Source organism: Physella acuta, unplaced genomic scaffold (assembly GCF_028476545.2).
Source record: "Physella acuta isolate Inbredline_101_S28 unplaced genomic scaffold, ASM2847654v3 ptg002067l, whole genome shotgun sequence".
Classification (NCBI taxonomy): Eukaryota; Metazoa; Mollusca; class Gastropoda; family Physidae; genus Physella; species Physella acuta.
In genome coordinates, this window is record NW_026733570.1 from 1 (window position 1) to 117,500 (window position 117,500).

Genomic DNA, 117,500 nt, shown 5'->3' on the forward strand with positions numbered 1-117,500 from the left:
GGTCCGGTCCGATTCGACACGACGGTCCGGCCCGATTCGACACGACGGTCCGGTCCGATTCGACACGACGGTCCGGCCCGATTCGACACGACGGTCCGGCCCGATTCGACACGACGGTCCGGTCCGATTCGACACGACGGTCCGGCCCGATTCGACACGACGGTCCGGTCCGATTCGACACGACGGTCCGGCCCGATTCGACACGACGGTCCGGCCCGATTCGACACGACGGTCCGGCCCGATTCGACACGACGGTCCGGCCCGATTCGACACGACGGTCCGGCCCGATTCGACACGACGGTCCGGCCCGATTCGACACGACGGTCCGGCCCGATTCGACACGACGGTCCGGCAGACGGTATGGCAAAGCAGTCCGGCACGACACGACTTCCTGTTATTTGGCGGCTAGGTTCAAAGTTCAGGTAATAGATCGTCTGCAAGTGTCACGTGGTCTAGACAATAGAGCAGACGACTGCCTGACCCCGATTACTCTGACCTTGAATCGACACTGCCAGGTCGGCAGACGTGTAATGGACGGGAGTTGGGGGGGGGGGGGGCTGTGGAGGAGACAGCTAAATGACACGATGGGCGGTGTGGTGGGTGGTGGTGGATGTAGACATTTATATACCACAGAAGCTAGCGGGGGGTGGGGGACACAGACAGAGCTGACCCCCCCCCCCCCCCGCCCACACCCACCATTGCTGTCTTAGGTATCTCATTTCCCGTGAGTTATGGCCATACCCCGTCACTAGTTTAGGCCATATCCTGCCGAAATTCTGGGCCATATCCTGCCGAAATTCTGGGCCATATCCTGCCGAAATGCTGGGCCACATGCAGCCGAAATTTTGGGCCACCAGCTAACTAATGGCCCATCTCTGTGTGAAACAACAGCGCTGTCTCCGACCTAATACAAAATGACCCATGTATAGACACCAAATGTAAATGTAAAACGTTCTTCCCGATGTGATGTTTAAAAAAAAAATATTTCTCTTTCCAAAGTTGGCCTTGAGAGAAATTCATTGCACTTTATCCAATTCTTTGTTTTTATTTTGCCGTCTGTCCCCTGCACGAGTATTTAACATCCGGGGACTCGATTGTTCCTTTCGTCGTCTGCAGCCACCATCACGTTGACAGATCTTCAAGAATTGCCTCCCCCCCCCCCCCCCCCCCCCCCCCCCCCCCCCCCCCCCCCCCCCCCCCCCCCCCCCCCCCCACTAACCCTCTATCACCCCTCACAACCCTCCACCTCATTTCTCCATCGTTTTTTTTACTTTTTTTTTTTCACTTTTGGAATGAGCTGGCTGTTGCCACCATTTTGTAACATTTAGATTTTGCTCTACATGTCCGAGTTCACGGACAAGATCGGTAACTGGGTCACAAACCGGACAATGGCGGGCGTGAGTCACGTGGTTATAGGACATTGCGGAGAATCTTGTCCTGCTGTCTGTTGTCTTGTATTTAGTCTGGTCTGGTGTGCTAGTATTTGATTCGTTCAGTGCACATGGTCTGTTGTCTGTTGTCTTGTATTTAGTCTGGTCTGGTGTGCTAGTATTTGATTCGTTCAGTGCTGTCTGTTGTCTTGTATTCAGTCTGGTCTGGTGTGCTAGTATTTGATTCGTTCAGTGCTGTCTGTTGTCTTGTATTTAGTCTGGTCTGATGTGCTAGTATTTGATTCGTTCAGTGCTGTCTGTTGTCTTGTATTCAGTCTGGTCTGGTGTGCTAGTATTTGATTCGTTCAGTGCTGTCTGTTGTCTTGTATTCAGTCTGGTCTGGTGTGCTAGTATTTGATTCGTTCAGTGTTGTCTGTTGTCTTGTATTCAGTCTGGTCTGATGTGCTAGTATTTGATTCGTTCAGTGCACATTGTCTGTTGTCTGTTGTCTTGTATTCAGTCTGGTCTGGTGTGCTAGTATTTGATTCGTTCAGTGCACATTGTCTGTTGTCTGTTGTCTTGTATTTGGTCTGGTCTGGTGTGCTAGTATTTGATTCGTTCAGTGCACATTGTCTGTTGTCTGTTGTCTTGTATTTGGTCTGGTCTGGTGTGCTAGTATTTGATTCGTTGAGTGCACACATGTTAACGACACAAGTGCACGGGCGTAGTATCGATCACAACAGTGTCGTGTTAATCAACACATGGACGAGTCGTTTGAACAACACAGTGTGTCGTATGATCAACATTAGTTATAGATACAGCGTGTTGTATCACCAACATTAGTTATAGATACAGCGTGTCGTATGATCTACATATAATTATAGATACAGTGTGTCGTATGATCAACATATAGTTATAGATACAGTGTGTCGTATGATCAACATATAATTATAGATAATGTGTCGTATGATCAACATATAGACACAGTGTGTCGTATGATCAACATATAATTATAGATAGTGTGTCGTATGATCAACATATAATTATAGATACAGTGTGTCGTATGATCAACATATAATTATAGATACAGTGTGTCGTATGATCTACATATAATTATAGATACAGTGTGTCGTATGATCAACATATAGTTATAGATACAGTGTGTCGTATGATCAACATATAATTATAGATACAGTGTGTCGTATGATCTACATATAATTATAGATACAGTGTGTCGTATGATCAACATATAGTTATAGATACAGTGTGTCGTATGATCAACATATAATTATAGATACAGTGTGTCGTATGATCTACATATAATTATAGATACAGTGTGTCGTATGATCAACATATAGTTATAGATACAGTGTGTCGTATGATCAACATATAATTATAGATAATGTGTCGTATGATCAACATATAGACACAGTGTGTCGTATGATCAACATATAATTATAGATACAGTGTGTCGTATGATCAACATATAATTATAGATACAGTGTGTCGTATGATCAACATATAATTATAGATACAGTGTGTCGTATGATCAACATATAGTTATAGATACAGTGTGTCGTATGATCAACATATAATTATAGATACAGTGTGTCGTATGATCAACATATAATTATAGATACAGTGTGTCGTATGATCAACATATAATTATAGATACAGTGTGTCGTATGATCAACATATAATTATAGATACAGTGTGTCGTATGATCTACATATAATTATAGATACAGTGTGTCGTATGATCAACATATAGTTATAGATACAGTGTGTCGTATGATGAACATATAATTATAGATACAGTGTGTCGTATGATCAACATATAGTTATAGATACAGTGTGTCGTATGATCAACATATAATTATAGATACAGTGTGTCGTATGATCAACATATAATTATAGATACAGTGTGTCGTATGATCAACATATAGTTATAGATACAGTGTGTCGTATGATCAACATATAGTTATAGATACAGTGTGTCGTATGATCAACATATAATTATAGATACAGTGTGTCGTATGATCAACATATAATTATAGATACAGTGTGTCGTATGATCAACATATAGTTATAGATACAGTGTGTCGTATGATCAACATATAGTTATAGATACAGTGTGTCGTATGATCAACATATAGTTATAGATACAGTGTGTCGTATGATCAACATATAGTTATAGATACAGTGTGTCGTATGATCAACATATAGTTATAGATACAGTGTGTCGTATGATCAACATATAGTTATAGATACAGTGTGTCGTATGATGAACATATAATTATAGATACAGTGTGTCGTATGATCAACATACAGACACAGTGTGTCGTATGATCAACATACAGACACAGTGTGTTGTATCACCAACACAGTGTGTCGTATCACCAACACAGTGTGTCGTATGATGAACATATAATTATAGATACAGTGTGTCGTATGATCAACATACAGACACAGTGTGTCGTATGATCAACATACAGACACAGTGTGTTGTATCACCAACACAGTGTGTCGTATCACCAACACAGTGTGTCGTATGATGAACATATAATTATAGATACAGTGTGTCGTATGATCAACATACAGACACAGTGTGTCGTATGATCAACATACAGACACAGTGTGTCGTATCACCAACACAGTGTGTCGTATCACCAACACACCACTGTGACACCCTACGCCGAGCCTAACAACAGACGAAACTAAAAATGGCGGCTAAATTTATTTTTTTACTTTAAATTCGACGAGAACAAAGAAGCGGAAATCGGATGCCAATGAATTAACTTTAGCCGCTGTTGATTGTGGCTAAATTACACTGGCCTACAAGAGAAAATTGAAAAAAAAAAATTCTAGGTCATTGGGTGAAAGGTCGGGTTGAAGATGTTATATGCAAGTCATGCAGACGTATGCATAAGATATGCATGTCTGCTAAATTAGTTTCACGTTTTTATCTGTTTCTGGCTGATTAGCAAAGCAAAACTTAAATCCCTACGCTTGTTATAAACCTCTATCCTACTTTTTATAATCCTCTATAAACCTACCCCACTAGTTATAAACCTACTCCCACTAGTTAACCTACCCCTCTCCCCGTAGTTATAAACCTACTCCTAATAGTTTTAAACCTACTCCAAATAGTTTTAAATCTACCCCAATAGTTATAAACCTACCCCAATAGTTATAAACCTACCCCAATAGTTATAAACCTACCCCAATAGTTATAAACCTACTCCAATAGTTATAAATCTACCCCAATAGTTATAAACCTACACCAATAGTTATAAACCTACTCCAATAGTTATAAACCTACCCAAATAGTTATAAACCTACCCCAATAGTTATAAACCTACTCCAATAGTTATAAACCTACTCCAATAGTTATAAACCTACCCAAATAGTTATAAACTTACTCCAAATAGTTATAAACCTACCCCAATAGTTATAAACCTACCAAAATAGTTATAAACCTACTCCAATAGTTATAAACCTACCCAAATAGTTATAAACTTACTCCAAATAGTTATAAACTTACTCCAAATAGTTATAAACCTACCCAAATAGTTATAAACCTACCCAAATAGTTATAAACCTACCCAAATAGTTATAAACCTACCCAAATAGTTTTAAACCTACCCCAATAGTTTTAAACCTACCCCAATAGTTATAAACCTACCCCAATAGTTATACTCCTATCCCCACTTGTCAAAAACCTGCCCCACGAGTTATAAACCTACCCCAATAGTTATAAAACTACCCCAATAGTTATACTCCTACCCCCACTTGTCAAAAACCTACCCCACGAGTTATAAACCTACCCCTATAGTTATAAACCTACCCCAATAGTTATACTCCTACCCCCACTTGTCAAAAACCTACCCCACGAGTTATAAACCTACCCCTATAGTTATAAACCTACCCCAATAGTTATACTCCTACCCCCACTTGTCAAAAACCTACCCCACGAGTTATAAACCTACCCCAATAGTTATACTCCTACCCCCACTGGTCAAAAACCTACCCCACTAGTTATAAACCTACCCCACTAGTTATAACCTCTATCCCCAACATACTTTTCTCCATCCCCCCCAGAATCACAGTGAGATATCTGCAATGAGTCTCTAACACCAGCAGGGAAGCAACTATGCCACAGAGCATTTGAAAACTCGAACCAGGATTAGACAGGAGACAATATCTGACGAGGTGCCGGGTAAAATATGGAGCCCATATCAACAGGCGAGCAAGAGGAAGAGGCTGTCACGGACTTGTAAGACTTTACTCTTTGGTCGGGACTGACTTACACTGACTAGTGACTTTGGAAGATTTTACTCTTTGGGTCGGGACTGACTTACACTGACTAGTGACTTGTAAGATTTTACTCTTTGGGTCGGGACTGACTTATCAGATTTTTAAAATAAATTACGTGGCGGGCACAGATTTATAGAACTTTGCTCTAAGATATTTAGAAATGCGCATATGCCGCACATTTCCCCCCACCCTAAAGCACATTCCCCCCCCCCCACCCTAACGCACATTTTCCCCCACCCTAACGTACATTTCCCCCCACCCTAAAGCACATTCCCCCCCCACCCTAACGCACATTTTCCCCCACCCTAACGTACATTTCCCCCAAACCCTAATGCACCCCCCCCCCCACCCTAGCGCAACCCCCTCCCCTACCCTAACGCACATTCCTACAAAGTTGAGTGGGGCTGGGTGTAGCCTCCACCCAATAATGCATTAATTAAAAATTTCAACACTCTCTCTCGAGAGAAGAAAAAAATGCCGTTCCCCACGACCTTGAATAATTATGTGTACTCTACTGGGGGTTAAAAAATCCTGTGTTTATTTCGTATTGAAATGATTTTATTAGGTAAATTCGCTAGCGGCTTCTGTACATGACTAGCATTCATTAAATTATAGCTGTCAACATCCCACTTGGCCAAATGTCTGAACCCCTGACTTTCAAACTAGATTTCCGACATCCTGACTGTCCGAACCCCTGACCGTTCAAACTAGATTTCCGAACCCCTTGACTATTCGAACCCCCGGACTGTTTGAACCCCCTGACTGTTTGAATCCCCTGACTGTTTGAACCCCCTGACTGTTTGAACCCCCTGACTGTTCGAACCCCTGACTGTCTGAACCCCCTGACTGTGTGAACCCCCTGACTGTCCGAACCCCCTGACTGTCCGAACCCATGACTGTCCGAACCCCCTGACTGTCCGAACCCCCTGACTGTCCGAACCCCCTGACTGTCCGAACCCCCTGACTGTCCGAACCCCCTGACTGTCCGAACCCCCTGACTGTCCGAACCCCCTGACTGTCCGAACCCCCTGACTGTCCGAACCCCCTGACTGTTCGAACCCCTGACTGTCTGAACCCCCTGTTTGTTCCAGATTTCTCCACACGCCAACACACGAGAATGATTTAGAGACTCGCGTCGCCAGGGGGCGGGGCTGCAGTCGTTACAAGGACGCCTTGAAAGTTTGCCTACCAATCAGATGTCAGAACACGTAAGTCTTTAAAGTCTCCTCACCGCCCCCCCCCCACACACACTTTTACACACGCACCCCACACACCCACCTCACACTTTTACACACGCACCTCACACACCCACCTCACACACCCACCTCACACACCCACCTCACACTTTTACACACGCACCTCACACACCCACCTCACACACCCACCTCACACACCCACCTCACACACCCACCCACCTCACACTTTTACACACCCACCTCACACACCCACCTCACACACCCACCTCACACACCCACCTCACACACACACCCACCTCACACTTTTACACACGCACCTCACACACCCACCTCACACACCCACCTCACACACCCACCTCACACACCCACCTCACACTTTTACACACGCACCTCACACACCCACCTCACACACCCACCTCACACACCCACCTCACACACCCACCTCACACACCCACCTCACACTTTTACACACGCACCTCACACACCCACCTCACACACCCACCTCACACACCCACCTCACACACCCACCCACCTCACACTTTTACACACGCACCTCACACACCCACCTCACACACCCACCTCACACACCCACCTCACACACACACCCACCTCACACTTTTACACACGCACCTCACACACCCACCTCACACACCCACCTCACACACCCACCTCACACACCCACCTCACACACCCACCTCACACTTTTACACACGCACCTCACACACCCACCTCACACACCCACCTCACACACCCACCTCACACACACACCCACCTCACACACCCACCTCACACTTTTACACACGCACCCCACACACCCACCTCACACTTTCACGTACATTTATCAACTCCCACATTCCAAAAACCTCAATAAAAACAAAAATCTGTTGTCGTTCATTTTTATAAAATTTATTTACACATTTTCCTCCGTCAGCCCAAAAAACAAGCTGCCCCTGGACGGGATTGGTCTTCTAAGTTTCATCACCTACACCTGGGTGACGCCCTACCTGTGGCGGGTGTACCGCCAGGGGGTGCAGGTTGTACAGGGGCTTCAGATCTCCGATCTGGAGAGTTCCGATACCACAGTGTTGAGGTAATCCGATCAAGGGGAGCCTACTCTGTTTGCAATAGTTTGTTTACATTTTGGATGCACTTCAATTTCAGCTTGTTTTAAAATTCAAATTGGTGTTTTTCTTACACAATTCACAAGTGTAACAATAATTAGAGCTGACCATATCCCCATATGTCATACATCATGTAGAATTGATGTAGATGTACACCCTTTTCATACCTTTGGTTACTTTAAATGTTGAATAACATTAATATAGGATGGGTGGCCTGCTAAATTAAAATTTTGAATGATAAATTTAAAAAATCATTAAATCTTGGAATCTTGGTCCTTTGTTTTAAGTGTGTTAGCTGTCCTAATGGCCCCGACTGTCCTAATGGCCCCGACTGTCCTAATGGCCCCGACTGTCCTAATGGCCCTGACTGTCCTAATGGCCATGACTGTCCTAATGGCCATGACTGTCCTAATGGCCATGACTGTCCTAATGGCCATGACTGTGGAATGGCCATGACGGTGGAATGGCCCTGACATTATTGAATGACCCTTTTGTTTACATAACAGGGTCGAGAGATACTGGAAGGAGCAGGTGGAGTCAAAAGGTGAAGGTCAGGCCTCTCTGTTTGCAGCGGTTCTCAAGTTGTTCAGGACCCGTCTGATATGTGGCATCATCATGTCCATGATTGTTGCCTTCTTCACTCTAGCTAACCCAGTAAGTCATTTCCCCTACCCAGTAAGTCATTTCCCCTACCCAGTAAGTCATTTCCCTAACCCAGTCAGTCATTTCCCTAACCCAGTCAGTCATTTCCCTAACCCAGTCAGTCATTCCCCTAACCCAGTCAGTCATTCCCCTAACCCAGTCAGTCATTCCCCTAACCCAGTCAGTCATTCCCCTAACCCAGTCAGTCATTTCCCTAACCCAGTCAGTCATTCCCCTAACCCAGTCAGTCATTTCCCTGACCCAGTCAGTCATTCCCCTAACCCAGTCAGTCATTCCCCTGACCCAGTCAGTCATTTCCCTAACCCAGTCAGTCATTTCCCTAACCCAGTCAGTCATTTCCCTAACCCAGTCAGTCATTTCCCTAACCCAGTCAGTCATTTCCCTAACCCAGTCAGTCATTTCCCTAACCCAGTCAGTCATTTCCCTAACCCAGTCAGTCATTTCCCTAACCCAGTCAGTCATTTCCCTAACCCAGTCAGTCATTTCCCTAACCCAGTCAGTCATTTCCCTAACCCAGTCAGTCATTTCCCTAACCCAGTCAGTCATTTCCCTAACCCAGTCAGTCATTTCCCTAACCCAGTCAGTCATTTCCCTAACCCAGTCAGTCATTTCTCTAACCCAGTCAGTCATTTCCCTAACCCAGTTTGTCATTTTACTTCTAGCTAACCCAGTCAGTCATTTTACAATTTGTTTCTGTTTTTCTGATCCATCTTTTGAAATGATTTTTGTTTTGTTTCAGATCTTGGTGATCCAGTTTTTTCTGAGCTACCTGTCAGAAGGGGATGTAAGTGTACGTTCTGGTCTGGTCTATGCCATCATGTTGGGCCTCATCATCATCATCAGAAGCTTTGTGGATTCTGTCTTTTGGATGTTAAATTTTAGGGCAGGTTGGTAGCATATAGACTTGACAGGTTGGTAGCATATAGACTTGACAGGTTGGTAGCATATAGACTTGACAGGTTGGCTGGGTTGGTGGTGAACGTAGACTTTGGAAATGTTAGACTGCAGACCAGTGGGAGATTAGTGACATTGGTCAGCCGGTAAAGCCCATTCAAACAAGCCCACTCCCCACTGCAACTCATCCATGCAAGCTACCACAATCATTTCGTAACCCACCTAATATCTAATAAAACTACCACAACCACCCCTCTACCTCATGCATTAAAGGCCGCACAAATAATAAAAGGCCTTTACAACTTGTATTTGTTGTCTCAACATATTTAAAATAAAAAAAAACACCCAATCTAACTAGTAGTTTTTATCTGCAATATCTCTGTCAAATGCAGAAACTTTTTTTTGTTTTTTTCCAGCTGTTCGCATCAAGTTTGGTATCCTGGCCTTGCTGTACAAAAAAGTGCTCAGATTAAAGACCCTGAGAGATAAAAGTATAGGAGACGTAAGTTTGATGGCCCATAACTCTGTCTAAAAGGGGAAGTAATGCTTTATGATTGAACTCAATTGTTGGTTGGTAGATTGCAATCAGTGAGGGTTGACAGGGGATTTTTACATAACATGGTTTATGTCTGTGTTAATGAAGGGGGTCTCTACATTTACATGTTTTAGTTAGTGGTGTGCACATGGCAGGTGTAGGCTACATGGGTGTAGGCTACATGGGTGTAGGCTACAGGCTACATGGGTCTGGGCTACATGGGTCTGGGCTACATGGGTCTGGGCTACATGGGTCTGGGCTACATGGGTCTGGGCTACATGGGTCTGGGCTACATGGGTCTGGGCTACATGGGTCTGGGCTACATGGGTCTGGGCTACATGGGTCTGGGCTACATGGGTCTGGGCTACATGGGTCTGGGCTACATGGGTCTGGGCTACGCGGGTCTGGGCTACATGGGTCTGGGCTACATGGGTCTGGGCTACATGGGTCTGGGCTACATGGGTCTGGGCTACACGGGTCTGGGCTACACGGGTCTGGGCTACACGGGTCTGGGCTACATGGGTCTGGGCTACACACTGGAGACTTTGTAACATGCATGAGGTTCTTTTCAGGCAACAATAACAATTATAAAATAAAGTTGTGACCATTAGTAAACCAAGGTAGTTTTACTTAAATTTGACGTAAAAATGGCTTGGTTGTGACACGTTGGAAATAATTTAGGAAAATATTGAATCAAATTGATGGTAATCAGGATTTGGACAATACTATGTCACCTTAAGTCAAGCTTAAACATTACAAAAATTGAGAGAAATAAGTTTCTACATGTACTTTAATTTAAATTGTTTTTATTGATTTCTAGCTGGCAAATGTAATAGGAAATGACGGAGAGAGGATCTGGGCAGGAATAGTTATGGGCCCTTTCATCCTGGTGGCCCCGATGGTTATAATCAGTGGCCTTGTGTACTGTGTCGTCTACTTGGGCCCATGGGCCTTGCTCAGCTGTTTGATTGTTCTTGGGTTCTTTCCCTTTGCTGTGAGTTACTTCCCTTAGTATCTATCAGTTTATATATATCTACCATATATTTCATTGTTCTGGTTACTGTGTTTACAAATTGGCTTTGTTTTTAAAGGGTGCGTTTGCCAAGATGGCTGAGAAGTACAGAGAAGTGAGCATCAAAATTACGGACAAAAGGGTGAGAATTTCTTACAAACACAGTGGCTGAAAATGTGTAATCTGGGCAATAGAAACTTAGCAGTGTGTGATTTTAGATATTAAAAAATGTGTAAAAAAATGTGTAAATATGTTAGAATTTTTTTTTATTGTGCAGGTTGGTCTAATATCTGAGCTTTTAACATCCATTAAACTTGTTAAAATGTATGTATGGGAAACATCTTTTTCTCAAAAAATTTCAGGTAATTCTACATGTTTTTTGTATTAGTGATTTATATTTTACTATCTTCAAGTTTAAGGCATTTTTAAAAAATAGAATTTATTTAAAAATTTAACAGAATCTAATTATCTAATTATGATCTAGCAAAGTAAAGCATTTGTTTTCATCTCTTGTATTCTTTCATGAAATTAGATATACTTATACTTAATTCTGTTCTTGGGTTTTAAATCTTACTGCAAAATCTTCAATGCTTAAAAAAAATATGGTTAGTTTACTTAGGATAATTATTTCCTTTTGTTAAAAATGTGTATATGTTACATCATGTTTGAAGTAATACAAAAATGTCTGCCCCTCTCTAGAGATACGAGCAAGTGAGAAATCCATCATAGAAAAAAGTGTGTTTGCGCTAAGTATAACCATGGGGTCCTCCATGTTGGTGTCTGTCTTTGCCAGCTGTCTGACATTCATCTGTTATGTAGCAACAGGGAATAATTTAACTCCAACACAGGTGAGCTCTTTCATTCAAACATTCCTTTTTCAACTTGACCGACCATTGGACAGAAAGAGTTAATCTGTTTCTTGGACTACAGCACATGAATGTATTGTGTAGTCATATTTTCTTTCCCTGTCTGAAGTCAGGCATTTATTAGAGCTGAGTTGGACGCTAGGTCATTTTGGACATGAGTCTAGGAACAGAACTTGAGTTCAAAACTTTAAGGAAGTATTCATGTGATCTACCACTAGACCACCTCATCCCTCTATGGTTCAAGGGTTCTCATAAAAACACCAGCAGGACAGTACCATGTGACATCTATATATAGATTAGTTTTTTCAATTTCTGCTTGTATTGCTATTAAGGTTAAAGATTTAATTCTGATAAGTGTAGGGATGTTAGCCAAAAAAGTAGTTTCAAATATGTCTTGCCAACATTTGAAAGACTGCCTCTTTTATTTAAATTAATAAATTGTACATGAAATGACTTAAGTTTCTAATGGCAAAGATTTTGGTTTAAATGTAGGCTTTTACCTTTGTTGCTCTGCTGAACTCTATGCAAGGTTCACTGCTGTCTGTGCCCTTTGCCCTCAAGTCTATCTCAGAGATGGCTGTCACACTCAAGAGAATACAGGTCAGCCATTTTGTTTTTGGGGTTAACTTGTTTAAATTTCATGCAGGTCAGCCATTTTGTTTTGGGGTTAACTTGTTTATGAGGTCTGCCATTTTGTTTTTGGGTTAACTTGTTTAGGCTTATATTTCAATGAGGTCAGCCATTTTGTTTTTGGGTTAACTTGTTTATGAGGTCAGCCATTTTGTTTTTGGGTTAACTTCTTTAGGCCTATATTTCAATGAGATCAGCCATTTTGTTCTTTGGTTTAAGTTTTTCATTTCATACATGTCAGCTTTTTTATAATCACAGCAGCCACTTTTTTTAGCGTCTAAAGATTTTAAAAGTGTTTAAGTTCATTGATCTGACATGTTTTAATTCACTTGTTTTACCTAGGCAATTTTGTTAATGGATGAAATAAATGGCCAGTACCAACAACCATCTGAGAACTCTTTGGCTGTGGAGATAAAAAATGCTTCTTTTGCCTGGAGCAGCAATCGAAGTAGGAAAAAAGAGAATGGTAAATGTTACTGTAAATGTTCTTTTCATGAATCATCGGGTTATCAATACTACAACAGACTTATCTTTTCATGTAACCTGTTTTTTTTTAAATTATTTTTTACCAGGAAACATTCATAAATAGCCTTAAATTATTTTGAGAACAAAATTTAACCATTTATCTGGCCAACACAGAGGCAAGCAAGAAACCTGAAGAGGAAGTGGGGCTAAATGAGGCTGACATGGAGAAAAACGAGCAGATATTTTCTGGGCCATCTCTCACAAACATCAGCTTGACCATAAAAAAGGTAACAGATGGTTAAATCTGATGGTAGCCTGTTTGTGTTTGTACGTGTGTGTGTGTGTGCGCTCATGTGTAGATGTGCATGTACAGGGATTGTTGCATTATATGTCCATCTATATGTGTGTGTATGGGACCTTGTGGTCCTAGCGGTAGAGCACTAAACTGCTGACCCAAGAGTCTCAAGTTCGAATCTGGGTTAAGTCAGCAAAACGTCCTTGAGTCTACCCATCTCTAATAGGTATGTAACTCATGTTAGGGAAAGTAAAGGCAGCTGGGCATTGTGTTAACACAATCCCTTCATAAGGTGAGGTCACAGAAACAGGTGAACTCTACTTCACTTGCCCCATGGACCATCAGGTTCAAAAAGGGAACTTTACTTTTTTATGTGTGTGTACAAGGATTGGTACATTCCATGTTCCCTATATATATAGCAATGTGTGTAGGCTATTTATTTTTACATTACTTGGTGCAAAATATAAAGGGGACATATGTATTATATTATAATTACATCATATATAGCATGTATTACACAACCTTACACAGTATAATTTGTTTACCTTTTGCACTATAGTTAACATTTTTTTCCCATTTGAAACCAAATTGTTGAACGTATAGGGTCAACTTGTCGGCGTGTGTGGAAGTGTAGGCTGTGGCAAGACTTCCCTTATCAACGCACTCTTGGGGCGGGTAAGTTCACGGAAATATTCAAATAATTATTCTTTTTATTCACCAGAAATTAATGCTTTCCACACCTTTTTTTTATTGCATTTTAGTATTATTTTAATTTTAATTACATCCTTTAACACATGATTAATATACCTGCTCTAACAAAAAATATTAAACTGAAACCTCAAAAAGAGCCAAAATTTAATTATTTTGTTTTAGCTTGACTTGTCTGAAGGTTATGTAGCTGTATCTGGCCACTCTGTAGCCTACGCCCCCCAGCAGGCGTGGATCACCAACGACACAGTGAAAAACAACATTGTGTTTGGACACACGTATGATGCTGACAGGTGTGTTGGAAGTGTGTAGCAGTTTGTCTGTGTGCTGAGGGAAGAAGTAATTTAATTCTAAATGAGTGACTGGTAACAGAGATGACTAGTTAGTGCTCACTAAGAAAAAAAAAAAGATCTGTTGAGCCAAACAAAAAACATGAGACGGACTAGAGTTTAGTTTTGAAGAAATATTTTAAATAATGAATTTTTACAGGACTTTACAAAATTAAAAAATGTCATTGGTCATGTGACTTGATTTTTTATCAGCTGTATTTTTCCTCCCCTCCCCCTATATCCCTCAGGTACAAACAGGTAGTACAAGCCTGTGCACTGACCCAAGATTTTCAAGCACTTCCTAAAGGGGACGTAACTGAGGTCTGTAGAAAATTGTCTCCCTTGCATTAAAAAAAATGAAGATTGTTTGAATGTACTCTTGTCACTTGATTGCAATATCTGTTTAACAAACATGCTTGCTTGGTGGTGGTACACAGGCTTCATTCTTTTCAAAGATTCCCCCACCCCGTCAATAATCACAAAAAATCTAGCCACACCTCAGATAAAATTGCAAATAAAATAAAAATTCTATTTGTCAACATTAAGTTTCGGACCAAATTTGATTAGTTTAAAAAAATTATTTCTAAGTCCTTATTCCCCTTCATTGCACATTGTCATGAGTCCAAATTCTCCTTCCCTGGGAGACTTAGAATCTAGCAGTTGTTGCTTATTTTCCAAGTCTAATTGTTTAACAAGCGTGCTTGTCTGTAGGTGGGAGAGAGAGGTTCAAATCTCAGTGGGGGACAGAAGCAGCGCATCGCCCTGGCCAGAGCCGCCTACAGTTACAGCGACCTAGTCCTGCTGGACGACCCGCTGTCCTCATTAGATGTCCACGTTGGCCACCATATATTTCACAACTGCATTCTGGGATTGTTGAAAAATCGTTCCGTGCTGTTGGTGACACACAGCGTTCAGGTTTGTTTGGCTACTTTTTGCTCTTGGTCTTAGAGAATGTCCTAATGAGGAGCTGTATGCTGCTTGTAGCAGATTAAAGACATCTCCCCATTTCTTGCCTTGTTTAGTATCTCAAGGACTGTGATCACATTCTTGTGATGAAAGAGGGAACCATAGTTGAGCAGGGGTCACATGACCAGCTCACAGCCAATGCAAAGGAGTATTTTAATATACTGGAGTCGTACAACAAAAAGGAGCAACATGCACCTAATGTTTCTATTGGTGAGTTCAAAATTTTTAATTTCATTAAATATTGACTTGTTGATAAAAGCTAATCCTTGTTTTTAATAAATTTTGCTTCTTTTCTTAAAGAAGCACACTTTAGCCTAAGTAATTTACAAACTGAATCTAAGTTCATAATTTTAACTTCCTCAAATAATGTCAGATTACTAAAGTTAATCCTTGTTTTATAAAATCTTGTTTTGTTTGATAAAATTCTTGTTTTGTAAAATCTTGATAAAATTAATCCTTGTTTTGTAAAATCTTGTTGTCTTTTGTTAAAGTTGGTCCTTGTTTTGTAAAATTTTACTTCTCTTGAGTGACACACTTGTACCAAAAATAATCTTAGTCCACAAACTGAAACAACCTTACTTTTTTAGACAATGGTCCAGGTCATGAAAGTCTCAACAATGAAACAAATGTGCAGGAGACTAGTATACTGTCTGTAAACTCTGAGACTAAAGAGCTCCTACCACAAGAAACTGAAGGTAAAACCCCAACCTTAGTTATCTTAAAGCCATAGTTATTTTATAAAACTGGACCAATAAACTTTTTTTTTTTCAATTTAGTTTAATTTTTAAAAATTTTAGTTTATTTTAAAAATTTTTTGTTTTAAATGTTTATTTAAATTTTTTCAGACACTGATGCACTGATGAAAGAAGAGGTTGTCCAGAAAGGAGTCTCTATATCGGTCATCTTCCAGTACATCGCAGCCATGGGGGGTGCCCTGAGCCTGGTGTGTGTGCTGGTCAGTTTCCTGCTCCCTGCTGCTGGCACAGCCTCAGCTGTTTGGTACCTGTCCTACTGGCTGAAGCAGGGAAGTGGGGTAAGTTATTTGCTGAGTACTGTGTCATGGGTTTACTCCAGGCTGGTACTTGTCCTACTGGCTCAAGCAGGGAAGTGGGGTAAGTTATTTGCTGAGTACTGTGTCATGGGTTTACTCCAGGCTGGTACTTGTCCTACTGGCTCAAGCAGGGAAGTGGGGTAAGTTATTTGCTGAGTACTGTGTCATGGGTTTACTCCAGGCTGGTACTTGTCCTACTGGCTCAAGCAGGGAAGTGGGGTAAGTTTTTATTTGCTGACTACTGTGTCATGGGTTTACTCCAGGCTGGTACTTGTCCTACTGGCTCAAGCAGGGAAGTGGGGTAAGTTATTTGCTGACTACTGTGTCGTGGATCAAGTGTTTATAATATGCAAAGTTAATTTAATTTCTAAGATCATGCACTCAGCGAGTAATTTAAAGGTGACGTACGCTCAGGTGACGTACGCTCAGGTGATGTACGCTCAGGTGATGTACACTCAGGTGACGTACGCTCAGGTAACGTACGCTCAAGTGACGTACACTCAGGTGACATACGTACTAATGTACCTTTGGCTGTAGGGACTAAACCATAGTTGTATCCTCTGGTTTCCAGAACACAAGTGTACAGGTTGGCAACGTGACTGTCCCGAGCACTCGTGTAGTGGACAACCCTGAGCTAGAAACCTACCTGTTGATCTATGCAGCATTTCTTCCACTGCTCATTATCGTTATCATCATCAAGTCATTTACACTCAGAAAGGTGAGACATTTTTTAATAGAATTTGTATCAGGAAACTCTTCAAGCTAATTTATGGAGATTTGATAAAGTCCTCTAGATAATTAACATGATAATTGTATCTGAAGGTCTTTAAGCTGATCATTAAAATTGTATCAGAAATCTTCTAGCTATAAACAAGCTGTCAGGCTTAATATTGCAACCGAACCTTTATGATAAACATTTAAATCAAGCCAGCCCTCCAGTTAACCACTAAAATGTAACAATTTTTCTCCAGTTAACCACTAAAATGTAACAATTTTTCTCCAGTTAACCACTAAAATGTAACAATTTTTCTCCAGTTAACCACTAAAATGTAACAATTTTTCTCCAGTTAACCACTAAAATGTAACAATTTTTCTCCAGTTAACCACTAAAATGTAACAATTTTTCTCCAGTTAACCACTAAAATGTAACAATTTTTCTCCAGTTAACCACTAAAATGTAACAATTTTTCTCCAGCTGTCCCTAAAATGTAACAATTTTTCTCCAGTTAACCACTAAAATGTAACAATTTTCTCCAGTTAACCACTAAAATGTAACAATTTTTCTCCAGTTAACCACTAAAATGTAACAATTTTTCTCCAGTTAACCACTAAAATGTAACAATTTTTCTCCAGTTAACCACTAAAATGTAACAATTTTTCTCCAGCTGTCCCTAAAATGTAACAATTTTTCTCCAGTTAACCACTAAAATGTAACAATTTTCTCCAGTTAACCACTAAAATGTAACAATTTTTCTCCAGTTAACCACTAAAATGTAACAATTTTTCTCCAGCTAACCACTAAAATGTAAACATTTTTCTCCAGCTGTCCCTAAAATGTAACAATTTTTCTCCAGTTAACCACTAAAATGTAACAATTTTTCTCCAGCTGTCCCTAAAATGTAACAATTTTTCTCCAGTTAACCACTAAAATGTAACAATTTTCTCCAGTTAACCACTAAAATGTAACAATTTTTCTCCAGTTAACCACTAAAATGTAACAATTTTTCTCCAGTTAACCACTAAAATGTAACAATTTTTCTCCAGTTAACCACTAAAATGTAACAATTTTTCTCCAGTTAACCACTAAAATGTAACAATTTTTCTCCAGTTAACCACTAAAATGTAACAATTTTTCTCCAGTTAACCACTAAAATGTAACAATTTTTCTCCAGCTGTCCCTAAAATGTAACAATTTTTCTCCAGTTAACCACTAAAATGTAACAATTTTCTCCAGTTAACCACTAAAATGTAACAATTTTTCTCCAGTTAACCACTAAAATGTAACAATTTTTCTCCAGTTAACCACTAAAATGTAACAATTTTTCTCCAGTTAACCACTAAAATGTAACAATTTTTCTCCAGCTGTCCCTAAAATGTAACAATTTTTCTCCAGTTAACCACTAAAATGTAACAATTTTCTCCAGTTAACCACTAAAATGTAACAATTTTTCTCCAGTTAACCACTAAAATGTAACAATTTTTCTCCAGTTAACCACTAAAATGTAACAATTTTTCTCCAGTTAACCACTAAAATGTAACAATTTTTCTCCAGCTGTCCCTAAAATGTAACAATTTTTCTCCAGTTAACCACTAAAATGTAACAATTTTCTCCAGTTAACCACTAAAATGTAACAATTTTTCTCCAGTTAACCACTAAAATGTAACAATTTTTCTCCAGTTAACCACTAAAATGTAACAATTTTTCTCCAGTTAACCACTAAAATGTAACAATTTTTCTCCAGTTAACCACTAAAATGTAACAATTTTTCTCCAGTTAACCACTAAAATGTAACAATTTTTCTCCAGTTAACCACTAAAATGTAACAATTTTTCTCCAGCTGTCCCTAAAATGTAACAATTTTTCTCCAGTTAACCACTAAAATGTAACAATTTTCTCCAGTTAACCACTAAAATGTAACAATTTTTCTCCAGTTAACCACTAAAATGTAACAATTTTTCTCCAGTTAACCACTAAAATGTAACAATTTTTCTCCAGTTAACCACTAAAATGTAACAATTTTTCTCCAGCTGTCCCTAAAATGTAACAATTTTTCTCCAGTTAACCACTAAAATGTAACAATTTTCTCCAGTTAACCACTAAAATGTAACAATTTTTCTCCAGTTAACCACTAAAATGTAACAATTTTTCTCCAGTTAACCACTAAAATGTAACAATTTTTCTCCAGTTAACCACTAAAATGTAACAATTTTTCTCCAGCTGTCCCTAAAATGTAACAATTTTTCTCCAGTTAACCACTAAAATGTAACAATTTTCTCCAGTTAACCACTAAAATGTAACAATTTTTCTCCAGTTAACCACTAAAATGTAACAATTTTTCTCCAGTTAACCACTAAAATGTAACAATTTTTCTCCAGTTAACCACTAAAATGTAACAATTTTTCTCCAGCTGTCCCTAAAATGTAACAATTTTTCTCCAGTTAACCACTAAAATGTAACAATTTTCTCCAGTTAACCACTAAAATGTAACAATTTTTCTCCAGTTAACCACTAAAATGTAACAATTTTTCTCCAGTTAACCACTAAAATGTAACAATTTTTCTCCAGTTAACCACTAAAATGTAACAATTTTTCTCCAGTTAACCACTAAAATGTAACAATTTTTCTCCAGTTAACCACTAAAATGTAACAATTTTTCTCCAGTTAACCACTAAAATGTAACAATTTTTCTCCAGCTGTCCCTAAAATGTAACAATTTTTCTCCAGTTAACCACTAAAATGTAACAATTTTCTCCAGTTAACCACTAAAATGTAACAATTTTTCTCCAGTTAACCACTAAAATGTAACAATTTTTCTCCAGTTAACCACTAAAATGTAACAATTTTTCTCCAGTTAACCACTAAAATGTAACAATTTTTCTCCAGCTGTCCCTAAAATGTAACAATTTTTCTCCAGTTAACCACTAAAATGTAACAATTTTCTCCAGTTAACCACTAAAATGTAACAATTTTCTCCAGTTAACCACTAAAATGTAAACATTTTTCTCCAGCTGTCCTTAAAAGCCAGTACACACCTACACAACAAAGGCTTCAAGCACGTCCTACAGAGTCCTGTCTCTTTCTTTGATACTACTCCAGTTGGTCGCATCGTTAACAGGTTTTCTGCAGACATTGACGAACGTGAGTTTAATTAGTGGGTGCACCCAGTAACTTGTTGTAATGCTCTTGCTTTTTCTACAATCTTAATGAGTTTTAAGTACTGTTATTCAATTATGCCAGAATATTGTCCTGTTATGTAGGACACAAGTCCTTTCTTCTTCTTCTTGGCTGTTAATTGTAAAGTTGGACGGGATTTTCTCCAAGTATAATGTGTCAACATATTATGCGCCAAATAGGCAGTTGACTCAGATTTTAGCCTGGTTTTTTTCTGAATTTACTTCTATTACCTTTGTTCAACCAAGAAAAACTGGAAGGCAGCAGTTGCTTAATTTTGGAGCTTTCTCTAAATGCGTTACTTTCCCCAGCTATTTAGCCTCATCTGTCTGTGGTTTGAATGATAGACTTTTTGGTTTAGCTTTACCGGCCTTACCATGCAGACCCCTCCCATGGCTCCTTGGTGTGGGTTTTGTCATAAAGATATGTTTGTAATGTTCTGGTGATATGCAAGTGATGTTTGTAGAATGTTCTGGTGATATGTTGTTTGTATAATGTTCTTATGATATGCTAGTGATGTATGTATAATGTGCATGAGATACTTGCTCTTGTAGTACTAGAAACATAGAAAGTTGCTGAGTATTTATTATAGAATGTTTTTATGATTTCCTTTTTTTCTTCCAGTTGATTCTAGACTTCCAATGAACGTGGACGTATTCTTGTCCAATGTGATGCAGATCGTGGCAGCTCTGGTCATCATTGCGTACGTCCTGCCCTGGTTCCTCGTGGCTGTGGTCCCACTGGCCGTTATCGTCACGTTCCTCATGGTGATGTTCCACAAGTGTGTGCAGGAACTCAAGTACCTGGAGAACATCACCAGGTCACCTGTCATGAGTCACATGGGTTCATCTGTGCAAGGGTTGGCGTCTATAGCGGCGTACCAAAAGTCTGCAGATTTTTTCAAAAAGTAAGCAGAAACAAATACTTGATTCAAACTTTATATCCTAAACTATATATTCCAAAATTCTTCATAATTTTTTCAACAAGAAAGCCAAAAGAATCATTTAAATTAAACTTTAGATACTAATTTAGATGTTTATCAAATTCAGCAGGTTAGAAAATTAAATGAGCCCAAGTAATTTTAAAACTAAATTACTTACAATTAGTCTAGATAAAAGGAAAGTTCATTAGATGCCTTTGGTATTGACTCCAAACACCAAACAGGGGTGTGATAAGAGTGACTGGTGTTACGTGTTGTAGCTCATATACCAGCTGCTCTTATAGATTAAATTATTTAAAAAAGTGTTAGCAAAGTTGAAATATTGTAAATAAAATCTATTTTCTTTAGATATTGCCAGCAGTTGAATACACTATCATATTATCTTTCTTCAGACACTGCCATTTGTTATTTGTTAAATACACTTTCATATTTTCTTTCTTCAGACACCGCCATTTGTTAAATTTCATATTATCTTCAGACACTGCCATTTGTTATTTGTTAAATACTTTTTCATATTTTCTTTCTTCAGACACTGCCAGCTGTTGAACACCAATGCTGTAGCGCTGATGCTGTTCTATGTTTCCAACCGATGGCTGACCCAGCGCCTGGACATGATCAGTGGCGTCGTGTGCTTCGTCTCCTCCCTGCTCATACTCATCACATATGATTACATCAGCCCTAGTCTTGCCGGCCTCGCGCTTTCTTATGCAATACAGGTAAATACTCTAAAGGTAACTTTCACATGTAACTATCTTACAGGTAACTCTATCGTACAGGTAACATATTCGGTATTTTTAGGAAATGTTTTAACTATTTTTTTAGAGCAGTACTGCATTCAAGTAAAATAAAGAAAAATACTTTTTATAGGTTATACAAATTTATACTTTTTTGTATAGAAAAGACTAAAATAGCTTCATGAGGCTATATATGTATTAATAAAAACAAAATCTTGATTGTGCTTTAAAATTTCACAATCTTTTTGCCTAATTATTTTTCTTTTTGCTTTGTTCTAAAATATTTGTCTGTGCCCCTTCCCCAGCTGACTGGTTTGTTCCAGTTTGCAGCTGTCCTGGCCATTGAAACTGAGGCAAGATTCACGTCCGTGCAGAGATTTCTAGAATATTGTGACGTAAGCTCTCTATTAAATTGCTTGTTTCTGAATAATTCAACTTCAACATAGCTTGTACTAGAATAGTAGGGGAGGCAATTCTTTAATCATTTTTTTTTTAAATTACAAAAATTAAATAATTTAGATATTTTTTAATTCCTCATAAAAATTATAAAAGATACTAGGCCATCCAGATTTTAATTCCAAATTTTACTGTAGGTCATAAGTTAAGACAATTTCATTTTCAATTAATTTTTATTTTACTTTTTAAATTATTTCATTTTAATTTGCACCACAATTTTTTCAAATGAAACAATTTTCCCCACTACATACATGTACTACAGGCCTATAGAAAACTTGTGCTAACAATTTTTTCAAATGAAACAATTTTCCCCACTACATACATGTACTACAGGCCTATAGAAAACTTGTGCTAACAATTTTTTCAAATGAAGCAATTTTCCCCACTACATACATGTACTACAGGCCTATAGAAAACTTGTGCTAACAATTTTTTCAAATGAAACAATTTTCCCCACTGAATACATGTACTACAGGCCTATAGAAAACTTGTGCAACAATTTTTTCAAATGAAGCAATTTTCCCCACTACATACATGTACTACAGGCCTATAGAAAACTTGCGCTAACAAAAAAACTTTGGATTCCAGTTGGAGCAACAAGAAGCCACTGAAGAGGTCCTGGTCACCCAGCCTGTGGGCTGGCCTAAAGAGGGCGCCATACGCTTCAGTGATGTCAGACTTCGCTATAAGACTGGTGGCCCTCTGGCACTCAAAGGGTTAAACTTCAGGATTGAATCCCGTGAAAAGATTGGAATTGTTGGCAGGACAGGGGCAGGTAAATAGCTTAATTATTATAACATGGGAGGTAAATACAGATTCTAATATAAAAATGGGGAGCGGATAATCAATAATATTAATCCTTACAGCCCCAAGCAACTTTTTGGTCACTATTCCCTCAGCCCTGCATTTACAATCAGTTCCTTCCTAGAGATTTAGTCTTGTACACAAATCACTTTGTGTTTACAAGTAGTCTCACTGTTTGATGCAAGTCACATGACTAAAAACATGGGAACAGAACTTGTAAGTTTAACTAAACCCAACTAAGCAAGGGTTAAGTCATACCATTGGTAGATAAACAAGGATTTTATGGCTTTTAATTTTGCTTTCAATTCTTTAGCTCTATATGCCTATAGTTCTGAATGTTTACATAAAAAACTGGTTCACTAATTAATACTAATTAACACAGGAAAGACATCGCTGACAGCTGTTCTGTTTAGGCTTAACGAACTAGAATCTGGTCATGTGACTATTGATGGTGTGGATATAGCAACATTAGCTCTTCATGACCTTCGAAAAAGATTATCCATAATTCCGCAGGATCCGGTTTTGTTTGTGGGGACTCTAAGGTACATCCGCTGCTTTGCTGATTGATTGTTTGTCTTGTTCATGGGTTGGTGTGGTTGAGGTGTAGAGCACTCCATGACCCAGAAGTCTTGAGTTCAAATGATCATCTCTAATCCAGACATCCCTGAGTCGACCCAGCTCTAATGGGTACCTGGCTTATGTCACTGGAAAATAAAAAGAGCTAGGCATAGTGTTGATGATGCTGTATCTTCAGTTGTTGAGGTCAGAGATTACTTCATCTAACCCTATGGCCTTCTAGTCTGAAAGGGAATGTTATATTTTAGTCTGAGACTCATTTTTTTACCCATCTGTCTTAAGGGCTTTATAAAACCATGTCCAATTTTGGGTTTTCTCGTGCCATGCTATAATGGTTAAAAGGGGAGGTAATCATTGTTGCCTGGTTGCACTAAATCACAATTCCCTAACTTTTTTAGATTAAACTATTTCACAATTTATTCTTCTATTTAATTTTAAATTTTAAAAACTAGAACTGTTCCATTGTGTATTCACCCCCCCCCCCCCCCTCCCCCTCTGCAGGTACAACCTGGACCCATTCAACCAGTTCTCTGATGCCAGCATATGGGATGCACTTGAGAAATGTCACATATCCAACATGGTTAGTGTATACTTGCTCTTGAGAAATGTCACATATCCAACATGGTTAGTGTATACTTGCCAGTATCTTACTAAACATGGTCAGTGTATACTTGCCAGTATCTTACTAAACATGGTCAGTGTATACTTGCCGTATCTTACTAAACATGGTTAGTGTATACTTGCTCTTGAGAAATGTCACATATCCAACATGGTTAGTGTATACTTGCCAGTATCTTACTAAACATGAACTGTATTTACTTGCCAATAGCAATATCTAACTAAATATAGACTGTGTATACTTACCAATATTAATATCTAACTAAACAAACTTCATTCACTTTATTCTATGCATTAACTATATTCATTATGGCAAATAACTGGGTTGGTGTTCCCTGACAACTGCACAAACAGAAAAATGTGCAAATACCAACTATACATTTACACTAATTTTGTCATATTTTGTGGGAAAATGTTTTATTTTTCTACAACGTACATGTAGTCATTCTTTGTTTTAGCATTTATAAATGATAGATTTAAAGAAAATACATTCCCCTTTTCACTTTTGCACATTTTTATGCAGTTTTCTGTTTTCTATTGCACATCCTTACCGTCACCCATTGATGGTCTAAAAATAATCTAAGTTTTGACTGATGGTCTTACCATGAGCACAAAAAAAAAAGTGTAGACTGACTCGTGTAATTTTCTCTGACAGATCAGGACACTGGAACAACAGCTGGACACAATCGTGGTGGAAAACGGGGACAACTTCTCTGTGGGGGAGAAACAGCTGATCTGTATGGCCAGAGCACTTCTTCGCAGCAGTAAAGTAAGTTTGTGATGCAGTGGTGTATAGTAGTTCCAGCAGTAAAGTAAGTTTGTGATGAAGTGGTGTGTTGCAGTTCCAGCAGTAAAGTAATGTGTGTAGTCCTAGAAGTAAAGTAAGTTTCTATGCACAACTAAATGGTTTTCTGTGTATGCTGGAGTTATTTTACTTGTATTGATCTAGAATCTAGTTCACTTCTTTTTGTTATGAGCTTTGCTTGTATTTTTCTATGCTGTTTCTTAAAGGATTTATAAAGTTTGCGTTCAGTTGTTTATAATTTGATTTTGTTACATTACACAACTTCTTTGTAGACTTTATATGACCTTGCCCTAGAGGTGACCTTACCCCAGAGGTGACCTGACCTTAGCCTACAGATGGCCTGACCTTAACCTCTACTGTGATCATCCCCAGATACTAATCCTGGATGAAGCTACAGCAGCCATAGACTCAGAGACAGACTCCCTCGTCCAGCAGACGCTGAAAGATGCCTTCAGTGACTGCACCATGTTGATCATTGCTCACAGACTCCATACAGTACTGGGTTGTGATAAAATCTTGGTCATGGAAGATGGAAATGTAAGTTTTAGTACAGTACTGGGTTGTGATAAAATCTTGGTCATGGAAGATGGAAATGTAAGTTTTAGTACAGTACGGGGTTGTGATAAAATCTTGGTCATGGAAGATGGAAATGTAAGTTTTAGTACAGTACTGGGTTGTGATAAAATCTTGGTCATGGAAGATGGAAATGTAAGTTTTAGTACAGTACTGGGTTGTGATAAAATCTTGGTCATGGAAGATGGAAATGTAAGTTTTAGTACAGTACGGGGTTGTGATAAAATCTTGGTCATGGAAGATGGAAATGTAAGTTTTAGTACAGTACTGAGTTGTGATAAAATCTTGGTAATGGAAGATGGAAATGTAAGTTTTAATACAGTACGGGGTTGTAATAAAATCTTGCTCATGGAAGATGGAAATGTAAGTTTTAATACAGTACTGAGTTGTGATAAAAATCCTGGTCAATGGAAATGAAATAGCTAAAAATGTCTGATTAAGAGCTCTGTTAATTAAAATTAATGGTTCTCAGAGTTCCATGTCCATTTTCTCCATGACCTAGAAGCTGTGATAAGACTGCTCCGTACTTTGTTTCAGGTCCTGGAGTTTGACAAGCCCTCTGCCCTATTGGACAGCCCAAATTCCAGATTTAAAACGATGCTGAACTCCATGAATTTACAATCTGATGACAAGATGGAAAGTTGATGAAAACATTTCATAGCATTTTTAATTTTTTTTTTTAAAACTCATTTCATTTTAACTTGTAAGATATTTTTATGGATGAAACAATTTTTACACAAAATATATGGACTGTATAAAATTATGCAAACTAACTCCACTTTGATATTTTTGAAAATCAGTTTTAAATTCCCTCCTGTGGATTGTTTAATTTTAATATCTAATATTTAAATGCAGCTGGTTTTAAAATAATGTACAGAGATGATGTAAAGACGTGGAGATTAGGGGTGTAAATACATTTCAATGTTTATTTAATTAATGGTCACTGTTTGATGTCTCACTGAGTGGGGATGTTTGTTTTTTTTAATTGTACTTTACATCCAGTCCAGGTTTTATGTCCAAGGAAGTAGGAGAGAATGTTTGTTTTTGTATTACTTGTGCAATACAATGAATTGTTTTATGTACCGGTAGGAGGAGAAAGAATACATGTCTAATGGGGGAAGACATTGGTTGAAGGTTTGGTCTAAAGACTTAAGTGAATGTTTGGTTGAAGGTTTGGTCAGTAAAATATTAAGCTCTGCCCAAGTGATGGCCCATGTTGAGTTGTCCAGATTTCCCATAAAAATTAAATGTAAATATTTCATTGATGTTGTAATTTTCTTCTTATAAAAGTATTTTTTTAATTATTTGAACTGGTCTATTCAGTATGGATGCAATACTTACACAGTGAAACATAAGCTGGTTGAAAAAGCTAATTATTTACAAACTTAACCCAATATTTTAAGTGAAATGAAAGCATTATGAGAATTTCAAAAATAAATGTCAATGCATTTATTAATTAGATCATACTAATTATACCTTGATAATGAAAACTTGTAACTAGTTTATGCTGTCCTTGTTCAATTTTTGTAAAAATGTGAATTGTGACAAGTTTATTTTTAGAAAGTTATTTATAGAAATCCAAATGGTGATATATTAATCCTGGTGTGTTCATGGTACCTGTGACTGCAGCCTTTTTGTTTAAAATATTTTATAAATATATTTATTGTTAGCATCTTAAGTTCTGTTTTTTAAATTTTATAAATATATTTATTAAGTTTTTTTTAAATATGTACAAATCAAAATGAGCAGTGTTACATTTTGTTTAAGATTTATATAGATTTTGATTTATTTAACAATCACCTTACATTTTCAAAACCCACTAGTAATTTTTTTTTAGAAATATATCTGTAATATTATACGTTTGAAAAGCTAGTAATGTATTCAAAAAGATTTTTCAAAATAGACAAATGATTGATAACCTGTTTAGTGAGTCAGCTACATTTTGGTAAGTTTGACCTGTATGGCATAGCAAGTTGAGTAGGGCCTAAATGGTGTGTGGGTTAGCTGGTTGGATATTGCCTTGATTATTTGTCAATGTGTTTCTACCAAAGATGCCTGATGTATAACTCTGTCTATTTACTCAGTTTAAACAATGTAAATTTAGGAGGGTAGCAAAAAAATTGAAAACCAAAATCCAACAGTGTAGTGTAGGTGAAAGTATTATTTGTTTACAATACTCATTTTAATGTACAGATTGACATTCAACTATGTATTTAAAAAAGTGTTCCGTGCTGAAAATGTATTTGCTGTTGAGATTAGTCATTTGTGGTCAAAATCTAGGTATCTAACAAAGCCACTTTTGCTCACAAATCTAGTTCCTTCCTGGTAACATGCCAACTTCTATACTCCTCAATTTGAAGTTGGCTTTGTCATTAAGATTTTTAGGTTTATTCATTTTATATACATTCCAAATACTATTAATCTACAATCATTTTTATATTTACATCCATTTTATAAATAATTCCTAATTTCATATAAGCAAAGGATTCATCATTTTAAAATTTAAATGCTCCTGTAAGAAACTGAATGAGTTGTGATTGTGTTAAAAAATGTTGATCATATTTAAACAGAACTTTTAGAGGCATAACAGCTTTTAAATTCATCTGTATAATACTTTTTAACTCCTGTTTGATTTATAATGTACTTTTATGATATAAAAAAGAAACTTGGATGATATATAAATTATTCTTGTGATACCCGATTGATGTCAATCTTTATTTTAAATTCAATGGCTGTAATATCATTTGATCTCTGAAATGTTTGTTTTGGTAAATAGCGAAACCTAATTAAATTAACCCTTTACAAGCCAGCAAATTCTTAACTTGCAGCTGATCAATCCACTACCCTTTAAAAATCTAGTCATCAAATTCTTGTCTCATGACCCTCACATTTTTCTACTCTCCTCAATGGTCATAGAACTCTCTAGAACAATCAGGCTTTGTATTGTAGGTCTAGCATTTAGCTATAGAGTCAGCCTATAGTGTTGGCTCCTACAATCTACAGTGTAGTATTTCTCTAGTGAGTTGTGTAGAGTCAGCCTATAGTGTTGGTCCATACAATACAGTGTAGTATTTCTCTAGTGAGTTGTGTAGAGTCAGCCTATAGTGTTGGCTCATACAATCTACAGTGTAGTATGTCTCTAGTGAGTTGTGTAGAGTCAGCCTATAGTGTTGGCTCATACAATCTATAGTGTAGTATTTCTCTAGTGAGTTTGTCATTGGGGGACTGAACAAGCTCACACCTATGTGTTGGTGACTACAGTTGTATGTTTGCTGTACAACAGTTAGAGCTCTCAGCACTGAGTTTAGTCAGCATTTAATGCAGTCAGTTTATGCGGTACACATGGTACACAATTTAAGGCCTGCAACAGCTGTGACCATCAGTGAATTAAAATGTGATAACCATGTACACACCATGTACACACTTCGCATCCTTCACCATGTACACACATCTCATCCTTTACCATGTGCAACTCGTACAAGTTGTACAACCTCATTTCTCAGCTGTACAATTATTTATTTCTACATCAGTGGCACTTGTGGCTTTTGTCCAAATCTGTTTTTTTTTATATTTGTGTAAATTCAGAAGAAAAAGAATCCAACTCTGTTTAATTAATCTACAAATTTTATCATCCCAGCACTTATAAATTTTTTTTTGTTAAATAAGATTACACCAAAGCTATAAACTCTTTGTTTAAATATTTAATTTTTTTATAACATAACAATTGAGCTTTGAATGAAATCTTATACATTTCATGACTTTACTGAAATTGTTTTTTAATGCTTAACTAGAAAAGTCATTCTTATTTTCTAAAGTGAAATGTTAGAAATTTAATATTTTTTCTGTAACATGTGTCAACCCTATTAAATTTAAACTGAAATTTCTTCTCTAATCTTGTCAAACTTCCCATGATGCAATGTCTTGAGTGTTCTGATCTCACTTGTACTCTAGATCCAATTCTGCCTTATTCGACTGCATCAGTGGGCTACACTGTGTGGGTTACAACATGAACTGTCAGTGATGTCAATTGACATTTACTACAACTGTCAGTGATGTCAATTGACATTTACTACAACTGTCAGTGATGTCAATTGACATTTACTACAACTGTCAGTGATGTCAATTGACATTTACTACAACTGTCAGTGGTGTCAATTGACATTTACTACAACTGTCAGTGATGTCAATTGACATTTACTACAACTGTCAGTGATGTCAATTGACATTTACTACAACTGTCAGTGATGTCAATTGACATTTACTACAACTGTCAGTGATGTCAATTGACATTTACTACAACTGTCAGTGATGTCAATTGACATTTACTACAACTGTCAGTGATGTCAATTGACATTTACTACAACTGTCAGTGATGTCACTTGACATTTACTACAACTGTCAGTGATGTCAATTGACATTTACTACAACTGTCAGTGATGTCAATTGACATTTACTACAACTGTCAGTGATGTCAATTGACATTTACTACAACTGTCAGTGATGTCAATTGACATTTACTACAACTGTCAGTGATGTCAATTGACATTTACTACAACTGTCAGTGATGTCAATTGACATTTACTACAACTGTCAGTGATGTCAATTGACATTTACTACAACTGTCAGTGATGTCAATTGACATCTAAGCTCAAATCTGCCCTCAGTATTGTTTGGACATGAACTTTGTAAAAATGAATGAAAGCAAATCAATGCAACTCTGGGCAGGTAGCATTTTGAACAAACACATTTCAGGTGGGCGTTGTTTTATGCATTCATGTTTTATCTTCTTGGATTCTCATATGCGGTATATCTTATGCCAGAACTGAATAAACTTTTTTACTAAAATTATTTTTAGCTTTTTCCCAGTTTTCATATTTTGTCGTATTTTGTGTGTGGTGTGTGAGGCTATGATTGCAAAGGCCATAGACACCAGTAAAGGTGGCTGACCACAGAATTCTGTAGAGGTCACATCCTGACCACAGAATTCTGTAAAGGCCATAGACACCAGTAAAGGTGGCTGACTACAGAATTCTGCAGAGGCCATAGACACCATTAAAGGTGGCTGACCACAGAATTCTGCAGAGGTCACAGATTAACCATATGGTCACATGGGTTTTTTCATTCCCAAATAGAAAATGCCTAACTTGGATGTTGCTATTATCAGAGTTGTCACCCCTGGGCTAGGGGGAGCTGTTGTGACCCCTGATACTCTAAAGGCACAGAGCCAGATAAAATTTGCCAGTTTCTGTGATAAGAAAACTACAAATAATTTATAAATATTAACATATATAAATCAGCCCCTTTATAAAATGCATCTCTAAACTTGTTTAAAATAAAAACCAGTAACACAGTGCACAATGCTTTCATGGAAATATTTATTTTAATGGAAAGAACAAAAAAAAAAAAAAACATGGCTGCAACCTAAGTGGTCGGACCACTGAGATCTACTAACAACTTAAGTTCAATTATTCTGTGTAGTCACAAGCAGTAGAAAATTGATCAGTTAGTCAACAAATGCTATTTTGAAGAAAAAAAAAATTTTTATCCATCCCTGCCTTTGTCAAATTGTATCTTTTTTGTTAATTGTAAGATTGTATACTTCATTACCTTAATTAGAATTATATATCCAAGCAAGCAAAAAAGAAAAAAAAAGTTTTGAAAAAAAAAAGATTTTAAAATTAAAACAATGTGTTATAAAATAAAACAAAAAATTTCAGATCATGGTTGTAACACACATGGCTATTTGATAACAATAATAAAATTAGTGGTACTGTAAAAGTTGATTAGGTAGTAAACACATACACACACAGCAGGGACATTATAATTTGTATTTTATAATTCTATTGGGATAGGTAAGGGAGGGTTAGGTTGGGGGAGGAGGGGGTAGATAAAGAAATTACCAGGAAATCTTTAATAGCACAAATATAAATATTATAATTTAACATCAGAAAATGTTTAAAGAAAATCTTCTCTAACCCAGCAACTACAAAATATATCTCTGGCACATTCTTATGGAAAACAAAATTTGTCATGGAAATATAAAAAAATAATCTGGAACAAGTAAACAAAATAAAATTCTCTGGTGTAAAGAAACAATGTGTAGTGTAAGGGATCATCCTTAAATGATATCATGTTTTTAACCTTCCCACCCTCCTTTCCATATTGTCACAAGACCCCCCCCCCCAACCTCAAATTTGCAGATGAATTTAAAAAAAAAATGTTTTCTAAAATAATAACCAAGGTTGGTGAGCATAAAGCATTTTAATCGCTTTTTATTACAATTTATTGAAAGTTTCCTAACATTACTTTTTAAAAATAAAAAGTGACATCATTTATAAACAACCCTTAAACATAATTTTGACAGTATTCCTGCTGGGAAGTAGAGCAATGATTACACTTAAGAAGTTCTAAAGCTTACGAAAGGTGTTCAACTCAAACCAACCACAACAATAAGGCACAAGCTATATTTTGTCATCTGGAATACACAAGTTATCACAATCTTGACACAACAAGCAAATATAAATATAAATAAGTCTATCATCCACCACCTGTATGTAGGAATATAATTATAAAATATGTGGAGGCATTAAGCAGAGGCAAAATGGCGGCAAATAATGGAATAATTTATAAGGCGTTTTTTGACAAGCTGGATAAAAATCAGATCCAAATATCTTCACAACATGCACTGTTAAATATGAGTAGAAAGAAAACATTACTGATGCATAGACAACTTGTTTTTATCTACATGTAATCTGTCTCTGACTAAATATTCAGATCTATATTTAATTCAGAAAAATAATTTTCACGACACATATAAAATATGTATGCTGCATAAACAATTTTGAGCAAAATTATTAATCTTTGTAAAAAAAAATTATCAGATAACTGGAATATTATTATGTATTCAAGTTATACTTTTGTGTCAGTTCAACCAAATGTCCAGATCAATTTAACAATGTGCATTTATTTTTCCTTAAGTTTCATCAAAACTGGACGGAAATTGTAAGCTAGTAATAACAAGGGGGTTCTCTTTTCCTTTCTTATTTGCCAAGCCATTAACAATTCAAATTGATAAACAGGATTATAATATGTATAAGAAATTATTATTTAAAATATATTTTATTAAAATAAAACTTTTTTTTTTCTTTGGTGATATTCAAACTATACAACTGGAATGTAACAAGAGGAATAGTTGAAACAGACACTCTGCCTGCTAGTAGTGCTAGAAGGGTTCACAGTTTTACAGCAGTTTCAGTATAAAACAAAATCTGGTTATAAAAACAGCAATGCAATTCACAATTTAAAAAAAAGAGAAAAATCTTCAGAGGTGTAGTTTTTTGATTCGTCAGACATTTTTAAGTTGTATGTGTGTGTATGTAAATTTTTTTTTAAAGTTCTTTTTATGTATGTATGTATGTATGGGTGGGTGTGTGTATACACAAGCCTTTCTAAATGCTTACAAATAAGATGACTAGCAATAGCTGTTTGAACATTGAGAATTTTCTTCTTGCAACTGACAACAGATGAAATTCAGTTTTCTAGCCACTAAGGATGTGCTTACAGTAGCAAGTAACTTGAACTATTTTAGTCATTGTAAAAATACTTGGGTGTTCCCATATGAAAGCCATGGTGGTCAAAGTATCCATGACCAGGATAGTAGTTGCCAAAACTGGAGAGACAAAAAAAAAAAAAGTGTTAACTCAATGCCCACAGTATTTGTAGGCTGTTACAATTTTATATCTAGTAATATTCAAATATTTTTTTTAATATATTAGTCACTATTTTAAAAAGTAATAGTTGTAATTTTTAGAATGATAGTTTTTAAAATGATTTTAAAAATAGATTTTAAAATGTTTTGTTTTAAATAAGCCAGACTTACACATTGTTGAAAAGAACACTCTTATCTATGTTATGTTTTGTGGGGGAGGTGGTCACTTTCTTCTTATCTTTGTAATTTACAGGATCTTCTGGTATTTGGAATGTCCCTAATTGGATTTCTGTATCACTCAATCCACCATGGCTGATCCTTGCATAGCCACGCCTAGACAGACAGAAAATAAAAATTTAAAGGGAAAGCACTCTCACAAATCAATACAGAGTTACCAAAACAGCCCCTGCTATATTTATAATACGTGTTAAAAAACTAAGGGAGACAAACCTGATCAACTTTTTGTACATAATGTATTCACACCAGCGATCCTGATCTGTGGGATCTATATCTTTAACTTTACCATCTTTTATCAGGCGCCAGTAATTCTCACTGCCTGGGGGAGAGGTCACATAGCCAAGAAACACAGCTGGGTCTACTCTATAATTAGAACATTCAGTATGTGAGGTCACATGACCAAAAAACACAGCTGGGTCTACTCTATAATTAGAACATTCAGTATGAGAGGTCACATGATCAAGAAACACAGCTGGGTCTACTCTATAATTAGAACATTCAGTATGTGACATCACACTAAACACAGTTGGGTCATCTATAATTAGAACATTCAACATGTGATATCACATGACCAAAACACCACTGGGTCTACTCTATAATTAGAACATTCAGTATGTGACATCACACTAAACACAGTTGGGTCATCTATAATTAGAACATTCAACATGTGATATCACATGACCAAAACACCACTGGGTCTACTCTATAATTAGAACATTCAACATGAGACATCACATGACCAAGAAACACTGCTGGGTCTACTCTATAATTAGAACATTCAACATGAGACATCACATGATCAAGAAACACTGCTGGGTCTAGTCTATAATTAGAACATTCAGTCAACAATATATTTGTGTGTGAACAAGTTAAAAATAGAAAGCCACGTCTTACGACTGTCTCAATTCCTTGGCTAAAAACTCCGCCTGAAGATTCCTGTCCACCACGTCCCTGTCGTTGCCCATGTGTGTGACCACAAAGTTGACCAGCGTCCCGCTCACGTTTATACTGGCAGTTATTGCTGGTGCCAGCTCTCCTAAAATAGTTTGTAAATAAAATTTGTACAGTGAGTTTTTTTTTTTTTTTGATCTACGTTGATAAATTGTTTACAACAAATATTTTATTAAGAGTTGAGTGAACTTTGATACATTAGTTAACAAAAAATTGTAAAGTGAACTTTGGTAAATTTGTTAACACAAAAAATAAATGTCATACCATGAGGGGAGGGCAGAAGGTGGTGCTGTGACTTAACAATGGGATACTTGGACAGGATCAAGTTTCTAGAACATTCAATAAAGTTTAGTGTGACTTTAGTTTCTAAAACATTCAATAAAGTTTAGTGTGACTTTAGTTTCTAAAACATTCAATTAAGTTTAGTGTGACTTTAGTTTCTAAAACATTCAATAAAGTTTAGTATGGCTTTAGTTTCTAAAGCTTTCAATTAAATTTGGCTAAGCAATGCTTTATTATTTAAATATTTAATTTATTGAAACTAGGCAATTATCCTTGGTGAATTTAAATTATAACACGCAAATATTAATAATTGAGTTAAAAGGTTTTATAAAATAAATAATTTGCCAAAATTTTTCAGGGAATCAATGAACCCTAAAATGTTTCAACCAATCAAAGTACTCACCCCCAAGTATGATCTTTGGTGGATGGACCAAAGTCCACGTAAAAATTGAGTTTCTCAGCAAGCCACGAAGCTAAGTCATTGTTACCGAGGAAAGGTTTGGAGGCATCGCTTTCAAGTAGTGTAATAACATCCACACCTGTAATACAAAATGTCTTAGACTTTCAAGTAGTGTAATAACATCCACACCTGTAATACAAAATGTCTTAGACTTTCAAGTAGTGTAATAACATCCACACCTGTAATACAAAATGTCTTAGACTTTTATCCCCCAGTATCAGCCTGAAGTGTCTTATTAAACGTGATGCATACAACAAGATGCTAAATAAAATAACTAAAAACTCTGGTTAATTCACTAATGGGAGTTTATTAACGAAGTAGAATAAATAACCATGGCTTTAGCATTTTTTAAATTCAAATTAGTTTAATGAATGTAATTCAATACTGGAAGGCATGATCAATTGTAGAGCATGCAGCTGCTTAAGTTTGAGTTCAAGTCCAAAGAACGTCCCTGAGTCCATCCAGCTCTGATTGGTACTTGACTCATATTAGGGAAAGTGAAGGGCTTAGTTCTGACCACACTATCCTTTAATATGTCGAGGTCACAGAAACAAGTGAACTCTACTACAAAAGGCAATTTTACTTTATTGTTATTGAATAAACTTAGATTCTTTCCTCTGGTGATCACAGATAGCTAAAAGTACGAGGACTATAGTGAAATTCATTGGCTCAAGTGCTAAAATCTTTTTCAATAATTTAACATGTTACAAATTTAATAAAAAATTTCCAATCCAGGTTTTATTTGCCAAACAAAGTCTGACCTGTATTATTTATCATGGTGGCAGCTCTTTCCATGCTAGGCCAACCTTTGTTATCATAGCCAAAGTGGTAGGTCCAAATTCCTGCAGTAAATATTTTTGGATTGGACTGGAAAAAAATCAGGACACAAACATTTAATCCCCAACAAAGAAAAAAATAAAACAGATTGTAGGTCAGCGTGCTAAGATAAAATCTTGAACATAAAATACATGTTTACATATATTTAAATTTAATATCTTTATTTTAAAAATAATGTCAAACAGCATTGACACTTTTAAAAATTGTTTAAGAATAAGAATCTTCAAGAGTTAAAGAAAAAAGTTTAAAAAATACACATATTTTTTTAGTTTCTCTATTAGGAGCTTCACTCCACAGGCCATAACCATAATTTTTAAACAGATTGCTCTTGCGTAAAAATATTAGTTTACCTTGACCTCTGAACCTGGCTTGTACTTGGATAATCTTTTCATCATGCCCACCTGGCTGACCAGGAAAATCAGAAAAACCACTGGAAGGTCATGGGAGAAATGTTACAATGTTTCATTGAAAAACATGGAATATCATGGGAGAAATATAAAATTTATATTGTTTCATTGAAAACATAATCTAAAACTTAAAATACAACTAACGTTAAGTAGACTAAGATAGACACACCAGATTTTATCAGACATGTACCTTTTAGGTAGTGACCTAGACATGTTAAGTAGACTTAAGATGGACATACAGGTTGTATGTGGCATGTACCTTTGAGGTAGTGACCTAGGGCAGGAACAAGCTCGTCCTCCATGCGCGTGTACACTGTGGTAAAACTCTCCTGCGATGCTTTGCCTGGTACAGACATAAGGTGAATATCTGTACACATTTTTTTTTACAGATAATACTAATCTATGAAACCTATAAGGTGAATATCTGTTCTCATTTATTTTTTTACAGATAATACTAATCTATGAAACCTATCTTATTGAAGGATTATTTTGTTTACTGTCAGCAAACTTGGGCAATGAACCATATCCATTATTACATATGTTCTCAACCAGACCATGTCCCATAGGACTTAACATTTCAAATCAAGTATTCTCTTAACAAATAAACTATACAGATATAATGATTTTCCTAAACACATAAATTAGATCTATAAGAACATTCATATGAATAATTTTTAAAATAATATTTTCTTTAAATAAATGAATTGTTTTAAAAAAAATTATTGTTCTTTTAGCCAATAAAACTATTTATTTTTGTGAAAGAAATAATAATTTCAAGTGTATCTGTTGGTCACTGTGTGTAGACTAACAGTGTTGGGACTCGGGTATATTAAAATTCTGAAGATCTCACAGGTTAAAAGTTTAACTTAATACAGCCTATCCAAGCTAAACTTCATTACAAGAGAACACCTTATACATTTGACTACACACCACACTGAAGTTCTCACTCAAAACCATGGCTTAATACACATTTAAATTAAATACTAATTTAAAACTTAAAAAAACAAAATACACACAAACTAAAAAGTTGGATACTAAATACAAATTTTAATTAACTACTAACTAAACTAAAATCCTAACTTACTGAAAATAAACAGGAGCAGAATTCCTGCCATAATGCAAGCAATCACCCAGTCTGTGTGTTCTCTGGTCAACTCTCCATAAGGCACAAAGTTAAAGGCGACAGTCCAAACCCAAAACAAAATCTAGAAACAAAGTTAATTAAAGGCGATGGTCCAAACCCAAAACAAAATCTAGAGAAAAAAAAATCAACTTTGGTTGCGTCTAAACACTATACAATAAAAGAGATCTGTATAAATTTGCAACCCAGGCATGGTGTGGTCAAATGGTAGAGCATTTGACTGCTAACCCAAAAGTTTGGAGTTTGTTTCTTGAGATCGTGTCTATATGACATTCCTAGAGTCCACCCAGCTCTAATGGGTACATGACTCATGTTAAGGGGGGGGGGGGGGGGGGGGGGGGGAAGGGTTGCTGGGCATCATGCTGACCACACTATCCCTTCAAATGCCAAGGTCACTTGAACAGGTGTAGTCTACTTCCCCTGCTCATAAGGTTTGAAAGGGGACTAAACTTTATAGCTGTGCAACTAAAGTCAGTTGAGGCATTCAGTTTGTTGAGTTGCTGAAGGAAATGTGATGTATGATGTCCCACTTGTATCAAGCAGTTGACCGTAATAATGTAACTCATCTTTATGATGCAACTCACCTGTATGATGTACGTTAAACTTGCAACTGTTAGACACAGGGCTGGGTTGGACTGGGTGCATACGTCAATCACAGCAGGCCACAAGGTCATGGTCAAAAAGGCGAGGCAGCATCCAGCTTTAAAACATATTTTTAAGTCAGTTAACACTACTCAAACATCATATTTTTAAGTCAGTTAACACTACTCAAACATCATATTTTTAAGTCAGTTAACACTACTCAAACATCATATTTTTAAGTCAGTTAACACTACTCAAACATCATATTTTTAAGTCAGTTAACACTACTCAAACATCATATTTTTAAGTCAGTTAACACTACTCAAACATCATATTTTTAAGTCAGTTAACACTACTCAAACATCATATTTTTAAGTCAGTTAACACTACTCAAACATCATATTTTTAAGTCAGAAAGTTAACACTACCCAATTATCATATTTTTAAGTCGAGAAAAAATGTTAAAACATAACGAAATCTGAGTTGATAGAAAACAAAAATTGCATGTGTTTTTATACTTTTTTGTTTAGAATTTTGCTAAGGTTAGTACAAAACCTTAGCAAAATTCTAAACAAAAAAGTATAAAAACACATGCAATTTTTGTTTTCTATCAACTCAGATTTCGTTATGTTCTGAGTTGATATTTTGCTAAGGTTAGTACAAACTTAGGGACGGAGTGGTCTAGCGGTAGAGAGCTGGACTACTAACCCGTAAGTCTCGAGTTCGAATCAGGGTTCAAATCAGCAGACCGTCCCTGAGTCCACCCAACTCTGATGGGTACCTAACTCATGTTAGGGAGAGTAAAGGCGGCTGGGCATAGTGCTGACCACACTATCTCTTCATATGCCGAGGTCACAGAAACAAGTGAACTCTACTTCACTTGCCCCATAGACCGTCAGGTTTGAAAGGGAAACTTAGTACAAACTTGGGCTTTGAGCTGTTGATTATTAAACATTATAAACAAAAGCATAGAATGTACATTCAGTACTCACAATAAAATGGAAGTGGGTGCTTAATGTAATTTTTAGAAAAACTAATAAGTTACAGAGGATTTAAAACTCACCATAAAAAGCCAGCCAGGGATCAGGAAACAACAACAAAAAATAGAAGGAAACAGTGGCAGCGAGGGTTACAGGAATAGCGAGAACGGCCTTGATCTGTACGGCTGTGCCGAGGGATAGGCATAGAAGCACCAGAGATCTGGAAACAGATAAAAAAATAAGACAATGACACTCTTAAAACTACAAATTGGAACCTTTTTTATTTCAACGATATGGAAAATGGAATATAAAACAAAAAATGTGGCTATTTTTAAATTATAAATATAAGACAAACTCTGTAGGTTATAATGAATGTAACAAAATTTCAAACATGAAAAATATTTTGATTCAAATGCAACAAAATCTGAAAAATCTAGAATAAAACATGAAAATAAATAACAAAAAAACTACATAACACCAAAGGAAGAACTAACCCCCAGGGAAGTGGAGAGGGTCCAGTTTCAGGGTAACCCTTGACCGTCCAGCGAGTGATCAGGGAGGCTTCACCAAAGCACATGTGAGTAAGGCACAGCAAGCTCCCAAGTCCAACCCCACTGGGGAGCCAATGGTTGACAGGACTTTGCTGCTTAACCTGTACTTGAGGGGAGGCTTCTGCAAAAATAATAAACATTCAATTTGGCCATTTTATTTAAAAGTACAGCTTATTTTATAAATAAGCTGTATATATATATATATATATATATATATATATATATATATATATATATATATATATACATATATATATATATACATTATATTCTAATAAAAGATACTTGTAAACTACAAAGTATGATAAAAAATTATTACTGTCAAAGGAAACAATATGTTTGATACACAAATGCTAGAACAATATTAAGTCTGAGCTACTGGGTTTATCATGCAGACAGAAGTAATTTGATTTGATAAAACAATCGTACATTTAATATTTTAGTAAGTTAGGTATAGTTTCGGTTTACATAGTCAGTACTCATATATGAATACATTGCTCATTTAAATACAGTACAATGTACCAACACTCATGTATACATATGGAAATATATAAATACTATAAAATAAATAATAGTACTAATATATAAATACATAATTCATGTATGAGGCTATAAATAATATAGCACTGAGAATAAATATCGTTTTTTTTAAATTTGGGCCTGTAGTTCAACATATAATTCATTCTATGTGATATTTTAAGAATATATGCCTGTAGTTCAACATAAAATGAATACTAGATGATTTGTAAAGAAAAATTGTTAAAGTACATTTAAAAAATGTAACATTGGGAGAAGTGTTTGTCATGCTGAGGGTAATATAAATCTAGAAGGGTTGCAACAAAACAAGCAACTCTTACCAGTACAAACCCTATACCAATAGCAACTGGGGTTTTATTGTAATAATGACCGTCTTACTTCTGTTGAGTGATGTGTAGCCTACCATACAAAAGGGTTATAGGGATGTTCGTATATTTATAGGCATGTTTAGGTAACAAACAGGAAAAATATTTAAAAACTGGTATATTCATAGCTTAAACGTTAAAGAGAAATGAATTCAATAGACAATATTTCTTTTGAAAACCTTTTATAAAAAATCTTGTGATACAGGATTCAGCAAACATGTAAACTAAAACAAATTGACCTCAATTGGTAGAAAAACCTGGCTAGAGCATATCATATTTATAAACTAGTGTTTGTTCTATCAGATACTTTACAGCAACAACACTGACACAGAGACCTTCTAAGCTATATCCCAATGCTGAGATAACTCCACATGCAATAACTATGGAGTTACTTTGGTTATCCCACCATGCTGGGGCAAAGGTCACAAACCAGACTCGACTTGCCAGGAAAGCATGAAGACCAAGGATCAACCCCCAAAATGTTCTGTACCTAAATGTATAAAATAGAAATACAAGAAATTTTATTTAAAATCAAATATTAAATATACCTTTTGAAAATTCGTTTATTTTTCTAAAAGAAAAAAATTACTTCCAAATTTACAATCAAACATTTTGCAGTCAGATCAAAGATAGTAGATTTTCATAGAAAAATTTTTAAATTGATAAATTTTACCTCAAACAGCAAAAAAACATTATTTATTGTATTAATAGTCCAATCTCATTAAGTAAATATTTTTACATCAACAGTAACAGGTATCCAATAGTGTTGAGTATCAACACAGCATTTTAAAATATTTTTAAGATTTAGTATCCAAGGTACCTTAAAATTTCTTTTATAACAGCTACATCTCTGGTCTTACAAAACTTTGCATCAAAAACCATCAAGAATTTTCAACTATAAGACAAGTTTGCATAAAAAATCACCACCCACCTAACAAGTTTGCATAAAGAATCATCACCCACCTGACAAGTTTGCATAAAAAATGATCACCCACCTAACAAGTTTGGATAAAGAATCATGACCCACCTGACAAGTTTGTCAGAGTTCCATAGTGTGGCTGCCAGAACAAGCATTGACACGCCGGCGCCAGTAGCAAGAAGTATCAGACGTATTAATGTTGTAGGGGCTTGAAATGACGCAACACTACAAACAGAGATCAGCCGTAGAAGTATCAGCACCTGCAGTATTTAAAACATTCAGAAATTATAAATATAATAAAACTTCCTGTGTATAAGGACGAATATTATTTTACAGTTAAGTTACTTATTTAGCAGAAAAAAATTATATAAAACATGATTGTTGAACTGTATTTAAGATGCTGTGTATACTTGAATGAACAGTAATTAATAATAAAAAAATAAAAAATATTTTCTTATTGAACAGAAATAAACTAAACGTTACAATCTCACCCATTTCTGTTGAAGGAAGGCATGAACACCAGGAATGATGCATATGAATGGAGAGAGCCAAACAGCAGCAAATGCTTCATAGCCAGATATTTCAAGTTCATTCAGTGGGTAGAACCAAATCATGGCAGACAAAGCTTGAAATACACTCCAAAATATGTAACCTTTAAAAGAAAATACAAGTTATCAACTACAAACAAAGATGGTCATCTTGTGGTAGATAATGCTTGAAATACACTCAAATATGTACTATTAACAGGAAAATATAATTTCTTTATAAAATGTAAAAATAGTCAAGCTCACAGAAACGGGTTAACTTTAAAATTATAGATCAAGACTTTTTTGGCCCATTTTTTAATGCTTTCTATTAAAATGCAATTGTAAAAGAAAATATGTATCACTTCAATTACAAAATGTGTGATGAAATTTACTTAATTAAAAATTTCCTAATTAAACTTTGCAGATACTTTTTGTAAAACTAGATTTTTTTCCATGAGCAAAAACAGGTGGCTGACCTAAAAAAAATTCATGTACAAATTAAATTTTTTCTAATTACTGTAATTTTAAGCAATTAAAAATCGGCAATAATTTGTTAAAATTTGAAACATCCTTAAAAAAATTGAGCCTATTTCAATGCATTGTTGGCAGCTAAATCCAAATAAATACATCAGTACAGCTAGTCAAAAACGACTCCACTTAGCAGTAAATCTACATGTTTTTGTCCAGTTTTTTTCAAGCTGTAGCAGGTAGAGGTCACTGTGTGGTTCTGTCATCTAGACAAACTATAACAACACATTTTATAGAGGTTAGCTTTTAACTATTGTTGCTATTTTAGAATGTAAAACAAAAAAAGTTTACGAATAGCTTTGATAAATTTTTCCTGCACATAAAACCCCCAACTACAATTACAACAACAAACTAGAATTTTAAAATTTTATTAACTGAATCTGAATACATTTTGATTTTCCACTCTACATACTGGATCTAGAATCTACATTAGTTTGGACTGACTTTATTTTATCTTCATTACTAATGTGCACGTAAGTGTATGAAGTTTGGATAAAAAAATTAAAGTGCACCTTAAATGGACTAGGACTACTGTGACTAGGTTAATTATTAATTAAACTAATTAAACTAATAAAATCATTTAAAATATAGCTAGTGTGAAATGAATCTAGAATCTTGATCTACACCATCTCAATCCAAAACAAGTACACTTACAGTACTTTTACTAAATCACAATAATTTAGCCAGTGGGTTGATTTTTTTATTTTACACACAATACACTTTCTTTTTTTGGTAATCTATCGCTTTGGGTATGTAAAATTGGCCGCAGCTAGTAACGTACAAAAAAGTTACCTCATTGTCAAGGCTTTAATAGAAGTATATTGAATATTGTGAAATATTTGTGTCAAATATTATAGATAACTGAATAATGAACTGAAATCAATGGCTAAATATATCAACATGGGCCTAAAATTAACTTTAAACAGCAGTGTTTGCGAGCAAGATTTGCTACATAAACAGTATTAAACAGCAGCCATTTGTAAAATAGAGTGGCTTCCCCTGAATCTTCCGCTATAAGTTTAACAAAATAAAACTTAAACGATATGTCTACTATAGTAAATGAGCATGGTTGCATCTGATGAAAACATCGCTAGTCTTCATTTATAACTGAAAAGTTTTAATTCAATTGTTTAAAAACAGATGAAACAAGGAAACATTTTTGTATTTTTCAAAACATAAATCCTCATCAAAATGTGAAATAATTAATAATTAGGCCTATTAAAAATTTAAGGAGTCACCTGTTTTTCACATTACTAGATCTAGTTGCGGCGATTTTACGTACCTAAAACGATAGATTACCCTTTTTTCTAGACTAAGGAGTCTAAGGCGTCTGAGGAGTTTCTTAATTTGAAATTTCTAGACTAGAAGTAGAAACTTGTAGAATGTAGAAGTAGAAACTAACCGTATATAGCATCTTTTATTAATAGCACAAATAATTCTGAACTAGGAACCGTAACTGAAGAATTCTGTTTTGAATTGCCATTTGTATCCAATTGTTCTTTTTCTGCATTGAAAGATAATTTTTTTGCAGAATTAACACTCTGGTCACGGTCATTCAAACTATCATATTTTTGTGTCGACGCCATTTTGTTTTCAAACAAATGGAGGTATCCTTGTTTTTTATAAACCTAATGAATAAAAATGATTGCTTTATTTTTTTAGGCTAGCATCATAAGTCTTAATAAATATAGTATTACATTACAATGACTTAAAATGTAAGAGTACAATCAAACGTAACATAGGCAGATAACCTATAGATCTACAAATTATTAGTCAGCATAATTTTTAATTGTTTAAAAAATAGTTTGTGTGTGTACATAGTATGTACTACATACTACATACTCATAGACATAGTGCGTAGACTTAATTTGAGAAATTTGAAATAATCAGTTGATTAACCTATTAAATTAGATCTAACTAGGCCTAAATTTGTAGTTTTTATCAACGCTATTTTCATGAAATACAAAATGGTATTAAGTAATATTTATTTAGCCCCCCCCCCCCCCCCCCCCTTCCGTCCCGCCGCCCTCAAGCCTCAATCAAACCCTCACGTCGCTTATCGTCCTAACAAATCGGAACCCCGTTTTGCCTAGGCTTCGGGCAGGTGCTTGACGCTACTACTAGGATAATTAATATTTATGTATTAAACATGTAGGCCTAATAATACATAGAATCTATATTTTAGTTGTATGTGACACACTCCATTTCTACTCTGTGTATTGGTGGTGCGGTGGACCCTAAGGTGTTTGATGTGTTTACCTTATTTTTGTTGATTTTTTTCTGAATATCTCATGCACATATTTTGTTGCAATATAAAACCTAGAGATCTAATCTAATGTATTAGGCCCGTTTGTGTTTCCACATTAATTTTCATACTATCTACGGGGGAGGTATTGCTCTAGATCTAGATCTATAGTATACGATGATGCCACTTTAAATATTTTCATAATAAATTGATTTTTTGTTGTTTTTTTTTCAGTTAGACAATTCATTTGATGAATAGGTTAGTTTTAGTATTGATACTAAGATCTAATAAACTAATAGGCCTATATACTAGATTCTATAGGTTACTATTTAGGTAAGATTTTTTATAAATTATTCCTGAGTAGATATACTCATTAAGGTTGTCAGTGCTACTTTTGTCTGCTAAGAGTTTGAAAAACTATCTGGTTTCTTTCGGTAAAATGAGTGATTTAGACTACTAAATTTGCGTCATAGTGTTGCTAAAACAAGTATCTTAAAATGGTGGCATACGGTCGATTTGGTGGGGTGTTATTGTGATGTTAATGACAGATCTACGTATAATGAACTTTACTGAAGCAAGCATAGCTATTTATAGTTTTAATAATAATTGTTGCATAAAAATTGGTTAGTATTTATACATTACTACACATAATCTATCTAAAATCAGAATAATTTTAATTTTATTCACTCAGTCTCTTAGTCTTACCAGTCGTCAGTAGTGACGTAGTCAGTAGTCTCCACTCCAGTGACTCTCAGATTAGCTGAGATTGATTAGTTATTACTTCTTTATTAACTTCTTACTTAACTAATCTTAACTTCTTCTTCTTCTTCTTCGTTCTTAATTTTTGAATATGGTGGAGGATTCAGACAACAAGTCCAACTTCGTGGACAAACCGGACTGTGGTTTCCAGTTTGTCAGGTGTCCCATATAATTTTTCCCTGAGTGGGGTGGGCTGGGGCCAGTGTCTGCCTCTTGCCTGGCTATACAGAGAACATTTCTGGAGTACGTGCTCTGTGTTTTCCGGGGCCTTGCCACAAGGGCACATTTCGCTACACCCAACCTTCAGTTTTTTGTGCATGTGTTGATTTAGTCTGTTGTGGCCTGTTCTGAGTCTAAAGATTATGTATTGTTGTTTTCGTGTTAAATTGTAATAGCCGTCGTCTTTAATGTAGTGAGGGTGTGTGACAGACCACATTTGCGTTTGTTTGTTTTTAATTATTCTTTTTATTTCTTTTGGGTGTAGCGAAATTTCCGGTTGTGGTTTCTTTCCCCCAATTTTTGCCAGCTGGTCTGCGATCTCGTTACCCTGGATCTGGCAGTGGCCCGGGATCCACTGCAGCACAATTCTGCTGCAGGTATTTTTTAGCCTCTCTAGTGCTGTCATAAGTGTTTGAATATATAATCTTAACTAAACTTGACATCTTCTTCACTAGCATATTCACTAATTCACTTATTGAATTGACTTATTACTTATTATTTACTTGCCTCCATTCCTGTTTTACTATTTTAAAAATATTTTCTCTCTGATTTCAATCACTTTTAGCTTTTAATTTTTTATTAATATTTAAAAATTATTTAGATCTAGATCTGAGTGTTCAATGTAGAGCAGATCAGTATTTCTAGATGAAGGCCTACCATTTTTAAATTAAATAATTAGGCCTAATTCAATTGTTTAGGCCTATCTCTTTTTTTGCTCGGATTATATGCCTAGATTTTATTTACTAATATTTAGGATTTTATTTAGGCCTAACAACTTAGTAAATTTTAGAATAACTTCTATCACAGTCCAGTCAGACAGTTTTACTAGTTTTAGTTTTATTAATATTCAGTAGGGGCATAAGCATAAACATTAAAAAATATTTATTTTGTACTGGTGTAATGTGATGAGCTTGTCTTCATTTTAAATTTATTATTGATATTGTATACACTGGCTTGAATATATGATCATTAAAATGAGTAGGCTATATAATATATATTATGGTCTTGGCCTATTTAATGACTAAATCAGTATGACTATTATGAGTAAATTGAGTAGGCTAAATAAATGAACCAGACTCTGAAAAGGCCTTAAACATATAATCAAGCATGGTGTTATTAATTTTATATTATAAAAACCTGATTTTGTGGGTTTTGTATGACTTCTCTTAAAGTTGGACATATTTTTAAAAAAATAGCCATATGTAAATTTTTGGTAACCAAAAGTTAATAAATGAAAAGCCAAAATAATTTGGCACTTATGCTATTTTCAAATTGTGATGTCGATCACAATTTAAAAATAGGAATCAGGAATAGTATTCAATGGTCTAAAAAAGTAGAGCTTACAACTGCTAACCCTGATAGGCAAAAACTGAACTATTTATATATAACTAAAAAAATTTCTTTTCAAAACTTCCTCAGCTTAACAGAGTCAAAGAATGGAATCTCTAGATGTCAATGAAAGTGTGGATTTTGATTTCTTTGAAACACCCCGAAGCCCACTGAAAGAAGATGTTGGTAAAACAGAAGCAAAGCCACCCGTCCGCCCTAAATCAGCACAGCCAAAACCCTCTCCCAGTAATTTAAGTAAAGACAATATTAAAGAATCTAGAACTGTCCATGACCAGTCAGATTCTGATAGAGACTATTCTAGTGACTCTGTAGTTTCAGATGATGATGATGAAAGTGTATCACATGGTCAGGTCAGTGGCAGAAAAAGTCGATCGTCTAAATCCTCTGTTAGTGTATCAAGCCATTCAGACCACTACAACTCATCAGATAGTGAAAGTAGCAGGTCACATTCTGAGCTAGCTACACAGAGTCCAGCCAGGTCAAAAAGTGGTCGCTCTCCTAGCTCCGGGTCTGAAAGTGATGAAAGGCCTAGTAATCCCGTAGCTAAAGGGGGAAGGCACTCATTACTTAAAAAAGAAACACACGCTGAAGTTAAAAGTGAGGATAGCAGTAGCTCATCTTCTGAAGGTGAAGAGAGAGCACGCACAAAAAATAAAAAGCAAAAACAATGTGAAGATGATGGGGATCGGGTTCGAAGTAAAAAAACTACAAAACAGGGTTCCAGGGCTCTAGCATGGAGCGAGGGATCCATCCAGAAACATAAATCTCCCAGATTAAACCAAGAACGTCCAAAGACAGCTAAAAATAGAAGCAGAGCGTCAACTAGGGAAGCCAAATTTTTAGTGCCGGAGTCTGTGTCTGATAGTCTTTCAGAAAGTGATATGACGGACGTTTCGCCAATAGAGTCTCCTAGAAATGGCACAGCAGTGAGACCAAAGCAGCAGAGTATCAGGGTAAATATTGGCGCCGCAGGGGATAGCCACACCAAGAATCCGCAGTATAAAGCGGAGCTAGATCTGAAAGAACTGTTGGACGCTGACGATCCAGATCGGCAGATGAGTAGCTATGACCTGAACATTTTAATGACAGCCGTCAGCGAGCTTGAGAAACAAAAGCGACTGGCGGCTAATTCTCGCAGGGTGATGTTTGCCCCTATAGGATTAAAACGGGCAGAAAAGGCCAACTATACCTTCGATGACAACAAAGCTAGAGACATTGAACGAGAAAACAGTCGTTTGCTAAAGGAAATTGTAAGACGTGTCAGCGATGGTGACCAAAGGAAATCCTATGTTAGAAGACCCATCACACAGAAACTCACACCCTCAGCCATAAATAGAGAGAAAGAAATCAGGAGAATTGAAGCAGATAATTTGGTAAGTTTTGTACACTTTGTTCATAGGAGAGCTGTTTTTGTTTAGACAATGTTAGGTTACTTGGTTAGTTATTAACTTTGACACTGGTCTAAAGCATTACATTTTATTAGTCATTGGTCTGTTTCAGGCTTTAAGGATGTACTGAAACTAAGATATATTTCTGATTTTTTGTATTTTTTACTCCTCAATTAGTTTTTTATCAATAATATATAAGAAAATCTTAACACAGCAGCAATTTTTACTCTTGCTTATTTTTCTTTTGAGTTAGACGTCCATATCAAACCTTACCAACACAGATGTGTGTTGTGAGAGTGATACAGAAAACACAATTACTTAGTCTGAAATACAAAACAAACCAAGTTAATTTTACCCAAGGCTTTTTAAAAAAAGATATGAAAATGAAAGTAGACAGAGAATGAAATATTTTGTCTGAGTCTGGGATTGTAGCTGTGTGTATGTAAGGCACTAAAGATCTGGCATGTTTGTATGTGGTAGTTGCTGCTTGTTAAAGTCTGTTTATAGCTGGATGTAGCTGACTAACAGTGACTAAAGCTGGTTGTAGTTGTCTATAGCTAAACTGACTATCTTCAGCTGGATGTAGCTGTCTATAGCTGGGTGTAGCTGACTATAGCTAAATTGACTATCTTCAGCGGATGTAGCTGTCTATAGCTGTTTGCAGAAGCTCCAACCTAGCAGTAGCTGTTAGTGTACTCATGCTGTGAAGTAATCAATTCTTGTTATTGATTCCTAACACTTGCTAGATTAGAGAAACACTACTTGAACTTTTGAAGTTGTCATGTGATCTTTTTTTTAAAACTTTTGCTTGCAAATAGAATCAAATGTATGTGTTTGTTATGGGGGAGCTATACATTTTTATTCAGCTCTTTATCAGCCAAGGTAGATTTTATCATGGTGCATGCTGGGTCTGTTATTAAGACAATGAAGGGGATGTACTCATGAAACAAGCCAGCCCTCTATCTATCATTGCTTTTTAGTGGTGCTGACCACTAGGATAGGATTGGACTACTAGGATGGGATGGGAGGGACCGCTAGGATGGGATGGGAAGGACCATTTGGATAAGATGTGAAGGACCACTAGAATGGGATGGGAGGGACCACTAGGATAGGATGGGAGGGACCACTAGGATGGGATGGACCATTTGGATAAGATGTGAGGGACCACTAGGATGGGATGGGAGGGACCACTAGGATGGGATGGGAGGGACCACTAGGATAGGATGGGAGGGACCACTAGGATGGGATGGGAGGGACCACTAGGATGGGATGGGAGGGACCACTAGGATAGGATGGGAGGGACCACTAGGATGGGATGGGAGGGACCACTAGGATGGGATGGGAGGGACCACTAGGATGGGATGGGGACAACTGGGATGGGAGGGACCACTAGGATAGGAGAAGAGTGTTTGCTAGAATGAACCACTTTTGTAAAAGGGACCTATAAGACGGGGTGGGGGGTGGGGGCACTGGGATGGAGATATAAATGAGAGAGACCATTAGGTTGTACGGACCCACAAAGATGGTGAGAATAAAACCCTGCCAACCCCACACCACCACCACTCCAGTTATCAGAAGCTAATGGCAGCAAACATGCATGGTTAGACTGAGATCAGTGACAGACACTCGTGGGGATTTATCCTGCTCTACACCTGATAGCACTGAGACTGCTGAGTTCTGATGCCATTGAAACCGTTCAAGCATGAAGAATTGATTGCCTTATGTTTCCTCAAGTGTTAGCTGTAGAGGATCTGCTTTCAAAACTATGTGCTGTCTCCAAGCACTGAACAAAAATAGTTTTTAAAAAATCTATATTTAGACTGGAGATAGTTCAGAAAATATATCTGTATTGATTAAAAGTTATGTGAAGGATTGGTTTCACCATGCTTTAAAATTTCATTTGGTTGTTTTGATTAGTGTGCACTTTGTGATTGGTTAATATCATATCAATCACATGGCAACTAAGTTCAAAAAGTGTTTTCTAAATACCAAAAAATTCTTGTCAGCTATTTTTTTTTCTATGGTTGTCATCAAGCTCCTAACCAATGATGCTTGTAAATGTTCCTATTGTTCTCTAGTCAATAAAGTATAAAAGAAAGTATCAAGTGGTTTTTATTGATCAGAGGCTGTACTGCAATACTTGCCCTGTGGAACATGGCGATCAATTATGTAGACGTCACTGTAAGCCTTTTGTCAGGGCCTCGTTGACATGAAATATTCATCCCCCCAATTTGTCTTAGGTTTGGTGAGAGTAAGTGTAGGCTGTACTGCTGTTGTGATAGGATCAGTGCAATTATTCCAGTAGATCATATCAATTATCTGGTAACCTAGCAACCCATCAGCTTGGTGTAAGCAAGGGCAATTAAAGCTTGAGGAATCACATTTACAAAAATCAATATGAGAGTAAATAGCATGGTATGATGGAGAATGTTGCTATGGAACTGGTCTGAGTGTTGTGTTAAATGTTTTTTGTAAGTCAGTGTGGTAGCTGAATTACAGGTTGTAACTCTAGGGTGGTGGGTGAGTTTATCAGTTTGTGACTTGAAGTTGTGGGGGGGGGGGGGGGGGGGGGGTCATTTGAAAAATTGTTTTTTTTGAGGGAGTTTGGATGATGCACATAGTAGGCCTATACAACACAAAAACAGGACATATATTAGCCACCATTCTACCCCATATAACTTTCTTCAACAGTTTCATAGACAACTACATCTTGTTTGGAAAACCCCCATCCTCTCTCCCCTCCCCCAGGTAACAATATTCACACAAGTTGTCATGTTATCTTGAGTGACAAGAGCATTTGTTTTTGTCACATACAAATTCAGTGGCCACAAATCCCTCTGTTATCACATAACACATGATCTCACACAATTAACTCCATAGGTGTCAGCATAGATTTACCTGGATTTGATTGCCATTCATAAACTTAAGATAACATAATCATGCTTTTGTGATATAATGGGTATAGGGCATTGGCATGGTGACAGGGGAAGTAAATATAAAATTTTGTGACTTCATTCTTTGTCTGCTAGCCATTCTTTAGATAAATCAATACAACTGGAAATATACTAGACCCTGTTCAATCAATTCTAAAGCTTTTCAGTTAAGTCTATTGACACAATGATTTGTTTTACTAGCTGTAGCCTATACAAACCTCACAGATATAAACAGAGGTTTTTATTGTATGATATTGGTCTATTAGAATGTTGTGGCCTGTAGAACACCTTCATACTTTGTTAGTAAACACAGAGGTTCAGCTAATCATTGTCCTTTTTCTACTAGTTAACCCTTGTCAGTCCGTATCAGATTATTCAATTAGAATGTTGAGGCCTTTAAGACTTTAGTAAACAGTTCAGCTTAATCATTGTCCTTGTTTTACTAGTTAACCCTTGACAGTCCACTGAAGGGGTTTTCTCGGGCAGAGAATATAATTTTAAGCTGGAAAGGAGTTAATTAATGCAATTGTTTTTATGAATAAAAATCTCTTTAATTATTACTTAAAGTAGGGATCTTCTACTCCCAGGGGAGCATAGCCCATTTACAACATCCTTCCATGCTTTTCTGTCTTTTGCTATTTTTTCCATAATACTCCAACTTGTTCCAATTATTTTCTTGTTTTTTTCAATTTCTCTATGCCAGGTGTATTTGGGTCTCCATCTTTTTATTGATCCTTGTAGACTCTATGATATACTTGGTCTGATAGTACTCGGTGTAGGTTTGACCAATGTATGACCTCCATCTCTTTTGTGACCCCTGGGAAGCATAGGGCTGCATCCATCTCCACTAGATCAGTAAACAATAAAATCCACTGTCCTCGTGACTGATTTTACCATAGCATGTTATGTATTAATCTTTATGTATCTCCTATCCTCCCCCCTCCCCAAGGCATTTCTGAAGAGGTTGAAACAAGTGAAGCCAACCAAGGCCATCTGCAGGGAAAATCAGCTCAAGGAGTACCACAGCACTCTACTGCACGGCATACCCATCTCCTCCCTGCACCCCCCTCCCCGGGCTGGACACCGGTCAGTCATGGATGACTCAGCCAGCTCCATGACCAGCATACAGAGGTAAACAAAACTATTTTTAAATATTACCAAGGTAGCACAATGTAACTTACAATCAAATGTTACCAATGTAACACAACGCCATGAAATCAAATGTTACTTGTGTGGACAGAATTATTGACAGAAATGAGACATTACTCACTAGTGTCAGTCACATAGAGCTTCACATCTGCTAACCTGAAAGACTGGAGTTTAAAGATCCCAGGCTCAAGTCTGTATGGTGTCCCTGCTTCTACCTAGTTCTGATGGGTACCATGTTAGGGAAACTAAGTTGGCTGGGCAAAGTGCTGACCCGAGTTCATTGAAACTGATTAACTCTACTTCATCTGCCCCATGTTTCTTGGGCACAAATGGGAAAAGAATCAACCCACCCCTCCCTGTATTGTATCCTTACACATGGGCTAGCCTTGTACACCCATCTCCCCCCCCCCCCCCCCCCCCCAATGTGTAAACTCTAAACTATATAGTCAAGCCCATAGTTGTAAAGTACATTGTGTTTATTTATGTTGTAAGACAAAATATTTTGTTACAGCGCCACCTCCACAGTGAGGTCACTGTCCAGCACACGCTCTGGGAGTTCCAGGATGAGCAGCAGACCCAGCAGTGCCAAACGGGCAGGAAGTAGCAGCCAGTACTTCTCTAGGAGGCCTGAGTGGTCAGACAGGTGGTGATCAGCAGGCAGGGTGTAATTATAGGTGGTGATCAGCAGGCAGGGTGTTATTGACAGGTGGTGATCAGCAGGCAGGGTGTTATTGACAGGTGGTGATCAGCAGGCAGGGTGTTATTGACAGGTGGTGATCAGCAGGCAGGGTGTAATTGACAGGTGGTGATCTTCAGGCAGGGTGTAATTTTCACAACCATGGTGATTGGCAGGCAGGGTATAATTGTCTCACAGGGGTGATCAAAAGGCAGGGTGTTATTGACAGGTGGTGCTTGGCAGGCAGGGTGTTATTGACAGGTGGTGCTTGGCAGGCAGGGTATAATTGTCTCACAGGTGGTGATCAAAAGGCAGGGTGTTATTGACAGGTGGTGATTGGCAGGCAGGGTGTTATTGTCTGACAGTTGGGGAACACCTGTATAATGTATGTGGTGAGAATAATCATCTTAATGGTGAGACAGGCTATGGTGACTTGTTTTACCGTTGCTTTGTACAGCTTGCATGATCAAAGTTGTGATATTAATAGATGTTTATACTTTCAACTTGTAGCCATGAATGTAATTAACGCCCATCCACAAATGTATTAGTTCAACTCTTTAAACAATTATTGTATTTTGTTTTGTAAAACCAAAAAAAAAAACAACGTGTGTGTAAAAATGTGTAATACTTGGACTATGGTAATTTTAAAATGTGTTTAAAAAAATAAATGAGAGTATCTTGTCTTTACTTAAATGTTATTGTGTTTGTTAAACAAAAATATGACAATATTAAGATAAATATTTGTTGAACTTAAATGTTGATACGCCTTTCTTGTCTCACATTCCATTAGTATATTATTTGTCTAAATGGACTTTGTTGTATAGCTGTTAAACTGAGGGTTATTTCATTGTTGTTTAGTTCACAACCAAAGTTATGTGAATTCTGGTTTAATTTATTTTTGCACATTTCCCAACATTTACTTTTCCTTGATTTTGTAACATCTTTCTGCATCATTATATTATTCTTTAATATATTTTTTTGTTGTAAAAAAGTTAAATAATTAAATTGTTGTTCTTTAATCGTAGTTTTATTATAAAATTGCTAAATACTATAATTAATTTATTGGAAAAGCTGAAGAGTTTCAAATTTTTCATGTTATATCACTTCTAATCAACTCCTCTTAGATTTGATGCTAGAATTTTTCAGTAGGTGTAAATGTAAAAGGGACGGAGTGACCTCTCGGTAGAGAGCTAGACTGCTAACCTGTAAGTCTGGAGTTTGAATCCGGGTTCAAATCAATAGATCATCCCTGAGTCCACCCTGCTGACCACACTTTACCTTCATATTCCCTAACTGCCCACCAAAATATACCAGTTTTGATAGAATTGCAGAAGTAGTGGCTATTTATTACTGAAGCAGAAAGTTTTCTTGTTCAACTAAAAAATTATCAATTATTTACAGTTGTGACTACTCTAACTACAGAACACTATCAGTGAAATAATAAACCGGGAGTGATCTCCCCTAAACTTTCACAAATATTCTTAAATAAAACAACGGGATGGCAACTCGGGATATAGACACTTTATAAATTCACATGCATTTTTTGAGAAATCTGAAATTTGATACAATACTTGTACATGAAATTTCATCAACCTAGTTGTAACGGTACTCAAGTTATCATGTTCACAGACACACACACACACACACAGACGTTCAGACAAAATTGCAAAACTATGTTTTTCAGACTCACGATTACAATACTTCCTCTATACTTCATATACGAGAAAGTAAAAATGACAAAAAGTTAAAAGATTATTTTTTAAGTAAGGAATTTTAAACATTCATAATTAATTCTTTATTGGCTAATTCTAAATATCATATCAACTTGGCTTCTGTGATTTTCCCTTTTTTTTACTCTTGTCTTTTTTAGCTACATCTGACTTCAATTTGGTCTCTTCAGAAGTTTGTTTTGTTTCGGTGGAGCTGATCCTTGCTTTTTTATTATCCACAAAACTCCAGGAAGAAGAGTTGGCATCATCCTGTTATGAGCAAAAACAAATAGATACAAGAATTAGTGATTTTTTTTTTTGTGCTTATATTGTATATTCTTACACACATATTAATTATTTCTTTCTTAAATTTCCTTTAAAAACTTGATCTTTAGAAGAATTATAAGTTTTAAAGTATCATAAACTACAGGTCACTAAGGTGTTGAGTTTAGACAAAGAATGATCATTGTGCCTAATTTTTATTTTACTTTTAAAAAAACATCACTAATCTATTTATATTTAAACATTCAGCAAGTATGTAGATGCAACTTTAAAATACGGAAAATATTAAAGTATTAAAAAAAAAATTAATAATTAATACATCAAATGATTCGTTTGGTTAGAAGCCTTTGTCAGTATGAAGAAAAGAAACGAAAATTTACAATTTTTCTTATTAAAATTAAAAGGCCAAATTTTGTTACAGTTAAAGTGATAATGTAGCTAGATGGGTTGAAGGAGGTTAAAAAAAAATAGAAACAAATTTAAGTTTATTTGGTTATTGTTCTTGCAATAAATTGTGAGAAATAATAATTAATATCCTGATAAAATGCTTAAGGTTAACTAAAGGAACAGCTCAAAGTTTTCTGGTCAAATAAGAAAACTGCTTAGAGTTTTAAAATTCATTTATTTTATCCTACCTTGATTTGAACATTAGAACTGTTCAAAATTTCCTCCCTGATTTTGTCCGAGGCCTCCCACAGTGGTTTGTACAACTTTTTCATCAACTGTTTGGCTTTCTCCTCAGGTATCCCAAGCTCACCTAACCAAGATTTTTAAAACATTAGAAAACTACAACTTACATAATTTCATTAGAGATTTAGATAAAACTATATTAAAACATTAGAAAACTACAACTCACATAATTTCATTAGAGATTTAGATAAAACTATATTAAAACATTAGAAAACTACAACTTACATAATTTCATTAGAGATTTAGATAAAACTATATTAAACATTAGAAAACTACAACTTACATAATTTCATTAGAGATTTGGATAAAACTATATTAAACATTAGAAAACTACAACACACATAATTTCATTAGAGATTTAGATAAAACTATATTAAAACATCAGAAAACTACAACACAAATAATTTCATTAGAGATTTAGATAAAACTATATTAAAACTTTAGAAAACTACAACACACATAATTTCATTAGATTTAGATAAAACTATATTAAAACATCATAAAACTAAAACTTACATAATTTTATTAGAGATTTGGATAAAACTATATTAAAACCTTAGAAAACTACAACTTACATAATTTCATTATAGATTTAGATAAAACTATATTAAACATTAGAAAACTACAACTTACATAATTTCATTAGAGATTTGGATAAAACTATATTAAACATTAGAAAACTACAACACACATAATTTCATTAGAGATTTAGATAAAACTATATTAAAACATCAGAAAACTACAACACACATAATTTCATTAGAGATTTAGATAAAACTATATTAAAACTTTAGAAAACTACAACACACATAATTTCATTAGATTTAGATAAAACTATATTAAAACATCATAAAACTAAAACTTACATAATTTCATTATAGATTTAGATAAAACTATATTAAAACAATTGTAAACTACAACTTACATAATTTCATTATAGATTTAGATAAAACTATATTAAAACATTAGAAAACTACAACTCACATAATTTCATTAGAGATTTAGATAAAACTATATTAAAACATTAGAAAACTACAACACACATAATTTCATTAGAGAATTAGATAAAACTATATTAAAACATTAGAAAACTACAACTCACATAATTTCATTAGAGATTTAGATAAAACTATATTAAAACATTAGAAAACTACAACACACATAATTTCATTAGAGAATTAGATAAAACTATATTAAAACATTAGAAAACTACAACACACATAATTTCATTAGAGAATTAGATAAAACTATATTAAAACATTAGAAAACTACAACACACATAATTTCATTAGAGGATTGGATAAAACTATATTAAAACATTAGAAAACTACAACACACATAATTTCATTAGAGATTTAGATAAAACTATATTAAAACATCAGAAAACTACAACACACATAATTTCATTAGAGAATTAGATAAAATTATATAAAATTATTAGAATCTATAAAAGGCCTAAAAGAAGAGCAGACTGGAATCAAAGTCCTAGTGGCCTATGGCACCTAACATGTAGGCACATAATATTACAATTAGAAACAAAGAAGTTCCGTAGAAGTTTTTAATAATTACCAATACATTTTATAATTTAACCAATGCAATAAAATAGTTTTTATAAAGCTCAATACCTGCCGCGTCCAGCATAAATTTGTCATTTCTAGCAAATTCTCTGATTTTAGCTCGTGTTGACACCACTGTGTCCACAGCCTGGCAAAACTGTTGCTGGGATTCTGTCAAGTTTCCTGTCTAGGATTAACAAAATCTGTAGACACATCTGTTTATAGACACGGCTGTTCTACAGACACATCTGTTCATAGACACATCTTTTCTACAGACACATCTGTTCATAGACACATCTTTTCTACAGACACATCTGTTCATAGACACATCTTTTCTACAGACACATCTGTTCATAGACACATCTTTTCTACAGACACATCTGTTCATAGACACATCTTTTCTACATACACATCTTTTCATACACAAATATTTTCTACAGACACATCTGTTCATAGACACATCTTTTCTACAGACACATCTGTTCATAGACACATCTTTTCTACAGACACATCTGTTCATAGACACATCTGTTCATAGACACATCTTTTCATACACAAATATTTTCTACAGACACATCTGTTCATAGACACATCTTTTCTACAGACATCTTTATTCTTGTGGGACGGAGTGGTCTAGCGGTAGAGAGCTGGACTGCTAACCCATAAGTCTAGAGTTTGAATCCAGGTTCAAGTTAGTAGACCGTCCCTGAGTCCACCCAACTCTAATGGGTACCTAACTCACGTTAGGGAAAGTGAAGGCGGCTGGGCATAGTGCAGACCACACTATCTCTTCATATGCCTAGGTCACAGAAACAGGTGAACTCTACTTCACTTGCCCCATAGACCGTCAGGTTTGAAAGGGAAATTTTTTTTTTTTTAATCTTTATTCTTAGTTTATATTGTTCTTCTATTGTTGTTTTAGAATTTAAAATTATTACTAAAAATATGGTCCATTATCTATTTCTAGATATGTACAAGATTTTATACAAATTCTATAAGTTATCTGTCAATAGATATATAAAAGATCTTATATACAAATTTTATAAATCAGCTGTCGCCAGAGAGATACAAGATCCTTAATTCTCAGCACTGAAATTTACCTTAGCAGTGCCAATATCTAATCCCAGCTTTTTCAATAGACCACGGATAAAAACCTCAACAGCCACCACTGGTGCTATACAGCGTGCAGAAGTTTCCTAATGATCAGAAAATAACAATGACATTTGATTGTTAAAAATTTAACACGATACGCATTTAATATTTGCATTATAAAATACCAAAATAATGTTCCGTGAAAATTATTCTCATTAAAGATTATTTCATTTCAAAATCACACCATGATAGAACTACAATTATAAATTCAATAATGTTTATGTTAATGTGTGCATCTTCCATGAACTGGACATCAATTACTTGTTGTGATTTATCAATACAAAGTAATTATGGCAAAATATTTAACATAACCCCCATTCTGTGGGAATCAACAGTTGAACATATCCCCTCACAGAGTTTAACATACCCCCTCACTGAATCAACAGTTTAACATACCCCCTCACTGAATCAACAGTTGAACATACCCCCTCACTGAATCAACAGTTTAACATACCCCCTCACTGAATCAACAGTTTAACATATCCCCTCACAGAGTTTAACATACCCCCTCACTGAATCAACAGTTTAACATATCCCCTCACAGAGTTTAAGATATCCCCTCACTGAATCAACAGTTTAACATACCCCCACACTGCTATTGGCATCAGACTCCCCACCCAGGTACTGGTTGACCAGCTTGACCAGTCTCATCACGTGGGCCAAAGCTTGTGGTGTGTTGAAGTCATCAGCGAAGGCTTGGTGGACCAGTCTCCTAGTGTTGTGTAAACTGGGGACACACAATAAGACAGGTTATTTTTAGATGTTGATAATGTCAGTTCATGGTTGGTGGACCAGTCTCCTAGTGTTGTGTAAACTGGGGGCATATATTAAGTACTTTACTTTAAAATGACCAGGTAAAAGTTATAGTCCAAGAATCATTAATTTATTTTTAGCAGTTTGAAAGGACCAAAATACTGTCAAAGTAATACTGTAGAAGGATAAAGTAACTAATAAGAGTGATGAAGAAATCAAGAAGTCATAAAATTAAAGTGCTCAAAAGTGGTGTGACAATTAAAATAGAGAGAAGAAAAAGCAGTCAAATAATTAAAGTGGTCAAATGATTAAAGTGGTCAGACAATTAAAATAGTGAGATAATAAAGTAACCACATGATTACTCACTTCTCATAAAGCTCAGCCTCAGGTAAAGGTCTGCTGTTAATTTGGCCATCAACATACAACTTGCAGCGATCAACTAAACTGTTCAACGTAGTAACCACTGAAACAGCTTTCTGCATGCGCTCATCACTGAACTCTAATTCTGTTCAGAAAATTGAAATCAAGTTCAATTACTATATTAGATCTGTAAATAACAACCTTTGTTGTAATCTTTTTTGATAAAAATATTTGAGTTTTATGTAATCTTTTAAATCAGAAAATAAAAAAGTTCAATGGAATCTTTTAAATTAGAAAACAAAAAATAGAACATAAACAGTAAACAAAAGAATGAACACACTCACGCTTTCTGTAGTGACTCAACAGACACAACATTCTGAACTGATTAGAGCTGTACTGATCTAAAAGTTCTGGAATGGATATCACATTCTTCAGGGACTTGGACATTTTATCAGTTTGACCAGATAAAAATAGATGACCTGAGAGCAGATGAAATTAAAAAGTAGTTGAGCACTTTTAATTTATGTTTACTTTACCGAGTAGCAAAGGAATAAAATTTGTTTTCCTTAGTAATCAGTTTTTTTATCAGCAGTCAACATTATAATTATTGTCAGACTTTTGTGTACACTATGTGATGCTATACCTGTATGTGTCCAGTAATTGACCCACTGAGTGTTATTGTGGTATGCGCAAGACTGCGCAAGCTCATTTTCATGATGAGGGAATATTAAGTCCTGTCCACCAGAATGTAGGTCAAAGTTGGCACCAAATATATGGCTGAAAAGTTTTATTCACAGAAAACATAAAGTACATTCATTACATGATTATTTTCAATTAGTTTTTTAAATATTGATGAAAAGTCTTTTTTAATGCTTTATATTAAACATTTTGTTTATTTCCACTGCTAAGTTATTTTATAATTAAGTGTTCCTTTTTTCTACTTATTCATTGGTTAAAAAAGGTTTTTTACCTGGCCATAGCTGAACACTCAATATGCCAGCCAGGCCTGCCTTTTCCCCATGGAGATTCCCACCATGGCTCTCCTGGTTTGCTCCCCTTCCACAAGGCAAAATCTTGGCTAGTGTGTTTTTCTGAGTTGATCTCTATAAATAGACACCTATAGGTAATGCATAACATAAAAAATTCTTTCAATAACTCTTTGACTAGAAAATAAATTTGCTCACCCCCCTTGTTTAAAGATAAGTTATTTAACTTTGCAGCAACCTACCCACTCCCTGATCAGTCTGGTTAGAAAAAACTCCGTAGCGGCCGTATTTATTGACATCAAAATACACACTGCCTATTTCAAGAATAAAAAAATTAATACACTAAATTACTTTAAAATCTAAAAATATTCTTACAGATATGCTATGCTCTTGATTTTAAGATCATATATAATTCTAAAAACCTGCTTTTGGACTATATGCAATCTAATTTTTCAATAACAAAAAAAGCTGATCAACAGATGAAAGGATAGTATGGACAGCGCTATGCCCTGCTATCTTTACATTCCCTAACATCAGTCAGGTACCCATCATAGCTGGGTGAACTCATGGGATGTCCCACAGACTCTAGCTCTGGATCTTAACTCAAGACTTTCTGGGTAGCAGTCATATGCTCTACCACTTGACCATGCCATTCCATATTTCTCTTCTTTAATAAACAATAAATCAAGAGCTGATGCATGTGTGTAATAAAAAAAACAACAATTGGCCTTCTTTTTTCACTCATAAATGTGATTATGACAAACCTATTCCTCTAAACCACTTTCTATCTAACCTCACTGGCTGATTAATAAAAAAAACAACTTACCATCACTGACTCTATATGCCAATCCCTTCTTCTCTATTGCGGCAATGAAGTTTATAATAGGAGCAATGTGTTCAGTCACCCTGGTTACCATGCTTGGAGCTAGCACATTTAGGCTTGACATGCTGGCAAAGAATTCTGATTCAAACCTCTTGGTGAGTTTGGACATGGCTTCTCCTGTCTAAAAAACATAGGTTTGGGGTTTTAAAAAAATAGAAACAAAAGAATCATCTTTTTAAGATTATTACATCAAAAGCAATAGATATTACAGCTGAGTTTAAATATGCATTACACAAATTATATATATATAGCTTCATAGTCTAAGACCACTGGAAACCCAAGCACAAAGCATGGGCAGTAAGTTGAGAAGAGCCTGGTCTTGCCCATGTATCAGGCCTGCTCTCTCCATACAGCGGATGGACCCAAGGGACAGGATGTTACCTGTACAGCTTGGAATCAGCAGTGTCGCAGAAACTGCTGATAGAAAACCTGAATTGCTAATCCTATCACCTAAGGAGCTGGTCTCCAGTTTTTTTCATGAGTTTTCTCTCCTAGATGAGTTGCTGTCCCCAGCAAACTCGACTCATCTGCCCAAGGGTTCAAACATGGGACTTCTGGGTTAGCAACCATGTGCTTGCCCTCATGACTTCAGTGTACAATACATTCTACAATAGTAATAGCCAAATACAATAGTGAATGAAGAATACCTCAAGTGATTTTTTTATAATTTTGTCATCAATATCAGTCACTCCCATGACGAGGATGGTTTCAATGTGAAAAAAATCCTCCATAATTCTGCGAATAATATCTTGACGTACATATGAACTTGCATGTCCAATATGTGAACTGTCATAGACTGTTGGACCACAGGCATACCTGAATATTCACAATATCGAATAATTTGGAATTTCTTTTCAGAATTTAATGGTAGGAAATGAATATAATATGACACTTTAAATAATAAAATATTCTAATTTGCAAACTTTATTATTTATATTATGGAACAAAATACATGTTTTAATTTCCAAACCGGTTCCAATTTTACATAAATATAAACTATAAATATAATGAATTATTTTAATTAGTGAATACATTTAAAATTATTAGAGGAATAACTGACCACTGAACTAGCCTTTCTTGGCGTAGAACAAGAGGCACTTTATCCTTAACAACAGGATGGTAAATTTTAATCCCTGTGTCAAATCCTTGAGGTTGACTCCAGCTTTTTAAATTTGTTGAGTGAGAAATAAAAGCTTTGGAGACAGGGAAATCATTAGCAGGTAACAAGTGTCTGAATGTAGAGCTTGCCCAGGGAATTCCACAATTAATGGTGGACTGTAGATATTTGTACCTCGACCATGTGTGGCTAAGTCTCGCTAGTTTTGGTGTCATTGTTGTCTTCAGTATGAGACATCCACAAAAACTACACTGCATTTCTATGTACCCTTACAGAAACACACATCCTTGTATCTGCTGAATAAATGACATTTTTTTTTTATTAGTTAAATTAAATATAACTATGAATTAAAAAAAAAATAATGCTAAAAACTTGCCTTCAAATTATAGTACTGTATTAAGAAAGAAATATATAGATCTAGGGAAAGTTGTATTCCTTTGTATGTTTATGCCCAGCTCAACAGAGTTTGTATATTTGTATGAGACACATAATTGGCAAAACAAATTGTAGGAACTGCTTAGATGATGACAGCAAAAAGTATATCTTAATCTTAATTCTCTCAAACTAAAGCTAATTTCAAGCTAATTAACGAGAGCTGTAGATCTAGTATAGAATTAGATGGATTTCTCCAAATGATAGTAGAATCTTCCAGGAAAGCAAAAAGATATACCAAAAAGTACGCTTGATGATTAGTATACTTAAGCCCTATACAAGCATGCATGCTATGCAGAGGTGAACCTTAATTAGTAACATAATTACCACATTTGAAAATATATAACCTTTGTCAGCATAATATAGATCTAATACCACTCAGTTTTATTGAATGGAATAGGCCTAGATAATTAAAATATATTAATTAAAATAGTTAGGGCCTACACTAAAAAAAAGTGGAGTATTTGAGTATTGGTATTACTAGATTCTACCATGTCTGACAATAGATTCTTCTGAAAATAGGTGTTAGGTTGTTACTTGTTAGTAACTTGTTAGTAGTAGATACGTAATTTCCAAGTTCAATTTTGTGGTCAGAAATTATTAGGGTTAGGGCTAAAATTAAAGTAAAACACTAATAATAAGTTAATAACGTAATAGTAATACTAATAGACATGGGCCTAACTGTTCAACACCCCTTTTTTAAGGCCCGGACAAATACTAAATAGGTATATTTCCCCTTTCAGAGCTAATAATAATAATTAATAAATAGGCCCGGTCCGATAATTTTTTTGATGTATGGAGGGGGGGGGGGTGACACCAGACTTCACCAGAGGTACCAGCCCGGCGGCAACCGGTCTACTACTCCGCCACTGCCAGGGCCTAATTGTAATAATTGATCTTAGGTTACTGAATAAATGTAGATCTAGATATAGATCTACTTTTTAATCCTGGAAACTGATTTATCATTTTACTCTTCTTTATACCTAGTTAACCTAGTCCATAAATGACTTAAATGTTGTTTTAGTTTCTGTTCTCCTTTAAAGGAAGGTAAGCTACTCAAATTGTATAAATAATTCGTCTTTAGAGTTATCCCAAACAACCACATAGTAAATGTATAATTCCCTTCCTACCCCGTCCCCACCGCCCACCTCCGACCTAGTCCCAAATCGGCGAACTCTAAGCTAGCTACCAAAGAGTTATTTTTAAAAATTCGCTTAGCCAAAACACGAATGGATTCTCCGCATACGGAACAATTTGACTAATAAAATGATATACTATTAATCTTAAAAGCATAATTTGCTGATAAATATTCACGAACTTGCAATAAAAATTATTTTAAAAATATTCTTTAACATATTGATTATATTTTTTGCAAGAGTTTTTTTTAGTTAGGCTACTAATTATTTTAAAATTCTCCAAATTAACTTAGCTTTTAAAAAGTTTCACTGACGGAACAGAACGATTCTAAGAGACACAATTTGATGAGAAAACCGATTTCATTGTTTACAAATGGTGATCAATTTTAATTCATGAGATAATTTTAATCCATCGCTCTTAATATTTTCATTTTAAAACTGGCTGCAATGGTCAATAACGCAGCAGTAGAGGCCATCTGCTCTGCGACGTATTTATCAAATTACCTCGACACGATGGAGACATTGCCGGACGATCTCCAGAGGAACATTTCTCAAATGAGGGAGTTGCACATCAGAAGCAAAGGTTGGCAAAATACCTTTTTAATAATTTGAACAATTAATCTTCATTCTAGGTTCTAGATCTACACATAGTTATTTTCAATTATTTCAGTATGACATTAAAAATCATTAAAATAGTACTGACATTTAGGAAAACTGAAAATAGCAGGTTAAGGTTGTGGGAAATTATTCAGAATTGTGAGTTTCAAACTTTATTTCATTTATTCATTCATCAGTTTGATGACATATAGATATAGATCTAGATCTATCACAAACTATCACTTACTAATTACTTAACTCAAAACTCTTGTCTTATGTTAACTTAAGGGTTTCAAACTTATAAACGTTAGGCTAACTACTAAAATTTTAAATAACTAGTTGGAATTCTAGATCTAGTGTCTAGATCTTCTATGTACTACAAGTGGATGCCAGGTGATAATTAATTAGGCATTTAGGTCTACGAAGTACTTTTAAGTTTTAGTGTTAGCCCTATGGAAAAAATTTAATTCTAACTTAATTTAAACTTAAGTAAGAATTGTGATGGTTATTTTATTCTGTGGAAATATGCTAGCCAGTTAATCTTAGTGTAGTAAGCTCCGGTTTTCAGCTGTGTAGGTCTACTTATTTATTATTTACTGATATTTAAGGTTATGCAGATGTTTTTCGTTTTCCATCTTTATACACTACATTTGTTAGTTTGACTATGGAATAACTATGTTTTTTCTAAATGTGCAGGCAGAACTAAAATCATATTGATGGGTTTTTTACCTATATCATTGCCACTAGTCTATTAAGATTAGTCAGAAATACCACCAAAAAAAAGATTAATAAGAATTTTTATAGTCCCTATTCTTTTTAGAAATTCTCTATATTATGATCAAGTAGGTGCAATATCAGTCTTAGTTACCGATATGTTTTTTTTTTGGTTTACAAATTATTTGAGATTTACAGGTGAAAATTGTTTAAATCATTGGGAGTAGGACGTAACTCTCATGTCAGTTTTCATCAATTACCACTCACCCAAAAAAGTGCCATTACCCCCTGTTGATTGCTAATTATCCCTAAACTTTAATAAAAGGTTGGAGATAGATTTAGGTGATTTGGTTATTTATAATTTATCTGCCCATTTCAGACATTTAAAAAAAAGTATCTCACTTTATAACTTTATAAATATCATATATAAAACCATTTATAAAAGGTATTCTTAAGGGGGGGGGGTAATATCCTTGACCCTAAATATTTGTTTCAAGTATCAAACTTTTTAGTTTTTGAGCTCTACATTTTAACTGTTTTGTTTTGTTATTTCTGATCTTTATGCATGAGAGCTAGTTTTTGTGCTTTGTTCAAGCATTTATGTTTATTTTTGTACATCATTTAGCAATTTTGGAAGAAATAAAAAATCTACGAAATGCTGCTATGAAAGAGAGTGGATCGTCAAAAAAGTCTTGCCTGGCCTTACAAAGAGCACTGATTCACTGTCAGGAGATTGGAGATGAAAAGATTGCCCTCGTCCAGCTGATCACAGATTTAATAGAAAACCGCTCACGACAGCTAGATCAGGACAGAGAGCACTTGGGTCAGTTCTTTTCTTTTATCTTTTTTTATGAGTTTTGAACTATTAGTATACTTTGGTTATATGAGGTGCATTGTGATTATTGTTGTTGTTGATATCTTTTAATTTGTTACTGTAATATATTAGGCTTTAATATAGAATTTCTTATTGTATATGATGGATACTAAAAACCTGTCTTTATAAAAAAAAAGTAGCTGGTTGTATGAGTTATAGTTTAGGTCATGTTTATATTGTGTTCTACCTGAAATACTGAAATACCTGTATAATCCTGGTTGAATTTTAATGGATCATAAATTTATGTTCCTGTTGTTTAGATCCTGGGTCTACGAAAGAGCCAGAGCCTGAAGAAATCGTCATTCCTGTAGTAAAGAAAGAAACAAAAGCAGAGCCTGAAAAGAATGAGAAAAATAATTCAACTAAGCGTCAAAGGAGAACAAAAGCAGAAGTTAACGAGGAAGATACTAAAGTGAGCGTGAGTAGACTTTTTTTTTTTTTTGCAATACAGCAGCTAAAAATTCTACCTCTATAACATGATCTCTTTTATGTTGAAATTATGCTTGTGGTAATGTTGAATATTCTGTTTTAGGAGGAAAAAGATAAAGCGCCTAAGAAGAAAAAGAAGCGGAAAGTTGCGAAGAAAGAGGCCAACGGCGATGACTCCCCACTAGACTTCCAAATAGACCCCAATGAGCCAACGTATTGCTCCTGTAATAACATTTCTTATGGAGAAATGATAGGGTGTGATAACGAAAAGTGTGTTATAGAATGGTATCACTTTGGCTGTGTTGGACTGCGCACAAAACCCAAGGGAAAATGGTACTGCCCAGAATGTAGGGGAGACAAATCAAATGTCAAAAGACCAGACAAATAAAGGAAAAAAAAACAATATCTGTAGGTTTTTATGTTTGTAAAAAAGAATGCAATGCAGACTTGAGGATTTGCAGCAAGTCACTGAAGTATCGGAGGATCCTGCGTATTATTTTACTGGATAATTTATGAAGGGAGATGAGCAATAAGTAACATTCACTTTAAGAAATGTGTATTTCCCTTAAATGAGACGGTATCTTAATATTATTTTAAACCTAATAAAATTTACGAATTCAGGACCAATCCATTATTTTGTAATTCTTTGCATTAATTCTCGCAGCTTATGACAACAGAACAAGGTTTGCTGATGTACTGTAACTATTGAATAATTTGCATTTATACATTGTTTAATCACATAAGTTATTTACTTCAGGGCGGTAATCTTCTTCCTCCACCTTACTCCCAACATTTTGTTACTGAATTAATTTACTATTGAATTAGACATAAAGGACTACTTTGTTATTGTGATATAGAGAATATTCAGTGAAGGATATTGCTGCCTAGGGTAAGGCACCCAGTCAAAGCAGTGAATCTCAAGAGGCTGACTGATAACACGTTTTCTTTTAATCAACTCAGTTTTTAACATTTTCACCTGAATCAGTTTCCAAGTAAAATAAAAGGTTTTTTTTTTTATATTTTATAAACCATTTTTTAAAAACAGCTGGGTGGTTTAAAAATACAAAGATTTTTATTTGGTGTAATATAGGCTTCTTATACACATGATGTCAAGTTTGACGTGTACTGTAATTACAAATGTGTGAGAGGAATGGATGATTGCATACTGTACAGTACATTTATGGAAGAGATATTAATATATTTTTGTTGAATCTTTATGGTTCATTGGAATATAGTTAGTTATTTGATAGAAAGAATGAAAAATACTGGCCAAAGTTCTGCGTTAGGACTGCAGACGTTTAATTCTGCCTTATTTTTTGTGTTGAGAGGTTTTATTGATTAGTATTTGCTAAAGTACAGGACGAATGAAAATTTTACTATCTACATGAAGTCTGTTCTTTTTGAAAGCTTAAATTATACTTTTGAAAAATTTAATTCGATAAGATTTTCTTATACTGAAGAGTGTGATTGTAAAAATATATTGTATTGTCAGATGAGGTGAGCATTTATGTCCCGCAGAATAGTTGAGCACCAAGATTGCTGAATTAAAGGTTCCATAATTAGTTGAATGCACATAATTTTTTCCCCCAAGTTTAGTACTTTTGCTTGTTTACAAAAAAAATTTCCTAATTACAAGCACCCCAAAGATCTTGCACAGCCAAATACCATCTTGTTGAAATAATTTTTTGTATTGTTTTTCCATTTACCAGCATATATGATGAAGACAATTTAGCAGAAATAAAATGAAATATTTCATTTTACAATCTATAGCTTCATTAAATTCAAGCATTTTTTGTGAACGGTCTGTCAACTGTGAAATACTGTACATACAAATTTATATATTGGTATAATTGAATGTGTAAACTTTAGTTATGTTTTTGTAAACATTGTTGGATACTCAACTTCTATGCTGTTGAATATCAATAAACAGTGTCCATTTTTTTCTCCCATATTTGGGACTGTTAGGTAAGACATATGTTTACGTCATTGTTGGTTTCACTGCATCTACATACATTTTGTTTTATTTTATATCATTGTCAAAGCCATTCTATTAAAACATGACCATACTAGAAATATCTGTGTTTGTGATTTTTTCTATGCTGTTAAAATTACAGTATAAAAGCTTTGCTGTCGAAAATAGATTGTTCTTTATTTCAGAGTATAAGAATTCCACATTAGCAAGTATATTTAAAACACAGGAATCAAACATGCAGTGACAAAAATAGATTTGATATGAATATTATTTAAGAACATTTTAAACACATTGATAATTAAATATTATTTAAATATGTATACCAAAGCCATTGTAAAATACTTGGAGGAAACAAATTTGGACAATTATGCCTCATGTCAACCAACTAAGAAATAATATTGTCTTGTAAATATAGAATTAAATCACAGAGGATGATTGCACTTAGATATATATAATTCATTTAACATTTTATGTAAATTAAGCTCAAATGTAATTATTTGTCTGTGTGAAATCTAATTACTAAATCTAAATAACAATGATAACTTGAATCAGTTGACCAAAAAAAAAACCCAAGGTACATACTATTCATGTTACAAAATTGAGTATTTTGTGAAATTTATTTTATCTTTCACTAAGTTAATTTAGCATTTGCTATAGCTATCATCCCAAAACATGAGTACACAAATTGTGTTTTAATTTTTAACAAATTTAAGTACAAATACTGGATTTTAAAAAAAGCAAACTAGCACATAAAATGATGAAACAAATACGGTGGTAAAAATAAAGGAAAACATCAAGGTAGCACTTAATAAAGAGCACCAACAGACATTTTTAACTGTAAGTTAACAGATGCTATACATGAATGATTTGCTCGCCAGTTCACGTTGAAAAAAATTCGTGATATTAGTATACAAATTTAAAATGTAATACTTTTTACCATTGGAATGAACAATAGTACAATAAAATCCATGCTTTTATTTTTTCCAAATGAAGGAGGAAAAAGGGAGATAATTCAATTAATTTTGAGCAACACTATATTTCCTAATTATTGAAGATAGAGATTGTTTGTTTATAAGTAGAAGTATAAAAGATTAGTAAATTACTATATCAATTCAGTAATTTTCTTTCAGAGGTTCTGTTAAGACTGGCTGTACAATAAACATAATGATACTATTTAGAACACTGATCCTCTTAAACAAAAACTTAAAATATAAACTTTCAAAAGAAAGATCAATAAATGGCTTCATAATCATTACATCATGAGCAAGATTACAATAATGTAGAAACAATCACACACAACAACTTTTCAAGTCCAGTTCATGATAAAAAAGAATGAAATAAATGCAGCAAAAAGCTGTTCTTCACTAATGGCCTTTGGTCAGGTAGGGAACGTGATGGCAATGCTGCCCAGTTGTGTCACACGTAGGGACGGGGAATGTGAAGTGGGGCAAGCTGCTCTGTGATTGGTGGAGAGTGGGGTGGCCCCTCAATGAAGGAACTTGTCCGGTGGATCAGTCGCCTGGACAGATGGTACGGTTGACTTCGCTCCAGGTGGGAAAGCACCATGATCACTTGCCTAAGGGAAAAAGTTGAGATTATAAATCTGACAGTTAGAAATAGACTAAATGTGATATTCTAATCACTTGCCTAAGGGAAAAAGTTGACATTATAAAACTGACAGTTAGAAATAGACTAAATGTGATATTATTCTAATCACTTGCCTAAGGGAAAAAGTTGACATTTTAAATCTGACAGTTAGAAATAGACTAAATGTGATATTATTCTAATCACTTGTCTAAGGGAAAAAGTTGACATGAATCTGACAGTTAGAAATAGACTAAATGTGATATTGTTCTAATCACTTGCCTAAGAGAAAAAGTTGACATTTTAAATCTGACAGTTAGAAATAGACTAAATGTGATATTATTCTAATCACTTGCCTAAGGGAAAAAGTTGACATTATAAATCTGACAGAATTAGACTAAATGTGATATTATTCTAATCACTTGCCTAAGGGAAGAAGTTGACATTATAAATCTGACAGTAAGAAATAGACTAAATGTGATATTCTAATCACTTGCCTAGTGATAAGAAATAGACTTTATATTTCTTAGATTCAAATGTATAATGGAGATTCAACTAATGTGATAAAACATACTTTGGTAGAGATGAGGAATTAAATTTAAAAATGCACAGCCATAAAAATGAAACAAACGTTCTGAAATCATTGGAGAGAAAACTGGATGAATTGGTTTTAAAATTATGACAGCTAAAATCTTAATTCCAACCAGTAGGTCATTGTGATTCCCTTTACCATTACATATAGAAAAAAAAGTTGTAACCTCAACATTTTCTACCAGTATAAAACATATGAGATTTACAAGCATTCTATTACAGTACCAGTCCTGGCTTCTCATCTCAGTCAACAACAAACCTGTGGTAAGGGGGGATAACATCTGTTGTTTCTAGGGTTCCTCGTGTTGATACTATGTTGCAGCTGTCTTTACAGTCTGAAATCAAATTGACGTAGTGGGCTGGAAGGCGGTTTTCTACAACAAAAATACACCCTGCCCATCCCTTCATCAGGGTATAAGCTGTGACTCCTTGTCGAATCTAGAGGAGGGTAAAAACACTTTTAGTTTAGTTGTGCTAAGAAAAACATCATGAAAAGATAACCTTAAAAAAATATTTTATCATTACCTCCTCTTTGTTGCCCTTGCTGACAGCCAGCTGAATGAGGGCATCAGCCAGCACAAATGGTCTGGACACAAGGTTCTCACTCACCATCAGCTTCTTAGAGCTATGGATGGACACCACATAATGGGGACCCATGGCCTTAGAAGCATCTGTAAAATATCAAATTTGATTTTTTATTTTAGAATAAAAATGTAAACAAACTTTTTAAAAATGTACATACAAAAAAATACAAATTTAAAAGTAAAAAGTCAGCAGAAGTACAAAGTTTTTTACTTTCAAATTCAAAACTGAAGAACAAATTTGATTTTTGTAATTCTAAAAAAAACAACTACATGTTATATTTCTTCTTCTTCTTCTTCGTTCTTAATTATTAGTGTTGAAGGTGATCGAGATTTATCTGCCAGTGCGTTTGAACTCGAGACTTTTGTTGGAATTTATCAACCATGAGCTTTTTGCCGACTCGACTATGCCTCCAACACAATTAAGCGTTACGTGTCAACTGGTTATGAGCCATTGAGGCCATTGACTCCGATTTCAGTCTGCTTTTCTCTTTTTGGATTTGCTTCCATAGCCTTTGTCCAACCAAGAACAAACTACAAGGCAGCAGTTGTTTAATTTTGGAGTTGTCTCTCCTAGAAGAGTGGCTGTCCCCAGCTAACGAGCCTCATCTGCCCGGGGGTTCGAACTCGAGACTTTTCGGTTTAGCAACCATGAGCTTTTACCGACTCGACCACGCCAACCCCATGTTATATAACTTCTACACAAATGCAGCGCATAGCAACAACATGAGCACTATATTTATCCAGAGAAAAAAAAAGTGTGCGCATAACATTTATAATTAAACATTAAATTATATTAAAATGTGCTAAATTTCATTTTCAAGAGCTCAGCGTTATCTGTAGTTCAGACAAATTAGGATACTTAAAAAAACCAAAAATAGCTTAGTATAGCAGCAAAATATTAACTCAATACCAGCATAAAAATGGTGGAAACATACCAAAGTCAATTTTCCAGTGGTTAAATGCCAGTGGCACAATGACATAATCCCCAGGAGAGAACATGTGGCTGCAGCCGACAAACCCCCGCAGTTGGCGTGAACTGTGGACCTCCAGCTTGCCCACCGCCACCTGCTGGAGGTTGGGGGACTCTCTCAGGACCAGCAAACACAGGTCCAGTGGAGACTTGCCGCCAGCAACACCCCTGCAACAAGAGTTCTCTTTTCAATGCTTGTTCTTCATGTCTGTTTTTTTAAGCTATAGTCAAAATAAATAAAATTCCCCCCTTTAAAACCCAACGACTCATAGAGCAGATGAGGTAGAGTTCATATGTTTCTAGACCTCGGCATATGAAGGGAAGGTGTGGTCTCAGAAATGTCCTGCAGTCTTAAGTCTGGACCAAGATCTGAACTCTAGACATTCGGGTTAGCAGCCAAGCGCCCTACCATTCGACCACTCCGCTCCATTAGCTTTTGTCAAGTTTGAGTACAATTATTTCAAACAAATTATTCCATTTTTATTCAGTTATTTTGTTGTGTTTATACAACTTAAATTATGATCCAACATGTTAATCTGTAATATACAAGAAAGTAATTTTAAAATCAGCACAAAAAATAGTCAATAACTTCTGTTGTACCTTGAACCTTCTTGAAAAAGACCAAATTCAATTTCTGTTGTTTGAAAAACACTAATCTTGATGATTTTGGTTGCGTTGGATCCATTGATAGGGAACATGCCCTGAATTCTTTTCTCCTGCCAGTGTGGCCGGATCTTACAGATGTCAATGCTATCAAAATACCTGGCAAGTAGATGATCAAAACAAACAATGAAACTTGTATATAAACTTATAAGCTTTATTGGGAGTTACAGGTTCTGGCTAAAGTTAAAATTTAAAAAATCAGACATTAATCTAGTGAGGTGGTTAAAATAAAGTAAACAAATCAACATACGTTCGTTGTATAGTGATTTGGCTATAGGAGAGTTAACACTTTATTTCCCCACGTAATGGCCACAGTCCTCACCTCATGAGATCAGAGAACTGCATCCAGAAAACTCCTTGCTCCTCCCCCACGGCCATCAACTTCCTCCTTCCTTCTTCTGTTACCGTCTGCCACGAGGGTGACCCATCACTCCAGTTGCCTTTCCATGAGTAGCGACCCCAGGGGTTGCGAAGTCGGATCAGTCTTAATAGGGTAATTAAAATATCAAGCGTCGTTAGAGCAGGCAACAAACAAATACACAAGCATGACTTGACAATACACCCCTGACCCAAGTTTACTAAGATACACCCCTGACCCAAGTTTACTAAGATACACCCCTGACCCAAGTTTACTAAGATACACCCCTGACCCAAGTTTACTAAGATACACCCCTGACCCAAGTTTACTAAGATACACCCCTGACTCAAGTTTACTAAGATACACCCCTGACCCAAGTTTACTAAGATACACCCCTGACCCAAGTTTACTAAGATACACCCTGACCCAAGTTTACTAAGATACACCCCTGAACCTATATAACAAAGATCCACCCATGACCCAAATTTTCTACCTACTTGTTGCCCTCTAAATCTTGGACATCCAAAATGGAGTAGGCATGCTTAGCCCTGAGACCAACACTAGAGAAATCTTCCTCGTTAGCATTCATGTTGCCACTCCCACACGACGCACCCATCAAAAACCTAAGAATTTAAAAAATTAAATCAATTATGAAAGTACTTAACACATTGTTTTTTTTTTTGCTAATTTGTAACATGGGTAACTGTGTAAAAATTTATAAATAAAATGAAAGTGAAAGTCTTGTTATGAGGTTGATAAGTAAAGATTGATAACTTTGGATGGGTAGTAAAAGGAAAGAGTAGGCTAATACAAAGACATGGTTAAGAGAGTTGAAAGATCTAAGGATAAGTCTGATAGGGGCTGAGTCACAGGTTGGAACAGTGCTCTTCTATGCACAGACATGAACATAAACAAATGAGCTAAAAAGCTACTCTTCATATGCCGAGGTCACAGAAACAAGTGAACTCTACTTCACTTGCCCTGTAGACCGTCAGGTTTGAAAGGGAAACTTTACTTAAAAAGCTACTAACTTTAGCTCCCTGCAGCTCAGCAATTTTGCCCAAATGATGTCAGGGTCCACCTCCACACCACCAGACCCGTCACCTGAAACAGCAAGTTTGTTGGGATTTATTTTAAGTCCAGTCTAAACATGAGAGCAAATTAAGTAATTTCTACTGTGATCTAGTTCATTATAAACACTTGTCATTTTTTTTTTGGCCTAATTGTGTAGTCTCAGAAGTGGATATTGAGGGTGGAGGTAAAAAATTTGAAAAAAAAAATTTCCAGTGTGTTCTCTGCGACAAAAAATTGCCAGCTGACTCTATTGGAGTTAGCAAAAGAAGGATCAATTGTTATATGATAAATGTATATGTTAGTCTTTGAACAGCAAGACCTCCATAAAAGTTTTTTTTTCAAGATGGCCACCATTGCCATGGCAACCATATTTTCAGAAGAATCCTTGATGCATGCAAATATTCTCCCTTAAGTAGCCTAACTTAGATACAAACAAATAAATTTTAAAAAGCTTATTAAATCAGAAGTTGTTTTTTTTTGGGAGCCTACCATATAAAACTTACTTTGATGATGAAGAGTTCACATTAGGATAGAGACTTAAACTTACTTTGTAGTGAAATGCTCTCACAAGGAGCTCCAGTCAGGGTAGACAAGCCTTCTATACATTTCCCTGCCACCAAAGCCTCATAGCAGCCATGAAGCTTGGCCATTGCTTTTTCTATCAATGCTACCCAGAGTTGCTTTCTCCTAGCCTGGTAATAATAAGCCGACAAGTTTTACACAATTTTTTATAAAAATTCCAAAACATTAAAAAAATAATGAGCAAAGACACAAAATTAAATGATTTAACACCAACTGTATCCAAAGTAATAAATAACCAAACAAATTCTGGTTAACCTTGCATAATATAGTTTTATATTTTTCCACATTGTTTAAATTTTGTTCTAATTTATAATACTACTAACCAAACTCTTATGTATAACAATAAAATATTTTTATTTTAATAAGCTTACTTAATTACATATTCTATGTTGAATTCAAATGTAATGTCATATGTGAAGCATTTGCAGTTTCCAACATAAAAGTTGAATAATTATATGAAAAGTGAGAAAATGTTTAAAAGGAATGTAAAGATTAAATGTGAAAGAACTTACCTGGGAAAAAACTAGCAGCCTCTGAGAATTGCAGGGGAGGTAATCATCAATTAAAACAGTTTTCCACAGCCCATCCTTACACAGTCTGACTAGATAAGCTCCCTCTGCACAGATCTCTTTGCTAAAAATGATATGCTCGACTAGCTCACAGCTCTCTGCCACAACAGCTAATGCACTAAAAAACCTAAAGGGAAAAATACAGGAAAACAACATTATTTAAATGTAATTACTTGTGTTTTAAAACTAACACTTAAGAAAAAAAATAATTTCAGAAATCTTTTGGGGGTCATTTTTGCAAAACACAAATCTAGGAAGTCATAAGTATTCATTGTAAGTAATATTACTTTAACACAAACTAAATAAACAAATAAATAGCAGAGAAGTAAAACTGATTGCAGCCCTTAGCTCCACAGGGGCTACAAAGGAATAAGTCAACACAGTTCTAAATTTCTAATATAAAAAAATGGAAAACAAAATCTCTTCATGAAAAAGCAAAGGCATCTCTATAGAAAAGGCAGAACAAATAAGAAACATAAACACCACTAATAAATTTTGGACAAAATAAAGTATAACTAACCAGCAGTTCCCCAGGACACCCTGTGATATATCTTCTGGCATTGGTGTCCTATACACAGCCCATGGTAGTGTCTGATTACCCTGTACCATAATTTGGTTGGGGCGAAACCATTTAATCTCATCAGAAGACGGGTAGCCGACTTGAAATCCATTTCCCTTGAGTGAGAAGGGCTTCTTCGGATCAAAATAAAGTGACTTTGGTGCAGGAGGAAAAGAATCATCAACAAATGAATCCCCGGACTGAAAAATAATTTGTTTAGATAGTTACCCTAGAACGTAGAGCTGAAAATATAAGAATTGATTTGGTTTAAATAAATACCCTGCTACCTATGTTTAAAAAAAACAATTAAGAAAATATTTTTAAACTAAATTTACAGTCATTTATGAATATAACTATAGCAGATTTTAAACATAATCAACAGTTAAAATAAGATCTAGATAAAGAGAGTTTATAAATAGCAATGAAATGAGTGTGTATATTTTGTCTCTTTATTTGTAAAATGTGTCATCATCACAATAGAAAATAAATGTTTACTTACTGATCTGCAATGTTTGATTATTTTTTCTCTAAGCTCACATGCCTCTTTTTCTTCAAAAAGTCTAATGTCTTCCACCAGAGAACTCTCCTCTCTATGAAAATCAAACTTCACTGAGTGTTGGTCTGTGGGACCAATTGTTTTAGCTGTCTGATTTTGTGGAGGTCTTGATGAAGTTTTCTGAGCAATATTTTTAGGATTCCGACAAGCACTACAGGCTAATGCCATTTCGGTGTTGATCAAGGTGCATACAGAACACGTCCAACCTTTGAGATTTGTAGGACTGGCTTCTACCAGTTGGACTTGACTTTGTTTCGGCACCTGTTGCAGAGATGAGCTCTGGGTGGGGCGGTGCTTGTAGGAGACGCTGTCCTTAGAAAACTCTAACGGGCTGGGGGGCGATACACTGTCTCTGCCACGCTTCAGGTCACATGGTCTTGGCTTAAAACAAGCCTGGCACTTCTTCTCCCAGTGGGGGTTACAAGAGAAAGTACACACCTGACACACCCACTCCTCCTCTGTCACTGAGGGGACTTTACTGTCTAACACTGGGGGTGCTTTACTGTCTAACGCTGGGGGTGCTTTATTTAAACAAGGCTTGATATTCTTCTCAGCAGTTGGTTTAGAATTTACATCAACCTTGTCAATATTAACAGATACATCAGTACCATTAGGCTGGTTTGATTTTGGAAGTTTACTGCTAGCTGCTGGTTGAATTGATTTTGGAAGTTTATCTGTATTATTAGCTCCTGGTTGAATTGATTTTGGAAGTTTATCTGCAGCACTAGCCTCTGGTTGAATTGAGTTTGTAAGTTTATCCGTACTGCTGGCTAACTGCTGTGCACTAGACAAGTAAGAATCTACGTCACGTACAGTGGGCAGACGTGAGACTCTGGGAGATTCACACATAGAACATTTGGTCAAGGTCACAGAGTTCAGCAGCGTACATCTCTGACAACTCCATTCCTTTGCGTCACTCTCACCTGCTTTTTCCGTATCTACCCCATCAGGCTGGTCATCTATAACTATTACATCATTTTCACCATTCTTGTTCACAAGTTTACTTGCCATTTTTGAGCTTGTTAAATTACTTCTTTTTGTACCATTAAAAAGTGTTGGTTTCTGAGAAGGGATACTACCCATGTCAATATAAAAGATAACTTGCTAGGCCTTTACTACTTCTTTTTAATATAATACATTGTCATCTGTAAAGATATCCTTTTTTTTAAAAAGTTCTCTGAAAACAAAATAATTCAGTCTTAAACACAACAATACAATATTATTGAATGTAGGTAGTCACAAGTAAAGTGTTACAAAGTATTTAATTTGAATGGAACAAGTGTTTTAAAAATTTGATGGTGACATATTTTATAACAACCAAGTAGAAACTTACATGTACTATAATATGGTGCCACATCCCTGAATTAATTAACTGCAATTAGCCTATTCATTTTCTAATTTTTATTTCGCTGTTTTAAAAAGCATCATTGTACAAGGTTTTATGAATTATCTTTATACACAACTTGGAAATAATGTCTGGAAACATGGCTTATTGCTGACACTACAGATAAGTATAATTAGTAACACATGCATTCGTTAGCCTTTACTACTTTACTTTATTATTTATAACTAAATTTCAAACTAAATTATCTGCCCCTAATAGTCGTCACTAAACCCGGCTCTGTTTATAAACATTTATCGTGAACCACAGCTCACCAGACCATGTAGGGGTGGGGGTGGTAGGGAGCGCGCTTTCAGCTTGTTTTCTAGCGTCTCCCAGAAGCGAATTATATAATATATAGATACTGTAATATATTATATAGGCTTTAGGCCTTGTTTTAATAATAATCATTTCAAGATTTTGATTATTTTTTAGCGCAATTTCCATTCTGGAGAATTGCGTTTATTAACTTGTCATTTCTGGGAATGTATGGATGGATGTGTGTCCTTAGCTTTAAGTCGTATCTCCTCCTCAACGAAGCAATATCGAGGACTAGTTCCAAAAGCAAATATGTTAAGCAAGTTCAGAGGATGAACATAGGCCAAAAAAATTCCCGGAATTCCTTCCTGGATTTCCCGGAAAAGCCAAAAAAACCTCGAAAAAATGCAGTTTTTGTCCCATATCTCGGCAACCAGACCACTTAGCGACTTGAAACATTTACCAATCGATTCCTGCCATAATTTAGAACAATATTGCCGAAGAAAGTTTTCAAAAATATCCTTTCATTCGGCCACAAATAATTAATTAAGAATTTTCAAACTGAGCGTCGTGTAGGCCTAGGATGATTTAGAGCAAAGCGCTGAGGTTCGAAAGGATTTTTCCATAGCGCATGAGCGGAGGTTCGAAAGGATTTTTTTTTCGACTGATACGGGAGGCTAGCCTATCGCGACGTGGGATCGTTCGCGTCACTGCGCGCTGCAAGAGAGAGAGAGAGAGGCGAGCTACGCGTCGCTCGTTTTTTTCCACGTGATTTAAAATTGTTATGGATAACATAAGGAAATTGCGCTTAAATTGTCACTAGACTTTTTAATAACTTGTTTCTATGTAGACCTAGATTTATATTTAATTTTCTATTTAATACATATAAAAGTTTTAAACGATAGATTACCTAATAAGTTAATTAATAACTTGTAACTATAACCAATTATACTTAGATCTAGAATAATCTAGATATAGATTAAGATAGTTACATAGTACATAGACACTCTATAGTCTATACTCTATAGTAACATAGTAAACATACTAAACATAGTAGTTAGTAGATCTAGATCTAGACTTCTATATAAAATAATAAGATCTGGTTTCAGTTTCAATTTAAAATTTTAGATGTCCTGTCTTAGAATTATTTTTTTTAAAACAAGGACATGGAAAGTCCGGCCAAGTTTTCTGAGCCCAAAGTGCAGTGGAAAAAATCAAATTATTAAATTAAGACTAAAGTCTAAATCTAGATCTAGTAATCTAGATTCAGACTCAGTAGATTGACTAAATAAATTTAACTAGATCTAGGCCCTAGGCCTAAATTATTTTTTTTTAAAACTAGATCTAGATCCTAGATCTAGAATCTAATCTAGTATCTAGCTAGACTCTAGACTAGTCTAGACTAGATTTCTAGTTCTAGATCACTAGACCCTAGATCTAGTTCTAAGATCTACGGCACGGTCTAGACTCTACTAGACTCTAGAGTTGTCTAGAGTCTAGACTCTAGCTAGGCTGCTAGAGTCTAGCTAGACTAGAGTCACTAGACTAGATCCAAACTCGGGGCCGAGAAAGTACTTACTAGATCTAGATTTAGATCTAGAAACTTAACATCTGAACAGAAATGGTGCTTTTAACGACATTAAGTTTAAATTTAGTGTTTAAACTATTCTAGATGAGCGTAGATTCTCTACTGTAGATTCCAGAATCTATCTAGACTAGTACAGTGTAGGAGAATCTTGATAGATCTAGACTAGATCTAGGATTTAATCGATTACTCACTGTAGTAGTCCACAGCAGTCATCACTTTTATTTACATGATGACGTTATGCATTGAACATGATATTTGCTTCTAAAAATAACATCAATGGGTAGAGGGAGGGGGGAGTAATAAAGGTTGCGTCTTTGACTACAGTTGGGGGAAAGGTTTCGATATACCAGCATTGAAAATAGACTTTAAAATATATAAAGTAAATGAATAAATATACTGTTTCTTACAGTTTCTCTGGATCCGGTTTCTACGGTATGAAAACAATACTAGTTCTTGTTTGAATCCTAAAAACAGTCCAAGGCTATTCGCATTGCAACACACCCGGCGAATATTCCATTTGTCCACTGTCATGATTAGGGTTGAATGAAACTGGTGCTATAAATAAACACAATACAAGACAAAGCGGCTCATTAATAATGATTTTTTGGACTCGATGGAACGGGTCAAGGTTTAATTTTAAATTGTTAAAATAATGTTCCCAACAACAAATTGAGTTGCAGTTGAATCGACGGTTCTTATTCTGGAATCACAATTTTGTTTGATAAATACAAAAGTGTTATTTGTTTATATATATATATATATATATATATATATATATATATATATATATATATATATATATATATATATATAATATAGACCTATATATGTATACATAAGCAGATGTAGTCCTATCCTATATTATATTAATATATAGATCTATAAATGCCCACCAATGCCTGGGCAATATATAAGCCTACTACATAAAGGTAGGTTTATCGGCAGCGCACATTTCAAATAATCGAAGAAGTTAGATATGTAGATATGGTTTATATTTAGTTATGGCCAGTGGCGTATCGAGGTCGGGTGTCACCCGGTGCGGCACTTAATGGTGTACCGTCACCCCCCCCCCCCCCAGAGGCGTAGCGACCTTTCCCGGGGACAAACTTTCAATTTTCGATTTGCACCCCCCCCCCCCTAAATGGTGCCACCCGGTGCGGTCCGCACTCCCCCTCCCCTCGCTACGCCTCTGGTTATGGACTATTGTGTTACAGATAGAAACTGGCGTAGCGAAGTCGGGTATCACCCGGTGCGGCACTTACTGGTGTCACCCCCCCCCCCCACCGTAAACAATATATATATACACACACACACACACACACATATATATATATATATATATATATATATATATATATATATATATATACTAGGCATAGTGCCCTAAAATCTGTGTTGAAATTACCCTCTGTTTTTCCCATAAATTACATAAGATTATATAGGGAAATACAACTGGTCAGTTTTGACTACTTTGTAGAATTCTCCCGCATATGGCGAGTTTTTTCAGACACCCCTAGGTGTTTTTCTACTACCTCACAAAATATCAGATGGGGGGGGGGTGGTGGTGGTCGTTCGGCAAAAGTTTATTTTCGCAATATAGCTCATATAAGGCGCCGGTCAGTCGAGGTCAGTTTTGACCCCTCTTCGTGGACTTTGCGGTCAACCGGCACCGGCCCCCGTGTTCTGTCGCCCCCAAGCAGGAGCCTGCCAAATGTGAAGCGCCTGCGGTGCCGGGAAGTGCCATATCGTGCACCCGACCACTTTCCTTATATTTATATATATACATACAGATATATATATATATATATATATATATATATATATATATATATATATATATATATATATATATATATATATATATATAGTATGTATATACGTATTTGAATATGTATTCACATATTTTTTTATGTATTTAATTTTTTTACCACCCCCCCCCCCCCCCCCCCCATACATGGATTAACACATAAGTTATTACGATTCTCAACCAAACCGTTTACCTCAGGCATATTTTGCAACGTTGAGTTAATGTAACTTCCCCCGCCCCACTCCCCCGCCCCCCCCTCCACACACACATACACACACGGCGATTGCTTTAAACTGTACTGAGATATAATAAATAATATAAATAATAATATATATAATACTTAATATCACTTAATTAAGTGGAATTGTAATTTTTCTGTATACATTTTGCTATTTTTACTTTCTCGTATATACGTAGTATAGAGAAAGTATTGTAATCGTGCAAAAAAAAAAAATCGAGATTTTTACAAATCTCGACGTTTTACACCTCACTGATACGGAAAAACATAATTTTGCAATCTTGTCCGTATGTCTGTGTGTGTGTGTGTCTGTCCGTGTGTGTGTCTGTGTGTAAACACGATAACTTGAGTACCGTTACAGCTAGGTTGATGAAATTTCATATATAAGTATTTTATCAAAATCGTAGATCCGTATCAACTTTTGAGCGATTTCCGATAACCGGAAGTGGTACTTTTCCTACTTTGAATTTTTCAAAAGCCTATAACTTGAGTACTATTTCAGATAGATAAATGAAATTTCACATGTAAGTAAAAGATCTAATTCTCTACCTTCTGTTAAATTTTGAGTAATTTCCGTTGACTGGAAGTAGTAATTTACGCTACTTCCGATTTCTCAAAAAACTAATGTAAATTTTTAAAGTACTAATAATATTGCGCACTATTATACGCGTTTTTATTCGGCGTTTGCTTGGTGCGCAATGTTTTTTTTTATGAGATTCTATTCTATTTTTAAAAGTTTAAGTATTTAAAATGGATTAAAAATCATAACTATATCCCCAGTTACCATCCCCTGTTGTTTTATATAAGAATATTCGAGAAAGTTTAGGGGAGATCACTACCGGTTTATTTGCCTTGTTGTCACCCCCCTAAATGGTGTCACCCTGTGCGGTCCGCAACTCACCCCCTCGCTACGCCACTGGATAGAAAATATACTTTAACCAGTGTCAGCCCACCCCCCAGGAAATTTAAGTTCCGCCCCCCCCCCCCCCTCCTTCCCTCAGGGCGACGTCTCCATAAAACGGTCGGTAAATAAAGGCGCCTATTCATCACACGACCCACATTTTACCGTATTTGCTGTTGAATATAATTGGATGAGTGTGTTCAAGTCTAACTCGCTAGATGGAGCTACACATTTATTTAGCTCATAACTCAGATATAGACGAGAAAGAAATTTAGGAGCTGAGACAAAAAAAAAAGTTTTTTTGTATTATGAACTAAGCAATTTTAAATAAATAATATACCGTTTTTTTTTTGGAGCTTGAGACGGTTTAATCTTTTCTGAAATGCTTTTTTTTTCAAAACGTGCTGTAGCTAAACTATCATACATTTCCCAGATCAAAGTTGTATATCTGCGCTTGTGTAATGTAGCGTGGTTTATCATGGTCTGTGTAAGATGTGTCTGCCATTGTTGGACCACTGCTCCATTATTCGAAAAGTTGTTGTCGGGTTTAAAATCAATTGTTGGATTGTCAAATTCTGACTTTTTAAAAAGTCAGCTGCTTAATATAACTATATTATTATTTTAAAGAAGCAGAATCATAGGCCTACTTAAATCCTGTCCAACCTTGCTCGCGTCTCATGACCCAAGCCAGACATTTAACAGGTTATGCTAAAAAGAGACTACTTGCAGTTTCACACACTCGTCTATCTGTCTGTCCACTAATTCGTGGCCTTTTGATGATCTTCATCCATTGCCCTCTGTCTGTCATCTAACATCTTCAGTGACCATCACATCCATTCTCTGATGTCATCTTTTCTTTTTTGCCAATATATTTAAAACTTTTGTAGTTTCTTGAACGTTTTTGGTTCGCTTTCGTTCTGTTATTGAGAGAAGTAGTGTTAAATTTAACACTTCACGGTTTCAAAGATATGTTGTTAATCAAAACTAAACGCATTTAAATCAATACAATCTTTATTATTATTATTACTTTGCAAAAAACTGTCACAAGGCAATGGTTGTACTTTTAACGACAAAAATAAAGGAATGGACAAAGTGGGTCACTAAATGGGGACGGAGTATGCTGTCCGCATCAAGTGACACCTTTTAGAGAGTGACATAAAATCAAAATATAGTAAAATTTACTGCCAAAGCAAGGATATATATATATATATATATATATATATATATATATATATATATATATATATATATATATATATATATATATATATATACATTAAAATATTTTTTAAATTGTAGGAAAGAGGGGTGACACGAAACCGAAATGCTAAATTTTTTGAAGGAGGTGGGGTGACACCTTCTGCTAAAACACCGGGATTCACCCGACCTATTGACGCCACTGAATGGACATTGTAGTGAAGTAAAACGAACTTTCTGATAGCGGGGGTATGGTTAGTTATTAATGTAGCAGGCAACTTAAACGTAAAACATTGCCAAGTTTCAATCTTAACCCTTTTGTGGCCACACCTCCTTAAAAAATCCCACAACTACCCTGTAAAGTTACGTTACACATTTTGACCCCTGAAAATAATAATAATTTCAACGAAAATCACGATATTTTTAATCTTTCAAATTTTTAAATTTTTATTTATTTTTCAATTCCTAACGCACACAGAGCACACAATCACAAGCCAGACACGTGCCTTCTCGCGATGCGAGACGTTATTTAAAGCAAGACCAGCTCTTTGTATAGATGTTGCTTATTTGATTGATTATTTACGCAATTAGAAGCGACACATGTTTTATGCCTATGCGCCTAGCATGCAAGCCTAGTCTTTGTCATTATCTTTCATAAGAAGACGTCATACGGACTCGAGTCCGGGATCCGAACCCTAGACTTACAAATAAGCATGCATGCGCTCTACTTCTAGACCACACCATACCCTAATATGCTATTATAGTATTAAATTCATCGTTGCTGCCTTGAATACAAAGCCCATAATTTTCAGCATAAACGTAACAATGGAGGCCGAGAACTAAGCTTTATAATTTACTCTTATTTAAGTCTTGAAGGTAATATTTAAGTAGGCTGTGAATATGGATATCTACAGACTTAATTTAACTAAGTGATACATTATTTATTTATTGGGGTACATACAATTCACTAATAAAAAAAAAACATGTTTCATGACTCGCAAATATTATGGAGGTAGCCTACTAAAATGCAAATAAATAAATTAGTAGGGGTCGTCATAGACGACTTCACACTCCCGGGAAGAGGGTGAGGGGGGGGGGGTGGGGAAGGAAATGTGAAGTGGGTGAATGTTAAGAAAGAGTGACGACACATTTTTGTATGTTAAAAACTAATATTAGAATTCAAAATCAGATTTCAGAGGTTACTTCGCGGTTTCCAAAGACCATTTTAAAAACAATAATTGCAATTTTTAGGGGGGGGGGGGGGTGGTCGACTGAGATGTGACGTCATTTTATCATTTAATGAGTGGGGGGGGGGGGGGAATCTGGTTTTTTGCGATAATGTGCGAAGATGGAGAGAAGAGGGAGCGTTTATTTTTTTTAAAAATCTTTAGAAAGCGTAACGTGGTTTATGGTGCAATGGCTGAGGGTGTCACACCATACCGTTCCAATTTTGGTTTGTTAGTGTCACTCATCTCTATTATTTTAATGTTTTGTCTTCTTAAAATAGAGTTTCGCCACTAACATGTAAGGTTTTTCGATTTGGTGTCATTCCCTAAATTGAGTCACCCGGCGCAGACAGACCCCACCCCCGTTGTGACGTTACTGATTTCCCCTTGAATGCGTTTGAAATAATGAAATAAATATAATTTTAAACCAATTAACCCATTTTAGCGGCAGAGGACTAAGTAATAAAAAAACCGCTAACCGCAAAATGAAATTAGAATTCTGAGAAAGTGAAAGATAAAATGAATGCACTAGGCCTAGAATCTATATAAAAAGAAATTAAATGTATAATGTAATGTTTAATATTATCATACTTTAAAAAACCACCTAAATAATAATTGACAAGCTTTACAAATCTTACATTTTAAAAAATAAAACCTAGATAGATCTAGATCTAGATCTATATATAGAATCTAAATATATCTATTTCGGCGAATAAGGGAATATTTTGTAATTTAGAGAAGTCAAACATCGGGAGGTAGCCGACTTCCTGTTTTGTCTAGTAAACAATGTAACAGAAGGATAATTACAACTTTGTCTTGTGGCTAATATCAAAATGTTATTGTATTAAATCATTTTTTTTATTACCAAACTATCATCTAATTCAAATGAATGAAGAGACGAAAGCCCTCCACCAAAATGACCAATGTGGTACATTCAGGATGGATGACAAAATCACCACCTGAAAGAAGACTGAACACCACTTTCAGAATTTTTCGAGCTGTAAGAAGATATTGAAGTTCTTATAAAATCAAAATATAGATCTAGTAGTTCTATACTATATAGAATCTAGACATAAATCTAGATCTGGCTCTAGTTTATTTTAAAAATATTAACTTCAGTGGTATTTGATGATTTAAAATTGGCCGATTCTAGTCGGAATAAGATACGCATGCGATACGCATGCGATACGCATGCGATACGCATGCGCAATGGAGAGAAACTACGACTTGCCTTAGCGGCGATGTTTTCAATGGTACTGCGCATGCGTGTGTTTACAACCGCAGAACCCTAACACCAACCCTAATCCTATCCTTAACCCTATCCCTAATCCTATCCCTAACCCTAATCCTAACCCTAGCCCTAATCCTATCCCTTACCCTATCCCTAATCCTAACCCTCATTCTAGCCCTAACCCTAGCCATAGGTCACTGCGCATGCGCAGAACTATCTTTTGCCGACTAAATGGAGACGTCGGGGAGAAAAATCTTCTTCCGAGTAGACACTTCGTTTAAAATTAGAATAGGGGCCTATGATTTTAACTTTAAAGTTTAAAGTAGCCTAGTCTCGGCCCAGTGAGTAGGCTAATCATTTTTACTTATCAATTGGTTGAATAGACCAGGAAAGGCCATTTGACTCATTGCACTTATTTCTATTGTCTCATGATTTTAACTTGTGATTTTGACTTTTAGGGATTATTAAATCGGTGGAATAAGAAAAGAATAAATAAGATTAGGCCCATGAGACAGATGGCTGATCCAGTTGGCTGAGAGTAACACTGATATACTTTTTCCGACACTAATTGTGTAAGATGTGAAATGGAAAGACAGTAAATATGGTTGAGATCATGTCACAAACAAGTAAAAAAAAAGACAACGAAACAATTAGTTTTGTTATAATTAAATGAAAAGTCACCCTATTGTAAATGATGGCAGAAACTAAACATAACATTCATGATTCTGTTATTGAGCAGATTCCTTAATGGGATCCAAACCTAGGACTTGTTAATGCACTGTGTAACTTAAACAAAGTTAAACATTAAATATATTGATTAATTGATCTACTGTCTGACTGGTGATACACATAGATGACCTATAGGAGTATCACCAGTTTACTGGGAATAGAGACTTTATTACTGGAAAGGGCCTTGCTGCTGATTAGTGGGGGCTAGACTTTACATTTGTTACTGACTGAATTCTACAATTTTTGTTTTAAAATTAACTTATTTGCCTCAACTAATCTCATTGAAAATTAATTATTTGTCTATTTATTGCTCAATGAACGCCAAATGCGCAGCCCAAACTCACTGTTAAATAGGTGTCCAGAAGAAATGTTCATGTTTGGTAAATTGTGAAATGAGAAAAACCAGAGAGGTAAAAAGCTGGATATTTTATTGTGGAAACACTGGTAAACTATAACATACTAATAATAAATAATAATATTGAAAGTGAATATACATATATGTATATAAGTTGGCTTTGTATATTTTATTTAGGAATACTATAGCCAGGGATTTTTCAGGAATTGTTGTGGTGATGGTACAGAATGGAGTGGAGTAGTACAACAGATAAACCATATTCCATTGTGGAACAAAGTTATTTTAATGATAGTTATAATTTGACATAAAGTATAGGTTGTTGATTTCTAGAAACCATAAGTATTAAATAATAAATATTAAAAAATCTATATCAGTGAAATTCTGCCAAGAGCGAAAGCAGAAGCCATTACATTAATTTATGTTCTAATTCCAGTTTTTTAAATTTATCACAACATGGCTTTAAAATTTTGTTGTCTTCCACATTTCCATTTTAAATACTTGATAAAATGGAATTGTTTTATATGTGAATTATGAACAAAAGGGTGTACTGTTTATACTGTATACATCTAAAAGATAAAATAAATTAGTTAGAATTGTTTGGTACAATATAAAGCTAAAAGAAGATTCTCTAAAGTATAGCCCAAATGATCTCATATTTTAAAAATTGTTCCTAAATATTTAAAATACTAAAGTACTGATTAAACATTGATAGGGTGTGTATTGAAGTTATTCCTTTGTTACCATTACTGCTGTCACCTTGTGTTAGTACTGTTAGGACCCTAACAGTACCATTGACCCCGGCAGAAAATCTCATCTACAGCCTTATCCGTCTTTTTATAAGAACCAAATTGTATTACAATAGCAACATTTTTTTAAGATTAATCACTATCTCATGTAAGGAGTATAGAGGAAGTATTGTAATCCTTCAAAAAAATTGAAAACTAGATTTTCTAAAATCTTGATGTTTTAGTCCTCCCTGAGTTGGAAAATTTTGCAATCTTGTCTGTAAGTCTGTGAGCACGATAACTTGAGTACCGTTACAGCTAGGTTAATGAAATTTCATATATAAGTATTACATCTGTATCAACTTTTCAGTGATTTCCGGTAACCGGGAGTGGAATTTACTCTACTGTCAGTTTTTCAAAAGCCTAAAACTTGAGGACTGTTTCTGATAGATAAATGAAATTTCACAAATAAGTAAAAGATCTAATCCTCAGTTTTCTATTAAATTGTGAGTAAATTCCAGTGACCGATTTATCAAAAAACGTATATGTATTACTAATGTTCCACGCTATTATACACACATTTTTTGCTGTTCACTTGGTGCACAATTCTTTTTTCTTTGAGATTCAATTCTATTTCAAAATTAGTTCTATACTCTGCGTTGCCATCCCCCATAGAGTTATGAATTAGTGTGAAAGTTTAGTGGAGATCACTGCCGCTTTATTTCTGTGTTTGATCTGAATATTTATAAAATTGATGGTATTAGCTTTATCTGTAGTTAATCTAATTGTAAACTCACAGCTCTTTAATAAAAGTCCTACAAATATGGACACCTCCCTGTAGGTCAAGGGGTTCAAGTGACCTAGACAGAATTACAAAAAAAAGATACTTAGGAATATCTACACAGATAAAAGTAAACATCTTAACTAATTACAACTTAGGAAATATTAAATTATCTAATTCAGTAAGTGTTAAAAAATGTTAATAATACAGTGATCTCCCTTGTCATTAATCTTGTCTGTATCCATGTGACAGTAATTTACCAGTAATAATTTTTTTCATTTATAAAGTTTAATTTCATATAGATCATAGATTTTTTTCAAAGTTATGTTGTTTAATTATTTATAATAAATCTATAATTTTATAGTTTAAAAAATGTCAAACTAAGCTTACCATTGTAATTCTTGTCTTCCATTTTTTCCAGCAGTTGTTGCAGTTATCTGTAATTTCATGAATATTTTTTTTTTACTTTTATTTAAAATTTTTTTTTATTTAGCAAGTTAAAACTTTAAAAAGTTTGATTCTTACTGTGAGATATTAAAAAAAAAAATCTAAAATGTATAGAAAATCATCATCATCCCAATATTAATAAAAATTAAAAAAAAAAGTAATTGTATATTGTATATTCAATGCAATTTATAAAAAAAAAATCACCATCCTAAAATTAAAAACGTATACATTGTAAAAATCATAAATTACAATTTTAAAAAAAAGGGTAATTTTAAGTTATTTGCCATTTAAAATGTTTTGGCAACCAGGTCTTCCAATCATATAAAGATTAGAAACTTGACTTGCTTGATAAAGATTAAAAATAATCTACATCATTCAAAAATTTAGATTCTCATCTTTTTGATGAAATGAATTTAAATGATTAAACACAATTACTGATAACATTATTTATTCAGAAGCATTGCATTGTGGGTTTGTTTAAAAATAAATGTACTCACAGTTGTCTAAACATGCTACTTAAATAAATTAGGTTTTTTAATAAGTGGATTTGCTATTTTTAAAATTTTAAACAGGATGCATTTATTATTTTCTTCTGTAAAATAAATTGTTTCCTGAAGAAAAATTTAGCTGTTTCAAATATTTAAACCATAATTGTTGATACAAACAGGATGTTCATTTGTAGTTGCGGTAAGTAAGAAAATGATAAAAAATGGCTTAACTGTTTGTTTATGTTTCAGCAATGGAAGCGGCGCTACTTTGTACTTAACTGTTTTTCTTTTCAGTAATGAAAGCTGCACTTTATACTTGACTGTTTGTTTGTGTTTCAGCAATGGAATCGGTGCTACTTTGTACTTGACTGTTTTTGTTTCAGCAATGGAAGCTGTGCTACTTTATACTTGACTGTTTTTGTTTAATCAATGGAAGCGGCGCTACTTTATACTTAACTGTTTTTGTTTCAGCAATGGAAGCGGCGCTACTTTGTACTTAACTGTTTTTGTTTCAGCAATGGAAGCGTCGATGCTTTATACTTGACTGTTTTTGTTTCAGCAATGGAAGCGGCGCTACTTTGTACTCCGCAAGCCCTCAGGGAGCCTCCCTGACCAGTATGAGCTGCATTATTACAAGGACGAACAGTGCAACAGTAGAAAGGGATCCATCGACCTAGAGCAGTGTGAACAGATCATCGAGGCTCTGGACTCAGATATCTTTCCCAACCTGCTGGCCATCAAGACATTTTGTAGGAACAAGGTAGGATAGAGTCTTGTGTCCAGTCTCTCATTTTTCAACTTTTAAAATGTTGCGTCTGTATAGCGGAGAATGTCTACATGTTTTGTTCAGCAAATATTGAGAAGTCAAATTGGTACTTATTTTAAAATGTTGGGTCTGTATAGCGGAGAATGTCTACATGGTTTGTTTAGCAAATGCAAATATTGGGAAGTCAAATTGGTACTTATTTTAAAATGTTGCGTCTGTATAGCGGAGAATGTCTTAATGTTTTGTTCTGCAAATATTGGGAAGTCAGATTGTTGATGTGATTTGGTCTCGGATTCGCATTAGTTCCTGTCTAATTTCACCACTTTTACAATTGTCTATTTTTCGTGCTGTATTAAAAAAAAACTAAAATTATAGGGTATTTTTATGTATTTTCTTAAAATGTTTAATTTATTGCGCACAATATTCATATTGCTATTTCTAGCAGTAAAAAATACTTAAGTTTTATGTTGACTGATTTGTAATGACCTAGTATCTTCATCAAACAACCCATGCATGACTAAATAAATTGTTTAACAATGCTAAGGAACAGTGCTGCATTACTGCATGGTAAATTATTTTAAAACAAAACGTCATTAACTTATATTTATTTAGCAGTTGTTCACTTGGCATTTCAAAGTGAGTCTATTACTAGCCAAATGTTTTGTAGTTGCACATGGAAGTGTTGAATAATAGTTGGACCAGCCATTCGTCCAGTGTGAAATGAAAGTGGCCCTACTTAACTCACTTATCATCTAGACTCTCCCTTCTTGTAGCATGTCATCTAAGTGCTTGAAAATTTCCTCTCTTTTCTACACCCCTCAGCCACAAGTCCAAGGTGAAGGCTGGTCCAAAGTACTTCCTGTTTCATTGTTTTTGTTTTTTATTTAAAAAATAATTTTTTTTTGATTTGTAATTTTAAAAATTTCTTGTTGTGTATTGAAAGAATTGGCAGGTGTTAAAATTATGAAAGCAATGATTGGTAAGAAAAGTTGTTGTAATAATCCGACAGGTCAGGACTTATTATCTAGCTGCGGACACAGAACAGGAAATGAATAATTGGGTTCAGTGGCTGTGTCATGTCTGCGGTCTACGGCCAGAAGATCAACGTAAGTTGTCTCTTTTTTTAAAAATCAAAATTAAAAAAACTACAGCTGTGAAACTTTGTGAACTCTGCCATTCTTGCTTCAGCTGTTAAATGATGTTTTACTGAATGAGGATTGTCTTATGTTGCTGTTCTTGTTCATCAAAGTATAGCTCTTTCAACTGTTCTATTTACTGTTTCTTTAAGATTAAAAACAAATGACATTTTTTAAGAAAATGTTTGATCATAGATCTTACATAGATAATTATAACTGCTGATTAATTGATTGTAAAAGATTCTTCTTAATCAGAGGTAATTATAACATGTTGATTAAAATTCATGTCTTATAGGTTAATTAGAACATAGATTATACTTTATAGACAAATTGAACTAGATGGATAAATAGAAAATCTTTTTTGGAAAAAAGTAATGATTGGATCTTTTGATATAAAATGCCACCATTTTTTTTCTCTATCTAACTGAACAATCTGTTGGGATCTGTCCATTGACTTATGTGTAAGTAAATTTTCTTTTCAACCTGCCTGACTAGTGCAACCCCAGCCTGCACTGGACTGGTTGTCTTGTAACCCTGGTTGTCATGGTTGTTGTCTCGTCTTGGGGCTGGACATTACCCTCCACCCCTGGTCATTTTTCCTCGGACATCCCCCAGGTCACTAAACCCCTATCACTTACCTGCTGTATATTGCTACCCTCCTCCCAAGTCAGGAGTCGGACATTACCCCCCCCCCCCCCCATCATTAATAAATACAATGTTGATACAAAGTCTGGAAAAAAATTGGAATTTAGAAAGTTTGATTTTAGACATTTTAGACTTATAAATATCTGTAAAACTACTAGCTTTTGGGCTTGTTTAAAAAATAAAGTTTGGAGTTTTGCTTTCAAAAATGAGTAAAAACTGTGTGGATAGTACACTGTTGTTGATTAGATGAAATGTTGGACATCAACCAACCAATAACTTTCAAGTATGGTTTGTGAACTACTTGTTTGAATCAGTACATTTTGGCCACAATTGGAGCAAACTTCTTAAATGTGAGACAACTTTCTATGGGGTATGGGTTTATCTTTTGAATGACATTTTGTATGGCTTGATCATCAAGTCGGTCAAGCAGGTCCTGAGTATACATCTCACATTTGGAACATGCACCGCCAAGTCAAAAATCAGTGACCATGTTCCAACAACATTAAAGTTGGTATAGAGTCAGTTGCTGCAGACATCCAGTGTCTAACATATTTTTAATATTTTCTCCAATGAGACCATGTTGTCCAGAAAGTGATAGTCACTGGTCTAACAACTTGGTGGACGACCGTCTTACCACCAGGAGAAAATGTCATGACTCCTGAACTGTAAACGTTGTCAGTGATTTTGTGAATAAAGACCACATCAGCGGGGGGGGGGGGGGGGGGTAATGTCCTAGACTCACCCTGTAGCCTGTGATGCCTTGTGTTTTTATTTTAGCATTACATTTAAAGTTTGGTGAAAGATACACCCTATATCTGGATCAGGGTTGTTTTCTAGCCTTGAGTTTTTGTTTTTATTTTACGTTTCAGTGGGCAGTGTTCAAATTTATTCTTTTTATTTTTGTTATATTTTTGCATCCTTTTTAATCATGTTTCAGTAAGCAGTAATTCTGACGTTAATATTCTTGTGGTGAAATTAGCTTTGTCTATCCTTGTTTAATGTTGTTTATTTAACACAAAAATAGAAGAAGGTGGAAAGATGCAATTTTAGATTTAAATCATATTTGAAACTATAAAAGTTGATTGAAAAAACCTAAAAGCCAAAAATAATACTCTTGATTCTATAACTAGCCATGTATTTCCTTACATATAAACTGTAACTTGCGAAGGCTTGGGTATACCTGGTGTTGGACTATATCACCCAGATAGGTAGTCAACTAACTGGTCATTATATTAACATGTGCACACTGTTTGGTTCACTAGTATGTATGGGATGAAATAAACAAGTGGGTTATTGGCCTTGCTTATAATCAGATATCCCCAGAATAGTGTGACTTATTATTGCAAGACCTGGAGCTTGACCAAGTGAAATACATTATGCTTGCTACAACCCTGAAATAGATCAGCTGACATATGGTAGATTTTATAGCCCAGAATGCAATTCTTCAGACAGCCATTTTGTTTTCACACTGTCAATCTTCTTAGTTGAGGAGTTTTTAGAATTGATTCACCTTATTAGTAGCCTGTTAGAGTTGGATTTTAACTACAACCTCGCAATGGCCGTAATGTTTTTGTGAAGTGACCCAAGATATTGCGTGATTGCCTATTTAGTGTTTAGTATGAATGGCATGATTGCTGTGTTGTATTAACATGTTTGATTGTGACTCAAGATGCTGCACTATTACCAATTTAGTGTTTAGTATGAATGGCATGATTGCTGTGTTGTATTAACATGTTTGATTGTGACTCAAGATGCTGCACTATTACCAATTTAGTGTTTAGTATGAATGGCATGATTGCTGTGTTGTATTAACATGTTTGATTGTGTCCCAAGATGCTGCACTATTACCATTATAGTGTTTAGTATAAATGGAATGATTGCTGTGTTGTATTAACATGCATTTGATGTCTTGCGTTGAATGTAGAGAACAACAGCATCTGCAATCAACTCATATGGATCTTGTAGGAATTCACAACCCATTATGCACTATTATTTTGTATTAAATAAATTATATTTGGTGTTTTGGATTTTAAATATGAGGTAGTAACAAATAATCAGGCACTAATTTAAATTAAATAATTAACAAAATAATTGTCATTCATTGAATACAAGTTTTTTATACTAAGACATAATGAAGTTTTTTAAAAACAAAACAAAACAGAATGATCGTACACATTTTATTTCTGATACAGCTCTGTTGTGGCAAAAATTAATTTTATGGAAATTTTACAATTAGTAGAAGTTTTTTGTGTGTCACATAGTAAAAGACAGAATGCATGATAGCATGGGTGTATTTTGTTTTGTAGTGAAAAAGAAATTATTTTAAAATGACAGCTACATTAAGGGCCAGGAGACACTCACTGTTAGTAGGGGATGTACTAAAAACTCAAACCTAGATGGTGTCACCTCCAACCTGGATGGTGTCACCTCCAACCTGGATGGTGTCACCTCCAACCAGGATGGTATCACCTCCAACCAGGATGGTATCACCTCCAACCTGGATGGTGTCACCTCCAACCTGGACGGTGTCACCTCAAACCTGGATGGTGTCACCTCCAACCTGTATGGTGTCACCTCCAACCTAGATGGTGTCACCTCCAACCTGGATGGTGTCACCTCCAACCTGTATGGTGTCACCTCCAACCTGGATGGTGTCACCTCCAACCTGTATGGTGTCACCTCCAACCTGGATGGTATCACCTCTAACCTGTATGGTGTCACCTCCAACCTGTATGGTGTCACCTCCAACCTAGATGGTGTCACCTCCAACCTGTATGGTGTCACCTCCAACCTGGATGGTGTCACCTCCAACCTGGATGGTGTCACCTCCAACCTGTATGGTGTCACCTCCAACCTAGATGGTCTGTAAACCCCCAGCGCTGCCTTATGACACAACTTATATTTAATGTCCATTTTGTTGCATCTTTTCATTGGTGTGTTTTAAGCATGGTGTGAACTATTTGATTGGCATAAAAAAAAAATTAAAACTGTCTTGGATTGGATTAATGTTTTTTTATTTAAAAACTTTTCTAGTTTTTCTACTTGCAAATGGTGCAACATGTTTTTATAGTGGCAGAACACATTTTAAAAAAAAAAACATAATGTAAATCGCTGAAATTAGTTGTTAGTTTTAATGTAAACAAAATTCATTTTAAAGAAATAGACTAGCCAGCAAAGAAAATTTAATTTGAACAAAATTCATTTTGAAGCAACAGACTTGCCAGAAAAGAAAATAGATTCAGAACACTATTTCTCTTATAGCAACAGACTTGCCATAAAAGAAAAATTAATTGGAGCAATATTTCTTTTACAGCAACAGACTTGCCAGAACAGAAGCCACAAGCAACAACTCCACCGCAGACTGTTACCAACGGACAGCAACCTGTCTCTCCACCAAACACCAGACTGAACACACCCCAGCCGACACAAATACCTCTAGCAAGTAACAAACCTAATTTGACTCGGACATCGTCTAACTCATCTAGCACATCATACATCCAATTAGGTAATTTCACTCACCTTTTTTCATTGCACCCTGGTATACTCCCTTCACCCATTCATGTCAACTCCCTCATCATCTAGGTCATTATCTAACATCAACTATCAATGTATCTAACTCATTATCTAACTAATGTACTAACTCACCAAATCTAGTACTTTATTGAATTCATCACCCAACTCACCTAACACACCATTGACCCTTTATCTGGCCCAGTTAATATCATATCTGACTTATAACTTATCAACTAACCCATCTAGTACCTTATCTAAATTATCATCTAACCCATCTAGTAGCTTATCTAACTTATCATCTAACCCATTTAGTACCTTATCTAAATTATCATCTAACCCATTTAGTACCTTATCTAAATTATCATCTAACCCATTTAGTACCTTATCTAAATTATCATCTAACCCATTTATAACTTATCAACTAACCCATTTAGTAGCTTATCTAACTTATCATCTAACCCATCTAGTAGCTTATCTACCTTATCATCTAACCCATCTAGTACCTTATCTAACTTATCATCTAACCCATCTAGTAGCTTATCTAACTTATCATCTAACCCATCAAGTGTTTTATCTACCTTATCATCTAACCCATCAAGTGTTTTATCTACCTTATCATCTAACCCATCAAGTGTTTTATCTACCTTATCATCTAACCCATCAAGTGTTTTATCTACCTTATCATCTAACCCATCAAGTGTTTTATCTACCTTATCATCTAACCCATTTAGTGTTTTATCTACCTTATCATCTAACCCATTTAGTGTTTTATCTACCTTATCATCTAACCCATTTAGTACCTTATCTAAATTATCATCTAACCCATCTAGTACCGTATCTAACTTATCATCTAACCCATCTAGTAGCTTATCTAACTTATCATCTAACCCATCTAGTAGCTTATCTAACTTATCATCTAACCCAGGGGTCTCCAAACTTTTCAGTCCCTGGGCCGCATTAAGTACCAATTTTCAGTTCGGGGGCCAGTTAGTTCCAGGCATGTCTTTGATTTCTCTGCGCAAAGTTCCTCAGCCATCACCAAAAAAAATTTTTCCTGTGGGCAAAAAGATCTCCGCGGGCCGGATGAGAGGACCTCGCGGGCCGCATCCGGCCCGCGGGCCGTAGTTTGGAGACCCCTGATCTAACCCATCTAGTAGCTTATCTAACTTATCATCTAACCCATCTAGTAGCTTATCTACCTTATCATCTAGCCCATCTAGTAGCTTATCTACCTTATCATCTAGCCCATCTAGTAGCTTATATAACCTATCATATTACCCATCTAGTACCTTAAATTATCATTTAACCAGCCTAGCACTTCATTGCTAAGCATATCAGTAGTTTATTTACATATAATATGTTATGCTATGTCAATGTTTAAAAACATAAATAGAACTTATTGAGCTGATCGCATATCCAAACTTAGTAAAAATTTGTTTATGCTAGGCTAGGCATGTTTTTAACCCACAAACTGTTAATAAGTGCAACTGTTCTTTGGCGTCAGGCCATTTTAAGAGTTTTTCGTATGCTTGATAAAATTGTGTATTGAATGAAATCAGAGACCCTTACATGTAGCCTATACATTTTCTGAAAGTATATTGGACAAAGAATCTTTTGATACACAAATATGCTTTATTATGTGTATGTTGATAGCGACCTTGACATTTACAGGAAGACTAAAATTTGAGTACTCAACTTGTGCATTCAACCCAACCTAAAACCCAAAAAAAAATGTCCAAACCTCATAGAAACTACATTTTTAGATACTAGAAGTCATTAGCTTTTAGATAATACATAGTATTATAAACTAATGTTGAAAAGCGATTTTGTATGAATTATTTCATTCATGACTTGCACATTGTGCTTACTCAAAGAATTTCAGTAAATAAGGCATGAATTTTCATTATTAAATCTAGTTTTTTATTGAAATATTTTAATACTGAAACAAAGACCACAAACATGAATGTCAAGTCATCTCTTTATTTTCTCACTGTAATTAATCATATAAAGAAGTTCTAAGGTTATTTTCTAATTAAGATCAACGATCTGTAGCTTTAGACAGACATTTTCAAAGTAAAATACTGAGAAAATATTCTCTCCCGTTTTATAACAAAAATGAAAGCTGATGTACAAACAGAAAGCGAAAGGAAGGAAATTAATTTTTTAATAGTTACTTCCCCTCAACCAATGTATATTTATTCATTCGCATATTTAATCACGATTTTAATAATGTAACACCACAGAAAGGGGAATTACGGCTTCATCTGCCTTAATGACAGTTCGTGGGTTGATCATAATGTAAAAAAAGTTGGTTCAGTGGCTAATCCTGAGCCAAGGCTTAAAACATGGAAACTTAAAACCAAATGTATGATGAAATGCTTGTTGCATGAGTACATGTTTTAACCCTCAGAACACTGCACAACTGGGCCCCCAGCCACCAAGTCTGAGAGCACAGAGAGCGTGCCCAACTTCACGGCACCAGACCCCCCACAGAAGAACAAGAACCAGCCCGGGGGGACGGCCGTGGACGACGACGTGTTTGTGGGCCAAGAGATTTACGACCACCCCCGCAGTACGGACGAGAAGATGAGCTCCAGGTACCCAGATCTGTACCAGACCCCCCCAGCCAGACCAGGCTTCAGGCCCGTGGAGGAGGGAAACACGTCGTACGACATCCCACCCACCCACGACCACAGCCCACGCTTCAGCACCCGCACGGACTCGGCCACATCTGGGAGCGTTGACGACAGGGCTGCCACCCCCCCAGAGTGCTACGACTACCCTCCCCCGCGCCTCGGCTCCACCACATCCTCAGACAGCGAAGTCCCGCCAGAGCGACCCCCCAAGCCCAGCCACATGCAGTCCCCGTACCAGAACCTCCCCCCTGCTGGGAAGGGCATGAACGACACGGACTTAATGAGCACTGTGCCTGCCCCGCCAAAAGCTCATACCACGGGGTTAGGAAGTGGCTACGACATCCCAAGAAGTTCCAACCGCACCGCCAGAACATCCCAGCCAAGTTTACCTTTTATTTCCCCGCCCAGTCGGCAGTACCGGAGCACAACTTTAGGCCACACGTATCTGAACACCCAGACCAGGCCTGGGTCAGGCGAGGTACAGGTCGGGGACAGGCAAAGCAGTGACATAACCAGGTCTGAGGCCGGGGCGTTTGGCCCCCCGGCCGTGCCCCCACCACGCAATGGATCGGCCGGCGAGGATAAGTCTGCCAGTTCATCCCTCTACCAGTACCCACCATCCTCTGCGTCTTCCTTGCCTGGTTCAGGGGCTCCAGGACGGCCTCCAGCCCGGGGTGCAATGCCCCAGCCTCCCCCTGTTAGCCCTCGGAATCATGACAACAGTGTGACCCCTAACCAAGGTACATTGTTTTATGTTCTATACATGTTATCTAATGTACACTTTGTTTTATGTTCTACACATGTTGTCTATGTTCTATACACTTTGTTTTATGTTCTATACATGTTATCTAATGTTCTATACACTTTGTTTTATGTTCTACACATGCTGCCTATGTTCGATTCACTTTGTTTTATGTTCTACACATGTTGCCTATGTTCTATTCACTTTGTTTTATGTTCTACACATGTTGCCTATGTTCTATTCATGTTATGTTCTATACATGTTGCCTATGTTCTATTCACTTTGTTTTATGTTCTACACATGTTGCCTATGTTCTATACATGTTACTGTAAGTTATAAACATGTTGCCTTATGCTCTAATTATAAAAGTAAGTTAAGTTCCTACAACCCTGATAGTCCATGGGGCCAGTGAAGTAGAGTTCACCTGTTTCTTTGACCTCCCTATATAAAGGGATGGTGTAGTCAGCCTTTACTTTCCCTGAGTCAGGTACCCATTAGAGCTGAGAGGACTCAATGCTGTTCTACTGACTTGAATCCGGATTTGAACTCAAGGCTTTTGGGTTAGTAGTGTATGGGTCCACCACTAGACCATGCCGCCCCATTTATGTTCTATAAATGTTTCCCTATGTTTATACATGTTGCCTTAAGTTTTATACATGTTGCCTTAAGTTCTATACATGTTGCCTTAAGTTCTATACATGTTGCCTTATGTTTTATACATGTTGCCTTAAATTTTATACATGTTGCCCTATGTTTTATACTTGCGTTATAATGGCATTGTTCCTCAGTCATTAGATAATACACACATGAGCTTCATTCATGGAATTGACATTATTAATATTATTTGGAACATCAAGGGAGTATATTAAAACCAGAATTTGTGTTACGCATGAATAGTTGTTTTTTCACTAGTATATAATGTGGTGTTTGTGTTATTTAAGAAAAGTTGTTTTTCCTAAAGATGTCTCTGTTGTATCTATCATGTGATGCTATTCCACAGACGAGACCACACCTATATTTAGCACCCAGAGAACAAGAAGCTTTAAGCGCCAGAACAATATAAACAACAGTTCACCCAAACTCACGTAAGTTGGTCTTTAATTGGTCTCACAACTTTAATTGTTCTTACAACTTTAATTAGGCTCACAACTTTAATTGTTCTCACAACTTAATTGTTCACACAACTTTAATTGGGCTCACAACTTTAATTAGGCTCACAACTTTAATTGTTCTCACAACTTTAATTGGTCTCACAACTTTAATTGGTCTCACAACTTTAATTGGGCTCACAACTTTAATTGTACTAAGAACTTTAATTGGTCTCACAACTTTAATTGGTCTCACAACTTTAATTGGTCTCACAACTTTAATTGGGCTTAGAACTTTAATTGGACTCTCAACTTTTATTGTTCTCACAACTCAATGTGATGCACCTCTAAATGCTTAGAATGAAACGTTAGAAAATGTCTTGGTTTCAACTTTTTCCGATGTAAAGATTCTGTGTTTCAATGGGTTGTGTTGTCTATTTACATGGAACATAAAGTAAACAGATGTACAAAGAAAACATTTTGTTTATTGCAGGACGAAGAAATCCCACCCCCTCCCCATGTCTGCACTTGTCCCTGCTCCAAGACCTGCTCCACCCCGACCTAAGGAGGATGAGGAGGAGAGTGTAAGTTGGGTTGTCACACCTGTGGGGGGGGGGGGGGGGGGTAAGTTGGGCTGTCACACCTGTGGGGGTGGGGCTGTCACATTTGTAGGGGGGGGAGTATAAGTTGGGCTGTCACATTTGTAGGGGGGGGGGAGTATAAGTTGGGCTGTCACATTTGTAGGGGGGGGGGGGGTAAGTTGGGCTGTCATACCTGTGGGGGTGGGGGGGGGGATGGTGGGGGTAAGTTGGGCTGTCACACCTGTGGGGGTGGGGGGGGTAAGTTGGGCTGTCACATTTGTAGGGGGTGGGGGGGTGTAAGTTGGGCTGTCATACCTGTGGGGGTGGGGGGGGGGGATGGTGGGGGTAAGTTGGGCTGTCACACCTGTGGGGGTGGGGGGGTAAGTTGGGCTGTCACATTTGTAGGGGGTGGGGGGTGTAAGTTGGGCTGTCATACCTGTGGGGGGGGGGGTAAGTTGGGCTGTCACATTTGCGGGGGGGGGGTAAGTTGGGCTGTCACATTTGTAGGAGGGGGGGGGGGGGTAAGTTGGGCTGTCACATTTGCGGGGGGGGGGGGGTGTAAGTTGGGCTGTTACATTTGTAGGGGGGGGGGGGTAAGTTGGGCAGTCACATTTGTAGGGGGGAGGGTAAGTTGGACTGTCACATTTGTAGGGGGGGGTAGGTTGGGCCGTCAAATTTTGTTCGGGGGGGGAGTGTAAGTTGGGCTGTCACATTTGTAGTGGGTGGGGGTGGGGGGTAAGTTGAACTGTCACAATTGTAGGGGGGAGTGGGAGTGTAAGTTGGGCAGTCACATTTGTAGGGGGGAGGGTAAGTTGGACTGTCACATTTGTAGGGGGGGGGTAAGTTGGGCTGTCACATTTGTTGGGGGGGGGAGTGTAAGTTGGGCTGTCACATTTGTAGTGGGTGGGGGTGGGGGGTAAGTTGAACTGTCACAATTGTAGGGGGGAGTGGGAGTGTAAATTGGACTGTCACATTTGTAGGGGGGAGGGGTAATTTGGGCTGTCACATTTGTAGGGGGGGAGGGGTAAGTTGGGCTGTCACATTTGTAGGGGGGGTGATAAGTTGAACTGTCACATTTGTAGGGGGGAGTGGGAGTGTAAGTTGGGCAGTCACATTTGTAGGGGGGGGTAAGTTGGGCTGTCACACCTGTGGGGGGGGGGGCGTAAGTTGGACTGTCACATTTGTAGCGGGTGGGGGTGGGGGGTAAGTTGAACTGTCACAATTGTAGGGTGTAGGGGGGAGTGGGAGTGTAAGTTGGGCAGTCACTTATCTGTGATTCCCCCCTATGTAATATGCTCAAGCTGATTAGATAGAACCAAGTTTTGTTTACGTTTTCATTCAGAGTCAGTTACGATGTAAATACAGAAATTAGCCAAGAAATTTTGTTTACATTCAGGCTCAGTTATGATGTAAATACAGAAATTAGCCCAGAATTTTCGTTTACATTCAGACTCAGTTACGATGTAGATACAGAAATTAGCCAAGAATTTTTGTTTACAATTTTCACAAGCCATTACTGTGCAGTAAGATATTTATCATTGAAACTGATTTGTCATTTTTTTCCTGATCAGTTGCGCAATAAAATGGCCCATCTGGATACAGATGAAGAGGTAAACAAAAACTTGATGTGAGAGTGATTGCACTTGGTTGCCAAGGACACAGTTTATTGATAATAAGTAGGGGAGGCTATCTAGGAGTTTTTCAGAAGGGAAATTTATTGTAGCTATGTTAAAAATTATATTGGTGAAATAATTTGCATTTTATGACTATATAGAGTAGAAATGCAGAATGTCCAAAAACTAAATTTTGCAAATATAAGTATTCCCATATTGAGATGGTTCAAAGTATTGTTAAAAAATTTTCAAATAATTGCATTCAAGTTTTCTGACATTTTACATTATTGCTCTGCTGTTATTTCTGATAAAAGTTAAGGTGTACAGTGAAAATACTGCATTTACCTTCTGTATAATTGACATATAAATAAAATTAGAGGAAAAGTTTGCAACTGGTGTACGTTCTACAGACACCACCCTCTTAGCATAAACCACTGTGTTAATTTCATCTACTTTCTACAGACACCACTCTGTTAATTTAATCTACTTTCTACTTACACACTACTCTTTTAATTTAATCTACTTTCTACTTACACACTACTCTTTTAATTTAATCTACTTTCTACAGACCCACCACCCACTTAGTTTGCTCCACTCCGTGCCCGCCCCAGCTGTTGATATGGACGCCATGGACCGAGAACTTAAGTACATAGATCTGGAGCTGACCGGCTCTGTGCAGGATGCCCCCCGCCCCACCCACAGCCACGGCCACACCCACAGCCACACCCACATGGACAGGGGCAAGGATCTAGCCACGGAGTACAGGGAGATTGACTTTGTCAAAACACAGGCTCTCAGTGATGCTAAGAAAGTCAAGGAAAAAGAAAGGAAAAATGATGATCACAACTGAAGCTAAGATTAGCAAATCTGTGTAGACCTAGAGATGAGGTAATTTCTACTTTTGTCACATTTTAAATTTGGTTTTAAAAACATGGCCTGGCCTAACAATGAAATCATTAAATTTGTATTTTATGTATCCTGGCCCTTATATTTTAAAATAATTTTACTATTTAGTTTTAAAACGTTTGTATTTTTTTCTATCTTTATGTTAGTCGTTATCTGACCACCATGTTAAATTAAAACAAGTTGTGTATGCACTACTGTGTATTGCCATACTGCTTCTTTTTCAACAATGTTACCACTGGTCATTATGATGACTCACCATAATGACCTCTGGCTGCAATGTCCATGGGTCACAATGTGTCCACTGGGCCGTATTGTCCAGACATTGTCCACTAGCCATATGTTAAATGCCTCTTGTGTTACTTTGCCATATTGGTGCTTGTGTATGTTGAAAGTTGCTCCTGGCTGTTGTGTTAACTAAACTAAAAAACTAGCCATACATTGGGTCATCTAGCCCAGTGGCGTAGGCAGGGGGGGTTAGGGGGGGTCATAACCCCCCCCATAGACCCCTCGGTATATATAAAAAGTATGAGGGGGGGGTGCAAATCGAAAGTTTGAGGGGGGGGTGCAAATCGAAAGTTTGAGGGGGGGGGGGTGCAAATCGAAAGTTTGTCCCCGGGTAAAAATTGGAACCCCCCCCCCCCCCTTGAGACGATCCTGGCTACGCCACTGATCTAGCCATACCATTAGGTCAACAAGCCATAACATTGGGTCATTATTGGGTCATCTAGCCATAACATTGGATCATCTAGCCATAACATTAGGTCAACATTAGGTCATCTAGCCATAACATTGGGTCATCTAGCCATAACATTGGGTCATCTAGCCATATATTGGGTCAACTTTGGTTCATCTAGCCATAACATTGGGTCATCTAGCCATACATTAGGTCATCTAGCCATACATTGGGTCATCTAGCCATACATTGGGTCATCTAGCCATACATTGGGTCATCTAGCCATACATTGGGTCATCTAGCCATACATTGGGTCATCTAGCCATACATTTGGTCATCTAGCCATACATTGGGTCATCTAGCCATACATTGGGTCATCTAGCCATACATTGGGTCATCTAGCCATACATTTGGTCATCTAGCCATACATTGGGTCATCTAGCCATAACATTGGGTCATCTAGCCATACATTGGGTCATCTAGCCATACATTGGGTCATCTAGCCATACATTTGGTCATCTAGCCATACATTGGGTCATCTAGCCATAACATTGGGTCATCTAGCCATACATTGGGTCATCTAGCCATAACATTGAGTATTAAACCATTTTTCTTGTTCACACTAATCCGCTCTTACAGCTTGTTTTGTTATGTGTTAATAAATAGTTCTGTGCTTATAGATCTGTTGCACTCTTTACCACAATGTTAAACTTGTTAAAGAGTTTTCACAAGTGATCTAAAACAGTTACCTGTGTAATTGCTTGTCCTGTAAGTCTATGCCTGACTTGTAAAACTCACACACAAAAAATGGCTGAATATTTTGTTTTCAATTTATTTCTTATTATTTAAATGTACACTTCTGTCACTGCTCACAATAGCTGCATGTAAATTATTTTCTTTTCATGTTACATTTTTATACTGCTAGTTTTTAGTCTAGTCTGGATATTTTGCTCAAAATTTTAAAAAGGGTTTTTTTTTACTTAAAGATAATTGTTCAAAACTTACACTCAGTAAAAATATTTTTAGTTTTTTTTTTTGGGTCCTAAATGGCAGATCTCTACACATTATTCAGACTACCTGGCCAACCACAACACATTATTCAGATGTTTCAATTCTTTGTTGATGACCATGCTTTACTAAATAAGCCGCATTTTAAACTTAACAAACCATTTTTATTGCAATGTTTTTAATCTATTTGATAAAAAATTATTTACTTAAAAGTGGGATAGATAATCCTCTTGCAAAACTATGAGCATTTTATCTTTATTTTATGGGAAAATATATAAAAATTATCAAGATAATTTTTTTTAAGATTGAAGACATTTTTTCTGTTTAATGACCTTAGCAATGTCTTTGTGAGCAAAAATGTGAAAACTACTTTAGATGGATACTTTTCTGGACATCCAAGTGGGAGAACACATTTATTGACATTTTTTACAGTGGATTATTTGATGACTTCCCTGATCTGGTGACATTACATTCATGTGGTTGACATTTATGTGATATAGTTGACATTTCATTCATGTGACATTTAGTTGATGTACTTGACATTTCATTATGTAAATGACATTTCATAACTTGTTGAAACAAGCGACTGAAACATTGAGCGCAGTATGTTAAGCATTAGTGAGTGGTGACTCTTCTCAATGATGAGATGGTTGTTCAGCTGAGATGGTTGTTCAGCTGAGATGTTTGCTTGTTAGTCAATGATGTTGTTATATTCTGTGATGTGGAACAGCCGCACTAGTAATGAGGAACAAAATGTTGTCTTAAAAATTCTTTTGACTCCTGGTTACAATCTATTTTTTTTTAAATAATGAAAATATCTTTTTCTGAAAATAGACTATGAGGAAATGCTATAGTTACCACTTGCCCATGTGGAATGTTGTAGTTACCACTTGCCCATGTGGAATGTTGTAGTTACCACTTGCCCATTGGGGAATGTTGCAGTTACCACTTGCCCATGGGGAATGTTGTAGTTACCACTTTCCCATGGGGAATGTTGTAGTTACCACTTGCCCATGGGGAATATTGTAGTTACCACTTGCCCATGGGGAATGTTGTAGTTACCACTTGCCCATGGGGAATGTTGTAGTTACCACTTTCCCATGGGGAATGTTGTAGTTACCACTTGCCCATGGGGAATATTGTAGTTACCACTTGCCCATGGGGAATGTTGTAGTTACCACTTGCCCATGGGGAATGTTGTAGTTACCACTTGCCCATGGGGAATGTTGTAGCTACCACTTGCCCATGGGGAATGCTGTAGTTACCACTTGCCCATGGGGAATGTTGTAGTTACCACTTGCCTTGAATTGTTAAGTCCAGACTCAGCGCCTTAAGTGTTGCATGTTACCACAGTATATGTATCCAACCATGTATAACTTGATGACCATTTGCTGGTAGTGGTGGCATTTGTCATTAGAGTTTCATCATTGATGGCATTTTATCATGAGAGCACTGTTGATGATGGCATTTGTCTTGACAGTGCCATCATTGATGGCATTTGGTTGCTGTTGTGAAGCCTATGTTAGCATGTGCACTTTCATGAGCCATTATGACAACAGTGTTATTTAGTGATGTCTTACAATTGTTTTCAGTGGCTTTCTTTCCATCTCGTGATATAGACTGACCATTTTCTTTCCTTGTACAATACAATACATGAATCAACTGTAAGCTACTGTAAAACCACTATTAGTTTTTGTATTTAAGTCATATTTTTTTTACCATATTTAAAAAACAAACCAGTGTATAACTTTCAATGAGTTCACTAATATTTTAATTCAGTAAATTGTTTATGCCTCCTAAACATTTTTTAAACTGAAACATCAGAACTAATTTTTCAAAATACTTGAAAATTTTAATTCATTTTTTTTATGCATTAGAATTTGACTTGAGGCTTTGTTACTCTGATGTTAACACTAGCCTGCCATAGAGTCATGTTGATGAAATGACCCCAGTGTATTTGTTGTTTCCTCTCATTATTTCATCTTCAAACCATTTAGGATATTTTTCTTTATTCCCCCTGGACCTACCCCCTCCATCTCTCCAATTTTTCCCAAATTTTATAAAATTTATCTTTTTGGCATTTATTTTCCCATTCGAGATCACTGTCTCAGTTAAATCCCCCACCCCTGACGTTTTATCTGAAATAGCTACGTCACCCACACGATTACCCCCCCCCCCCCCTGATGTTTAGTTTAGCTCAACCAGCCTTGTTGTTTCATTAGATCTCACCTCCCTTCCCTGTAAATACTTGTATATTTATATTTTATCTTCTTTTATTTTCTCGCCCGTTCATTCTTTTTTTAGTGATGTTTTTTATTCACCTCTAGAATTTTCTGCACTGCTAAAATTTTTTAGATCTAACTTTTTAACTACCTGCTTAACAGAAGTTTTTAGATCTAACTTATAAACTATAAATATAAAACTCCTTTAAATATTTCCATGTTTAAAAATCCTAATGTGTTCGTCGAAGCTGAGACATCATCATCTGATTTCACTTACGTGATAGCTGAGTCTTCCATTGAATTTTTTGTCATTTAATTTTTTAACGTCAATTACAATTTTAAAAATAAAACAGTTTTCAACCATTACAAAAATAGATCACTTATAAGAAATAAGGCCTTGGATTTGTTTACCTACGTTTATTTATCTTTTCCTAAGCAAGTTACATACTCAATTCTCAACACAACTTGATGTATAGAAAGGTTTTTTTTGGCTCAAAGAACTCTGTGTTTAAGTCTGGTTTTGTTGTGAATCATTGTCTCAGATAAATTAAAAAAAAAATTAAACAATGAATTGTCTTGATTAAAACATGAATTGTGTCGATGTTCTGTCTAATGTCACTCAGTTCAAATATTTTGTTCTTCACTAACCTGATTCCCTGTTATCTAACATTCATCATTTACTCACAATGTACACAATTATTTCACATGTATTTCTCATAGTTTCTTATATTAAATTTATTGTATATTCCTTGAACTTGATTTTTTAACATATTTTAGATCATTTTTATATACATTTAAAACAAAATGTTATCAATAGCTTTCTATGTTTATAAATAGAATTTTCTTTACTGCACTTAACTGTCTTATTTGTGCGTCATTTTAGTTTGATCAGATTATGTTGATTTTTATTGTAAAATTATTTTTGTTTTAAATATTCCACCAAATAGTTTTCTATAAGCTTGATTCATGCATAATACAATTTTTTGTTATAATTATATAGCCTTTGACATTTCACTGTACACATTATAAAGAAAGATTTAATCTTAATATAACGGTTGATGAACTTGAGGCAGGTGTGTTTTAATAGAGATATTAATCAGTTAAATATTTTATTGTAGAGTAACCTCCCTAAGATATATACTATATACATACACTGGATGTAGTTGCAATAAGTAAAGGGAGATCAAATTTATTTGGAGTTATGGTTCCTGCTATTTTACAACCCTTGTAAACACAGAACCAAATTTCAAAGCATTCATTGCATTTTTTAAAAGATAGAATGTTTTTTACCTTAAATAATTCAGTGTGATTTATTGTTTATATATGCTTCCTCCCTCTCATTTGTATTAGATAAAACCCAAAATTTATAGTATTGTATTTCTAGATAAATTCAAACATATTTACATTTAAAAAAAATTAAAATAAATTGTGCTAAGTTGTATAGGTAGTTAGCAAAAATGTTTTTGATGTAATTTATTTTATGAATTGTAATATCTTATCTTTTTTTTTTCTTAGTTTAAACCAATTTTAAACCAATGCTGATTTTTTTAATAACCATTTTCTGTAATATTTTTTTACTTATTTTAATGACACAAAAGCTGATATTTAAATGACGTCATCACTGTTATCATTTTTTTGTTGTCTTTAATAAGTCTTAAAAGTCATGTTTTAACAAGTCATAAGTCAGCTGAGAGTAGAATTTTGTCAGTGTTTTAATCATCCATGACACACATTGCGTGACATGACTTGTTTCAGGTGCTATAGTTCAACTCTGCTGCCAATCAAAACTTGTTCCCTCCCTTAAACACTGTTGTGTGTGTGTGGGGGGGGGGGGGGGGTGATGGTTATTGCCCCTTTTCTGTCTTCTTAAAATAGGTTTCAAAATTTTTTTTGGACAATTATAAAAGTCGGTGTACTTCAGGAGTGGGGGGGGGGGGGTGTTGAAAAAAATATATTTAACAGATGAAAGAAAGGTAAGTTTGATTATAATCTTTCTGTTTTTACTAGTGAGTTAATGTTATTGATAACATCATCAGTTCAAAGGGTCATTTGCCCAGTGTGGGCTACATTGGTCATCTGCCCAGTGTGGGCTACATTGGTCATCTGGCCAGTGTGGGCTACATTGGTCATCTGCCCAGTGTGGGCTACATTGGTCATCTGTCCAGTGTGGGCTACATTGGTCATCTGCCCAGTGTGGGGTATATTGGTCATCTGTCCAGTGTGGGCTACATTGGTCATCTGCCCAGTGTGGGCTACATTGGTCATCTGTCCAGTGTGGGCTACTACATTGGTCAGCTGCCCAGTGTGGGCTACATTGGTCATCTGCCCAGTGTGGGCTACATTGGTCATCTGCCCAGTGTGGGCTACTACATTGGTCATCTGCCCAGTGTGGGCTACATTGGTCATCTGCCCAGTGTGGGCTACTACATTGGTCATCTGCCCAGTGTGGGCTACATTGGTCATCTGCCCAGTGTGGGCTACATTGGTCATCTGCCCAGTGTGGGCTACATTGGTCATCTGGCCAGTGTGGGCTACTACATTGGTCATCTGGCCAGTGTGGGCTACATTGGTCATCTTGCCGCATATGTTGTTTGATATCCGGTATTTTAAATCTTTAATGAGCTACTGACTAACTTAGATTCTGAAGCCAACTTTAGCTGAGTACTAAATAAAACTGAGAAAAGTTCTTTTGTGCTAAGCTGTAACCCCACTCCTGCTATCAAAAGACAAATGATTTTTAAAAAAATCAGAAAATGGCTAGTTAAAGATGTCATCCCTATGTATAAACTACCTTAGTTCACTTGGTCACACAAGCCATCCGTTATACATATACACATAGATTTTGTATGGTGAAGTAATCGCATAACTATATGCTATCTCTTTTTGTCAATAAATAATTAAATTTTTTTCTATATCATTATGAGCTTAAAATATTTCTGTATGTATTTGTTTTAACTTAAGATTATATCTGTCTTTTAATTGGAATTTTCTTAACAAATATAAAACTTATTACAATAATGATATGCCAATGATATTTTTAGTATTTTTTAATCTTATTGATTGCATAATTGATTTTAACAAAAAATTATTTTAAAAAGTGAATGCCTGAAAAAAAAAAGATTTTTAAAAATCTAATTTCCAAATTAATTTAACTTGCTGCCAAAGCTTGAGAGTTGTTAGTTTTTTTTAAACTTTAAAAAAAAATTATGTTTTCAGCTAATCAAAACTTGATTCATTTTCACAAAGAACTTTTAAAATGAATTGTAAGTGAACAATATTAGATCAAAGGCTAATAAAATGTTGCAGGGTCAAAATAAGAGTTTGTTTATTTATGTCAGTAGTAACCCAGCAAATGTTGGTCTATTAAAAAAGTATCAAAACTAAATTTTTCACACTGAGTGAATAATTTATTCAAAAACAAAAATTGTATCAAATGGTAAGACTAAAATTTTGTGGGCTCTTCATCTGTATTTAACATCATGAATCCTGGTTCAACCCTATAATTTAACATCATGAATTCTGGTTTAATAATAGATAATTTATCATCATGAACAGGACATCTAGTTTAACCTGATAATGTAAGTTGATGAACTGAACACCACCTTAATTTGACATGTTCCTACTGTGTTAGAGAAGCTTCTATTGCTAGCTTGCATGATTTGTATTTGGTGATATCATTTGTACGCCAGCATGTCTGTTTAGTCCAACAGATTTTCACTATTATTTTATTGACATTTATTGTAGTCTATATATAACTGTAAATAAATAAAAACAATATTCTACAGAGGAAGGCTTATTCATCATTTTTAAACATATTTTTGTGTGCAATTTTGATGTTTTTTTTTTCAGTCTCAAGACAGCGCTCAGAAAATGTAATGTTGACATTTGACCTAAATCTAGACTAACTTAGGTGACCTATGTACACTAATTATATTTTAGCACTAATTGTCATACACTTAAAGAACATGCAAATCTCTCTTATATCAAGAAATCTGTTTTTATTTTAAAGGGGCTTTACAATATTTAATTAATTATGAAAATGGCAACATTATATAACAGAGAGGGATTAAATTAGCCAATAAAAAAACAACCAGTTTATGTTAATTTTAAAAATGTTGGAAGTTTAATTTCATGTGTGGAAAAAATTGTTTTATGTACATTCAATAAAAAAATCAGTATAAAATTCAAGAGGCATTTATACACAAGCCATGACTTTAAATACCTGATAGTTTTTAGCAGCATTCATACATTAAGTCATGGTTTTAAATATATGATTGTTGTTGGTCTGTTTAAAACATACATATACCAGGGGAAATAATCGCAAAAAAAGCTGGATAAATAAATAAGGGACATAATCAAGTAAAAACAAAAAAATCGCATCTTAACTTAATTACTTTAGTGTAATCAGAGATTGGTTGTTCATAAAATAAATGTTTTATAGGTAAGAAGTTTCGCAGATGCTAAGCATGTAAAGGAATTAACAGTTTAAAAAAATTAAAATTCTAAATTGTTATATAATAAAATTAATATAAATTTTAATTTGATGTAATGATATAAGTATTGATGGCGAGTCATTGAAGTTCAGACATCCAATTAACACTCACACGGACAGTCTATTATGTAGATGAGTTTTGGCAGACGATATAAATATAAGGCAGGTAATTGCACACCTTGAGAGTTAAGAGTAACTTCTGTAGAGGCCCAGAGTAAAGGTATTCCATTAACAATGTCACACTACAGGGTGGGGAGGGGGGGGGGGGGGTCGATTTGTGTTACGAGGAATATTTTTAAAGAGAAATCGATGTTTTAAAAAAACAAAATATTTTTTTTAAATTAAAAAAACTAAATTTAAAAAATGGGGGGGGGGGGGGGGGTGGGTAACGTCATTTTAGGGGTGGATTTTGGCTTTTTGTGATGATGAGGGGAGATAGTCTTATAATGTTGAGCGTGACCTCGTTTATGGATGACCCCTATCTGTCTTTACTCGATACAAAAAATATACACTGTAAACTACAATAATAAACCTGTTGAATGATACAAACACCGTAATTCCGAAATATTAAAAATGCACGTGCGAAGTTTAAAAATAACCTCGCATATTTAGCTGGCAATTCCCGAAGACTCTGGATTGTCGTTTTGTTTTGGCCTGCATGCAGATCTGGAGTGTGCGTGGAAGACGAGGGGCAGAGTGTTGCATAACATGGCAGCTTCTTGCTGGAAGGGGTTGCATTTTTTTTTCCTAGGAAAATAATTAATGAAACTAAAAGGGTAAGCTTAGTTTGGATCATGCGTGATGTAACTTTAAAAAAAAAATGTTTATTCTTTGGAGGGGGGGGGGGGGGTGGTGCGTGCTAATACTGGTACGGATGGTAAAACGCATGACCGCCAACCTAACTTCTTGTCCGTACCACAACTCTTAGTTCACCCAACTCTGATGGGTATCTGGCTCATGCTAAGGAACGTAAAAGCGGCTGAGTATTGTGCTGACCACAATATCCCTTCATATGCTGAATTCACAGAAACAGGTGAACTCTACTGATCTGCTACATGGACCCATGGTGTTGTAAGAGTAACTTCACAATGTAGGTTAGATATTATGGTGAGTAACTTCACAATGTAGGCTAGATATTATGGTAATTCCTTTCAATGACCACAGTACTCGTGTAAATATTTCGACACTTACCTTCAATGACTGAAGTGCTGATGTAGATATCATGACTGCACTTAAAGGCGTGGCTTAGCTTTCAGGACCTGTTTCACCATGAGGAGCTTTGGTTACTTTTATGCAAACAAGTTATATATATATATATATATATATATATATATATATATATATATATATATATATATATATATTCTATATCAGTATACGACAAATTGTACGCTTATAAAAACATACCTAACAAAAGCGTGATAGTAGAAAAAATACGAAACTAAAGTCAACAACTTACGAAACGAAAGCCATACTGCTACAACAAGCAGGGGATGCCTCTCATTCTTCAAGGGAGGCTGTGCTTGTTGGTGTGGTAGAAGTGGCTGTAGTTGACTGCGGATGTACATGGTTAGATGGTGGTGGATGAAGTGGGGATGCACATGGTTAGATGGTGGTGGATGAAGTGGGGATGCACATGGTTAGATGGTGGTGGATGAAGTGGGGATGTACATGGTTAGATGGTGGTGGATGAAGTGGGGATGTACATGGTTAGATGGTGGTGGATGAAGTTGAATGCAAAATGTTCGTCATTGCAATTTGATGTGTGTAAAATGTTGGAGAATGAAGTTGGACGCAGTGTCAAATTTTGGTGTCTGACGTAAGTTAATACATGAAAGGTAAAAGCCCCACCCTAGCCATAACTTTAGGCCGACAATAGCCTTAGCCATCATCCCGCTACGGGATACCAGCAATCTGAGTGTAGGGTACAGCTAACTGTACACACATGTCCCATTCATCACAGACACACTGACGTACACTGATAAAGACACTAACACACCACACATATACATGTCAACCTGTTAACTGCACCACAACAGGATGAGCCTGGGCTAACCTACACACTGAGATCCACTGAATTTTGACCCAAATGTTGACCGAATGTTGACTCACCTATATAGTTCATGTCTCTCTTCATGCTACATGCCCGCTCACCCTGAAACAGCATACAATTGAATTAGTTTACATAATACGTCATACTAAGATAAAGCTAGACGCTAAAGTAACCCACATAACTCAGCAAGACGCTAAAGTAACCCACATAACTCAGCAAAAAGCTAAAGTAACCCACATAACTCAGCAAGACGCTAAAGTAACCCACATAACTCAGCAAGACGCCAAAGTAACCCACATAACTCAGCAAGACGCTAAAGTAACCCACATAACTCAGCAAGACGCTAAAGTAACCCACATAACTCAGCAAGACGCTAAAGTAACCCACATAACTCAGCAAGACGCTAAAGTAACACACATAACTCAGCTAGACGCTAAAGTAACCCACATAACTCAGCTAGACGCTAAAGTAACACACATAACTCAGCAAGACGCTAAAGTAACCCACTAAATCAACAAGACGCTAAAGTAACCCACATAACTCAGCAACACGCTAAAGTAACCTATATAACTCAGCAAGACGCTAAAGTAACCCACATAACTCAGCAACACGCTAAAGTAACCTATATAACTCAGCAAGACGCTAAAGTAACTTACATAACTCAGCAAGACGCTAAAGTAACTTACATAACTCAGCAAGACGCTAAAGTTACCCACATAACTCAGCAAGACGCTAAAGTAACCCACATAACTCAGCAAGACGCTAAAGTAACCCACATCACTCAGCAAGACGCTAAAGTAACCCACACAACTCAGCAAGACGCTAAAGTAACCCACATAACTCAGCAAGACGCTAAAGTAACCCACATAACTCAGCAAGACGCTAAAGTAACCCACATAACTCAGCAAGACGCTAAAGTAACCCACATAACTCAGCAAGACGCTAAAGTAACCCACATAACTCAGCAAGACGCTAAAGTAACCCACATAACTCAGCTAGACGCTAAAGTAACCCACATAACTCAGCAAGACGCTAAAGTAACCCACATAACTCAGCAAGACGCTAAAGTAACCCACATAACTCAGCAACACGCTAAAGTAACCCACATAACTCAGCAAGACGCTAAAGTAACCCACTAAATCAACTAGACGCTAAAGTAACCCACATAACTCAGCAAGACGCTAAAGTAACCCACATAACTCAGCAAGACGCTAAAGTAACCCACATAACTCAGCTAGACGCTAAAGTAACCCACATAACTCAGCAAGACGCTAAAGTAACCCACTAAATCAACTAGACGCTAAAGTAACACACATAACTCAGCAAGACGCTAAAGTAACCCACTAAATCAACAAGACGCTAAAGTAACCCACATAACTCAGCAACACGCTAAAGTAACCTATATAACTCAGCAAGACGCTAAAGTAACCCACATAACTCAGCAACACGCTAAAGTAACCTATATAACTCAGCAAGACGCTAAAGTAACTTACATAACTCAGCAAGACGCTAAAGTAACTTACATAACTCAGCAAGACGCTAAAGTTACCCACATAACTCAGCAAGACGCTAAAGTAACCCACATAACTCAGCAAGACGCTAAAGTAACCCACATAACTCAGCAAGACGCTAAAGTAACCCACATAACTCAGCAAGACGCTAAAGTAACCCACATAACTCAGCAAGACGCTAAAGTAACCCACATAACTCAGCAAGACGCTAAAGTAACCCACATAACTCAGCAAGACGCTAAAGTAACCCACATAACTCAGCAAGACGCTAAAGTAACCCACATAACTCAGCAAGACGCTAAAGTAACCCACATAACTCAGCTAGACGCTAAAGTAACCCACATAACTCAGCAAGACGCTAAAGTAACCCACATAACTCAGCAAGACGCTAAAGTAACCCACATAACTCAGCAACACGCTAAAGTAACCCACATAACTCAGCAACACGCTAAAGTAACCCACTAAATCAACTAGACGCTAAAGTAACCCACATAACTCAGCAAGACGCTAAAGTAACCCACATAACTCAGCAAGACGCTAAAGTAACCCACTAAATCAACTAGACGCTAAAGTAACCCACATAACTCAGCAAGACGCTAAAGTAACCCACATAACTCAGCAAGACGCTAAAGTAACCCACATAACTCAGCAACACGCTAAAGTAACCCACTAAATCAACTAGACGCTAAAGTAACCCACATAACTCAGCAAGACGCTAAAGTAACCCACATAACTCAGCTAGACGCTAAAGTAACCCACTAAATCAACAAGACGCTAAAGTAACCCACATAACTCAGCAAGACGCTAAAGTAACCCACATAACTCAGCAAGACGCTAAAGTAACCCACATAACTCAGCTAGACGCTAAAGTAATCTACATAACACGTCATAGTAAGATACAGCTCGACATAATTCAGCAAGACGCTAAAGTAATTTAAACAAACCATTATTTGGCACATATCTGAATGACTAATGTGATGAAATTAGATGACCAATCGGTTTAGGCGTTTAAGGCTTAGTTAATTATGTATTAGGATTAGTCCATTCATGATGTCATACTGCTGGTTTGCCTATTTTTTGTGCTGATGTGTAAAAAGTGGGGGAAGAGGTGGTTATAAATGTGGCGTCACACTGATTAATAGTTTAGCAAGAAATTAATGTATAAAAAAATAGGAACATTACAATGGGAGGGGGGGGGGAGAATGTCGAAGCGTGACGTCATTTATTGAATGGAGTGGGGGGGGGGTGGCTGACATTGGAATGTGATTAAAATGAATTTTTAAAA

At 35.9% G+C, this 117,500-nt stretch overlaps 9 protein-coding genes across 18 annotated transcripts in view; 5 read left to right on the forward strand and 4 right to left on the reverse strand.

Annotated features, from left to right (window-relative positions):
- Nucleotides 1–6,783: 6,783 nt before the first annotated feature.
- On the forward strand, nucleotides 6,784–30,663 carry LOC131931976 (ATP-binding cassette sub-family C member 5). The gene is made up of 32 exons (XM_059288819.1): nucleotides 6,784–6,894; nucleotides 7,814–7,972; nucleotides 8,510–8,657; nucleotides 9,406–9,553; nucleotides 9,977–10,062; nucleotides 10,916–11,089; nucleotides 11,187–11,249; nucleotides 11,385–11,469; nucleotides 11,807–11,955; nucleotides 12,466–12,573; nucleotides 12,946–13,069; nucleotides 13,243–13,355; nucleotides 13,967–14,038; nucleotides 14,237–14,364; nucleotides 14,649–14,721; nucleotides 15,112–15,315; nucleotides 15,423–15,576; nucleotides 15,954–16,061; nucleotides 16,212–16,399; nucleotides 16,520–16,523; nucleotides 16,681–16,718; nucleotides 16,989–17,135; nucleotides 20,147–20,276; nucleotides 20,934–21,216; nucleotides 21,779–21,965; nucleotides 22,289–22,378; nucleotides 23,028–23,214; nucleotides 23,626–23,785; nucleotides 24,321–24,399; nucleotides 25,093–25,206; nucleotides 25,615–25,779; nucleotides 26,353–30,663. Exons 3-32 carry the CDS (start codon nucleotides 8,619–8,621, stop codon nucleotides 26,458–26,460), a joined length of 3,708 nt encoding a protein of 1,235 aa, XP_059144802.1. The 5' UTR covers nucleotides 6,784–6,894; nucleotides 7,814–7,972; nucleotides 8,510–8,618; the 3' UTR covers nucleotides 26,461–30,663.
- A 1,344-nt stretch (nucleotides 30,664–32,007) lies between these two features.
- LOC131931980 (PGAP2-interacting protein) lies at nucleotides 32,008–44,425 on the reverse strand. The gene is made up of 17 exons (XM_059288826.1): nucleotides 44,230–44,425; nucleotides 42,264–42,424; nucleotides 41,881–42,032; nucleotides 41,189–41,343; nucleotides 39,895–40,072; nucleotides 39,484–39,620; nucleotides 38,423–38,538; nucleotides 37,782–37,902; nucleotides 36,957–37,040; nucleotides 36,641–36,720; nucleotides 36,215–36,320; nucleotides 35,397–35,532; nucleotides 34,976–35,040; nucleotides 34,655–34,796; nucleotides 33,974–34,123; nucleotides 33,695–33,856; nucleotides 32,008–33,484 (listed from the first exon to the last, which is right to left on the reverse strand). Exons 1-17 carry the CDS (start codon nucleotides 44,411–44,413, stop codon nucleotides 33,400–33,402), a joined length of 2,214 nt encoding a protein of 737 aa, XP_059144809.1. The 5' UTR covers nucleotides 44,414–44,425; the 3' UTR covers nucleotides 32,008–33,399.
- A 1,133-nt stretch (nucleotides 44,426–45,558) lies between these two features.
- Nucleotides 45,559–54,993, forward strand: LOC131931978 (cilia- and flagella-associated protein 97). Its single transcript, XM_059288823.1, has 4 exons — nucleotides 45,559–45,695; nucleotides 47,470–48,773; nucleotides 52,671–52,852; nucleotides 53,382–54,993. The coding sequence occupies exons 2-4, from the start codon at nucleotides 47,487–47,489 to the stop codon at nucleotides 53,518–53,520; spliced, it is 1,608 nt and encodes a 535-aa protein (XP_059144806.1). The 5' UTR covers nucleotides 45,559–45,695; nucleotides 47,470–47,486; the 3' UTR covers nucleotides 53,521–54,993.
- A 333-nt stretch (nucleotides 54,994–55,326) lies between these two features.
- LOC131931977 (putative cysteine--tRNA ligase, mitochondrial) lies at nucleotides 55,327–64,638 on the reverse strand. Of its 2 annotated transcripts, none has more exons than XM_059288822.1 (14): nucleotides 64,597–64,638; nucleotides 62,978–63,330; nucleotides 62,565–62,733; nucleotides 61,861–62,038; nucleotides 61,277–61,348; nucleotides 61,019–61,151; nucleotides 60,692–60,825; nucleotides 60,393–60,527; nucleotides 60,055–60,193; nucleotides 59,521–59,662; nucleotides 58,884–58,979; nucleotides 57,853–57,970; nucleotides 56,173–56,294; nucleotides 55,327–55,525 (listed from the first exon to the last, which is right to left on the reverse strand). In XM_059288822.1, exons 2-14 carry the CDS (start codon nucleotides 63,289–63,291, stop codon nucleotides 55,367–55,369), a joined length of 1,911 nt encoding a protein of 636 aa, XP_059144805.1. In that variant the 5' UTR covers nucleotides 63,292–63,330; nucleotides 64,597–64,638; the 3' UTR covers nucleotides 55,327–55,366. The 2 variants fall into 2 exon arrangements, with proteins under 2 accessions (XP_059144805.1, XP_059144803.1); XM_059288820.1 differs by lacking the exon at nucleotides 64,597–64,638 and adding an exon at nucleotides 64,450–64,472.
- Nucleotides 64,639–64,847: 209 nt separating this feature from the next.
- Nucleotides 64,848–69,280, forward strand: LOC131931979 (inhibitor of growth protein 1). Of its 2 annotated transcripts, none has more exons than XM_059288825.1 (4): nucleotides 64,848–65,185; nucleotides 66,539–66,736; nucleotides 67,048–67,199; nucleotides 67,320–69,280. In XM_059288825.1, exons 1-4 carry the CDS (start codon nucleotides 65,050–65,052, stop codon nucleotides 67,602–67,604), a joined length of 771 nt encoding a protein of 256 aa, XP_059144808.1. In that variant the 5' UTR covers nucleotides 64,848–65,049; the 3' UTR covers nucleotides 67,605–69,280. The 2 variants fall into 2 exon arrangements, with proteins under 2 accessions (XP_059144808.1, XP_059144807.1); XM_059288824.1 differs by having other exon boundaries at nucleotides 64,854–65,185; nucleotides 67,048–67,205.
- Nucleotides 69,281–69,713: 433 nt separating this feature from the next.
- LOC131931983 (calpain-15) lies at nucleotides 69,714–80,994 on the reverse strand. Of its 4 annotated transcripts, XM_059288830.1 has the most exons (14): nucleotides 80,497–80,661; nucleotides 78,612–78,779; nucleotides 77,222–78,455; nucleotides 76,684–76,922; nucleotides 76,107–76,290; nucleotides 75,560–75,704; nucleotides 74,970–75,042; nucleotides 74,436–74,561; nucleotides 73,903–74,064; nucleotides 73,518–73,679; nucleotides 72,883–73,085; nucleotides 71,889–72,034; nucleotides 71,623–71,801; nucleotides 69,714–70,764 (listed from the first exon to the last, which is right to left on the reverse strand). In XM_059288830.1, the coding sequence occupies exons 3-14, from the start codon at nucleotides 78,359–78,361 to the stop codon at nucleotides 70,605–70,607; spliced, it is 2,919 nt and encodes a 972-aa protein (XP_059144813.1). In that variant the 5' UTR covers nucleotides 78,362–78,455; nucleotides 78,612–78,779; nucleotides 80,497–80,661; the 3' UTR covers nucleotides 69,714–70,604. The 4 variants fall into 4 exon arrangements, with proteins under 4 accessions (XP_059144813.1, XP_059144816.1, XP_059144815.1 ...); XM_059288833.1 differs by lacking the exons at nucleotides 78,612–78,779; nucleotides 80,497–80,661 and adding an exon at nucleotides 80,913–80,994; XM_059288832.1 differs by lacking the exon at nucleotides 78,612–78,779.
- A 5,622-nt stretch (nucleotides 80,995–86,616) lies between these two features.
- Nucleotides 86,617–104,634, forward strand: LOC131931984 (GRB2-associated-binding protein 1). Of its 4 annotated transcripts, none has more exons than XM_059288834.1 (9): nucleotides 86,617–86,874; nucleotides 91,190–91,390; nucleotides 92,406–92,502; nucleotides 96,491–96,682; nucleotides 99,101–100,066; nucleotides 101,069–101,153; nucleotides 101,650–101,740; nucleotides 103,309–103,347; nucleotides 103,919–104,634. In XM_059288834.1, exons 1-9 carry the CDS (start codon nucleotides 86,764–86,766, stop codon nucleotides 104,198–104,200), a joined length of 2,064 nt encoding a protein of 687 aa, XP_059144817.1. In that variant the 5' UTR covers nucleotides 86,617–86,763; the 3' UTR covers nucleotides 104,201–104,634. The 4 variants fall into 4 exon arrangements, with proteins under 4 accessions (XP_059144817.1, XP_059144820.1, XP_059144818.1 ...); XM_059288837.1 differs by having other exon boundaries at nucleotides 96,491–96,619; XM_059288835.1 differs by having other exon boundaries at nucleotides 96,497–96,682.
- Nucleotides 104,635–110,121: 5,487 nt separating this feature from the next.
- LOC131931981 (uncharacterized) lies at nucleotides 110,122–110,754 on the forward strand. The gene is made up of 2 exons (XM_059288827.1): nucleotides 110,122–110,132; nucleotides 110,196–110,754. The coding sequence occupies exons 1-2, from the start codon at nucleotides 110,122–110,124 to the stop codon at nucleotides 110,752–110,754; spliced, it is 570 nt and encodes a 189-aa protein (XP_059144810.1).
- A 2,286-nt stretch (nucleotides 110,755–113,040) lies between these two features.
- LOC131931985 (carbonic anhydrase-related protein 10) overlaps nucleotides 113,041–117,500 on the reverse strand; it is an 80,206-nt gene continuing 75,746 nt past the window's right edge. Inside the window, exons 11-14 of one of the 2 annotated variants that reach the window (XR_009384418.1) lie at nucleotides 114,764–114,806; nucleotides 114,111–114,205; nucleotides 113,843–113,910; nucleotides 113,041–113,398 (exon numbers count right to left, since the gene is read on the reverse strand). Coding sequence is in view for 1 of the 2 variants with exons in the window: in XM_059288838.1 (XP_059144821.1) it covers nucleotides 114,159–114,205; nucleotides 114,764–114,806 (90 nt within the window). In the remaining variant the exon portion in view is untranslated. Of the gene's footprint in view, nucleotides 113,399–113,838; nucleotides 113,911–114,110; nucleotides 114,206–114,763; nucleotides 114,807–117,500 lie in introns of those variants that run through there. The other variant, XM_059288838.1, reaches the window with a different exon arrangement.

Bases quoted from the DNA above. Each gene is read 5' to 3' on its own strand.
- LOC131931978 (XM_059288823.1), top strand. From the start codon at position 47,487: ATGGAATCTCTAGATGTCAATGAAAGTGTGGATTTTGATTTCTTTGAA. The intron at 48,774-52,670 runs GTAAGTTTTGTA...CCCCTCCCCAAG, and splicing joins GAATTGAAGCAGATAATTTG to GCATTTCTGAAGAGGTTGAA. The intron at 52,853-53,381 runs GTAAACAAAACT...ATTTTGTTACAG, and splicing joins TCCATGACCAGCATACAGAG to CGCCACCTCCACAGTGAGGT.
- LOC131931983 (XM_059288833.1), bottom strand. From the start codon at position 78,361: ATGGGTAGTATCCCTTCTCAGAAACCAACACTTTTTAATGGTACAAAA. The intron at 76,923-77,221 runs GTAAGTAAACAT...ATTATTTTTCAG, and splicing joins TAATCAAACATTGCAGATCA to TCCGGGGATTCATTTGTTGA. The intron at 75,043-75,559 runs GTAAGTTTAAGT...TTGCTGTTTCAG, and splicing joins TGAGAGCATTTCACTACAAA to GTGACGGGTCTGGTGGTGTG.
- LOC131931984 (XM_059288834.1), top strand. From the start codon at position 86,764: ATGAAGAGACGAAAGCCCTCCACCAAAATGACCAATGTGGTACATTCA. The intron at 96,683-99,100 runs GTAATTTCACTC...TTTAACCCTCAG, and splicing joins CACATCATACATCCAATTAG to AACACTGCACAACTGGGCCC. The intron at 101,154-101,649 runs GTAAGTTGGTCT...TGTTTATTGCAG, and splicing joins AACAGTTCACCCAAACTCAC to GACGAAGAAATCCCACCCCC.
- LOC131931976 (XM_059288819.1), top strand. From the start codon at position 8,619: ATGTCCATGATTGTTGCCTTCTTCACTCTAGCTAACCCA. The intron at 14,039-14,236 runs GTAAGTTCACGG...ATTTTGTTTTAG, and splicing joins TCAACGCACTCTTGGGGCGG to CTTGACTTGTCTGAAGGTTA. The intron at 23,786-24,320 runs GTACATCCGCTG...CCCCCTCTGCAG, and splicing joins TTGTTTGTGGGGACTCTAAG to GTACAACCTGGACCCATTCA.
- LOC131931977 (XM_059288822.1), bottom strand. From the start codon at position 63,291: ATGCAGTGTAGTTTTTGTGGATGTCTCATACTGAAGACAACAATGACA. The intron at 60,194-60,392 runs GTGAGTGTGTTC...TTTTCTGAACAG, and splicing joins GTTGAGTCACTACAGAAAGC to AATTAGAGTTCAGTGATGAG. The intron at 59,663-60,054 runs GTGAGTAATCAT...GTGTGTCCCCAG, and splicing joins GAGGCTGAGCTTTATGAGAA to TTTACACAACACTAGGAGAC.
- LOC131931980 (XM_059288826.1), bottom strand. From the start codon at position 44,413: ATGGCGTCGACACAAAAATATGATAGTTTGAATGACCGTGACCAGAGT. The intron at 40,073-41,188 runs GTCTCTGTGTCA...TTATTTTTGCAG, and splicing joins ATTGGGATATAGCTTAGAAG to AAGCCTCCCCTCAAGTACAG. The intron at 33,857-33,973 runs GTTTGTCTCCCT...CTGTCTGTCTAG, and splicing joins ATGTACAAAAAGTTGATCAG to GCGTGGCTATGCAAGGATCA.
- LOC131931979 (XM_059288824.1), top strand. From the start codon at position 65,050: ATGGTCAATAACGCAGCAGTAGAGGCCATCTGCTCTGCGACGTATTTA. The intron at 65,186-66,538 runs GTTGGCAAAATA...TACATCATTTAG, and splicing joins GTTGCACATCAGAAGCAAAG to CAATTTTGGAAGAAATAAAA. The intron at 67,206-67,319 runs GTGAGTAGACTT...ATTCTGTTTTAG, and splicing joins AGGAAGATACTAAAGTGAGC to GAGGAAAAAGATAAAGCGCC.